The following is a 144,179-nucleotide window of genomic DNA, read 5'->3' on the forward strand; positions in this document are numbered from 1 at the left end:
ATGATGAATGCCATATTTCTCAGAGAGATACATCAGAGGCGTCTTGGTTAAAAGAAAACAGTGGCCGGCGTCTCCCACACCCTCAAATTATCTGCCGCTTTCACATTTCACTGATAGCATAGATGAGAGCTGAGGAAAATGGACACACAATTATGCTCACTTGTCGTATATTAATACTGCTTCTTGACATCTTCCATGGACCCTGAGCTGTCATCTCTTTGTCTGCTTTAATTGAAAATTAATGGTTAGTGCGTTGCCAAGGCAACCGCGGCAGTGGTGGTGGGTAGCGAGCCACATTCAGACAGACACCAGTGGCATTGTTTGTCCTGTCTGACCTTGGAAGTCAGAAAGAAGAAAGAAGAAAGGCAGAGGAGGACAAAAAAAAGACATTAAAAAGAGAATAGAAAGGTAGGGGTTGAATGTTGTGCACTGGAGCGAGGGAGAAAAATAAAATAAAGTTATTATGGCTGTGTTTTGGCCAGGTAGAGAGAAAGAAAACTGCGGTAGGGGTGACTGAGGAGGAGACTGGAGATATGATGTCAAAATGCCAAATGGGGAGAATTATATTTGAGTAAGAAAGCAGAAGAAGGCCTGGTGATTCTTCTCTGGAGCGGCGGGATTACCTTTGTGCTGATGGAGTCAGAGGGCACCTTATGGCCCCATAATCATCTGGACACAAGGAGCGGGAGTGAGCGAGTGTGACGGGGAGAAATCATGTGTGTGTGCGCAGAAGAGCACACGGACATGTTGGTCCTAATGTTTACAAATCCATCAGTGTGGACACGGTGCCAAATGGACACTGACTTCAGGGCCAGGCATCTGTAGATTGACGGAGAGGCTGATGGACATCGCACCATCAGTGGCGAGCTCTCTGGGCCAAGATGACGAGAGGCACAAGAGGTTGCAGTGGACATGATGGAAAAATCATTTATAAAAATATGAAAATCATCTCCAGCTCTGATCGACTCTCAGAAGATGTCAGCAGGTGCGGTGCTTTTCGCCATTAGTGGACTTTGATGAGGAGTTCTGGAGAAAATACATTGTGGCATGTGAATGTATAGAAAGAAGCAAAACTTTAAAATGATCTTGTTCACTGTCTGATGTGTGTTTCTGTACTTTACTGTATTTCTTTGTGGTCTCCCTCTATTTTTATGCGACGCAGGGTCAATGATGGACATTTCTAAAATGAGACATTTGCTAAAAAATAAGTGAAATATTGCCTGAGAAAATGTTTTACTGCAAGCAAAAAGACAATACTTTTACACTTACAATTACAGTAACCGTTCAGTCATTTTAACTTTTCCTACAACACCAATTGTTCATTGTGAAGGTTTTATGTTCACACTCAGCCAGTCGTGGAGCTAACTGGAGAGCTCATGCTCATTTGTTAACAAGGAAATATTCAGACTCATTTTTTTTCTGACTCTCCACTGCATACTTGTCCAAACATTTGACTTTTTTTTAATAGTGCACATGGCTCTGAATCTGAACTTTGATGGCCATGATTGGCAGAAGTCCGATCTTAACTTGCAACAAGTTGCAGCATAAAAGTAATATTGATTGCTGATGATTTACTGTGGCTTTATGTACCCCTGCCTTTTTTGGTTTGTCTTTTAGAAGAACAGTAGTGTCTAGCAGGGCTGCAGCTAACAGTTCTCGTCATTATTAGGTAATATTATCTTGTTTTATTGATTAATCGCTAAACTAAAAATACTGAAAAATGCCCATCGAAATTTTGTAAAGCCCAAGATTACGCCCTCGAAATGCTGTTTAGTCCGATAGTCCAAAGCAGCGACATTAGTTTAAAAAGTTATAACACATAGAGAAGTGTTGATCTTCAGATTTGAGGAGCTGCAGTCACAGACTGTTTGAAAAAGTGAAATTAATTTTCTGTCGATCAGCTTACTGATTAATCGACTAATTTTTCAGCTCTAGTGTCTGAAGGTGACCTCAAACTTCATCTGATGGCTGGAAGAAACTGCAGATGCTTTAATGTGCTTCATTGCAATAAGGGACATTGTCAAAAAGTCATGCCCACCAATGTGTGACATCAGTTTCCTATCAGCTGATTATCTGAGCTGAGTTCAGCAGGTGGCATTACATTTTTTCAACTCTGTACCTTTCCCAAGTAATTACCTCCCAGAGGCTTGTTTTCCTGTGTTTATCTGTGTAATTTAATATAATCCTATGATTTTGAAGATTAGTTTTAAATTCTTTTAAATAACAAATGAGTCATTGATTACAGTTGCTTTTTTTATATGAAACTTTTGTTTAATTACTATTGCTGCATAAGTGTTACTCTGGACACAAAATCTGCTAAACACGGTTACACACTGATATTTCAATACTGCGTCACATGTCCTCTTTCTGCTTTCAGTCCTGCTTGGTGGATTCTATGACGAGCTCTTCAAATTAGAGCTCAAAGGGTGAATACAGTCAAAACATTGTCTTAAGCAATGCTTCATTATGTGGTATCTTGAGTGGATCCTTCGTAATATGTGTAGTTAATTCAGTCGCACGTGACAAATTCACAATTGTAGTCCACTGCTTGCTTTAGTGGAACAACAACCTCTACACAGTTTTGCAGCACTCACTGCTGTACCTGTATGTGAACAAAGCTTTTGTGTATTTGTAAGAGTTTGCTTGATCACCACTCAAGTGCACCCACCAGCCTGACTGCACTTGTGAAGAGATGCGTTTGAATGAATCATGCTGCATATAATGCATTTTCAAAAACATTTAGCTACCAAGCACGCCCTCTACACTGCATGTACAATACCGCCTTTCTTATGGTTTGGAGGCTCCTAAAGTGTGGACTGATAATAAATCCAACACACTCTAATGTGTACTTCAGGGCCGGAGGCCAGTTGTTTGTGTGTGAGGATGGCTATAGATGTACTCTGTGCATATTTGTGTGTTGCCCGTCATTGTGGACTGAAAAGCTCTCCAAGGGCTGGAAGGTCATGGCGCATTTATTGATTGGAACTTTCTTATGCAGACATTTTGTGAAGGTTGGACGCCTTTCCATTCCCATTGTGTTTTCTGTTACAAATTGACAGTACTCTGCTTTTGACAGGTCACATAACAGTTTTTTCTTCAGCAAAAATCTCCAGAAACGTTTTTCCCCGCTTTCACACCACGTTTCTTCATTTAGGCCAGCCAGAGCAGAGTCGAACAATTATTCTTTATCTCCATATCAACAAAAAAATACTCATTAAAATCAAGCTGTATTAACAAGACCAGATAGGTTGTGTGAACCAGTCATAACGATCAGGAACATAAGAAATAGCACTTTACATAAAGCAGCCAGCAGCAGTAACCCGTAGCTGAAACAGAAATTGGAAGACTGATGTGGGTGTCAAAGATTCATTGACAGAAGCACACATCCAAAAAAACCTTTGAGCGTAAATTCATCAAAAATGGATACATCTGTCAAAATGCGATTTTTTTCCAATCACATAGCTACCGTTTTGAGCCAGCCACAAAGTTCCCACACTAAAAGAAATGACAGAGTCAAGTCTACTGTTCACCGCCCCAAATCCTCACATTTGCAAACACATAACATCAAACCAGAGGCGACTCAACACGATCGTTTTATTTACAAGGATATGAGGCCATATAGCATTTGTCTTATTGTTTTTCTTTTTTTATTGAGATGGATGACAGAGTTCAGTGAAATATAAATCCTTCTTAGGCGTATGTCAACACATTTCCCAATGTATCACTGCCAATATTATAGTGATTTCATAGTGAGTAGTGAAGTAGTGTAGCAGTAGAATTTTTTTTTTTAATTGAGGAAATACAAAAAGTTACTCAAAACTACTTCACTTAAATTCATAGAGAAGTAGCTCATATCAAATTGAATTTGAACTGAATCGGATTAGATTATAAGATTCTGGTTGTGTTGTGTTGTGTTTGAACATTATGACAGTGTGGATGGAGTGTTGTGAGATGGGTCGCAGGGTTGAGGTATGAATTTTGAGCATCACAGGAACGCCGATTGATGATGTATCTGAAACGGTCTCAATACGTCAACCTGCAGTGGTTTTTAGCTGTTCTCTGTTATCTCAGCAAAAGGCTTGAGAGGGCTACTGTTGCACTCAGAGGTAAGATGAACAGAGACGGAGTCAGTGTCATTCCAGAGAACAGCAAAGACCCGCCAGTAGTTTGGACATATTGAAAGTTTGAAGGTGGTCATTATGTCTGCTCTGGCTGACCAAACACCCCGGCCTGTAAGGTGCATGAGGTTGATGGCATGATTGATTATCATGTAATGCATGGAAAAAACTGCACTGGAAGATCAATAATTAGGCTTTTTCTCGCGAAGCCGGTCAGACACATTTAATGTGAAATGGAGGGCCGGAAAAAATGGTCCCATCATGAAGACTCCCTCAACTTCCACGAGGACCAGAGGAAGGACTGTGGGGTCAAATGTGAGATGTACTAAAAAATATTTAGAGTACAGTATTTTTCCTGTCAAGACACATGCCATTTTCACCGGCATGTTCAAGCACAGCAGGAGAGTGTGAAGACTGGCAGTATGTGAACGTGATATATGCTCCAGAAATGTGACAATTTGTTTTAACAGCACAGTTAGACACGTCAGGTGGTCTGTTTGGCAGGTCAAGGTTGCTCAGAAGTCTGGACACACACACATGTAAATGTACCTCAGAACATGTGTAGATGTGTATCTTTACTTCTCCCGCTAATACAGAAAAAAAATCATATGCATAGCAATTACCAGCACACAGGCCAATGTCAACATCTTTATAAAGTTCAATTACAAAGCAGTCAGCGGAGATTGGCACTAAGCACATTTACTCAAGTACTCTACTTCAGTACAGTTTTGAGCTACTTGAGTAATTTTATTTTCTGCTGCTTTATTCCTCTACTTCACTTCAGAGGCAAATGCTTTGAGTCAATTACATTTATTTGATATCTTTAGTAACTAGTTTCTTTTCAGATTCAGATTAATGATACAAAATAAAATGAAATCATGAATCATGATGTATTATTATAGGTTATGATAAGACTTCATTGATCACATGGGGAAATTCACAGTCTTCCCAAAAGTGCATTAAATGATTAAATTAAAATTAGCCCAACTTTCACCCGTGTCAACATTAAAGAAATAGATATATATGCATCAATAATTAGAGTCCAATAATATAATATATGTCATGATGAAATGGGCCATTCTGCAAAATGACCACTTTTTTTTTCAGTGCAATTTGATACTAATGCTTGTGTACTTTTACTTATCGCTGCTCTTACTTAAGTAGATCTGAGTACTTCTTTCACCCCTTCATCCTGTCTGACACACACACACACATGCACATGCTCACACATAGACACAAGCACCACCTGTCATTACATCGCCTACAACAGGCACGTAATGGACAACAATAATGAACATAAAAGAGACTTTGCATACAATAAATCTATTCACCACAACTTCAAAGGCTGTGATTTCCCTCATTTCAACCAGATATGAGCAAACTCACCCAAACACAGCAACAGTTACACAAAGTGACTTCGATCAATTGCACAAACAAAGAAAAAAGTGAGTCTTTGGAATGAGGACAAATGCAACAACCACTGCAAATAGCACCAAAATGGTTACTTGCCATATATACAAGTGATTGCTTTAATGCACGCCCTGACACACATGCACAGCTGCTGCTTGACCCTGAGCGGTTTGCTCTTTCCAAGTGAATTTCAATTCTTCTGAAATGTCAATCATCAAATCATATTAGTGTCCGAAGCGAGGGTGAAAATGTGTGTATCGAGTCTGCTGTGCTTTTCTCTCGTGCAACAGAGGAGAGCGTGTGGCTGCGAGCTTGTCTGCGGTGCGGCTCGGTACACTCAAACCAGCAGAAAGAGTCAGGAGAGCAGGAAGGAGGAAGTGATGTGAGCTAGAGCCGAATGGCCGGGGGGGTGGTTGCATGTTGATGAAATGAAAGGCTGGGGATGCAGAAGGAGGGAGAAGACAGAAGAAAAAGACGGATGGATCACTTTCCCATATTGCATGTGTAGCAGAATCCATCATCTTGGGGAGCCAGATGTGCGTCATTCACATCAAACTTTCCAAATTAAAGGGCCACCTCACCCCTCCACTCCCCTCTCTAATCCTCTCTCCATCTCTCTCTCCCTCTCTTACCATTAAGTCTATGTGTGCTTTTACACACACACACACACACACACACACGCACGCTCACATACTGTACATACATACTCACTAACTTCTTTTTTTTTTTTCCAAGGAAACTTGCTGAGAGGGCTCATTTATGATGTTTTGTAACAGCAGCGTAGCCTTAGGATGCAAAACACATCTCTGCGCTGCCAGACGAGGCATTGTGGGTTATCTTATCTGATGTGAATAGGGGTGGTGAATGTTATTTGCATGCTGCATTGATGTTCAAATAGCAGTTTGAACGCTTCCTCAGCAGGGAAGGATTGTGATTGTATGCTTGGCGAGCAAACAAGTGTATCAGATGATATCAGCCTTGGCCCACTTTACTATCCTGGGTGAGACGCATGACTCTGTACCATAAAAACTTCGCTCTGCTTATACATACATCTGTCTCCAACTCCACCATCAGCTCTTCTCAGTAACATGCGTATGCGTGCGTGTCTGCATGTGCAAGGTCCTCGACCCTGCGTCTGTTGCGCTTTATGGCAGTGATATGTTAAGTACCTCATATTACGGTCATAAAAAAAGGTCTGCAAGTTGCTTGATGCAGTTTAAAGCTGTGGAGGTAATGCCGCAAATCACCCTCTGCTCTTTAGCCTGACACGCACCAACACAGACACACACACTCGATCCCGCTCGAGTGGCTGCCAAAGGCCCTGTCTGCCTTTCACATGTACGCAAAATGACAAGAGGGAAGAAGAGAGGACGGGAGACGAGAGGACCGGAAACATGAGGAAAGATGAAAGGAAAGGTGGAAGAAAGACAGTAATAAGGAGGAGAAAGTGTCTGAATTGTAAATGAGGAAATGTCACTCTGACGGCGGAGCAGCCGGACAGACACATGATGGAGCTTTCATCCCTCATCGTACTGTGTCATTGCCCCGTAAAACAGAGAGTGCGAGATATATTTTGTCATTTTACGTCCAATTTCCTTGGGATAGGAGGGCGCAAGATAAGTGAAAAAGCAGAGGGAAACACCCCAACCCCAGAATCTGTCTCTCTCTGTTTTCTATCAGGCACACAGCGACAGCGAGGAGACCAACTTTCCCCGTCTTTGAGGGAGTTCTCTTTAGCCGTGCCGCCAGATGAGGTTTGATACCTGCGATTCCACAGTTAATCCTGGCTAGAATTTAAATAGAAGGCAAATTATTGTCTTTCTCTTTCTTTCCCTTTCCTCACTTCCATTCTCGCTCTCCCTCTCCCAATCTCGCTCCCTCTCTTTTCTCCGGCACCGGGCGCGGAAAAAGCCTGACCTCTGCGTTTTCTCCCGTCCTTAAGATTGGTTTTAAATACTCAGCAGATTAAAGCACAGGCATGAAAGCTCACATTAGCCATATATTTAAAAATCCCCCTGGCCGATAATCCGTGTATTTGTCAGAATCAAACACAGGGGAATAGAAAAGGGACCAATGACATGATGAGTAGCCTGAGCCAGACGTATTGTGAAGGGGAATTAGAAGCGGAGAGATACATTTAGCAGAATGTGGCCCAAGAAGAAAAGTCCTTCAGGATGATTATTGAAATTCACTCAAGTCTGGCACACGTGGGCGTTTGACAGGACAAAAAGCACTGTGGCAATTTGACGACCTCTGATGCCCTTCACCATCTCTCTTTTTCTTTCTCTCTGCACTGCACACACACGCACACACACACATGTACAGAGTGACCTGTACGATGAAAGACTGATAGAATATAATATGGAATTTTTCACATACTGTAGGATGTGTAACAGTAATTTTTACTATACTGCTACGGTGGAAATTTTAACCTTCACAGGCGTCAGAATTGTTTGTGAACCTACAAGTTTTTAGATTCACTTAGAAAGTTTGAATACTCTAAAACCTTATAACACATCGGCATTAAGCTATGACATAAATCTATGAACTTTTTTCCAATTCATGCGATGAAAAAGAAAAGCTGAATAAAAGCATGAATATTTGAAAGGCAGGAGAAATATGTTTTTCTGTCCATCTGTGTCTATATTTTAAAAACAAATTACAAGGACATTCTTACAAAAAAAAGTGAGTTATATTCATAAACAGTCCCATGCTGCATCATTGTTAGTGAAACCACTAAGCCACTGGCATTACTTCTTGTTTCCGAGTGTATTCTTTAAGCCGGCGAGAGGCGTTAAAGAAGAGGAGCTGAATAGTCTGGGGGAAGTGAGATGTGTAGGTCAAAAGAAATCATTGAGCCTTTCACAACCACAGTTCACATACACAAACAAATCTGGTAAATGTCAATAAGTAGTTATAGTGAATTCCAAAAAAAAAAAAAACCGCACATATCGCATTCAGTGATGTGAAGCCTCCAAGGTTGTGAATACTGCAGGACATTAAATGTTTTTATTTTATTCAGCTCAAATGACTGAACTTGTGGCTTGTTTGGGGAAAAAAAAGAAAGAAAATCTATGTATTTTCAATGTCAAAGACTATAGTGCTTTCATTTAATGCTTTTGTGTTTCAATTGTCGCTGTTTTGAAGTACATCGTGTCAAAGGGCAAGGAGTTCTTCATCCAGAGTGAAGATTTGTGTGGCTATTGTGTCTTCATCGACCTGGTAGTAATCATGCATTTTCTTTTCTCTTGCAGTTTTGCACTTTGACAATTTTTCAATTCTATTCCCTGTTGGTTTCTCGCCTCCCTTACGGTATATATTCATAGATTTAAATCTGTCTTCATTTTCTCCTCATAAATTCTTCTATTTTGCTTTTTCTTTACTTCACTTGTCTACACTTTTTTTTGCCATCTATCAGCCTATCGCCACATGCATGATAGAGTCTTGAGCTGGTTATTGTATCAGGGCTGTTCTGTATGTCAGCTTAACACTGATGGCCACACTAATGTGACAGAGCTCTCCGGGTTACATCTCTCTCCGCTGCATTAAAAATCTTTAGCAGAGAAATGCCACACATCACATCTTCAGAAAATGCACACACACACACACACACCAAAAAGGGTGCTAAAAAAAAAAGCCAATCTTATCCTGTCCTTCCTCTCCATTCCTCCATGCTATAGTGTCTCTGTCTCATTCCTTGAACCAGTCACTGACAGCACACAATGCAAAGGTAAAATCATAGAGGTTTTTCCCCCATCTTTCACTGTGTGTGTGTGTGTGTGTGTGTGCGTGTGCGTGTGCGTGTGCGTGTGCTTGTGTGCGATGCTTTCGGAGACAAAGACCCCTGCTGTAGGGAGTCCTGTGGGAAAGGCGTGCGGCCGGAAGATGTGAGCGCGCCGGCGAGTGATAATGTCAGCCTGAGAGATACGGCGTGTCATTTTACACAACCACACATCAAAAAAGACAGTGGGGGGACGGAGGAGAAGACAGCATGTCATTTGTTTGCTTTGATACTAGATCGCATCGAGGGAGGGACTGGAAGCCTCCGAGTGTGCGTGCGTGAGTGTGTGTTTGTGTGTCTTCTTTGACGTGTGTTTGTATGTCCTGCATGTGAGCCGATGAAGGGATGGGGTTTCAGGGTTATATCCTAAATGTACTGTGTTAAGTTACACCCAAACAGACGGACACAGATGAAGAGCGGCACAGTTCTGCAACCTGCATGAAGCATCATGGAGGCCGTGTCACATAGCGCCACACACTAAAAATCACTGGATCACAATTGACCCAGTTGGAACAAATATAGCACAGACGCACTGGTGGGTTAACTTAACCCCGCGCCAAGGCTAATTTGGCACAATGTTTTTGTTTTTTTTACATCGCTGCTATTACCCAGACTCCAATATGATTATTTAAACCCAGCATTAGACACAATAAGCTCCAGTTTTGCCTTAAAACCATCACAAATGTATTGATAGTTGTTTAAAACGACGTGCTTATGGCATTCAAAACTGCACAGGATACACATATCTGTAAATCTGTAACAAGATCTGGAGTTACGCTAAAAAGATCTGGGATAAAAATGAATCCAGTATGGGTAATACAGCACAGACGCAGTAATGGGTTAACTTTACCCAGTGCCCATGTGCAGGAAACCACCCGGGACAAGGGGACGTTTTGATATATTAACCCAACAGTAATATAAAAATAACACTGACACTGGGTCACACATTGGGTGCCCGTTGATATTGCTCCTGTAGCATATCGACCCACAGTGAGTCCATTTTTAACCTGGTGATTTTATTGTGTATCATATTTTAGTTACATGCGTGTGTGAGTGTAACATTTGTGTGTTTCCCCGCCTCAGATGTGACTGTATGGCCAAAACGAGAGAAAACAAGCATACATTTTTATTTTATCTCCCAAACACAAAACTCCAAGTGTGTTTGATGAGAATGGAAAAACTGTTTCATTACCGAGGTAGAAATCAAAATCCGATCTGGTGCTTCATGCACAAAATGGCAAGATAGCAATATTGACTTTCCCAAGAAAGTTAAAATAAGTTGATATGTGTTACGATCAAAATCCTTCTCTATCCTTGATCTAACAGCTACTTGGGCGGTTAAGCCTTCATCCATTAGACTTTTCTTCCTTTTCTTAAGTAAAGTGCTTTTTTTTCATGGTGATTTTCTTTCAAAAAGCAGGATGTATTCATGGTGGAAGATGAGAAGTTTCCCCTCATTTACTTCTTTAACTCTTTCATGAGCAACCTTGACTTCTTTGTGTCAGAACCTCGTTGATGTGAGTGTGCACCTGTCGCACGAACACACACGAGTCCCGGATTGAGGCTCGATCCTGGACTCAACTACTGGGTCACAAGTGCTTTAAAGTGAAGTGAGTCCTCAAGGCGTAGAATAAGATCCTCTCTCGCTCTCCGTGGCTGTCCCTGCATGTGGGAAGAAGTGTGTGAGTGTGTGTTAAAACAGCTTGTTAACACGTACACCACCGCCTTGGCCGGGACTCCCTAATTATTCCCTTCCAACTAAAGGCCAAGACAAGGAGAGAGTAGTGATAAACACATTTTCTTAGCATGTCTGTCTCTCTCTGGTTCACTTTAGAGTGTGTGTGTGTGTGTGTGTGTGTGTGTGTGTGTGTGTGTGGTTGTGTGTGGTTGTGTGATGTGGAGCAGCTGTAACAGTAAACATGTTTATGAAACATCTGCTAATGGAAAGCAGGTGTTGATTGGCTGTGATCCTCCCACCAATCACTGTGTATTCGGAGTCTAATGCAGAAGCCACTGAGTGCGCTGAGGCCACACACACACATAGACACACACACACACTCACATGTTGATCACAGGTACAAGAGATATAATTGTAGCACACCCGGCCCTTAGATAGCCTTGGTGTTTTTTGAGCCGCAGTCTTCTGTTGTCTTTGCATAACCACAGAGGCGGCGGTGGTATGTTAGTGCGTGTGTGTGTTTGTTTATGCGAGTGTGTGTATGCAGCCTTCCCACTTTGCCTTTATTTGTAAACATGCACACTCATATGTGCACCAAAGTGGGCGTGGGCACATATGAGCATGTTTGTGAATGTTTGGATAATTTGGTCTGTACGCTGCTTTCCCGCTCTGGGTCTGTTTATTTGTATTTGTGAGTGTGTGTGTGTGTGTGTGTGTGTCTGTTTGAGGCCTGTCTTTGGGTTTGACTCTCAAGGCATTGTGGGGATTTTGTGGGGGCTGTTTGTAAACATCAACAGCAGTAAGTTTAATTTTATTGTAGCTTTATTTTACAACATTATTCCCAGATGGCTGCTGAAGTTTTTCTTTTTTTTTTAATACGCCTGCCGCACATTCTGCACTCCCTCGCCTCACGCTCGCCGCCACACATATGCTTTTGCTCTCATACACAAACAAACAACACGGTCTGTGGAACTGATGCGCTCAGGAATGAGCAGTGAGGAAGACTTTTTTCCACTACACACACACACACACAGAGGCGTGAATCGCCTCTTTTTTTTTCCTTCTCAATCCGAGATCCTGCGTTTAAAGGATCAGATTGAGTTATTCAGGTTAGTGGCAGGAGCTTTTTTCTCATTTTTACCAGCTCTGTGACACTGTGGGTGAGCACTCCCATATTTCTCTTTAATTAAGCCAGGGAAAACCTTGTAGTACAGCCAACCCAGCTCATGTAGCCACTTATGTTTTAATTTAATTACCTGTCCACTTTGATAATTATTCCCCCTGATTAACAGGGAGAGAAGGGTTCCTAAATGGGAATAGGAGAAGGGTGAGAGGGCCAAACGACGTTTTTCTCCTTTCACCGAGAACAAGAATGAAGGTGTTGACTTAAGAAGTCCAGGCCAGCTCTATTTTGATCCAGTTTCATACTTGGCCTGCTTCAGCCTGGCCTGGATCACATTCATTTGGGCCATGCCAGAACACAGAGTCCTACTGGGTTTCATGTGCTCTGTTAGAGCTTGAGATTTTATGCAACTGTTCGCCAAAACAGACAAACAACAACCAACAAATCATGATTCCCCAAACAGACCGGGGTGATTGATATCTTTAGTAAAAATTTCAACAGTTACGCAGCAACAAGCGCAGCGGTATTCAGTCTCTCTTCTCCCTGTTGTGCTTCTCACTTATAGGATTCAGCTCGTTTGTCGCGATGTGGAATCTTAAATAACCACGCACACACCTGCTGGGCTTCACTTCTAAACTTTCCTTCACTCTTCGATTTTGTCGATCGAACTTGAAAGTGCACCTTCATGATAACAGCCACTTAAAAACGCATCACTCATCGCCGTCCAGTCGCCCGCATTAGCAGCCGTCAGTTCCCCGGGAGATTCATTCATCGGAGAGGTATAACAAAGTGTCCCTGGCAAAATGTGTCAGGCTCAGAGGAGGGAGAAGCGAGTAAAAGAATATATGGCCGCTCATATACACTCGCGCACACAAACACACACGCAAACATTTGCACACACACACACACACACACACGGGGACACACATATTTTTAGTGGTATTGATCGCGCTAATGAATGTGTTGTGATTTACTGCAGTCGTGGCCCATTGTTGGGTGGTGCTGTGATGGACTGCCATCATTTTCCAATGGTAAAAGCTTAGATAGAGAAAAGGCAGGAGGGCAGAATCCCATTTAATGGCCAAAGCAAAATTATTCCAAGATCTTCTTATGAGTTATGGCACTCTTTTTTTTCCCACACTTTTTTTTTTTTTTTTTGCAGCGACAGGTATGATGTAATTTCCAAATTTCATCAGAGACTGTAATCTCAACACTGATTATGCTGTCAATTAGTAAATGAATGTGGTGGTGGTGGGGGGGGGGGGTGTGGTAATAACTGTGCAAAAGGAGTTGTCAAGCTTCCAAAATACATAAAGGACATAGTGAGGAAGGCAGACAGTAAAAAAATGTAAAAATCACAATTTAACTGTCTGTTTGCAAGTTAAGTGGATAACAAGAGTGAACCCACTTAATGCTTATGCTTATTTTTTATTTGTGGTTGGCATAAATCTGTTTGGCATGAATCGATATCTGTTACCATTCAGTGTGAAAAAAAGATAAAAGTTACATCAGGATAAGGTCTGTCAAGAGCAAAAAAAGATATAAAAAGGTAAGATTCGTATTTTTAAACTCTCATGCAGGTTATAGAGGCAATTGTTTGCCTCTGTTTTTATTTACCAGCAAGACGTGGGAATCAATCTGTGAAATTTAGACACCTAGCAAATCCAAAATGTTTAATAGTAGACTAGCTCTGTTTGGGTGATTGTGCTTTGTTTCTGACGGTTTCTGAGCTCAAACTCAGGGCAGGCTAACATCTGTTCCTCTCTGCCTCCACAATAGCACAACTCAGCCGGGATGCAAAGAGAGGTCAAAAGATCAGTGCCTTCCCCTCACACACACACACACGCACGCACACACACACTGGGAGAGAGAGAGAGAGAGGGAGAGAGAGATACCTCTCTCACCGGTTGCTGTTTCCCTATTGTGCGCCAGGGCTTTGCGAGTATAGGGCAGCGATGAAAACGCGCACCTGCTTTAGAGGCATTACGGTAGCGCTGCAAACTGTCCCCCCGCAACACATACACACACACACACACACTCACACACACACTCACACACACACTCCGCACTCGTGTACACACACAGCCCTGGTGATTCAACCCTGATTTCCAGCGGACGAGCAAGCAACAGACGGGATGCCAAAAAGTGCGGAGCGGCGGAGAGGTTATTCGCGCTGAATAAGCCTCTTGAAGAGATAGCGGGGGAGGCAGACGCAACAAAACAAGACGAGAAGCTGCGCTCTTTCTCCGCGGCAACTTGCGCACAGTGCCAGAGTTTTAGCGGCAGTATTGTTCTGACTTCACTCCAGAGGGGCCACTCCGAGGAGAGAGGACGCACACAAAAGGGAAAAGGAAAGGACTAACGAGCACGCTTTTGTCGTTTAAAGTAATGGTCCTGCGGTCTTAGATCCTAGATTTCTCTGTCTCTCTCTCTCCTCTCTTTTTCTTTCCATTTTTTTTTTGATTTTTTTTTTCTTCCCGTCGGTTTGTGTCCCCCTTTTTGTCGCCGCGAGAGAGTGGACGCGCCGGGGGCTCGAGGAGCAGAAGCGGGCTGTCCACATGGTCCAACCACTGGCGTGAAAGTTGACTTCTTCAGAAAACAAGAGAACAGGTTGATGCATTATCTACACTTTCCTCTACCCCCCTCCTCCTCCTCCTCTTCCTCACCGCCACCTTTTTTATTATTATTATTATCTTCCTCACTCTTTCTGTGCTTCCATTGAAACTCTCCGACACACACGTTTGTTTACCAAAAGCCAAAAAACATCGAGCTGCAACTTTCCATCGCACATTGTTTGTGAAACTCCTCCAAGTCAGCCCCATGACACGGAGAGCTGAGCAGCGGGGCACGCTCGCAGCTCTCCTCTTCCACACTTGCCTCCGTCCATGTTTCACTTCAACTTCGCCTGTTTCCGCGGACTTCTGAACGCTAAACTCACCGGCCACGTTTTTTACACAGCCTCTCTCACGCCGCTGTCCTTCATCTGTCCGCTTTCCTCCTGCAGGATCCCGGTGGAGTACGCTGCTTTCGGCCGCCTCGCCGCTGGCACACGTGTGAACACACACACAGCCCAAATGTAGTTTATTTCCAGTCGGCTGATTTTTTTTAATGGGATGGCGCATTTTATTTGAGCTGTTAGAAGTGACCACCGGTCTCGGTCACTTGTCCGAAGTGTCCGCTCATGAGACGGCGCAAAGTTAGTTTTTCTCTCCCCCTCTTCGCGCAGGTTAGACTAAGATGTCGGGAGTGGATTTGAATGGAGGCAACAAACTTAACTTGGCGTCCCTGTTAATAAGCCTTGTTAAGGGATTTGATAGTAAACACTGGCGGAGGTTATGTGGTGATAATTTTACGCACCCGTCTGAACGCTTTGTCATCGCTGTGTCGGCTCCCTCCCGCCGTCAAACACCCTCTTTAAATAGTTTCATTTTGGCTTTTTTTGTTAATTAAAGAATAGCGTCTAAAATGACCAAAAATGGCCTCACAGCCCTCTCTGGAGATAATAGAGCCCTCGGCTTAAGGAGGGGGAAAAAGCCTTCTTGTGGACAGTCAATAGGTCAGAGGACAATACTTTCTTTTCACACGATTTTGACTTTTGAAATTGCAGCCGCGTTGTTTGACCCTGCTGATGTCTGCGCGGATTAAATAATAAAAAGCAACAAACAGCGGAGTGTGTGCGCAACAGGACGCGCAGGAAAGTTGTTCGTGCACAGAAGTTGAATCCCATCTGAAACGGGATGATATTAAAACGGATCTGATCCGTGGTGCTGTGGATAATTACTGCGTTATAACGCTGATGCGTCTCAGTCTGTTTTTGTTACTCAGAAATGAGGCTGACTGCATGGGGAAAAAAGTACACATGATATGCTTTTGGTGATGAAATATAAAAATATTCCCACATATTTAGAGTTGACTCAGGCAATATTATAAATTTAGAAATTGAGGGGGTTGAAGCCTGCACCAGAACCTCTGCATGACCCATGTTTTTCCCTTCTTTTTGCAGTCATAAACCGCCTGAAAGTAGGCCTGCACCACAAAGGAAAATGATCTTTTCTTCCTCGAGAAAAAGAAAAAAAACTTATCACCGACACTATAATCTTTTTTATATAACATACCGTAATGACGCAAACGGTTTAAACTCGCCTTTAACAAACTGCGCGTAGCGCAAAATGTCTAACATCAGTTTGAGTGTGAAAATTGAAGTTGTTCGTTTCCTTTTTCTCCCTCATCAAATATGAAACATCAGCCAACACTTCCCCGCTCGTCAGATGGACTCAGGTCCCGCATGATGGAAAAGCTGCAGACGAAAAAAAAAAAAAAAAGTCCGAGATGAAATGACAATTAATTGCTGTTAGTTGTCTGTCATTGAGAGAAAAGCATACAGGCCGTGTGGGTGCACACCCTGACACGGGCATTATTGCCCCGTGATTGATGGGCGCCGGGGCATTTGGCATAATTAATTTTATTTACTGTGTCCTCTCTCTCCTGTTGTGTCCCCCCCCCTCCCCCTCCTGTCCTCTGTGGTGGCATTTCCGCGACGCGATGACACACTTTTAATTGCACTTTAATAGAAGATCCAGCGGGAATGAAAAAGCTCTTCATCACGTTTTATGACCTTGTCAAGTTTCTGGTGTCAGACAGGAAAGCAGGTATTTTGTGGTGACTGGGAGCCCTTGGTGTGAAGTGTGTGCAGAATTAAAAAAAAAAAAAAACAACTTTATTTCACCTGCATGAAAAGCACATTAAGCTTTACAAAAGCTGCACAGCAGTGTTTTTAATGTGCAGCAGTGCTCACAAAGCCTCACGTTGTGGTTTATTTAAATCAACAAAATTAGATAACAATTTTAAGATGTTTAATTTATCCATTTTATTGTAGACATAAGTTAATGTGTTTTATTTGCATACCAGTGTACCTGAAGCATTTTGTGTGTGGAAATAATCTACACAATTGTGTGCTGCCAGTAATCCTCCATGCATCTACCTCGGCTCATTCTTTTAGATGTGTCTAACATGCCCGATTGGCTGAAACGATTTCCCAGAAATATGGTAAAAATAACTCGGCCAGTTTTGACTTTGATTTTCTTTAAAAAAAAAAAAAAAAAATCCCTCTTGTTGCTACATGCTCCTCCAGCTGCTTCATTTATCTGTGGTGCACTTAGGGCTCAGCAGCCGAGATGTCTCAGTTAAAAGGAAGGTGTTTGGAGTTACAGGTACGATGCCCAACCAAACCCAGCTTGCCACATGATTTAGTTATTTGGCGGTTTTCATTTAAAATCGCCTCGCTGATGATGAGAAGCCACAAAAAGGGAGAACAGTGAGATTAAGGATAGAGCTCTTTTTTTTTTCTTTTGGAAATGCCTTGCTTCTATTTCAGCATTTGCCAACAAACTCACTGTAAAGTTATTGTTTCTGTGTAGTGCTTTGCTCGTTGATAGGCTATCACATCAGTGACAGGCTTTTCATGGAAATATAATGGGAGACAACGAACAAAAGAGTATTTGAGAGGCAGGAGTAGTTATTTGGGTAAAAGAGAGAGTGCGTGTGCAGGAAGCCAGAGGTGTCAGAGACAGATTGACTCTCTCCGCTCTCTGTCGGCTATTGTGCGTCCGTGTCTGTGTGTTTGCCTCAGCGTTGCCACCTTTTCTCATCTGACTTGCTTCGACACTTTTCCTTCTTTGCTTTTTCTTCTCCTCCCTCCTCTCCCGACAGCTGTGTCTTTTCCACGTCCTGTTTTCTTTCATTGTTTGCAAGAGAGGCTCGCGTACTGCTGATTTTTAGCAGCCTCTGCTCTCCACCAGACAGTTGTTTTTCTGTTATGCTTACTGACATATGACTTAAATGATGATTTTCAGCTCGGCCCTGAGTAAAGTGACTGCGTGCCTGGTGTGTGTGACTCGAGCCATGCGTGAGACCGTCTAGAGACAGGCAATAATGGCTGTGAATCTCATGCGCTTTAAAACCCCTTCAGCGGGATTAAAAGCCACCAATATGATTGTGTTAGTCCATAAACTCACTCAGAGAGTCCTTACCTCCAGCATGAGCGCGTGTGAATGTATGTGTGGAAGGGTGTATATATCTGAGTGCGGGTGTGTGTACACAGGAGTGCTTTTTTCTCAATTCACCTGTCCTGCTTGAGTGAAAATGGACAGTATTTGAAGTTTTAAATGTCCTGTGCGTCGGTAGCGTTGATGGCTCGCCTGTCCGTCTCTCCATCTCTGGCGCTCTCTTCATTAAAGCCCTCCTGCTATCCCAAACCCACAAGTCTGAGTGGGCTTTTGGCTCCAAAGTGATGTTGAAGAGCACCCGTATACGACTCTGCTATACATGTAGGGTTTGACCTGTGATAGATACTCACTGGTTTACTTCTATTGCAGCACTTAGTGCATTACCTGCTTAAAAGCTGAAATGGTTAAATTTTCAATATCCTTTAGATGGGGTTTGAGAAAAGCAAAAATATTCCTGTGCAGGGAGCGAGAGCACGTTTTTAAATGGAATTATTTCAAGTGTTGGTCCTGAAGCTGCCGTTATTGCAAGATGTGTGCGCGTTTGAGCTGAAATGTGTTTTGGGCTTTTTAACTGTGGAGACATGGTAGGATAAGATATTCTACAGGTTGTAACAACTGTGTAATTCTGTTTTAAAATGAAACGTTTGAATGAAGTGTATGTGTGATTTTTTTGCAGGAAAATTCTTCCTTTTTTAGTGATATAAAAAGAAGGAAAATGAAAATGTGTGCGTCTCCATATGTAGGCACTGGGTACCATTCAAATAGCGGTAACAGGCTTTTCTCCTCTTTAAAGATATGTTCATGAAACATAATTGACAAATTAATGGATTAAATGAAGGTGTTATTCTTCATGGGCAGCCAGCAAGCGAGAGACTGTTCTGGTTGTGTGTTCAAGTGATTGACTGCACAGTGAAACTGCCGCCACATTGCTTTAGACTGAGGCCTGATTATACATGTGGTTCTAATTGAACCTGTTATTTAGGAGAGGTTGAGGGCTGAATACTTGTGTGTATGTGTGTGTGTGTGTGTCTGTCTGTGTGCATATAATAAATCCTGCACATTTTTCAAAGATGAGATGTGTCTTTGTGACGGGTTAGAAGGTGCTGTCGTACAGCAAAGTTGCGGGACGGCAGAGAGGGAGAGCGGGAAGACGCCTTCAGCGGTCTGTAGGAAGCTGACCACCTGTGAGGGAGAGGGAGAGCGGCTGTTGTCTTTTGTTGCCCTTTCTTTTGCCTTTTGTGTCTTTTTGAAAGAGCTGTCATTGCAGATGAGGTGACAGCCGCCCCGCTCGCGGTCCCAAACTAATTCTTTAAAATTTACACACTTTTCATCTTCTGATTGATAAGGTAATCATTTTGCCTGACACAGTGGTTTAGCCTGTGGTCATTAACATGTCCATGCGTTTCAGATGAGTTTTTCTATGTGTCTATCTGTGTGTTGGGTTTGGGGGGGGTAGAGGGGATGAGATGTTCCCCCAGCTCCACAGAGCGCTGGCCCATTAACAGCTGATGGATGTGGGAAGGAATGACCCAACAGCTCAGAGCGGAAGAGACTGTTTCCTATGGGCAGGGAGGGGAAAGGGAAGTAGGAGAGGGACGCGCAGAGAGATAGAACATATGAGCGAAAGGCTGGTAGAAGCGAGGGGAAACGACAGCGCGAGGGGTTTTAGGCTTTGGTCATTATAGCTGAGGAAGCATTAGATCAGCCTCTCCAGAGTGCGCTTGGCACCTGAGGCCATGGCTGCAGCTGAAGGAGAGGGCTGCGGCTGCCGAGTCTGGGGGAATGAGAGCGCATCGTGAAGTCAGGCAGTTGGAGCTATCAAGTCTGATTTCACAGAGGGAAAGAAAGAGTCACACGGGATCATTAGGTCAGTGGCGCAGCCAGGTGGAGCTCACGAGATGGTCAGCAGAAGCAGGAAAAAAAAATCCCTAAGCAGTGTCGTGTGTAGAGAATCTAAGAGAGCGCCTGTTGTGCTCAAGCGGAGCATCTTCATGAAACAGCTCTCATCAGTCGTCGTGTCCCCTGCTAACTCTGCATTGCTTCTGACAGCTGTATTTGTGTTATGGATTTTCCTTCACTCTGTCCCGTCTCCCTTTCCTTTTCCTCTGCCTCCCTCTCTCAGTAGTCGGCTCCCCTCCCCTCCATCGCCTCCACCCTATGACCTTTTGTAAGCACTTCATCAGAGAGCCGTTGGTGTTTTCTAAAGCGCTGCGACAAACTGACAGGGCAGCCGTCAATCGAGCGGGGGAACCGAGGGAGCAGATCAGTGGAAAGCTTCGCTCAGAACAACAATGTGACTAAACTTTCTGCAGCACTGCTTTAATGTGCATTGAAAAGGATGGCTGTGAAGGGTAGGTGACAGCTGTGAAGCGCAGGGCGAGAGAATGTTGGGGATACGCACACACAGGCGCATGTGCACACACATTTTGCACATTTCATAAACCGTCAGACTGCGGAGGAGCGTTACACTGCTCTTGAGTGCCCGTTTGTCCGTGGTGCTGCGGCGGTAAAATTTGCCGAGCAGATGAATGAGCGCTCCGGTAAAACGCTGAGATTCACAAAGGGGATGAGCGCGCGGGGACTCACATTCAGGTCCATAAACTCAACTGCAACCGGACTGAACTCAGCTCCGTTTTACATCTTATTCTCCTCCGAGTTCCTGATGTAAATACCTCAAATTCATATTTCCCTGCTCATCAGTTTGCTCGTTTCATTCCAGTTGAATCCCAATGTGTCTGTTTGACTGCAGTCATCAGACCTGCCATTAATCTGATTTATTTTAGCTTTTTTTTTTTGGGTGAGTTTTTTGATTTGCATCAGAATATTCGAATTGCCTCAACCAGCATGACTTTAACATTAACATATGATGATAGGAAATTAGCGATGCAGTATTTCCCCCCCGTTCTTGTTCCTTGCCGTCCTGGACCGGGGAGGTAATAACCATTTAAATGCATCTCATTATGTTTTCTAATCCGTAAAGTATCGGGGATGTTGGCTAACGCAGGCGAAAGTGAGGCTGGAGCGTTGGCGTGCACTGCTCTTTTATGGTATTAGTATTTATGGTATTAGTTCCGGGGGACATGGGATGCCTACTTAAGCTATTAGCATGTGAGGCGCCGTGGGATGATCCATCCCCTGACAGGACGAGTTGTTAACCAGTGTTAAACTAAATCACAATAGGCTGCCTGGGTTTGACGGATTGACAGAGCTCGCTCTCACCGCTTGCTTGGGCCTTCCTCCTCCACAGCGTGTAACCTCCCATGAAGATTTGTTCATGTTAGAATGGAAAAGAAGTTGTGATTTTACTTTTGCGGAACTTCTGGAAGAAATAGTGAGAGATCACTTTGAGAGTAAATGTGGTGAATGTGATTTTGTAGCAAAGGCTCTCTGTGTCTCTGTCTTCTTCTTCCTTCTGCTGTGGCTCTCAAGAGGAAGAGACTGTACAGGCTTTGCCCAGTGGGGTGCAGACACTATGGCTTCTATAGTGCCCTTTCAGAGAGGGGAGGGGAGTGGGAGGCAGAAGGGGAGGATGGTGACTGCTAGAGCCACTATCGGGAGTCTTGGAGATCGCTCACAGACGAGAGGGATGCTGCTCTGCATGTGTGCGCGCTTGTTGTGTGCGTGCGTGCGCAACCGCAATTAACTGTCAATCAGCGGGTGACCCTCCACCTCTCTCCTCCTCGGACGGAATTCCTCAGGTTTTAGGTTTTGTTTTTCAGGCGGCTGTCGGAGGAGAAGAAAAGCAAACAGGTCGTCACTTTCCCAACTTGTGTGTGTATTAGTTTTAGGTGTTTCGCTGTTCTGGAGAAAACAGGCTCTCTGTCATTATTTTTACAGATTGTCTCATGTGCATCAGAGACAAAAACTTTCCCAGACAGAGCGATGTTGAGTAGTTGTGTGCAGGTTCATTCGCGGCTGTTTTTTTTTTTTTTTTCCGCCCTGTGGCTGCTCGCTGTGCATTGAAACTCTGTGAGTGTGTATGCGCATACACATGCGCGCCTGTGTGTGGTGGGCATTGTTGACCGAGAGACATCTGCCACTAGATTATACCCAGCTGTTATCTGAATAATTGTGTAATCCCCCCTCGCTCCCTCCCTCTTTTGCTCCCTCCTTCCTTCCCTCGCTCCCTCCTCCTCCTCCGTCTCCTCCTTTGCTCCCCTTCTTGCCCCCACATCCCTTCGTCCTCCGACTGGCGAGACGGAGAGTGATGAGTCTCTTCTCTGGGTGGCACTTTGGGCTTTTTCAGGAGTGTTTATGAGTGTGTGAACTGGCGTGTGTGTGTGAGTGTGCATCTCTGCAGCCCCTGGTCACCGGTCGTTGTTTGACATTTGTAGAAGGGTTTTAGTCCCCACCCCACCCCTCACCCTCCTCCACATGCACACTCACCTCCCTCCATTTCTCCTCCCTGTGGCTCTCGGGGATATAAAAGTAGCCTAATCCTGCCAGATCAAGATTGCTGTCCACCACAGCTTTACCAGCCTGTGAATCAGAGCCAGCTCTCATGTTCCTGAGGAGAGAGAAGGCAGAGTGTGTGTTTGTGTGTGTGTTTGCGTTGTGGGCTGCTGGCCTTTGAAGCAGCGTTCGCTGTTTGCCGGCAGAATGTTGGTCAGGGGGTGAGAGGAAGGGAAATCAGAGAGAAAGCACTGAGAAACAAGAAGAAAAGAGGTTAAAAAGTAGGAAAAGAGAAGTGCAGCATTTGATCCTGACCAAGGTAATTTGCAAATTACTCTCAACGGGCTGCATATGATACTGTTCAAATATATTTACTGTTATCAGATTTCATGGTAATTAAAGAAAAGTTTTCTAATTGTTTTTTTTTTCACTTCTACCATAGTTTTTCTTTTTTTTTTCTTACTTCAATGCATCAATTCAAGTTTTAAAATAAAAAATGCCATTATTTTTTTCTGCTAACAATTAATTAAAACTATTTTTTTCTGGATTAAAAGACAAAAAAAAAAAAACATCATTCGAATATATTGCTGTCACATGCCCACTGCTCCACTGTATCTACAAAGGCACAACACAGTGTTTAAACCCAGACGTTTTCCCTTCTGCCACAGACAATTTTGGTCGACTTATAACGAGACATACGTAAACTAAAAAAGACAATTTTATCAGTCTTTTTTTTAACTTTAATTTAAAAAAAAAAAAACATCTGAAAGGATGTATGACACAGCATGCGTGCCTGCAGTTGCCAGGGCCGCCTTCATTTCTGGTCCGCGGTTCGCTGGAAAGTGTTCTTTTCCCTGTCGGAGCTCTGATAGTCACTCACTGTGAAGGACTCAACGCTCGCTGTCTCTCTTTTCTCCTCCTCGCCTCGTATTCTGTTGCACTTTCTCCTGTCCATCTACCCCCCCCCCCTCACCGTCTGTGCTCTCCCTCTCTCCTCCTCTCCCTGTCATGCCTGTTGTCTCTAATTATCACGGCTCTGTGTTCCCTCAGTCTCTTCATTACATCCAAGCTGTCATCACAGTTTACCTCCAACATTTGCTACCTCTCCTCAGGCCCCATTTCAATAAAAATAATTCATTCTGTAGGACTGAAATGACAAGACTCAGTGCAAGGTCAATCAATAGCCCTTTCAACAGTCTCTGAGAAGCTCATTTTTGTGTGTGTGTGTGTGTGTGTGTGTGTGTGTTTGCTTTTTTTAACAACAAATTGAAAACGTCATTGAAAGATTGAAAAGGGAAAATTTCTAACTCATTTTTTTTCTGCATTAAATCTTTTTGTTAAGTAAAATATTTTGCTCTCTTTGAGTGCAAGCAAATTTGAAGCTGGAAGCTGTTACTGCAGCATATTCGCACGTATCCCTAATAATTCTGATATGTAAACTTTAAGTGTGCTTTTACTCATTCAAAGAATGAGTTCAGTGTAAGAAAAATGTGTTGAATTATGTTGATCCGTTTTGCTCAGTCCGCTCTGTGATTGTAGTGAAATGTGAATGCAGTGTTTTGTCAGCACACCTACATGTCCCTGCACGAAAAGGTTCGGCCTCACAGTGCAAAAACAGCCAAAAACAACAAATGACAGCGAATGAAATACAACCGTTTAACAGATTTCCACACTGTGTATTTTTTCCTCATTGTTTGCAGGGAAGTATGAGACTTTGTTTTGATGGATTTACAATCAGCACAGGTTTTCTTCTTCAGGGACTAGAGCATTTAATATCAGGTTGAAATGTGGCCATTGGGCTGTTGAATTAGCAGACACCACAATGCCCATTTGCCCAGTGAAGGTCAGCGCTGCCACATGCAACCTGTAGGCCCAATCGGCAACCTCTGCTGGTGCAGGTTTCCATTGTCTAAAGGTCAGTCGGGAACAGTGCATTAGACTCGGAAAAGTAGTTGGCGTAAACGAAGGAGGGGACTGAGCGAGGAAAGAAAGACTAAAGTTAAGAAGGAAGAGGACAGGAGGGAGGGCGAGTGGCAATGAAACCCTGGCATGCTTCGTGGTGTCAGGCAGGCGTTCGGCTTCTGGGAGCTTTGTGAGAAGTTTGCCTGCGAAACTTTGCTGAAGGCTGGGTTTGGTTTGAGCGGCTCCCCCGGGGGTTCGCTCGGAGAGTGGGTGGAGGGAGGAGGAGGTGGGAAGGGAAGTGGGAGAGCAAAGAAGAGGAGAGGGGAGCAGAGCACAGAGAGCAGGCATGCCGTCACAGTCGTCCATTGTAACGGCGCGCAGGCCCTTAGTCGCTGATCTAAGAAACACAACTCCTGGCTCACGCCCCCTCCCTCCCCCTTTCTCGTCTCTGCCCTTTTTTGCTCTTCTCTCTCTCCCTCCATCCTCCTCCTTCCCGCTCTGCCTCGCTGTCTATCTCTCTCTTAGCTTTCGACGGCTCTGCGCTGTGGCTCTAGCGCTGGTTATTAACATACAGTCTGCATTAGTGGAACAGTGGCCGGGCCTATTTGCTGGTAATGAGGATAGGGGGGCCCGTGCTCTATAGTAGCTTGTTTGACCTCCAGTGGCGGGGTCAAGTTCATCCTGAGGAGGTGTAATTCTCTCCCCCCTCAGCCCAAACACATGACTGCACCCTGGGAGGAGGATGTCGGGGGGGGGGGGGGGGGGCGCAGACCGAGGTGGCCCCTCTTCATCCCAAATTTGAATCTCTCGTCTCCTTCTCCGCTCTCTCCTTCCTCTCCCTCGTCCCCTCTCTTCCCACAGGGTTAATAGAAGGGGAAATTGATAGTTCTGTGCGGTAATTGTGGCTTTGAGAATTCTCTGTCTCCCACGGAGAAAGATGAGGGCAGCTGTACCAAAGACAGAATGACGTGTTGTAAGAGAAAGAGAGAGGGAGAGATATAGCGAGAGAGGCAGATGGAAGAGCAAATAGAAAAGCCCCCACACCTCCACCGCCGCACCCCCCCAGGGTAGGGGTCTGATTGGTTGATGAGGGAGCGTGTTGATTGGCTGATGACGAGCTGAGATCTCTGTGTAACTTTTACTAGCCGGGCTCTAATAATCATTCAATTCATTATCCAATCAGAGAGACTCACCACACTGCTCCGTATCCTCACTGATTCTCCTTTTAATTCTCCTTTTGAACCCCCTCCCTCCCTCCCCCCCTCTCCAATCCTCCCATACCTCCCTGAGGAGTCGGGGATGGACAGATGAGTGGAGCACACTGTATCTGTTCGGTTCTGCTCTGCTGCTCGCTGAAGTAGAGAGAGACAAACTTATATTCCACTGATGCCCGTGCTGAATGGACTCTCTGCCTCCCTCTCTCCTTCAAGAGGGGCTTTTCTTTCCCAGGGGCAGAGCTTTATAATTAGTCTTCTTCCAGAAATAGAAAACTAGTTTTCTGAGGTGAAGTCACCCTCTGATGTGTCGTCTTTAAAGCTGCAAATTTGAATTGATATAGAGCGAAGCAAAATCTATTTTCCATATATTTATATATACGGAAAATCAGTTTTCTCCACCACCTGCCTTATCGCCACAATTTTCATGTTTATTTTTATGAAAATTAAAGCTAAAACAAAGTGACTGAGAGCGAACAGTTTTTGGTCAGATAGACATTTTGTTTCTGTAGTAACAGCAGGTCTTGTTTTAGCTCCTGCCTTAGTTGTTTAGTCTCGACTCAGGCCACCCCAAGGCTGTCACCCAGGCAACGTTGTATGTGTGTGCCTGTGTTGTCTTTATATTATTTAATTTTCTTTATTGCGCGGTAAATTTTTTTTGTGTATGTGTAGTGTATATGTAGTGTTTTTCTGCCCTGTTTTTCCCACCTCTTGTTTCCCCCCTTTACTCCCCCCCCCCGACACACTCCACTCCGCTCTGCCTCCCCTCGTCGCTCTCCTTTTCTCTTCCCCTCTTCCCCTCCACTCCCCTCTCCTTTCGCTTTCTCTGTCCGTTAATGAGAATGTGTTAACGAGAAAGAAAGATCTATTGGGTATAGCACAATTTATCAGAAAGGCAGAGGTTTGGAAGAAAAAAAAGGCGGCGGGCCCTTCAAAGAAGTCCTATTCTTGTGGTTGTGAATGTTTGATGAGACAGTGAAAAGTTCCCCGTCTAACGTCATGGTGTCTGAACAGAAGAGAACAGAACCGTTCTAATCATGCCGCACAGAAAAAAATGACTTCCAACCCGATTTAATTAACTGATAAGAAACGGCTTCAAATTAATTTTTCAAGGATGTAAGATTTTGATTAAGAAACTCCTAAAAGAAATAGACGAATAATCAATTTTTTAATCAACTTACTCAAATGGTAACTGGTTAATATGATAATTCTAGCAATTAGGGCAAATATTGTCGAGCAGCAGTTTCTATGCATCCTGTTAAAGGAATTATAATATCTTTACATCTAATTATCATGGTTATTTAATTTTTTTGTAAGGCTACCTCTCAATTTTACCATTCGTTTTTTCATCTGCCATTATAGGGATAATGAAATGAGAAGTTGGAAAGTGTAATAAGATGAAACTTTTATAAGGGCCAACCTGAATGGGGCTTTTCACGCACCCTGATTGGATAGGTATTTAGGGAAGGGGAAAGGGGGAGTTGTTCAGAATGACATTATTTCTGCTGGTTTTACACGCAAAGCTGAGATGGATCTTTTAGATGTATGATTCTTTTATTTCGTCAGCAGATTAAAGTAGCTAATAGCTCCTGGCTTCTCTGTGTGTCTCCTCTCTTATTCATAAGCAGGTAGGCCCGGCCGATGAATATGCTCGCCATTTCTAATCTGCGAGAGAGAGAGGAAAACAGATTCAGCTTTGATTGAGGGAAAGATCGGGCTGTTCACCTGCTAGTGGCCATAAAATGTGTATGTGTGTGGGTATGTGCTGCGTGTGTGTGTGTGTGTGTGTTTCTCTAATTGGACAGGTATTGTAGCAGAGGTGAAGAGGGGCCAGTTGAAGAGAGAGAGAGGGAGAGGGGGGGGGGTAGCAGAGAAAGAGCTGGCAGGGGGTCTGGGGCTTTAGGAGAGCAGCAGTTCCTTACTTCAAAGACGGCTTACAGGGTGGACAAACGCTAACCCCGCTCACATACCGCTGCAAAACCACACACTCCACATTCACATACAGTGGCTCTTTTGCCTCTCATGAGATGAATATCCATCCCCCTCTCCCACTCCTCTCTCTCTCTGTGTCTCTGCTGTATCCCTCGCTCCTCGCACGCTGAACATCAGTGGAGTCGTGCGTTCAGAGGGAAATATTGACAAAGCGTTTGGAGAGATGGAATGGTTCCTTTAATTATATGCTGCTCTTATGATGCATGGTGTTTCTGGCTGGCTGCTTCCACGCGCACACACACACACGAATGCACACGCATGCTGATCAGCTGAATAGGTATTCCTGGCACAAACCCCTGTATTGAGCGTACATATTCAATTAGCAAAACGCATTAGCAAAACTTGGCATTTGTTGTTGTTTTTTTTCCCCCTCCTTGCTCAGAATTAATGGTTTTGATATGCTAATTAGCGGGTAATTTAATTTCAAAAGGCCTCAATTAACAGCAGCGTTGTGGACACGAGGAAGTTAAGCAGCGTAATCTAATTTGCATTAGTAACGAGCAGGGAGTAATTAGTCTCTAATTAGCCACTTCAGACAGCACTTGTGTTTACTTTCCTAATGAAGTGGAGGGGCTTTTTTTTTTTTTTTTACAGGGAAGCCTCTTGCATGTCTGCGCGTGTTTGTGTGCGTGCGTATGCCTGTCTGTGCATGTGTGTGTGTGTGTGTCTGATTTGAGGGGGTGGGTGGCTGGCACCAGAGGGAGAGTGGCATATGGTTTACAGTGTGGCTCCAGTTACACACATGGACACCCCCCACCCTACACACACACACACAAACACACACACGCACAAACAAACACTGCCACACACACACACACAGAGGTCAGACCCTGCCGTCTTTTGTGATTGGGCGCACACTCGCAGTAGTTTTCAATCCATTTCAAACTTCCCTATAGGCTCACTTACACACGCCACAAGGGATTGATTGTGCGTTTTATCTTGATAGTGTTTCTCCTGGTATTATTTTTTTGTGTTGCAATAGCTTGCAATATTTTCATATTTCCTCTTTGGTATATCCAGGCACTTGCTGTAGTCTTTCCAAATGATATTTTTTCGCATCGTGGAGAGTCTAAACTGTTGTGTTTGAGTGATGACGTTACAAACCATGGTTGCTGGCCGACCTAATGCAGGGTTTATTTCTGGGATACTGTTGCCTGTGTTGACAACGTAGCAAAACAGAAAAGGAGAGACTGAAAGCTAGATAGATGGATAGATGGATAAACAGACGGCCTCGTGGTACACTGTTTTTATTCCCTTCGTTGCTATCTTTTAAATGATTTGGCAATATATCCTAAGCATCACGCAAGAAAAATAGTGGACAAATTAAATGCAACTTTTTCTGGGATGAGCGTTCCAGTTGGAACTTTTCCATTCACAGCCGTGTCAAAAACAAGTTGAAAACAACAGGCTTCCTCCTGGGCTTTTTTTGGGAAGGGAGACGGGGTGGTGGAAGGGTTGCAAGGGGAGCAGCATAGCAGGGTTTTAGGGGAGGGGGGGACAAGCAGCTGCCCTATTAGCCCAAATCTGTTGTTCAGAGGAGGAGGGAGGAGGGTGGAGCAACACCACTGAATTTCCACAAAGGAAAGCACACACTTTATTCTTCACTTTGTGTGCAAAGAAGGCTATATTCTCAGATTATGCTACATATTAACGTACATTTAACCCCTAACACCTCTTCGGGTGTAGATCTGGCCTTAGTTTTTACCCATAATCCAGTGCAAAGGACAGAAGAGACCGTGGGGACCCCATTAACTGACAGCCACTCTGATGGGAGGGCGTTTTTCTAAAGGCTTTTCCCCAACCTTCCATGGGAATAATAAGAGAGGTCAGAAAGTTGGGTGACTTCCTGCTGCAAAAGGCAGGGTCACAGCGCTGGTTGGCAGAAGTAGTCAGCACTCAGCGGACACGACTTGGAACACACACACACACACAAACACACACACACACAGTGAATGGACGGCAACTCGTAGTGCAGAACCTGTGTGATTTACTCACACCAAGCGCAGAAGCTGGAAAGAATTCAATAAATATAATGAATGAAGGCGCTACAGTGATTATCAGCCCTTTTCCAACACTGACCTCTAGCCATACGCAGATACACGCAGATTTATAGCCGCAAACATCCACCGATATGCACATACGCACACAAACACTCACACATACACATCCATAAATAGGCAACTGATTTACAAATGAGCTGACCTGTGTGTTGGCCTTGCTCTCAGATAGGCTCACACCCCCACCAGGATGCATAAATCACAATGGACATGCATATGCATGAGCATCTGAGGAGGTGGGATAAGTGTGTGTCTGCGTGTGTGTGCGTGCGCGCGTGTGTGAGCACCAGCCAGCAGCAGTGTTTGTATCGATCATTGAGGCTTAGTTAAGTGCCTTTTATTTCATTGAGTTAAAGTTAAGGACCGTGGACAGGCCTCTCTCCAGTGCGTGTTGCTTTTGAATGGCGAGAAAGCAAGAAAGAAAGAAAAAGGAAGAGAAAGAACTCTTAACTGTTCTTTTCCCCTCTTTTTAGTGGCATCCAGGGATAGCACATCACATTAATGGAACCTAGATGACGTTTCATGTCTCTTCTCTCTCTGGAAGAAGTGGTTTTGGTGTTGGACCTTTGCCTGATGTGTGTATGTATGATGTGAGCTGCTTTAACCTCCTCTTGTTTTATGGACTTATACATGGCTCTGGATCTCACTGCTGCTAGATTAATTTACACACCACTCACACATGCTTGCCAAATCTCCCTCTGTCTCTCCCTCTCTCTCTCTCTCTCTCTCTCTTCCTCCCTCCCTCCTTCTCCCTGAAGACAGAGCAGAAATTGCCTGGCGAGGTAAATAAATTACTTCCATCGATTGCTGTAGTTGAGGAGTGACTTTATCACAGTTTGACTTGTCCAGATACAGATCAGCGTGTGACAGCATGTGTTTTTTATAATGTGCCACTGTGTCTACAGTACGCGTGTGTGCGTAAGACTTCGTTTACATGTGTTTGTGTGTGTGTGGGCTGCAGAAATCAGTGTAAAATCTACCTGATGGGTATCTCAATATATTAAAAACTATTGCTGGAGCTACTGTATCGTCCGTAAGCTGTGTGCGAGTATGTGTGCGTGTTAGAGGTCTAATTGAAACAGGCCGCCATGTGCATATTGAAAAGCAGATGAATTAGGCTGGTTTTATTAGAGAGGGATGTTCCAGCTCACCTTGTGTCCAGGTGGGTTGTTGGCTGATTGAGTTTATCTCTGTCGTGTTCTCCATCAGCACTGGCCACTGATAAGAGCCACAGAGAGATGACATCCTTGCACAGCTTACACTGATACTTACTTCTGATTGCATTTGTTTTATCTACGTATTGTGTGTGTAAAAACTTTCAGCTCACCTTAACCTCCTTGCCCCAGATGTCACTACACAGAAAGAGGTTAAAAGTTCACCAAAAAATGTCCCAAGCGCAGAGGGTGTGTGTGTTTCTGTGTGTTTCTGTGTGTGTGTGTGTGTGTGTGTGTGTGTGTGTGTGTGTGTGTGTGTGTGTGTGTGTGTGTGTGTGTGTGTGTGTGTATAGCAGTCTGGGACACATGCTGTTTTAATAGACGCTGTGCTGACGTTACTGCAGAGGCCAAGAAGCCACCGTTAAAAAGAAAGGATTTGGAAAAAGAGCGAGAAAAGGCCTCATCTGTTTGCATTAAACAGTGGAAGAACTGACCAGTGACGGAGCAAATGAGCGTCAGACGGCTAAAAGATATCTGCTTTTCTTGCTTTGTCGCTGGCTTCAGCTTCCCCTCCCTCATTCCCTTCATTCACTGCGCTCCTCCTCTTATTTTATATCTCTTATTTTATCTCACTTATCCCATTTGAAGGTAAACGGTATTTGCTTTTTACCTCTGACTAAATGTATCTGTTAATTAGCTCTACTATTATTTTTTGTCTTAAAAGTCCAAAAGAGAAGTAAGACAAGGCTGCAGCGGAAAGGATGAGGAACGAAAAATGGAGCGCTTAAAAGCAGGCAGCCAGTTTTTTGTCCTTTTTTTTTAAACGCACACTCTAACAGCAGTCCTCGTGGTTTATTCTGACCAGTCTGTCTGTCATCTACAGTATCAGGTTCTTTTCTGCATCGGATGCTCCTGATTTGAGAATTAATTAGGCGGCGCGGTGGCGTCAGGGTTGGGATTTTGGGTTTGTTCGCTAGCTATTTTAGTAGCTAATTACTGAGGGGGAGAGTGTTAATTGGAATTCTCTTAGATAATGTGAACTCCTCTTCCCCTTTTCTCCCCCGCCTCCACTAAAGTTTAATAGAAAACCACAGCACTTAATAGGCCTCTCGCTCTCAGACTCTCTGTATTTCTATAGTTCTTTTATTATTTCTTTTTCTTTTATTTTGATGTTTCTGACAGTAGCTCAGATGATGCCTTTGGGGGACGGGAGATGTTTGGGGTCATGCTGGCGCTCTGTGTTTGTGGACTGCTCTGTGGGGTGAGCTGTACTCAGAGGAAGTGACATACAGTAATCCTCTCAGACCTCATCGGTATATCGACTCCTTTTCTCTCCCTGACTTGCGGCATGTTACCTTTCACAGGGCACAAAATTACAGAGACACAGAGCTCAGCGACATATCTCACAGAGAGAAGTGAGCAAAGGACAGGAGGGTGTGTTAGATTAAAAAAAAAAAGAAATAAATAAAGAGCTGTAGTTCACAGAAAGATCGTGATTAATGTTCACTGCATTTAAATTCTCTGAAAAATAAGTTGAAAAACATCATTTTGCTCATCTCAAGGCGTTGCACAGTCTTTTTATTCATTTATTTTATGCTTAACTTTTGTTGCACTGATAATGAACAAAACTGGCCTAACCTGCATTTTGACTTTGCGTTCTCTCCATAGCCTGGGGTGCCGAAATGCTAATTCAGTGGTGCGTAAGTAAGGGATAAAAACACAAAAAAGTGATTTTAATTTTAAAGAATGTTCTAAATGAAACAATAGTTGCATTTGGATGTTGTTATAATTGGAGGGAATGGCTGACTAGATAAACAGACTTGGGTTGCTGGCGTCGGAGCACACACTTGGGGGTCTTTTCATAATCTGTGCTCTGTTTAAAAATTAAACTCCGAACCAGCAGAAAGCAGAGAAGGAGCAAAATTAATATACAGTGAGAGAAGACTAATCAGAGATCTGTGGTTTCATTGTAATTCCTCCGCCGTCCTAAGCTGTGACAAAAACATTATTTAACATCTTTACCTCCGCTTCAGCCACTCAGAAAGGCTCGACGCCCGCTCACACACACACACACACACACACACGAAAGACCTTACAGTATTTTAATATCACTGCTTGTATATTCTAATCCTGACACCACTTGAAATATAATTCCTTCCCCTATTTTAAATCATGGATGTGAAATTGCATTAAGGCAAGAGTGTGTAGGCATGAAAGCAGGGATGTTAAATGGACATATGAATGCAGGGTTGAATCCTAACCTATTAAGTACTTTCCTTATTATTTCTGAAAGTGGAGCGTGATAATTAGTTTGGTAGAAATCCTATAGCAGGGTGGAGGTATGGGTCTCAATAGTTGAGCCAAATTAATTTCTTCTGTCACCTTGAGCATATGTTCCTCTTAATAGGTTTAATTTATTTCACGGTGATTATCTTTTTTTTTTCTTTTTTTTTTAACCACTTGACTGTGATGCACACATTCACGTCAAAAACCACTTCATCCTTCTGCACGTGTGAACGGTACATTCATACCTAAATATGATAGAGCTGCACGGCGTCATTACTGCTAGACTCCTGAGTCTTTGTGATCTGAGAGATGGCACCGTGCCGTTTTCCCAGGGGTCCCTGCTGCTGCGGCCCAGTTGTCATGTGATCCATGTGTCTGGCTAAGAGCTCCGTTTTTCTCAGGAGTCACTCCAAGTCTTTTTAGTCCTAAAAGTTAACAATCATTCCCGATGTTAAATCCATCAGGAACCTCCATGTGCCACGAGGTCGCTTCAATAATCTCCCCTGTGTGTGTGTGTGTGTGTGTGTGTGTGTGTGTGTGTGTGTTCTGAGGTTAGGTTGGACCATGGGAAAGTGGCATACCTGAGAGGATTAAAGTGATCCCAAGGACATGTTGCGTGGGACAGTATTCAAATACTCTTTCTTGTAAATTCAAGCACGTTGCCATTTTTAACACCTCACTCACTCACACACACACACACACACACACACCTGGGCCTGGGTCACTCTGACTGTGTTCATTTTCAGTATACCTTCAGGGTATGTCTGTGTGTGCGTGTGTGCGTGTGTGTGTGTGTGTGTGTGTGTGTGTGAGCGTGCGTGCCCCCCTCCCAGCCCCAGTGTGTATGGTTTGTTTTTGGTCTGGCAGGGATCACTCTAGTTGCCCTGTCTGGTTTCAACTTACACTAGTAAATTACACCCAATCACTGAAATTACATCCCATGGACTGGGCGTGTGCGTGTGTTTGCGTGCGTGTGTCTTCATTGTTGACGTCATCTCACAGAGATGTACTCCATGTCAGCTTTGATTAGACTGAATGAAGTCCCAACTGTTTTTGTGTTTTCGTCATTTAGGGGAAGTAAAATGGAAATGCAGCTGTTTTCTGTGTGTGTGTGTGTAGTCATGCATCTGCGTGTGTGCGTGTTGGCGGAAATTGCTGCGTTGTGTGTGTGGCCGCGAGTGCGTAAGAGTGGTTGTCAGCTGGTAAGCACAAAAGACACTGCGCGCAGTGAAGCTGAAGCACAGAGTCTCCGTTTTCATTCGAGCAGCTACAGTAAGGGAGGCTTGATGGGACAAAACTCAGACAGAGAAGCTGTAGTCTGCCAATTAGTGCACCAGATGTCAGTTATTGTTGGACTAGGATTATGGCAATAACTGCAATTGGCCAACGGTTATGAGCGTCTGTGTGTGTGTCTGTGTGTGTGTGTGTGTGTGTGTGTGTGTGTGTGTGTGTGAGAAGTGAACTAACTCTGCTGTGATAGATTTTAAACAATCTTCTTCTGGGACTTGCTCCTCTCTTTATTACACTCCTGGCACCTGCAGTGTTTTTCAGAATTCTCTCTCTAGTTTTTCAGCATTTTGGAAATGTAAACACTTCTAAAATACATCCAGATGTTACCAGCTGTGCTCCGCCACCACAAACACTGGGCAGGGAGTGTGTGTGTGTGTGTGTGTGTGTGTGTGTGTGTGTGTGTGTGTGTGTGTATGCGCCTCAAAGACTCCCTTCCCAACTATTCACTGTCAGACAGAAAAAAAATGATTGCCTGATTTTGTCGTATATCTCTCCTTCTTTGTCTGTGTGCGAGCAGGTTTTTTTTAAATATGGTATGTGTGTGTGTGTGTGTGTGTGCGTGCTGAATAAGACTATTATAGTTGTTAAAAGCTGCTGCAGGCTAACATTGGCTGAATAAAAGCCGCTATTAAATGCAGAAAAGTCAGAACTGATGCAGTGTGACAAAGACAGCGATTTCATAAAAACATTGACCTTATGTTTGCCCCATTATCTCTCTGTCAGTCTCCTCTCTCGCTACAGCACACACACACACACACACACACTCATGCACTCACTAGCACACGTAAAGCAAGAGTAGCGTTTTTATGGCAAAGCTCCATTTAGATTTGTCCTTACAAGAGATTGGACTGAGTTCAACCACTTTGTGTAGGCGAAGTTTAGAAGGGTCTAATTGTAAGGTGAATGGTGTTAATGTTTGTTTATGAAATAGCCTTTACTACAAGTACACACACACACATACACACACATACACACACAAATACACTTGCTTGAGTTCTAATTAGCAGATGTCCTTACCTTCCATAATAATATTATTACCGTTATTATTCTCGCTTTCACTTTCACACATGATCCCACACACACACTTTTCAACAGGTGAATACATTAAATGTCAGCCTCACACTATTTCAGATCTATCAGCATACTGTATATGTGTGTGTCAGGGTGTGTATGTGTGCATGAACATGTATTTGTTTATGCACCATGGCCATGCTGAAACCTTGCTCCTTGGGGAGTAATTATAGAAGAGGTTTTCTGGCCCTTTTTTCTCATTAGTGTGAATATGGAGAGAAACGGTGGAACTTCAGTTAGCACGAGTACACACGCACAAATGCACGCGCACACACACGGACACTGTGTGTGAGGCAGAGGTCCAGACATGTGCGCGGTGCTGAGGCTGATGCCATGACTTTAGTCTGGAGGTACGTGGTGCGCTTCTTTTGCCACAAGTCTATTTCAGCCCCAGCTTCTCTGTATACATACACACTGTGTGTTTGTGTGTGTTTCTCCCGTTCGACAGCATCTGGCTGTAGCCTCACTCAGTCCTTCAATTCAAACTGCAGGTTGTTTGTTTGGGTTCGCCCTTACAAACACACCATTAGGCCTGCCCTCTGCACTGAGGACTATTCCTGGCTCTGGCCTCAGTTTAGCTCAGGCCTGCTGCCTGGCTCACTGGAGGTCCCTGCAGGCAAACCTCAAGTCCTACCAGAACCCAGGAAGATCCGAACCACAGCGCACCGCCCAAGCCACCACAGTGAAACTCTAGCCTGCTTCAACCAGGCTCGCCCCACAGCGAGCCTTAAATGTCAGCTGGAGGGTTGTAGTGTGTGTGTCTGCCATATAAGCACATCTTTTCTGATTGATTGTTAACCCGTCATGATGCAACAAGTCCACCTTTTTTGCAAACAAACAGGTATGGACAAGAAAAAGGCGAGAGCCTTTGCGGCTCACACTCGCAGCCAGTGAAAAAGGGAATGAGAGATGTGAAGAGAAGAAAAGAAAGAGAGAGTGAGTGCTGGCAGGGGAGAGAAAGAAAACAACAAAGGTGGTTAGGACAAAAGCAGTATTGTATCATTGAAATGACTTGTGAGTTGAAAGCCTTAAAAGTCCTCCCCAGAGTCAGGTCATAAAGCCCAGAGACGGGCTTGGCAGCTGAGGCCAGAGCCAGACAGGCCTGGCAGTCGAGCCCAGAGAGCTTCCAGTAACAGGAGATGTAAAAATCAATTTGCCGTGAAAAAGGTAAACAATCGGAAATGACAAATATGCAGGTTCTTTCCATCGCTCTTTTTTTATCTCTTGCTATTTTCACTGTTATTAAAGTAGACAAATGCAGGGGCGAGGAGAATGACTAGTCAGGAGTCATGTGGTGAGGGATCCCAGCAACCTTCGGGGGGGAGGGTAAGAGAGAGAGGGAGTTTTTTTCTCTCTTTTTTTACACTACCTGAACCAGTCAAGCTGGACTTTTACAGTCAGCAGTTGAAACGCACACAGTCCACATTAGTATGGATGTTGTGATCGCACGCAAACGCACACATGAGGATACGTCAGCAGCCCCGATTAAAGAGACGGAGGTCGATACGACCGTGTGGATGGAGGAACGATTGAGGGATAGGGGGATGACAGCTAGAGAGATTGAGGAGAGGAGGGGGTTGAATCCTTGGGGGCCTGTTTGGTCGTAAGGGGCCCTCGGGGGCCCCAGCGGAGACCTCCATTAGGCGAACGATCCGAGCCTGGGGGAGCCGGTGCGGTGGCGGGTCTCTCAAGGCAGGGGCCGGTCTGTTTAGCAGCAGTTTGTCTGCATTGCTCATAGCATTGATCCGGTGTGGAGCTGCAGCCATAGGAAAGCTCTTTGCTACTGAATAGGCCGAGCAGCAGCGTATCGATAAGGCGTGAGTGGACCAATGGAGGGCCCTGCACCCTGTTGGTCATTTGGTTAAGACAGACAGATCTTGTTCAATACTCACAACCCACAGCTGCCTCATGGCATGTTAAGTCTACCGTGTGTGTGTGTGTGTGTGCGCGCCTGTCTGCAGAGCGCAGTTGCACATCCATACGTGCACGTGTGCGTGTGTGCGTGTGTGCGCGCGTGCGTGTGTGTGTGTACCACGATTTGTGTCTTACCAGAATCTAATCCTCTTTGCTTTCTCCACTTGTCCTTCTCAGATGAGCAGATCTGCTGTGACTGGCTGGGAAAAAAATGAAAGGGGGGAAAAAAGAACAAGCGAGAAAACAAACATGTTTCCCAGGCCCCAATTAGCCCACTTTTATTGCCCCTAGATATGCTCCGCCACTCCTCCTCACTCCCCCACCTCACTCTCTGAAGTCTGCTTACACAAAATGCTTCACATCGTTGAGAGTGCTTAAACATCAGCAGCAAGAAAAGGTGGCCAGGGGGGACACAGAGACAGGAGAGGGAGGCAGGGATGAAGAGGGAGAAGTGCCACTTTTGTCCTTCAATGTATTTTCTTAAAATCTGTGTTTTTAAACGAACACGCCCGGACAGGGATTCTGTTAAGTAAGTGTGCGTACGAGTATTGAGGCGGCAGGAGGTTTGCTACCATCTCCTTGTGTGTCATGCTGCACTGTAGGATATGTGTGTTTTGTGGTTGTTGTGTTTGTACAACATCAGTCGTTGAACGCTCGCAAACAAAACAGTTTGAACCCTCTGTGCAGAAGCCATCAATTCTTAATGAGATAATGACATGCTAACAGACTCACAGCAGCAGCTCTGTTTACAGATGAAGACAAAACCACAAACAAGACACAGACACGAGCTCCTTCGTTTTCCCGTCCTATACTCTTTCTTCTCGCTATTTTCCCCCTCTCCTCCAGCTATGACTTTGTGTGCTGGCCAAAACTTAGCGAGAATAACAGGTGGGGAACATCTTGATGGTTTGTGTGTGTGTGTGTGTGTGTGCGCGTGTGCGTGCGTGTGCGTGCGTGTGTGATGTGTGTCTGTCTGATAGACACACACACACACACATAAGCAGTAATGAGTCAGGCGCTATAATGTGGCTGCAGACCAGATTCCCTAATAAGAGAAGAATGTTGTCCATGGCATCCAGAGTTTTCCACTGGAATCACACATTCATCCAGCCCGTTTCCTGCCCCTGGGTCTTCCTCTCAGCGTGAACAGACGAGGAGAGGGAACCCTCTGTCTCCCTCTCCTTCTCCCCGCTCTTCACAATGTCCCTCGTCACCCTCCCTCGCCACATGCTTTTTCTCATCCTTTTCATCACTTTTTCTTTCCCCTCCATCACTTAGGGTCAGTTAACGTGGGCTTATTGCAGCTCTGTCTGTTCTTTCTCTTTGTTGGATCGCGCTAGTCTGGTTCTGGAGTGACACAAGCACATGACTCACAAAGTGAGTCAAACCAATTCAGGCTTATTGCTGAGGAAACGGTGGTGGATTAGGAGGAGAGGTGTCTTTCTCGGACTGGTACGGGAAAACACACGCGCGCGCGTGCACGCACGTGTGCACGCATACAGCTGAGTAAGAAAAAAAAAACATCTGTGGTTCAGTGAATCTCCAAATTAATGGAACTCTTAGTCTAGCTGTGGAGCAACTTTAAACAAACCAAGACAGAAGTTTAAAAATTCACATTCAAATACTTTAACCTTGAAATCTCCCCTTGCCAAGGCACCAGCTCCCTCTTTTTTTCATCTGTTAAATGTTTGAGTGTTTGATAGTTTGAGGTCTATAGCAGAACCCGCCCGGGAATTAATGTCATTCATATGCCCTGCGGAAATTACTTTTGAAATGCATATAATCTAAAACATGCAAATGAGGCTGACTTTGTGCACCCTGTTTAATATGAATTATCATTTTCTGAATACCTATTATTACTGCGTACATTTCTCCAATTATATTGTTCTTTTTTTGTCACTTTTGCATAAGGACGCACATGTGCACATCAGGAACACCAGAAACACGCACATGCACTTGCTCGGTCACATGCGTACGCGTGCAGGCGCATACGCGCGCTCACGCACACACACACGCACAGCAGAATGTCTTTGTGATGGGTGTATTTTAATGAGGAGTAATAAGGATGGTAATGACCCAGTCCACTTCTCTCTCTCTCTCTCACTCTCTGTCTTTGTTACTCTCTCTCTCTGTCTCTCTAGCTCCTTCTCTGTCTCTGCCTCTCTCACCCGCTGCCTGGCACACAGCTGTTAGTTTACATGAAGCCAATGGGAAGAGGAAGAGGAAGAGGCATTTCATTTAAAGAGGGAAAAAAAAGCCTAAATGTTCCGCCTTTCGCACATTCTGCACAAATTTGCCAGTCAAAAAGTCCTTAAACAGCAAATGAAAATAACAAGACAGGAAATACAAGTGTTGCTCATCCAATTTTCATTAGGTGACTTAAATATTGATGTGTTTTAAAAGTGAACAGTGCATGTTTAGTTTGTCTCTTCCTTTTCTCTGCTGGTGATAGAGCACTGTTATTAATGTCCTTGTCCAAGAGGCAGACTTTTTTTTTGCTCTTTTCTCCTAAATTGAATTGAAGGCATCCCTTTTTCAAACGAAATACTCTATTAATTTATTTATACTGCGCCATAAATTATTCTATTAATATTAGCATGTTCCAAATTAGTATGACTTCTCTCAATGTTCCTTCTACTTCTATTAATTAGCATGCTTGTCACTATAACAAAGATTTTTCTTTCTCTGATAAATTATAAAGGAGACATTTTCTAATACAATGAGAACCGCCTTAGAAATTATTAATATTTTAGTTGTGGCCTGTAAGACAAAAGTAAGGAGAAAAGAGCAAGAAGAACAGAAAACTAACAATTACATGGAATACATTATAGACTGTCACTGATGTGCAACAGTGTTGATTTTTATTTAGCTCTTTTAAAGGAAAAAGTGTGTGTGTGTGTGTGTGTGCGTGCGTGCGTGCACCGTCATACTGAATGCTCAGGGATATCATCTTGTTTTAGCACTTTTGGATAGGATGTGAATTAATTACCTCTGTAACAGCTTGGACCAAGTTCAAAAGTACTAAAATTCAATTAATTTGAAAAGTGGACATGCTATCATTTTCTCCGCATGTCTCCTTTAAAGTCTGGCCTGTTTTTACTGTGGACTTATTCAATTATATTTGATTAAACTCACTCTGATCCAATCTATTAATTAACTAGGAAATGCAAAGTGCCCGACTTGAAAGCTGATGTATAAAATTATATCATGTCCACTTTGATATATATTTATTTATATTTTTTACGCCACCAGTTTTTAAATCCATTGTAACCTTTTATTATTGTAAGTCGCTATTGCTCATTTTCAGGTAATATTAAATCTATTCTCTTTATCGTCCCTATAATGCAAATTTTGATTATAAATGAAATTGTATCCCACCTAAAGGCAATTAGAACAAATGTACCTCTTGAGAAAATATACTTCCTCTTTCTATTTCTGCCACAATTTTGTCTTTTTCACGCAATAAGATACAAATTGTCCCTTGTAATTAAAGTTAGGAAGTTAGCAATTTATTTGGTGAAGGTGGAGAATATCAGTGTCAGGAATGGAGCAATTTCTTGTTAGAATTGTAGGTCCTCTTAATATGAATTGAATGATAGTCCTCTTTTTATAGAGTTAATAGAACTGTGCATGCACGTATTCTTGACGGGTCACATGCACCTGCACAGACACACACATTTCATTCTTGTCCCCCATGTCAACCTGGTTTTTGGTACATGGTGCACTGAGGGTCAAACAGATCAAATTCACCACATCTGTCACGCAAATACAAGAATTAAATCTCTGTACTTAAGCCTCAGTTTACTCATCTGTTTCACCTTCATGTCATTTGCCCATTTCCCTACTGACACCTTTTCATCTGTCTCTCTTAAAATCTTTATTCTTCTCCCTTTCTCTCTCTCCCCCTCCCTGTCTCCCTCCTCCTCCCTCCCTCCCCCCTCACAGTGAAGGTCATTCTAATAAAGAGCTCTCGTAGGACAGAGCTGCTAATTGCTCCGCGGCGCTCTAGCTGGTTTCAGATCCAAATAAAGGCATGTCGCCGTTTTTTTTTTCCAAGCTCCTCTCCCTCTTGCCCTCCATTCCTCCACCTCCCCTCTTCACCTCTGTTCCACCATGTTAAATACAATCTGAGTATTAGCCGTGTGGACTGTCATAACCTGACCTCAGCCTCCATTACCTCTCAGGACAGAGGGGAGAGATGAAGGGGAAAGCGGGGATTTTTCATCCTCATGATCACAGGATGATTTCCAACTGGCACACGGGCACGCGCACGCACACGTGCACGAGCTTTACCTCTTTAGGAATGTACAACCCGTGATTTTAGGCTCAGATAAATGAGGTGTGCATGAAGTCCGCTCCTTCTACAAATATTTGTGTGTGCGGTGTGTGTGTGTGTGTGTATCTTTGTGTCTGTCTTCAGTATTTTCGAACAGACAGCAGTCTGCAAGCTGGTAAATCACTTATTGCACTCTAAAGGAAGGGTCGAGGTGAAGGCAGGAGTGTATGTTTGCCCCGGTCATACACACATGCGGAGCCATCTCATCGGTGCGGAATGTGCTGTGTGTTTACCTATGGCTCCAGAACCCACCTGACCGAGGGAGGCTAATCTTTATGGGCTCTGTAAACAGGGACTTTGTCTTCAGAGAACTGCAGGCGGGCAAGCAGACACACAATTCACACATGGACGCGCACACAGACATACTTGCCAGCGAGGAGAGGAAAGAGTATGTATGGCAGGTTTCATACTGTACGGGCGATGCACAGAAAAGCGCACGTGCAGAGGCTGCATGCACACGCAAATTCTCGCTTAGATACTCAGTTGAACTGAACACCATATGGCAGACAGTCCTGCAGAAGTATAGAAGAATTCCCCATGTTTATATAGCAGGGGATTTTCTTATCATCTGCACTCTGAGCCCCTCTCTTCTTCTCTCCACTCCCCCAACAACAGCCCTGGCTTCTTCATTAGCCAGCTGCACAGCATGCTGGAGGTCAGACTGTAGGCCGGTGCTGCTAGCTTCTCTCTCTCCGGGTTGATGATGCTCTTTGAAGCCAGCCAGCCAGCCAGTAGTAGATATTGGCCCACATCTTACTGACTATCTGTCTGTGGGATAATGGAGTTCACCTGTTAGCACTGGAGCAGGGCCAGGGCAGCCGCAGACATCTAGCATTAGCCCTTTGCTGTTAGCCAACCTGTTAGCGCTGGCTGCCAGCCAGAGTAGCCTGGAGCGGTGCTGTTAGCTGCTAGCTTCAGCTCTGTGTGGAAGACTACCTGGCTGCTCTGGTCTGCTATCCTGCTGCAAATCTGGCTAGCATGTAGATACGGCCAGCTGCTGAGGAAACAACCAAACTTGGACAGGGAAGTGATGGAAAAAGAATTTGTGCAGTATGTTTTTTATGTGCGTGCTCGCTCGTGTGAGAATATGTGTGTTATTTCTTCAGCTTTCCTCTGACCTCATTCTCTTTTTATTGAAGCTAACACACGTCAGCTCAGAAATGCCACGCAGATATCCCTCCTATCCCTCCTATCCCTCTTCCTCTCCTTCTCCCTTCCGTCATTCCTCTAGAGTCCGGAGACTACCACCTTGTGCAGCGGCTGAATTGCAGTGACGCAGTGGTGCAGATTTGCTTTAAAGCACTCACAAACTGTCAGTTATTCATTTGCATTGAGGGTGATGCTGTTCTTAGAATCAGCATGTCTTGTCACGCACAAGAAAGCCTGGTTAGTTAAATATTTAAATATGTGTTTGCAGGTAGAGATAAAGAGAAAGGTGCTTAAGTAGCAGGATGTATAGAAGGTGCAGGGCTGTGGTGGAAACTCTGCCCCGAAACTATGATTATACACCTTGTCAACACCTTGTCTCTCAAATAGTCACTGCTGCAGTATCACTACGGGAAGGTTAATAGTACAACCTGTGTTTACTTATCTTTTTTCTTTTGCGCACACAGCTCCAGTAAGTGCCTCGCTGTACCAGACTTTTTTTTATTGCTTTTCATTTTGCTCAGTGTTTCTAGTTGCATCTCTCGCACGTAAACCTAAAGAGTGATTAATGGAGACGTAAGAGCCCAGACCTGATAGATGGGTTTGTTCTTGGGTTTGGGGTTAAAGAAGATTCCCTCGGGGCCAGTGTCACGGTTTACTTAGTGCAGGAGTCTTAGCCAGCTTGCAGGGTGGGAGTGAGAATATGGGTGTGTAAGTGTTTACTAAGTTATGATCTGACTAAGTATGTCAGTGTTCATGTTCCTGTCAAAGCACAGAAATAAAATAGCTCAGGCCCTTTGCAATGCTTTTAAAAGGCGAATCCTGGAGCTTCTCCACTCACAGTAAATAGGACATTTTGTGGACACAATGACAGTTCGTGACTGTCAATTATAATTAAATGAAGCCCCTTCGGGTGTTCCAGCTAAACCAGATACTTTGCAAATCCACACAGCCACTCATTGTGAACTCATTGTGAATTGTTTCCTGATTACAAAACAGGTTAGAGCTCCAATTCCTCAGATTTGTGTCTCCGGGAAGAGTGTTTCTCTTGCACACAAATATTGATTGAACTATCAAAGATCATAGAAATAACCTATGTGGATTCTATTTCAGGGTGAAAACTTTAATGTTTTCCAGGGTTGAGCCTGCCACTAGTTACCAGGCATAACCAGGGGGAGAAAGACAGCATGCAGGGAGTAGGAGAAAGACGGATAATTCAAGAGTCAGATGAAAGCAGATAGATGATGGAGTGTAGATACTGGTACAGACATTTTTTTTCCCCTACCCCCCTCCCTCCTTCTCCCTCCTCTCCCTCCCACCCTTATTCCCTCAGTTCTTTGCCTAATAAGCAGCGTTCCTGCGAGCTGATGCAAGGCGGAGGAAACAGAACAGCCGTTCTGGGACTGCTGGAAATATTCCCACATGAGGCATAACATGATAAAGACTTATTATCTCACTAAGCTGCTGTAAACACAGATGCACACATAAATACACACTGTACACAACCTTCGCTCTCTCGCTCTCTCTCACACACACACACATTCACAGAAAGTGAAACCGGTCCGGCTTTACGGTTCTGACGAGCTGTGACCAGGAGGAATCTGACAGAGCCAATCCCCTCCAACAAAGCCTGAGAGTCAGCAGTTGTGAGCCAGCTCGCTGGGCATTTGGCTCGGCTTGTTTGAACCCCACACACCCGGAGCAGTGGGAAGGAACAGAGCGAGCGTTCTGATGATTATTAGTGCAAAATTTTTTGGGAACATCTGAACAAGCTGACGTGTCGAAACAGGACTCATCCCTGCTCCTCTCCGCTCGTCAATCACACCAGACGCGCGCACACACACACACACACACACACACACATGCACCCAGTGTTTGCTGTGAGCTAATCCGTTACAGTACAAAGGTAGGTGTCAGCCTCTTAGACAAACACACACACGTATACATCAGAGTCATCAGAAACATGTTGAGTCCCATTTCCCCTCTCCTCTTCTCCATCCCAATTAAAAGGCAAAGGAGGCCTTTTATTTCTCTCTCCTCCAAACACATTCTTTATCTCTCTGATCTGCGCTCCTCCCTCCCTCGCTTGGTCCCCTCGGGGTAGTGGGAATGTCTCTCCCAACGCGCTCTCAGGTCAGGGGTTCAGGTGGAGGGGGTCTGAGCATGCAGAGAAAGCGAGAAAGAGACACACAGAAAGAGTGAGTAGCGGGTTGAGGCAGGCCTCTGCACGGGCCGCTCCTCTTCGCTGCCAGAAACACTTAAACTTAAAGCAGTGTATGTGTGCTTGTGTGTGTGTGTATCATAGCCCTAATCAGAGACTTCAGGGTAGATTTATGCCCCTGCCTTTTTCCCGACCTCCATTACACCAGCTTATATACACCCATTACAGGATATGACAGAGTACACACCCTTTAGACGAGCATACCACACCGCCTGTGTGTCTGTGTGTGTGAAAGAGAGGGCATGCGCTCCCATCTTTACACACTCCCCACTTTCCCATTAGGTCCTTGTCCACCTGCGAGCTCTATCTCTCTGTCTGTCTTTATCTCTCTTCCCCTCATTGCTAATAAGGTCAATGAGGAAGAGTAAGAAGCAGATGGGTGTACAGTACATTACAGCCCAGCGCAGTATAGTGTGGGCTAGATAGCAGGCCGGTGATTCATGCTTAGTGAGACGTGTGATGATGTGAGGAGTTTCTACTGCACTGCAAAGTCATTGGAGTGTGCGGCGGGATCTGTTGATCACTCTGCACGATGCCTTGCTTCATAATATTACCTCAGGGAGCAGTTTGACCTAGCAGGGGGTCTGGGCGGAGGCAGGAGGAGATGGAAGGAGGGAGGATGAAGAGAGGAGAAAGTGCTGGGAAGAGAAATGAGGTTGGAGATTAAGCGACTAGCTTTAAATGTCACAATAACGCTCGACTTCTCAGTCTTAACTTCACAGGCGGATGGGTGCCAGGAGGGAGACAGAAGAGGGTCAATGGGGAGGAAAAATACCGCAGTGTGATTTGTGGTTTTCAGATGGTGCTGCTTGTTAGAGGAGAAGTCTGGTGAAGTCTGTCCATAAGCACCATGTGCTTTTAAACATTTACCTCACCCAAAAAAAATAAAATAAATAAATACATGACAAGTATCACCTGCTGTTGATGAAGTCTCTGTTTCAAAAAAAAAAAAAAATCCCATGTAACCCTCTGTGGTATCAAGCTACATAGGCCTTGAGAAATCCACCTCTTAAACATCTCACTGCAAAGATGGTGAATGGAATTTTGTTTGTGCAGCTCAAAGCTTTGAAAGATGACATTTGAAACACGGTATTGTGACTTTCCATAATGAAAATGTGCATATTTCAGAGAAAGTATGAAAAGACAGTTTGCAGTAGATTATTTTTAAATGTCATTTTCTTGTAGTGCACTGAGGTGCACAAACCAAATTCTAGTCACTTTCATTCAGGCAATGTCAGTGGCAGGTGTGAAAACATTGCCAAAATATTTGCATGGCTAGATACCGTTTGTGAGATGTTATGTTTTTGGGATTTGGGTGGAATGACCCTTTATGTAGCACAGCCCACACACACAGCCACGCTGAGGTCCCTGTCCCTCAGCAAGCATCTGGCAGTATTCCATTAACAGAGCCACCAGCACTCTTTCACACCCTCACCTGCTGTCAGAGTCTCAGAGAAAAAAAACACACACACGCACACACACACAGAGGTTCACCTGCTCTTGCCTCAGAGGAAAAGAAAAGTTAGATTCTCTCATGAAATGCCTTTCATTGTTTCCCCAGAAGGCATGGGTTGTACGCCTCTGAAAAACGCCCGCGTACACACACACACATACACACGCACGCGGCAGCACAGAGACAGCGGGTACAATGCCTCGATGGCGTTTTGTGTACCCACCCCGGGTTGCTGAATAAAAGCATTAGAACTTTCCCCTTAAAAAACTATATGCGCTCGCGTGTGTTAATTTCTAAAACTGGATGAGGCAGAAAGGCGAGATTGAGCTTGTCATTAGGAGTTCACAGCCTGCGTGCTTGTATGAAGGTTTGTTTTGTTTTGTGCTCGCTGCCTTGTGTGTGTTCCGCACTCGTACGTGTGTGTGTCTCTGTGTCTCCTCTCTCCCACGCTCGGGCTCCTAACGATGGCAAATGCGCCCGTGTGTTTGCGAGGCGTTGTTTCTCAAAAACAACAACACATCCAGGAACGGCTCGTTTTGTCAGGTTTTGTGGAAGGAACACGCTCTAATTAGAGAGGTCCTATGAAGGTGCATCAAACAGATCGTTGTCAAAGACCAACCTGCTCATGGCTCTCACACAGCGCACACATGCCACCTCTGATTATTGGAGAAATGTCTGTGTTATTTAACTATATAGCAGAGTATTAACAGCCTTGTCAGTTTAGATTTGCTGCACGTCTGATCCTAATCCATGCGTACACTCCTAGACACACATTTACATGACAGACAAAAAAGTGTCTGCTTCAGGTGTTGCTTTGTGGCCACTTGCATGTTTGTGTGCGTGTGGTTCATGACCAAAAGCCCTTTTCACAAAGTACACGTGCACGCACACACACATGCACACATCTTTACGTGCACATAAACACACACAGTTCACTTCTCTATCTCTGCGTGTGTTTACTTTAGTTTCGTGCCTTGTTTGTTCACTCAGATGGGAGCAGGCTTTCTGCTCAAACTGCCCAGGTCACTTTTGTTCAATCTGTGTGTTGTCTTGCCCCCCCTCACTTCTCAGGTGCCAGTGATGATGGTGGAATCAGCCTCTGAGACCATTCGAACGACGCCGTCCAACCAGAACGGAGTCAGCAGCCTCAGCAGCCAATCAGATGGAGGGGGAGGTAGAGAGGGCGGGTCAAACGGCGACACCAACGGAGAGATCAGCCCGGTCGACTTACTGCACCTGCAACAGCAACAGGTGTGTGTCTGTATGTGTGTGTGCGTGCGTCTGGACCCGCTTGTGATTGACATTGTGTTTACAGATCTACCTATACGTGCTTGTGAGACTTGTTTTGCAACACCTCCCACTTGTGCAACTCGTGTGTACGTACAGTACATTGTCTAGAACAGCATGTACACACCAGGCAGTTACATAATGTACAGATGTGACAACACGCAGTCGACCACACTCTGGTAATTGTCAGCCGTGCCTGTGCGAATGGTGAAAAGCTCTGACAGGTTGGCTCGTCGGTGCTTTAATTATCCACCGTTCATAATGTGCCAACTAATTCCTCTGGGACAAAGTTCACCATAATAATTCATACACACAAGGTTCCCACTGATATATTATTACACATTACTGGCTGGGAAAAAATTAGAAGGCATACCTGCTGCTTAAGCTCTGCCTCGGTGAGAGAGAAGCCATTTTGTCCTGTCCGTTGTCGGGGTCAGACTTATACTCACGCATGTGCTCAATGGCATGCATACACACATGAGATATGGGACGCTCAAGGAGTGTGTGCGTGGGAGAGTCTGTTTTATATTTCCAGTGATCCATGAAGTGGTGTTTGTGTGTGTTTGACACGTCAGCGTGCAGTGTCTCTAGTTATGCTATTTATCTTGCCTCCTGTGCGTCAGTCCCCCCTCCATACACACCCTCATGCCTTCACACACACATGCACACACACACACACACACACATACACACACACACTGGCCACTGTGTCAAATGGAATTTCCAAACTTCCCGGAACTTCTTGGATGAAATTCTACATTTTTATTTCTCATTCTTACCAAAAATCCACATTGCTCTTTTCTGATTACTCTCTGAAGAACCCAGGCCTCCACACATAGCACACACACACACACACACAGCATTATACTTTTCACCCAGAGGCCTCTACATTAGTCATTCGTCCATAACTACACAAAAATGTCCGCCGAGTGTTGTCATCTAATGATGGAAACTGACTGATTCATGTTTTTCAGTCATTGATGTGGCATTTGTTGCAATTGATGAAGCGATTAGGAGAGAAGAAATTCTCCTATTTCTGTGCTGGCTGTACAAGCATGTAGTCAATATTTATAACTCTTGCTCTCATTCTATGTGTGTGTGTGTGTGTGTGTGTGTGTGTTGTGTCTGCTCCATCACAGAGGGTCAGTGTGGGTTCTGGGCTCTCCGACACCAGCTGAGTTAGTTGAGGAAACCCAGGGGGAAAAAAATCAGGGTTTCCTCCCTGCTGCTAAAATTATTCCCCCTAATTATAATGATGGAGCCTTAGGTGAATGAAGAACACTCAAGGCCCTTCACTCCTGTCCTGCTCTCCCTCCTCCTTCCTCTGACTGCATCCTCACCCTGCTTCCTCAGCAACCTTCATCCGAGGACACACACACACACAGCCATGCACAAATGCACATACATAAACACTAAACCTGTAGCTCACACAAAGCAGGTCTTTATTCTCTCGGACGTGTCTCTGCTCTCTATGTTTTTGCACCTGTGTGTGTGTATATGTGTGTGCGCACCCTGGTATTTCCTCTCTTGAGCGGGTTACCAACCACAAACATACCTCCCTCTCTCTTTCCATCTTTTTCTCTTCCTCTCTCCCCCTGCACTTCGTTTTCCCTCTATCCGCTGTGGGCTGCGAAAGACAAGCGCAACCTTTCCTCTAGATCCCAACCCTCACCTCACAAAAACTGTTACATCCATATACTGTACAATAGGCAGTGGTAAATACACAGTCATTTATTGTAGAGAAGTCTCTATTTAGAGCTTTCAGTTCAGTTCAATTTGCACATATTGAAATGATTTGAGTTGTCATGAGGCAGAGGTGTGTCCTTCCTGTACTATGGATAGTTTTCTGTAACCCTGCCACTGTTATGCTTTCTGCCACTACAGCCTTTTGCTAGTTTAAGGCTGTTTTACTGCCCAGTTGAGTGGAAAGTAAGCATATGATTAAGTATATAATTGATTCTTGTTTTGTGGTCATTGCATGACTATATTTCCTTGGCAGGCACAATTTATAAATGTAATAGTAAAGTCTTCAGAAAACCCCATATTTTCTTCAGAAATCTCAACTTTATCTTCTTTTTTTACTCTCTCTCTATATATACGTGTGTGTGTGTGTGTGCACGTGCGCGCACACACATCCTTTGGTTGCCGTCACACATCTCTCTCCCTCCCTCACCCCCTGGATAAGATGGGAGTTCTGTGCCAGTGAGCACTCCAGAGTGGCTGCTCTGATATCACAACCAGCTGATTCCTCTTTATTCATGTCTTTCGTTTCTCACCTTTTCTTCTTCATTCACACCATTTGAATGCAAGAAAGTGAAACCTGAAAAAAAATCTAGTATATAATTTTTAACAATTAATTATATATATATATTAATAATTCATATATCTAGCCATATAATTTTTCTGAAATTCAAGGCCTTGAAAAAGTATTGAAATATTTTCAGTTAGGTGGTCCATTTTAAACTAAAACAGAACAGGGATTGTGAGAGAATATGCTAAATGTTATTTTCATCACATCTGCCTAATTTAAACAAATTGTCCCCTTACAATTTCTTTTCTCTTATACTGACCATTTCAATCAGAGATCAGACCAGTTTTGTGTATTTTGAAATTAGTCTTACATAAATTAAAATGTAAAATGCTCTCAAAATCATAGATCTACTTTTCTGAAACCTGCAAATTCTTCTCCCTGTCCACAACATCTTGAACTTTTTTGGCGCCTTGTTCCATCACACTGCTCGGTTTAATCGAGTTTTGGTGCAGTGGTGCTGGATGGCCGTAGAGGCTGTATTTCTAGCTTGTGCCCACCACTCATAAAATCAATATTGCCTGATACAGACAGCCCCTATACCGACACCGGTTACCTGACAACATCGTATAAGAACCTGCTCTCATGCTTCAACCTGAGAGTCTTGTGTATACCTCCTCCTCCTCGTCCTCTTGTTCCTCTCTCCTCCACGCTTGAGTCTCTCACCTGAAGCTGTAGTGCAGACTAGTGTTGGTGCTTAAACACCAGTGCCAGTGCGCACTGGAGCAGAAAAGACACACACACAGAACTCCTGACAGCATGGTGTTGTCAGAACACAAAGCCGTCTTTTCCTCGGGCCCCTTGGGAACCTGAGCGAAATCACAGCCTTCTCCAGCCGTCAAACCCCTCCACTGGCCTCTCTCTGTCCTCTGTCTCTCTCTCAGTGTCTCCATCCTGTCCTCCACTCTGTAAATGCTTTTCTCACAGACAGACACATAGATAGATAGATAGATAGATAGATAGATAGATAGATAGATAGATAGATAGATAGATAGATAGATAGATAGATAGATAGATAGATAGATAAAAGAGGGTCACAGGTAGATGCTGTAGATGGTCAGCAGCCAAATGAGGAAGTGAGTGAACAGATAGGAGGGATTAGATGATGGGACATACAGCCAGACACAATTAAGGTAAAAGGAGGGGCAAAGAGGCAGCACATTGGGGGTGGGGGGGTATTGGTGGGGTGGAGAGGAGGAATAGAGGGATGAGGGAGGGGTGTAACGCTGAGACGTGTCAGAAAAGGGCGCCTGGGCCTCCCTGTGGAATGTGGCCTGTCTGCCTCCCCAGAAAGAACAGAGCAGGAGAGAGGGAAGAGAGAGGGAAGAGAGGGAAGAGGGGGCGAAGACCAGTTCTGCCCCATCATCGAGCAGGGAGGGAGGGAAAACAAAGAGCAGAGTTGAAGGGCGAGAGGAAGGAGAGGTGGAAAAGTGAGAGTACAGTGGAGAGTGTGTGGCACTCGGTTGAGGTGCCGGGCACGGGTGTAGACATGAAATGATGCATAGCAGAGGAGAAATGTAAGCAGGATAAATCCTAACAAACCTCAAAGTTTGTGTGTGTGTGTGTGCGTGTGTGCGTGTGTGTGTGGCTGGGTGGAGGGTGCTCTGACGAGAACCAGGTGTCTTCGGTTCTTTCCTTTTCTTTACGTCTCTCACCCCCCCCCCCCCCCCCCCCCCTTTTTTTTTCTTTCTTTCTTTCTTTTTTTTTTTGCAGATGTGAGTCCGCACTTTGAGCGACATCACCTCCCCTCTCTCCCCTCTTTTCTCACCCATTTCTGTCTCCTCCTTTTCCCTTTTCACTCGCCATCAATTAATCGCCCCTGGTGTTCCAGCAGCTACAGTAGTCGTGGCTGGTGATGACGGCAAGAGAAGAGGGGAAAGGAGGAGGGAGAGAAAAGAAAGAGAGATGGTGACAAAAAGGTGCCGTTTCCTCCTAGGAGTGCCACTCATCGGCCCGCTTAGCCAGCCAAGGAGAGAGTTTTTTTCCTCTTCCTCTCTGTCTTTTTCTCTCTCTCTCGCCCTTAACTTGCTCTTACGTACTAACAAATAGAAAGTGAGAAGCAGATTGTAGTGGTCTCCCTTCCCTAGGGGTTTAAAAGACACGTTTGTTGAGAAAAAGGCAGTTTCAGAAATTACTTTGGAGCTTCGATCTCCGCTCCCATTTGTCATAATCTATTTTTTCCTCTTTTGGCTTCCTCTTTTTTCTCTCTTATATATACACACACAAACACACACACACAAACACATAGGCAGTCGCACACATGCACCGAGCTGATGTGAGTTAATGAAGGGTGTAATTAAGGAGCCACAGTGATGACTGGAGATCAGGGGGAACCGATACAGATCTCAGATATACACAAACACTGATGAAAGATAGCCGCTCGGTGTGTGTGCGCATGTGCAGGAGTGTGCGTAGGGGTTTGATGCCAGGGGGTGTTTTGCGGACAGATGTATGAGATTTGTGTTGTGCGCTAACGGACGTTGAGAGACGCTGGATGATTCAGATAACGTATGGCTTCCTGTTAGATTGGCTAGACTCTGTAATCACGGCCTGGATGGATGGAGGTTGGGGAGGGTTGGAGACACATTTGGCTCTACAGCTTTGGCTGCTCGGCTTTCGCTAAATTATGGGAGGTGAATGTTGGTCACTGGGACAGTTATGTCCTGTTTGACCTCCAGCTCTCCACTAGGGTTCACTTTCAGGTCAGGGGTGCAGAGGAGACTGGGGTGAAGGGCTGGATAGAGAAGAGGATGAGGAGGTGAAGAAAAAAACACATTTTCTCATTTGTCAGCACAGTGGGATTTAATTTCGTTACATTATGCTCGCACATTGTGCATCTGTGCATCCCGTGTGTGTCTGCGTGTGTCATGTTCCTGTCTGTGTGTCCCGTCTGCATGTGTAACCCGTGTGTGTGTGTGCGCGTGCGCGTCCGTCCGTCGTGTGTGCGGGCCAGTAAATCAGTCCCAGGCCTCTCTCTGAGTGCTGTCACCTCCTAAAAGCTTTCCCTCGGTCTGGGCCAGGCCTTCCTCTTTATGTTTGAGGTCAGTATAGTTCACAGGTCACCAGAGGTCATGCTGAGACAGAGGAGGGGCAAGTTGGGTTGCCTAGCATCGCAGAACACCCACTGCTGTTACAGCGGCGATACAAAAAGACCAATAGAACACCAACTTCCTCGAGGAGTCTTAAAAGCACCAGCAGCTCGCTTTATCTGTCATCTTTGACTTTTTTCTTGCACTGTCGAACTCTCTATGTATGAATCTGCTTGCATTAATTGATTAGGACTATTGCATGGTACTATGTGCTGAGTGTCTACGTCGGATCCATTCATCCATTCATTCTTTAAATGCTGTTACTGTTCGTGGTTGTGGGGGGTTTGAGACATGCGCACATTTTTTAACATACACTTTTGCATTACTGCATGTAAGCACACATGCACACACATGCACGCACATACACACAATGCCACAAACACACCTGCAGATCTCATGTTGAGTTATGCATTTCACATGACTCCCCTTCCCCATATTTCTCATTCAGTGATTTTTTCACACATTGCGACCTAATTCTGAGATGTTGTATTTATGAGCAACCATAAAATGTCTTTAGTGCTTTTTCCAGCCAGGCCACTGACTGTTGGAGAAGAGTTTGAGAGCTGATTTTTGATTTGTCCTTTCACTTCCTTTCCTCTTGTATTTTTCTGCTGTGTGAACTCCATATACACTTTCATTCTTCTATCAAAGTATCACAGTTTCTGAAATCATACCTACTAATTTCCACACTGACGTGACTGAAATTGTCGACTCATTGATAAAGTTTATTGTGAAAGGCGCACCCAGGAAGCATGCTGCGGGGCTACCGGTGCTGTGAATAAAGAGGACCGTAGACATGGTCCACCAGGCCAGCTCAGCCAGCATGGATGTAGTCACGGTTGGTTGACCCAACCAGCCAAGAGGCTCAGAGGCAAGAATAGACAAGATACCAACAGAAGAAGGATGTGTGTGCCTGTGTGTTTGTCCTGTCTCTGTTGTGGAGACTGAGTTATACACATACCCCTGGGCACCTGATGGGGTTAGGTTGGGTTTGGTTGCCATGGGAGTGTTTGGAAGCACTTACACTGGGTAGGCCTAGCTGCACTGTCAGGTAAATAACACACACGGACACGAACAGGGTCGGACGCTCTTCGTGAAGAAGTTTCTGTTTTCTGAGGGTGGAAAAAATCCATTGTTGACTCTCACTCTTCAGAAGGTACCGCCGTGGTGACTGAAGCCTTTTTAAGAGGTCATAGGTCAGCGAACATAGATGCATGACCTCATTACTACCGTCTCCCAGCGACACTGTGTGTGACTGTGTGGGTCTGTTCGCATTGGTCACCATCCCTGCTTCCTGTATCGCAAAGCAGCAACTGTAATTGGTTTTAATTGATGTGGGCTCGGATGCAGTGTCTCAGAGTTCATTAGGGACGAGGCACTCAGAAGAAGAGAGCATTAGTTTACAACCTCCACCCACGCAGGTCAGAAAATCCTCATATCTCGGTCGTAGTCTCTTCTCTTTTCTTTTCGAGTCCTTGCTCCTTCGTTCTCCGACTCCGGACACAAAGAAAGAGATGGACACAGAGAAGGGGAATGAGACAAAGTGAAGAGTAAAGACAAAATGTGCAACGCTTACAAGGCTGCTAGGCAAGTAGTTACCCTGGAAACAGTAGAGAGCCCGGGGTGCACACAATGAACACACACACATACACACCACGCACACAATAGCTGCAGAGGCCTAAAGTGTTGCTAATTAGCTAGTCTGCGCTGCTTCTTTGTGTGAGCCATTTTAAAGGAGAGATTAGAGTCAACAGGGAGGAGGAGAGGAATGTAGCTCTTCTCTCTCTCTTTGCTTTCTTCTTCAGTTCTGGGACAGTGTGTGACGGCCTTTTTTTTTTTGTCACCTGACATGCAGAGTGCGTTTGTTGTCTTCTCAGTAAAGTTTTCCATCTCTGAAAACATATGAAAAACAATTTAAGTATAGTAAAACTTCATTCGAGATGAGGATCAGTAGCGCTGAAGTGCAACCTGAATTGCAGCTTCACTGAAATGTTTTAATATAATAATGTGAGTATTTATGAAAGCTTGTTCTCTGTTGTCAGCCAACTTTGTAAAGTTAAGATGTCATAAACACTGCCCTAAATGTTTGCTCATTCAAGGACAGATTTCCCAATGAAAACATCTGTTTTATATGATAACATTTTAGTCACCAGTTTTATTGCTTTGTCATTAATGTCAGACAAGTTAATCCCCATTTAAACTCTGAAGTGAGAACAAAGGCGAAAACTTGTACTTCTAAATAAGTGGTTTAGTTGATATGGATAGATTGGTGGTGGTCATTCCTCTTGTTGTTTGTCCTAATGGGCTTAGTTGTCTGGCAGCGTCAACACTTTCCCAAATCTCTGATAAATGTAATCATAGTGATACTAAAATACCCAAATCAGCAAAAATAAGACCATGCCACAAAAGGTTTCAAAGAATACAAAATTGTTCTTGGCTTTCAGTTGCTTTAAATAAAAAAATGTGCCCGTTCACATCTGGCTGGATTGATCCTCATAGTAAATCAAATAGTCCGGCTCGTGTGCACACTTCCCTGTTTCCCCTTTGTGGAACAGCCCACCCCTGCTTCTCATTTGGGGAAGTTAAAGATTTTGTGCTTGTTTAGAAGTTAAAACGTACAGCAGCAGGCCTTTGTTGTGCCTGCCCACTTCCGGTGTTTGTATATGAGAGCGTGTGTGCGTGTGTGTGTGTGTGTGTGTGTGTGTGTGTGTGTGTGTGTGTGTGTGTGTGTGTGGTAATGGTGGGTGTGAGGGTGTGTCCATCTCCACAGCCACAACCAGGTGTAAAAACCCTCTGAACCAAAGACTTGAAAGAGTTTTATTTGCATCGAAGTGGGCAGGCAGGCTAATACTTTTACAGGCCAAGGACTAGGAACGCGTTTTTTTGTTTAACCAATAGGCGTCTGAGTGTGTAGATTTGTCTTTATGTGCGTATGTGTCTGTGTATGCATGTGCACATGGCAGACAGTCTCTGTTTGTGTATGTATGTGTTTTCCCTCTGTCTCCTGAGCGCAGTCTTGGCAGTGTCTTGCATGTGTTATTAGTTTGATTTTTTTTTCTTGGATATTAATAATAACAGTTAAACGGTTTCCATATGTGAGGCCTGGTTGCCAGGCTAGTGCTATCCTCATCATGGGCTGGCCTCGTACAGTCTCCCCTCGCAGGAGTTGCTCTTGTTGGGCAGGAGGAGCAGCTTAAACACTGGAGATCACCCAGCTAACACCTAACACCTAAGTGGCCTTGTCTCCCCAGGAGCATGACCAAATTATTTAACTGCCCTACCTTATTCAAGATGAGGGCTAAATATTACAAGGTACACTGTGTGTGTGTGTGTGTGTGTGCGTGTGTGTGTTTTCCGCTGTGGGCTGGGTCTGTCTGGAGTGAGACCTTCCTCTCTTGCCAAACGAGCTGTGTTGAAAACCGCAGGGAAACTGCATATGTGTATATAATGTATGACGTGTATTTGTGTGTGTGTGGAAGGAAACTGCTGTAGAGCTATTTGCCATCAATTAGCGGCCTGGACTGAGATGAGGCCAACAATACAGAGGGAGCTGCTTTTATATTCTCAGGAAGGGAGTTCCTCTCTCCTTCTGTCCCTGCTCACCTCATCATTATCTTTAATTGTCTATCTCTCGATGCCCTTTTCCCTTCACTTAACAGAGAAAAGCTGACAACATCTCCTTAGGAAGCAGTGTTTTTTTTTTTCCTGTGTGTGTGTGTTCAAAATGTGTGTGTGTGATGATGAATTGTGTCATGATATAAAGCAGCCCTGGGTATTCACTCAGCTCCTTTTTATGACTGTGCGTATACCCCTGTGAATCAATAGAAACATTAGATGAGTTTAGGGACATAGTTGAAGGGGAGAGGTTTTCTCCTTTCACAAAACAGTTTTGAACTGAAGAGAACCATCTGGAAAACGGCAGGGTCCCCAGAGTTTAGAACAGGTCCCTTTTGTGAAAAATAGGATGTGAAAAAAAAAACTTAAAATCAGCCAGGGTTTTCAAACATTACGGCATATTTTGAAGTTCTTTTGGAGTTTCTGAGTTTTTATTGCGTTGGCTCTTGAACGCGGTCTTTCCTCTCTTTAATGGTCAGTCTGGGCCCAGAGAAGCTTGCTTCAGCCGTTTTAAAACCTCAGCTCTCGAACGGTGACTTTATATTGCGGAAACATTACATTAAATAGCTGAACGGCATTGCGGCTGGCTGGTGTTTCTGAAGGTGTCCCAGATAGTTCCAGCACGGCGGCGGCCTAAACAGATTGATGTATTCAGTGCCGTTTAAGCTCAGTTATATTGGTGGACAACTGGTTTGAAGTCCACGTTGCTATGAGCGAAAACAAATGGCCAGGAAAGCTGGTGAAGGGAGGCCGGAAAGACCTGATTAATACCAGAAAAGGAGAAGGAGTACGCGAGGAAGAGTCGGAGGAAAGGGGCGAAGCCTTGGCAGGGCAGAGTTTATTTGTAACCCACTGTGAAATTGAGCGGCTTTAGCAGGCTTTGGCTCAGGCAGCCCCTTACCCCTATATGTTTACCCCCTGGAAATCCCTGATCTGCTTTAAATATGTAAGCCACTCCCTGTTCCCTCAGTCCTCTGATCCATAACAGAATTGCATCTAGCTTTAAAGAATCACAATGTGTTGGGAAATCAATGTATTTTTACCAAATCGCTCAACAACCCCTTTTGTCTGACTACTTACCTTTCCTGCCCTGATATAATCCTGCAAATTTACCATTGAATTCAATGTCAGCTGCTGTAATTTTTGGTTGGGATAAAAACTTCCAGACTTGGACCTCGATGGTGTAAAGTTAACTACTACAACAAACTAATGACTGTCAATCTTCTCAGCATTTTATGGTAACATGCAACGCTGTGTAAGATAGTTATTTTCATTGTTAAAAAGTTGGTGCAACAAATCTTCTATAACCACATTCTGAATACTGTGCTAATCCTAAATGTGGTTTTACCTTTAACTACCTATCCCAGTCTCACAGCTGCTGTCACTGTAGTTGGTCTTTGTCTGACAGTCAAGGGATGGCGAGGGTCCCCTCATAAGGCCAACAGCTGCATTGACGAGGCTTGGTTTCTATTGGCCTAGACAATCTATTTTAGGCTTCCGTCTAACCCATATCTGCTCTCAGAATTTACTGTGGCGAATAACAGTATGGGTAACAGATTTTTGGAGGGGAGAGGGGAGGGAGAGGGGGCAGGGCACAAGAAAGACAGGATTCTTGGAGAAACGCCAGCCAAACTTTTTTTTGAGTTATACATTATATGGAGAGGCAGAGTGAAGGCAAGAGACAGATCGGGTGATATAGACGGAGAGAAAGAAAGTAGGAGCGATCTGGGAAAGCAATCTGGTTTTTGTGGTGAGTGACAGTGATGCATTTGATTCGTGAGATTCCACCGCGGCTGTAACGAAGCCTTCACTCACATATGCCCCAAAGTCATACAGCAATCCCACTGCCTGACACCTCTCCAGTAATCTGACTTTGTGTACAGCGTGTATGTAAATAGCTTCTGAAGACACAGGTGGTACTGCAGTACCATCATCCTTTTAACAAATTTACATGCTTTGCAGATTGAGTTACATCTGTTCAGTCTTGTTTCATCTTCTACTCTGATCATGATTCCCTCTGAGCATCCAGAGAAAGAGGAAGAATCAAAGATAAGAGAGATTTAGGGCCAGAAAAAGACTAGTAGAGAGTAGCAAAGACCAAGCCAGAAGGAGGGAGTAAATTAAAGGAGCAGGGGGGTTTATTGGAGTTTGGAGGTGTTTCCTGGTGCTAAAGTGAGGAGGCGCAGTGCAAACAGATACGAGGGATCACAAGGGTGACCCAGGAGGATGGCAGCATCGACGCAGCTTTAGCTCGGCTTTCAGCTTCAATGACAGCCCTCCAGAAAAGAGATACAGAGAAAGAGTGAGGTAAAAAAGAAAAAAAGAAGATCCACCGCCCTTCTCTGAACCCAGGTCTCTCCCACTGATCCAGACTCAGAGAGCGTGCAGGCCTGCAGAGAAGCAGCTAGGTGTGACGAGCTCTTTTCTACGTCTTCACCCTATATCTGTCTACCCCCCTCGCCATCTCTCGCTCTCTCCTGGGGAAGAAAAGGGTTTAGGAGTGGAGGAGCGGAGCATCACGAGCCTCTCTTCCCAGGCTGCTGAGCTACTAAGGCGGAGAGGGGATACTTGTGTGGATCTGTTGCGTCTGAAGCTGCTGAAACATCTGAAACTAGCCCGCTTTAGCGGTGGCGTGGACTGATGAAAGCTTCTCACCCTCACTTGTGCTCCTTTCTTTTTTTGTACTCTCTTCGTCTTGGTCTAAGAGCAAAGAAATCTGATACCACCTGCCTCCTCCTTGCCCTTCCTAACTCCCTCCCCTCCTCCTCCTCCCTCAAGGACAGCCCACTGTCTGCCCCGGGGGCTGTTTATCTAGGGGGGGAGATGAGGAGGAGAGGGGGACCAGTTTGTTTCGTTTTGGCCGTCAACAATGGACCTCAGTCTGTGCTGACGGACTACTCCAACATATGGTACCCACCTGTCTCTCTCTCTCTCTCTCCCCTGTCCCTCCCTGCCTCCCCCTCCTCCTTTGCTACGTCTCGCTGTTTAGATTTCGTTGCTTATTCCTGCGTTCTCTCTCCCTGTCTCACCCAAACACGCTGGGCGGATTAGAGTCCAGATTCATCACATACACAGACCTGTTTGCTTTAGCAACCTGAGCCAGGCACAGGCACACACACACATACACACACGCAAATGTGGTGCAGGAGGCCTTACCTTGCAACATGTTGATGGCTACTTTATTGTTCATATCTGAGATTCAACTTGTAACTTGACAATCCACTTTCACATGGAGTATGTATACACACACACATACACACACACACGCAAGCACGCACGTGCTACAAGACCATCATACATACGTAGCAAAATTACATTTCTGTTCTTTTCTTCTAATAGATCCTCTGACTGCCTCACCAACCCTCCCGTCTTTCAAAGAAACATAGTTGTCAGCCATTTTTTCGGAATCCTGTTAAGGAGAGAAACTAGCCTTTACTGTGTGTGTGTGTGTGTGTGTGTGTGTGTGTGTGTGTGTGTGTGTGTGTGTGCGTGCGTGCGTGTGCGTGAGTGTGAGTGACCCTGCTGAATTAAAAAATGCACTGTTATTAAAGGCTGTGTCAGAGGCGATGATTTACAGAGGGGAGCGATGACAAGTCAGAAGAACTCACACACTGAACACACACACATACACACATACACACACACACTCACTCACACTGTGCTCTCAGGCCTCCAAGCTGAGCAGTGACCTCCTCACCCCTCCTTCCCCTTCCTCCTCCTCCTCCCTCGCTCTCTCACTCTAATAAAACCTGTCTGACACCACTGATGTGTGTATGTGCGTGTGGTGTGTGTATGTGAGTTTGTGTGTGTGTGTGCGTGTGCGTGCTCTGCGGCAGCACAAAGGCTCTGTTGTTGGGCCTCCCTCTTAGGCCTCCCTCATATTTTCTTTAAAGGTGCAGTGCGCCCCCAAGAATGCCACAGGGGGAGTGGGGAGTTGGGGCTGGGGGGTGGGGGGGGAGTCTAGGAGGAGCTGGTGTGTGGGTGGGGGGCTGGGGGGGGCACACTTTACAATGCTAGCGCTCACCCAGGTCACAGAGAGAAAAAGGCAAGGAGTGAGTGTGAAGAGGAGAAATGAAAGATAAGGGTCAAAAAGAGGAGTGCTTCTTGACAATGTAGGTATGAGAGTGTGTGTGTGTGTGTGTGTGTGTGTGTGTGTGTGTGTGTGTGTGTGTGTATCAGTGAAATTACAGCGCTCCCATCCCAATCAACTAATGCTGATTACAGAAGACATAAATAATCATAAACTAAAATAATAGATTTAGTGAAAACAAGCTTCAGTGAGCTAACACTACTCCAATAACTTAATATGAATGATTTAATATGTGTTTACTAATACAAAACTCATATGAGACAAATAGAACAGATCTTCAGCTCTAAATATGTTTTAAATATAATGAACTAAATCAAGTTTACAAGTGAAAAAAGCGAAAGGTGCACAAAACGATGTCTGGCTAGCTAAATCCATTATTTTGTGTCTATATTAGAACGCTTCAGAGTGTATTATTGCTCTCATACCATTGACCTTACCATAGGAACAAAGCAGGATGTGTTTGAACAGCCATCCACTTCTTAAGGCTTGTTTGTAGTCTGTTTAGTTCCTTTCCCCACTGACGTAACTGGTATTGCAAGTATAACAGAGCAGTGACTACATTTGAGCTGTCCAAAGGCTGGGCAGTTATTCAATATTAACACATATCGACATTCAGCGGAGTCGTGTCATATCATGCTATTTTACAAGAGAAGGTCAGTTAATTATCCCAAGAAAATTCAGAGCGTTGAGCATAACGGTTAGAAAAAATGTTTGTGTATACTGTGCGTCAATATCGGAAAAATAGTCTGAACTTGAAACTTATCCCTGAATTACGACTTTAATGGTCACCTGCCAGCTAATAATTAACCAGTTTCCTCCCCCTGATTGTGGTATAAAACTACAAATTACACTACTGTCTTTACACCTTCTAATCTCTACAGTTTCCTCTTAGCTGTGGCACATTTGTATCAACCTGGATCTAAATCCACAACACAGACTTACTTTAAATATCTACAGAATGACATGCTTTGTTGGTAGTTCTTGTCTCTCAAATACACCCACATCCACGAATGCAGGCCCAGGAGAGGAGACAGGCATCACCTCTGCTTGGTTGTAGCGTTTATGAAAGCCATAAATGGCTCTTTAATATAGTGGTAATCAGGGTGGTAATTTGGGTGGAATTGTCCCTTATTGTTGCCAGACATGCCTCCCCAACTCCTGCCAACACACACGCATATGCACACACACAGACAAACGCACACACTCACTCTCGGGCAGACAGGGTGTTCAAGGAGTAATTCACACCACATGCCAACAAACTGGGCGGTTGTGTTTTTTTTGCGTGTGTGTGTTTCTGTGTGTGTATGTCTGTGCCTGCTTTAATGCTGAGGTCAAACCAGTAAATGGGAGGGGGTTCCCAAGATTTTTGTTTAAGTGTTAAAATATATATGTGTGTGTGTGTGTGTGTGTGTATAGGCACGTCTAAAGCCACGTCCGTGTGTGTGTTTTAATTGCGGTCTCAGCAAAAGTAGCAAGTGTGCTCGATACAGATGGTTTTCATCACTCTGACTGCACAGAGAACTTCTCTCTCTTTCCCTCTCCCTCTAATCTCCCCTCTCTGTTTTTGTAATTAAACATTACTTAATGTACCCGAGCTTCTAATTTGACAATTCATTAAATATGTGACCGTATACTGTAAGTGTGTGCTGCAGTGTTTCACGGCTTCACAATATTCTGTAGTTGTGAAATGACGCAGGCGAACAGATTTCTGGTGCTGCATGGTTGAGTAAGAGCTTCCATGGTAAAGAACATCCCTCATTCTGGCCGTTAATTTGCGGTGTCCGCACACACACGCACACACACACACGCACACACACACACACAGACTTTCATAAATCAATATTTACTAAGGAACCTTTCCCCTTTGAGTCAGAGGAAGCAAATGTGCATCCTGCTGTCTCCCCTCTCTAACCCTCTGTCATGAGGTTGTGTGTGTGTGTGTGTGTGTGTGTGTGTGTGTGTGTGTGTGTGTGTGACTGTGCGCTTACAGTAAGTGTGAGGCGGCTCTTGTGTTTTGAGATGGGTGTTTTCTTGTTTTGTTTTAGGAGCAGTTCAGACATTCCAACAAAAATGCCCGTTCCTCAGGAACTGATTTGTCTTGTTGATAGAGAGCTTGAGTCTTTAACACTACAACAAGCAAAGAAAGACAGACATTAACTCTGATTTAATACAATTAAGGGTTTTTAATATAATTAAGGGTGAGGGGGAGACAGTGGGAGGGATGGCTGAGGTTGTGGAGTCGGAAGGATGAATCAGCAACAGTCGAGGGCAGAGTGAAGGAGTGAAGACAGAGCAAGAGCTCGATGGTGTCACTGGTTTGAATGGACAGCACTGGAGGGCAGAAAGGGGAGAAATGGGAAGAGGAGGAGGAATGAAGAGGTGGGTGGCGGTTAGTCACAGCGCTGCAGGGCACATCAGGGCAAACGGTCCCTTACATCACTCTGACACACATAAACACAAGTGCAACTGACACACATGAAGATATGCTGACACACTTCTGCCTCAGAGGATGTGGAAAACCCACTTTGCACCATTCTCGGGAAGGAGAGGGGGAGGAAGAGGAGGAGGAAAGGGGTGTGGAAGAGAGAGGGAAACAGAGAGAGGGAGGGTAGAGAAACAGAATGGAAAGAGGAGATGGTCAGAGTTTGGAGTCAAAGGAGGTTTTGAATGAGTTGGAATGAATTCAGTCACGTAGAGACACACACAAACGCAGATATACATACGCGAGCATGCTGTATGTGTGCCAGGTGGACGTCTCAGGTTGAGGAAATCAGACCTGACAGCTTGGCAAAGGGAGAAGGTACAGAGAGTGGCCAGCATGAGAGCGTTTTTGTGCTTCTCTTTTATCGAAATTGAAAAAAAAGTTTGTTTGGGGGCATGTTGTTTGAAACTGAACTTACACACATGCATTTTTTTTGGTTTTGAAGTCAGCTGTAACTTTGAGAGGTGCATGACTTTCATCAGTGTGCTGTTGTTTAATAATTGCAAATATTTCACTGTAGGACCGTGTGTCTGATCATCCCTATTTTTCCCTCGTAGGCGCTCCAGGCAGCCAGACAGTTCCTCCTCCAGCAGGCCTCTGGACTCAACTCCCCTGGCAGCAACGAGGTCAAACAGAGCCCTGTGCAGGTCAGAGCACATGCACATACACGCACACACACACACAGACACACAGACGCACAACCCCAGAGTTGCTTTGTCAGAATCTGTATAATATTAAGCCCCTGGCTGCTGCAGCTTCGCTTTCACCAGCCTGCCACGTCAACTACACACTGCGATATAGGCACATACTTTTCTTTCTCTCTCTCACTGTCTCTCGCCCTCTTTCTGTGAGTGCATGTGTGTGTGATTGTTAGTGTATGTGTGTGTGTGTGTGTGTGTGTATGTGTGTGAATGGGGTCTTTGTAGTGATTGGGGTAGCGGGCTGTTTTCAGAGTTGAATTCCACAGTAAGCAGAGAGAGCGGGGTTAGCTGGAGTGCAGGATCCCCGCTGAAAGACACTTGAGGAGGACACGCACACACAAGGCACACACACACACACACACACACACGACTGCTATCAGTGTATGTTGATAAATATCACACATGACGTTACTTCTGGCACTTCTTTACAATTATGTACAGAGTACAAGCAGAAGTGTGATTTGTAGCTATGTCTCATATCAATAAAGTGGGGCCATGGGTCTACTAGAGCAGCAAGCAGTCGGGCTGTTGCTCTGCTCTTCTCATTAACGTGCCACATGAAAAACAGACAGCTGGGCCTTCACAGTATAGGAAACGATGAAAGTCATGGGAGTGAGTGAAAGGCTGATGTGAGTCAGAAGCAAGGACAGATTTCATTTGCAGTGTCTGAAGCCAGTAAGGTGCTTGTGGGAACTTTAAAGTTGATACTGTGCAGGCCATCTAGATAAAAGGGAATTATTTGTAACTGTTTGTTCATAGATATGGAACAATATTTACATGTTAATGATACATGAAGTCGTGTCAAACCTCTTTGCTGCAAAGAAACTGGCTCTTTTATTTCTAATAGCAACAAGAAGGACTCATTTTGCATGAAGGAAGAGCGAAGTGTGTAGTATGAACAACAGTGGCCTCCATGACAGAGAAAACAAAACCACACAGAACTCAAACGCCATCACTAGAAAGACCAAAGAAAAAGGTTTTGCAGTGTCAGCCACACAGCTTAATTGCCAAGTGACCTCTGGAAAGTGCAAAAAATGCCACAGAATTAATGTCTTATTACTAGAAGATGTCAAAATTTTTAAAAAGGGGGATCTTACGGATTACACTTTAATCAAAAGCTGAATGGAATCAGAATCACTTTATTTACTTTGGATAGAAACTGGCAGTTGGAGAAATTACATGGTGGCTTTTAAGGGGTAGGAGAATAAAGTAAATACTCTTTATATCGTATCTGCAAATGTTCTAAAGATGAAATTGCATTTATATTGTAAATTAACACAAAATGGTTCACATGTGAATTGATGTTAATACATGTGTTGCAGAAGTTCAGCCACTCTGACTCTGACCCTCAGCCTGTCTCTGGCTTGCCCTCCTATACACAAGGTTTAAATCCACACGTGCAGCGCAGTGTGCGTCATCGGACCCTCGCTCTGAGTCAAACACAAATGGGACAATACTCTGCATTGACGTTTCTATTGCAATTTTTCTCTCCCTGGCTCATCTTGAAAAAGAGCTTAAGAGATAGCGAGTGGAGAAGTAAGAGAAAGCGAGCGTGTAGAGGGAAGTGAAACTGAAAGTTAGCGCCTGATGTAAATCTGTTGTTGTGCAGCGAGGTGTTAGGAACTACGGTCGAGTCCCTGCGAACGGCAACAAGAGATTAACCCGTGACAGCGTTTTCACACAAACGGAGTCAAACACAGGTTGAATACACGTTCAGTTGACCTGCCCATCTCTTGTATGAAAGGAGCATTACCTTCCCCTGGCTTCCCTCGCTCGCTCTCTGCCTTGAACACACACACACATACACACACCACTCTCCCCCTCCCGTACTCTCTCCATCTCTGTCTTGTTTGTCTTGTTTGTTGGTGCCTGGCCTGGCTAGCCTCTCTGTACTCTCCAGGGCATCCACGCTACATCTCTGTTGTCTGAGCTGTCAGCTCACATGGCCCCACACACCCTGCCAGCTCACGCACACACACACACACACACACACACACACACACACACTTGGATTTACATTTGTGTGTGTTTGTACTTGGATGCTTGCAGTCAGAAACACAGGCACAAACACAGCACAAAGTCTTGTTTGTGTACCTGTCTGTAGCAAGAGCAGCAGCACTGACGTTGTTTACTAGACCCCACAACAAACCTGACTACTAAAGTGGTGTGTAGAAAACTCTTAATTACAGTCATTCCCAGCTTTATGATCATTTTTAATTCGCAGCAACTGCACTCAGTCGCTGTAATTGAAGCAATCATCCGTCGGCCGCAGAGAGGGTGAGTGAGCGATGGAGTGAGCGAAGCCAGACGTTTAATCTGGTCATTTCGAAAGGTGGCAGTAAGCAACTGTACAGTGACACAGTGGCTCACATCAGGCACAAAATGGCCGTCCTCAGGTTGGTTCCTGCTGGGCTGCTCTCACACATGCAAATGAGCCTCAGCCAATAATGAGATCTTTAGGAGCTCGATAATTAGATTTTTCCCTTCTCTCAGAGGGAGAACGACAGAGGCAGACAGGGAGAGCTGGAAGACTTCTATTCGTGTCTTGACTTCTCTGGAGAAACCTTGGTCTGCGCTGACAAGCCCCCCCCCACCCCCTTCCTTCTATCCCCCCTCATACAGCCCCCCCCCACCCCTCCTTCCCATCATATTTCTCTTCTTTTCTTTATTTATAATAGAGGGGAGGATCTGAGCTGAGAGCAAAAGAAACTCAGAGATTATATCTGCTTTCTGATTGGTTGTTCAGAGATGGTCTCTGTGTTTGGCTGGCTGTGTGAGATGGTATCAATCCACTGTGTGTGTGTGTATGTGTCTGTGTGTGTGTGTCACTGTCAAGTGTCACATTCAGGAGAAACTCGACAATAGCTCAAGTCTTTAGACAGGCAATTGCAGGAAAAATTGATTGTGTGCAACAAAATTGCAGCTACAGTTGGTGAAAAGCACAATAATCAGAATTGTGTGAGGGATTATTTAGGAGTTTGATGATTCAAGACCAAAGAGGCGTTTTAATTTGACATTAGAAACAAATTTTGCACAGATAGAAATAATGTTGGTAGATAATGATAACACTTGACAATGACAGTCTGGAAACAGGAGAAAATTGCCGTTTTGGATGAATATGTAACATAAGTTGTTCTGCTTGTGGTCTTGTTGATCTGTCACTCACTGTGGTAATATGTCTAATACATAAGCTAGATTTTTAAATTGTTAACTCGAGCCATGAGGTTGTACAAAATGAATTGTGGATTGGTAATGAAGAGGTTAGAGAGCGAAATCGTGCATAACCAGATGGTCACAGGTTTAATCATGCACCGGCTTTGATAGTCGTAGTAGTAACTCTGTGTCCTTATTCAGCAAATACTGCTAACGCGCCCTTAAGCAAGGCATGCATGAACATGTGGATGAGCCAAGTAGCCTGTGAGTTATGAGTTATGTGAGTTATGGGCAGCGTGGAAAAGGAGCTCAGTCAGTCTTTCCTGAATAGGTGAAAAAGGCCACTCCTTCATGTGAGAGATTAGACTTGAAAGATGTCCTTACCCTCTGCAGTATTTGGATGATTTCACACTTGGTGTGTGTTTGTAGTAGGTATTGGACATAATTGGCCACAGTTATCTTAATTGGTTGTGGCACACGTGCGACTGAGTGAATTGGTGGGCACACAGTTGGCAGACGGAGTGGCAATTGGCGGATTACCCAGCATGATACGTAACATGCCTCCATGACCTGCCACACATTCTTTACAAGGGACACACTTGGCACGCGCCCATACACTGGGTGGGCACAAGCAGACACATATACACCCACTTGGCAGACACACGCCTGGCACACTTAACACACCGCCACTTGGCATGCACACATACAGATTAATGCACGTGCTTGGCTTTGGCCCATACGTATGTAATTGAATAGCGCGGTGTCCTGTTTTCATGTATTATTGAGGAGCTCGTTTAATTAGGAAAAAAATGAAAAGACTCATTAGAGATATGTTAATTAGCTTGGCTCTCTGCTCTCTGGAGAGGGCTGGCACCAGCACACTGGGACGGAGGAAGAGAGGGAGCCACGCAGGAAAGACGGCAGGGAGAGACTGAGTCATGTCAGTCTTAAAGCAGAGATTTTATTTCAATGAAAATACTTTGAATCAATATTACAACCATAATTTGCTAGTTTTCTACATGTGGCTGAATTGTTTTCTGACCTTCCCCAGCTGCCTTATTTGAACCACTACAGATTTGTGGAAAAACTACTGAACATAAGGATCCTGAAGCAGGGTTCAAAGTCTTTTAACTAATCAACAAAAGTATGTGGAAAGATGAGTGTTTAGCCCCCCAGAGTCTGCGGTACTGAAGCGGTTCCTTCTCTCGTTCTCTTTTATTTCCTTTCAAAGTGTTTTTCCCAAAGCACTCCTTTTGTCCACTCAATGAAAGTGCTTAGTTGGCAGTTTCTCTTATTTGATGTGGAGGGAATTGGGGCCGTGTGTGCACAAATGTGTGTGTGTGTGTGTGTATGCTGGGGGGGTAGGACGGGGTCCTGACAGTTTGTGAAGGGTGTATGGGAGGAGGTTGAGCAGCCAGTGGAATGGGTTTGGCTCTGGGCAGAGGGGTGGACAGACAGAGGGGAAGGATGGAGAGGAGAGGTTTGGCTCTGGCCACTGAAGTGTGAAACTCTTATTTTGTGATTTGAAACATGAGTGAAATCAGTAATGAAATATGGTCGATAACGGCCTCTCACACTTCCCAATGAAACGCCCCGAGTGTGTGTGTGTCTGCGTGTGTGTTTCTGGAAATGTGTTGTCATTTTTATTCTGAAGCACTGGGGCGTTAGATGGAGGGAGGGGGTGGCCGAGGGGAGGAGAAGGGAGAGTGGTGGAGGGGGGAGAAGAGGAGGATTTTCCACTTGAACTTACTGGTCTTTCACTGTCCTCGCTGAAGTTTTTTTTTCTGTTTTTCATTTGTCAGGCCCCTGTCAGGGGGAGCTGACTGTCAGGTGTGTCCACATGCAAAGTCTATGTGTATAAATACGTGTGCCTACGTGAGCATAGAGCAAGGCCCAGCTCAGCGATAGGCCAGTTTCAGATGCCTACAGTGTGTCCCTCAGTGGGCTCATGTCCCTCTGTCGTTTCCTCAACCCCTTTGTGCTCACCGTATCTCCAGTTCAGTTTGTTCTGAGAAGTCTCCCAGTCTGGCTTGCACAAACATACCTGTGATGTGAAGGCAGGTAGTAATAGAAAGAAACATACACACAAAGATTCAATAAAGCTCAAACCTCCTTTGGCACATGGAGATTTATTTTGGCAGCAGTCTACACGCATACATTGTTCATAGACTCGGCAGAAACATTACTCAGCAAAAAATTTGAGGCAGTAGAATGCTTGTATCATTCCCAACCCACCTGGCTTCGCTCATCAGTTCCCCACAGAGTAATGTGGCCCCTGGCCCTGCTGCAGATTAGCTGGAGGTGGGGTACTCACGACACACAAAGGGGCCCTTTTACTTCCAGTGGAGGCCTGGCCCTGAGCTCCAAACAACGCTCTCAGCACAGTAGGCGCTCCTTCTATTTCTCTTTTTCACTCAAATGCTTTTCTCCCTCGCTCCTGTGCTTTTCTCTGTCGAGCCTCTTGCTCTCTCCCTCCACCCCCGTGATGGCAAGATGAGCACAGACAGGCTGTTAACCTGGAGGGACTGAAAGGGGGAAGGAGCGATAGTGATGATAGCTGGTGAATAAACAAAAAACCAAAAAGAAGAGGGAGGGTTCACCATGCGCCATTAAAGCGCACCAAGAAACTGCTACTGCCGGCAGCTACTGTGCAGTGGCAGGAGTGGCCGTGTGCATGAATAAGCAGAGATTTGTTCCTTTTCTACCACTGCTGCTAATGTGTCACACTTTTGCCACTGGTCCAATCAGATGATAGTGACATTCAAGAAGGATTTAAAATCTTCTAAAAAAGGATGCCAGAAATACATTATGGCAACTTATTATAGAGTGAACAAAGGTTAAAAGTCAAAGGCTGGTTTTTACGTGCATTTATGTGTGCATGTGTGTGTGCTTGCGTGCGTGCCTGCATACGTGCGTGTGTGTGTGTGCAGACAGGAGAGACAGAAAGGCAGGCGTCCCTTCCAGGGTGAGGTGGTAATGCTCAGTGACAAGGATAAACAGCGCTGGGGTTTGCTCCTACCAGGAGAGGGGGATGAGGAGGAGGAGGAAGGGGAGGAGGTCTGTGTCAGCCCCCCTCTCTTCCTCCTGCTTTCTTCTCTGTCATTTTTTCAATTATCCCTCTCTCCTGCATGTCCCCGTAGACCCAGAGGCAGGGCCCGCATCATTTAGACTGGGAAGCTGTTTAGATTCTGATTATAGCCTCCTTTCTTCTCACCACTCGCTGCCTTCATACACACACACACACACACACACACACACACAGTTACACACCTTGCTCTGGCCGCTCACTTTTGAGCCGGTGTGAGGCGAATGACTGTAGCACTAAATGTATCTGCTTGTGAAGCTCGAGGGAGTGTTGTGGAAACTGTCACACGGTTTGAGCTTTTTTTACTGGAATTTTTTTGGAAGGGGAAAGACGTGGAAATATCCTTGAGATGATCTTTGTTTATTTTAAATGTGATAATTTGGTGTGCAAACGCATATATTAAGCGATGGTTAAGGCTGCTGTGTTCTTGGATGTATTTTTGTAATCAGGGACCTCAATTAGAAGGAAGGTGAAGGTGTGAAATCCAAAGTTCACGCTTAAATTAGAGAAGATGCAGTCATTTAGGCGGCCTGTCTCTGTACAAACATGGTGCTGAGCTGCAATAGGCCCGTTCCCCCCGGCTGCGTGCTGCTTTAATATCAGATAGCCCTCCTTCCTCTCTTCCTGAGGTCTCATCTGAAATGGAAAGTGGGGCTTTCCTCCTCGTTAGAATGAAAAGTCATCAAGGGAGGAGAGGAGAGAGGGATGGAGCCTCATTGAAATGCAAGTTACATCCCCCTTCTTTCTCTCCCTTCGCTCCTCTGGGACTCCATGCCTTTCTCCTGCTTCTCCTTCCCATCTTTAGGGCGCTCCCTCGCTCCCTCTCTTCCTTTGTTAATCAGTTAAACTCCCTCTTCAAACAACCCCTCTAATTACTCCTCCGCTCTCTGTAAACGACAAGGCTGTCTCTCGCTTCTTCTCTCCTCCCTCCCTCCTTACCCCCCCAGCTCCCTCTCCCCAAGACAGGGGTTGACCTCTGTCAGCCGCCGACCCCTCAGCACTGTGTATGCGTCTGCTTGTGTGTGCGCGTGTGACTGATTTTTGCATCTTAATGACGGGAGTGACATCTTTAAAATCTTACTATTATTAGTGGTTCAACTTACACACCTCGTGTAGAAGATTTTGTAATTGTTCACCCTTATTTGAGCCCATCTTCAGTGTCACAGCCGCTGCCTGGAGCTCTATGCCACATTTCTCCTTCTAAAAACCTGCTGGGTTCCTTTCTCTCTGTTTTCCAACCATTATTTCCTTCCTTCCTTCACTCCTTCTTTCCATTCTTCCTCTGTGTGGATGGTATTCCTGCTTCTCCCCTCTCTGTGCCCGCCCCTCCACTCATGCCCCCCACCCCCAGCTTCACCTCTCTCACACTAATCTACCACGCATCTCTCTCTTTTAAATTAACATGCAACACGAAAAAATGGGATGACAGCGGAAAAAAAATTAAATACATTTAATAAATGGCTGACTTCAAATCGCCCGGCTTTTCAGACTCTCCCTATTCACAGTCCAATGAAAGGGGAGAAATCATTCACCGGGAGAGACAAAGCCGAATGAAAATATAATTCCGCATTGTGAGGCGCTTTTGTCCTGGCCCGTCAAATCGCTAATGGCGAGGCTTTTGTTTTGTGGCGGCGCTCTCAGGCTGGCGGTGTCGTATGGCGGTGGCAACGCATGCCCCATAATCACCATGCTTTGTGATATTAGATTATAGGGGCAATTAATGGCGTCAAACCTTAACTACTCAGCATTCAGCCCGCCACACACACATTCAGCCGTAAGCACATGGATACGTGCACGTTTACACTCGCCCACCCACACACACATGCACACACACGCATATACAGTATATTATCAGCGCACATGGACGCGCATTTGGTTCTGGCATCAGAGCGTCAGCCAACACACCGAAAGGTGCTATAACTCTAGTAATTATTACGCCTGTGACTTGAAAATGTCAATGGCGGTGTGTATAAAATAGAATGTATGAGTTGTCAGGGAGGAAGAATGGGATGCACAAGAGCAATTAATTACAGCTTTTCATTTGGCAGCTTAGACTGACAAGGCCCGGCGGCGGGGGCAAGCTGGCATGACGCCAGGCTGCACCCATCACCACCCCCACCTTGCTCGCTGCACCCCACAACCCCATCCCCTCCGCCTGTTCCTTTACCAACTGCCACAACACCACCCTTCCCCTGCCTCATCCAACTCTGACTTTGTCTTGTCTTCTTCCTCTTCTCCTTCTCCTTCTACTTCTCCCTCAACTGAAACATGCAGAGAGAAAAAGAGACAGTGATGGATGGAAGGAGGGAGGGAGGGAGGCTGGCAGGGGGAGACAGGGGCCAGGTGGGGAAAGAGGGTGTTAGTATTTATGGCCAATCTTGTTTACAAAGTCAAATCAGCGCTTTACAGATTTAATTTACCAGTGACAGCTCGTCCCCTTGCTTTCTACCACGCAATTCACTCTCACATCACCCTCCCTACCTGCCATCCCCTCAGGTGGTGAGTAGATAGACTGCTCTGATGAGAGCTCCACACACACCGGCACTTGTGCGTGCCCACACACACAAGCCCACACACAGACGGGCACATACACACAGTTTGACCATGGGAGAGATTGATATTTCACCATGGAGTGAATATAGATAAATGGCCAATTTCAGAGGTGATAACTCACCCTTGTATTTCTCTGTAAAACAGCCATCACTTCTTAACAGACAGGATTATTTGTACTGAGAAGGCAGTATTCGTAGTTTATTGATGTGCAGGCAGTGAAAGAAGGGAGTGAGGTCGGTCTCCAACTCAATCTCTCCCCCTTAATATCTCTCAGCGTCTGAACTGCTCTGCCTCTTTATCCCCCTTGTTTTTTTCAAACCTTAATTCAGTTAATAAATACAAAAGCACTTCGTCAGCAGGATTGTTTGTGTGGTTTTTCACATATTCTGCCTGCATTTGTGTGTCTTGGTTTCTGATTTATGTGGTAAGTTTGTCTCCAGTTTTGCGTTGTTTGTAGTCCGATTAGCATCTCTGTCCATCTCTGTGTACAGTGCATGTGCATTAAGAGTGCTGCACAACACACACTGCAGAAATCACACCATTCTCTCTCTCTCTCTCTCTCTTTGCCTGCCTGCAGCTCTATCTGATGAGATAGACATCTCATCAGATAGCCACTCTGTTGTTCCTTTCTTCTTAGCCAGGCTTGACTGTGTGGAAAGAGAATCGGAGGCAGTCCTAATCATGTGTTTATGGAAGCAGATAAGATTTTATATCTTAAAGGGAGATTGCATATCTGTCCTTTCATCTGCCTGTTGTCACAGAAATTGCTTTCTTTCTTCTTTTTTTTTTTTTAAAAACAATGCCGGCCTTGTGTGGAAAAGTGTCAACAATATGTGTGTGCCGCGGTGCGTCTGTCTATTTATCTTTGTCTGGTGTTGCCAGCTCTTCTTAGCAGTGACTGACAACAGAGAAGAAGAGACAGCACATGTCTCTAACTTTACCTGTCCATACCAGCATGCTGTACAACCTCCATTCAGATTGTTTGTTTTGAGCTGAGCGTTCAGTTTGCAGGCACAGTCATGCACAGCGAGCTGGCTGGGCCTTTTCACACAAAGCTTAACCCACTGATTGAGCTGTCCTACTTTTGCAAGCCAGTATCTAAGTGTGATTTATCAGACATGTTTGTGTGTGTGTCCCTGTGTTGTCTTTAGGTGCCTGTGTCCATGGCTATGATGAGCCCACAGATGATCACTCCTCAACAGATGCAACAGATCCTGTCTCCCCCTCAGCTCCAGGCCCTGCTGCAGCAACAGCAGGCTCTAATGCTACAGCAGGTAAAACACACACACACACCCCACACACACTCAGATTGGACCCAGTCCCAGACCGGCATGTTTGGATGTGTCTGTTTTAGTAGGCGCTGACACACACTGGGCGTGATTGTATCTTATTCACTGCTCTGAGATCTTTGAAGATAAACTCATCCACATATCCACTTATACACACATTGTCATTTCGAGTACCTCCTCTTTAGCAGTGTTGCTAGGAGAATGTGCATGCTCCCGCCTGCATGCACACACGTGCACACATGCACGTACACTGACACACACTCACACACAAACATACACTCAAACTTGTAGGCTTTTTAGCATCAGCCAGTGAATCATAGTGATTCAGGGGTGTGTGTGTTGATGCCTGGCAGGTGAGAGAGGGGTTGCCATGTCGACACAAACCAATAAACACTCCTCATCTGCAACAGATCTGCCAAATCGGACACACTATCCTGTGACCTCCTACCTACACACATGAAACACACAAGCAACCTTGTAAAGACTGTGAGGAGGATTATTAACAGAGTGGAGATACAGTAGAGTAATTGCGGCATAGGGGATGTCGACAAAACACATACATACATACACAGGCAGGCAAGGCCAGAGCAGACCATAGATTTAATAAGGAGCGGTAGCTTTAGGCGAGTATAAATTGCAGTGGGAAGATCTGACAACATGTATCATAATGGAAATGTGAAATGTGCTGGCTTTCTGGAAGCAGACGTGCAGACGGTTAAGAACCTCTTCACCAGCTCTTTTTTTCTCTAACGAGGAAAGAAAGAGGGGGCGATAATGCACGCTCACACACTCATTCATTCACACACACACGTGCACACACACACGCACACACACATACATTACACTTCCACTATTAAAACCACTGAGTTTAACATTGCTCTCCCACTTAATTAACCACAGTATGGACTTGCTCTAAGTGTATATCTGCAAATCAGGCACTTTTACATACACACATACACACACACACACACGCACGCAGTGCACACTCACACACATGCAGGACAATCAACCAGCATATCACTCACTGAAGCATTAAATTTCATATCCCCATGGCAATACAGCATTGTGTAAGGGTGTGTAAGTAAGGTTTATGGCCCACCGCTGCAGCAGTTGTGTGTTTGTACGGGCACTCATTTGTGGATTTGCGTGTGTGTGTGTGTGTTTGTGTGTATGTGTATGTGTGTTTTAACCTTTAAGTTTGCGCTAACCTTTACTTATGCTACAGCTGCGCTGCCTTTCTTTCTTGGTGTGTTCACTAAAGTCAAGGTCATGGTAATAGGCTGGAGAGGTGAGTACCTCACTTACACATACTCTTAATGCACAGAGCCACTGAATCAAATCATTAAAAAGACCTTAATTATCACTTAATTATTCCCTCACTCACCACTCTCCAGCCGTGTGTGTGTGTGTGCGTGTTTGCCTGCCTGTGTGTGTGTGTGCTTGCATATGCATTTGTCTGTGTGATGAGGAGGTGATCAGGGCTAGTGACGCGGAAAAGAGAGATTAACTCCGCCTAAGGAGCGATAAAAGAGAGGAAAGACAGATGGAAAAGAAAAGAAAGAGCAGCAACAAGGAATGAGTCGTGCATTTAGAATAAATTGAGGACAAGACGGAACGTCATAATACAAAAGAACAGTAGATTATGCAAAATTTAAGTTATGGCTGGAGCAAGATTGAAACGGGAAATGGCAAACAGCTTTACACAAAAAGAGCCGGACCATTACATTACGCAGGGCGTGTGGTGAAGAGGCAGTGGTGTGTAGTCTGTTCACTGCAGGGTCAGACGGATGAGAGACTGAAACAACTGCTGCGTTGTGAAGTCATTCTCTGCTGAAAAGCCTCTTTGAACATTTGACGCACCATGAAACAAAGACAAACTGCAGACGGACACATGTACAAGCTGTTCTCAAGAGGATAACCCCCCACACACACGCACACAGACACACACAAACACACACTGTGGTCAGTGTGAATTTTCCTGTCCGCCTTGCTCTCCTCTCAGCAAGATTATAATCTTAATGGAGCTTCCTGAGTAAATTAGTGATTAGTAACTCAAACAAACAGACGAGCCGTGGCCAGTCAGAGGAGACTGTGTGTGTGTGTGTGTGTGTGTGTGTGTGTGTGTGTGTGTGTGTGTGTGTGTGTGTGTTTGCAAGCAAATTGTGACTTAATACGTGTGTTTCCATAAATTAGACTGCAATGCTAAATCCGGTAGTGTAAAATTATTGCATTTAGCATCGCCGTCCAGTTCATTCCAGATAATATCTGCGTAATTACAGCAGAAAAGTAAATGCTCGTGAAGGTGAAGAACACAAAGGAGTACAGACAAATTCTGTCACATTCCTCTCAGTCCATGAGGCCTTTATGGCAATGGATGGACAACCTATAAATAACCACACATAAAGTGGGCCCGCTTCTCTTATTTAAGAATTACTGGCTCAAAACACACACACATACACACATACACGCACACGCACACACACACACACACACACACACACACACAGAGCCCAAGCAGGTGTTTTATGACAGCAGTACAGTAAATACAGTAAGAGCTGGCTTAAAGTATTTCACAGAGGAATATCTCCATGTGCATTTCTTCCCTGTAGGCTTAGAACGGACCTGTTCAGTCTTGAAGACTGTGTGTGTGTGTGTGTGTGTGTTTGTGTGTGTGTGTGTGTGTGTGTGTGTGTGTGTGTGTGTTTGTGCAGGTGTTTTTCTGTCTGACTGCGTTGTGCCACAGTCAGATCATTCTGCGCAGTGCTTGAACGCAATGTAAATAATCCAAGCAGTTTTGGCGTTATATGGTACCTTTGACACACACAATCACTTGACACACCATAATGGCTTCGTAATATTCTTCAGCAGTCTTTCTCAGGTCTGTGTTCGCTTGTTGTATGCGGTTTGTCAATAAACCACACACCGCCACAACAATAAACTGCGGCCTTCACTGACAGCGGAGGAATAGAAAGCGGCTGCATTCCTTGAGACTCCCATTCAAGTTATGGTGTCAGACTATGGCGGGGCGTTTCACTGCTGGAAGACTGTGGTATTGTTGAGGTTGATACAAAGTGTGTTGTGACTCACTCGCCTCATATTTCTTCCTCCCTCTCCCCCTCCTCCTCACCCTGCCTCCACTCTCTTTCTGCGTCTGTCTCTAGTTACAGGAGTACTACAAGAAGCAGCAGGAGCAGTTGCATCTCCAGCTTCTGACTCAGCAGCAGCAGCAACAGCAACAGCAGCAGCAGCAGCAGGCTGGGAAGCAAGCGGCAAAAGAGGTGAACTTCACCAAGTACACACTCACTTGGCTCAAGTACACTCTGAAGTACACAAGTACCCTTAAACGCAGTAAAAGCGGTTGACATGGGAGCCAGCAGAAGGAAAAAATCGCACTGAGGATGTAATGTATAGTATGTTTGATACATGTTTTGGCTCTCATCCTCCCTTTTCCTCTAGTTTATTGTTGTGTGAAACAACACAAGGATTAGTGAATACAGATTTTCATTTTTTCTCTACCAGTGTGCCATGTGGAGGCAGCGAAGCCGTGCTGCGCTAAGCCATACGCTCCCCTGCCAAAGTATTCATTTGCATGCCTTCGGCTCTAAGCTGGAGGTGAAATCTCTCTGTAGGAGGGGTCTGCCACTCTTTTAATTGTCAATTAACCCCGCCAGCACAAGGAGCCTCCCTCGCTCTCGCTTTCTCTCTCGCGCACACACAAATATGCATGAGCACGCACACTGTACCAGGTTTAACCACAGCTGTGGTACAGTAGGATAACAGAGGATCAACTGGGATCACATCGTGGCACAACAAAGAGGATCTCAATCGATCAGACAAGATTACTGTCATAACCTGTGTGTTGGAGAGGGTGTGTGTGTGTGTGTGTGTGTGTGTGTGTGCGTGTGTGTGTGTGTGTGTGTGTGTGTGTGTGCCTGCCTGTTTGTGCATGTGGGTACTGCATGCGTATGATAGAGACATTTTTACTACATGAATGCTCATTCACCAAAATTACCGAGCACATAGAGGACCAAGCCGGAGACAGTAAAGGGAAAAGGGCCTCATGAGACTTTTCTGATAAACGCATGAGAAGACACATCCTAGATTTCTCCTATTTTCCCTCCTCCTCTCCCTCGCCCCCCTCTCCCAGTGGGCAGAACCCCCCTCCCACCCTCTCTGCCCAAACTCCTCGCCGACAGCGGTCAGCCAACTCGACCGTGACCAAAGCAAACCAGTTGTGGTTGACTCGCATGTTGAGAGGGTGTCTGAATCGCTTTCCCTTTCTCCCTTCTCTCTGCTACTGTCCCAGTTTTCAGGTTTGTTGTTCTGTAACAACTAGACAAGTGCAAACACTGGTCACACAGCTACACATACATGCAGAGAGGGAGAGGCTTGATGTGTGATGGTTCACTGCACAAACACATACACTTGGGGGAATATGCCTTCCTACAGAGCTGCATATACAGTAGCTGATATGACTAAGGCCATTTCCAGCAGTCAGTGGTTTTACAGTTGCTGTGAGCCATCAGTCAACACCAAAAACACCTTTTTAGTTGATTCTAATATCTGGTGCTGTCGGACATTGAGGCAGGGGGTGTGTTTCATTTATGTAAGCCTTGCACTGTTTGTGAGCCTGTCCTACAAGTCAAGATAACCAGAAATCAGCCGGTGTGGGAGAGGATTTTAAGCAATTTTAGATTCTAGCCAGCCTTTAACACGCCCAGAACAGGAAGAGACAGAGGAGACGGTGGAGGAGGGAGGGAGAATAAAACAGTCTGTGCTCGAGTGGCTGTGACTCTTTGCCCTTATCCCTCTTTTCTGCAATTCCTCTTCACTTTCTCGTCTGCGTGGAAGTGATGCGTTGAAAGAAAGAGTATGTATGTGTATGTTGAGTCAGGGTTTGTGTGTGTCGCTGGTACATTTGGGACTGGTCAGGAGTCGGCTTAATGAAGTGACTCTGACCATCACAAGAGATGTGTGCATGCGTGTGTGCGTGTGTGTGTGTGTACGTCTGCCAGTGTCCATCTACAGTATGTGTGTGTGTGTGCGTGCGTGCGTGCTTGTCTGTCTGTGAGTGTCCTTCTATGGGTGTGTGTGTGTGTGTGTCTGTGTGACTGGCAGGCTCAGACAGTGTGTGATGTGCTCATAAATCACATTGACAGCCTGTTACTGCGCTAGCTTTGGTCACTCAGCCACAGCTAATGTAAACAGAACACAGGCGCACACACACACACACACACACACACACACAATGTTTTAAAGAACCATAGCCATATCTCAGGAGGGAATGAGAGGCTGGGGGGGTGAAAGAAAAAAAAAAGATGGACAAGTAGAAAAGGAGGGGAGGAGGAGGAGAGAAAAGGAGGAAACTGTTCAGTTCATTCTGATCATGATAAAACATGTATTGCAACAAATGAGAATTAGGCAATTCACTCCACAAGAACTGATGACAGATTTTTGTCTACGACAAAGCCGAAGAGATGAATGTTTCCTGATTGTACACTAGTTTCAACACAGTTACAAACACAAGTCTTCTTTACTAACAAACTAGAGCAAAGTGCAGGAGGACACTGTGATGGTGGGAGCAGTATGCAGGATCTGGTCTGCTTCATGGACTGTAGCTGTGGTTGATTGGCTGCTAGATAGTCTGACCTGTGACTGTTGTGTCCTACTTGAACCACCAGGAAGCTCTATTTACATATGTTTACAGTGACCAAAGGTGTTGATACAAAGTCTGGACAGCCTTAGCAGAGATTTCCTTGTGGTCCAAGAATTATAACCACTTTTTGTCTGTTGTAGAGTTATTCCTCGTTCTTTAGAATATCCTTATCTATTTACATTACAAAGTCCTGATCAGGGGCCTGCTTCACGAAAATTGGAACACGCAAACATGATGTCATTTCCTCTCTTGTTAATTTTGACATGTTTCGTGAAACACGCCGCAGATTTCCAGCAAATATGAATAATACTTTCAGTTACAGTCACTTGAAACCAAATTCCATTGAACTGTTGCATGAAAAAAGGTGTTTTCCCCTTTTTTTTAACCTTCTGTGTTTTTCTTTTATGAAGAATAGTTTTTTTTACTTACTCCTCTATGCCCCCTGCACCTCCCTAACAGCCCCCTCCCACACACAAACACACTGCCATCACACTTCTTCTCCCCAGGCACCAAGTCTGAAAGGAAGTGACCTCTCTGCCCTTCCTGTGAGATCCTCTCTGTTCAAAGAGTTCCAGGCTGCCACTCTGTCTCTCACACATACACATGCACACACAATGAGCAGTTCCTCAAGTTGTATTTATTTATTTTTCTCCTCTAGTTATCTGTGAGAGATAAAGTCCATCTCTCTCGGGGGTTGGTCAGGGGGGACTTCAAACAGCGCAGCACAGGCCAGGTCTGCCCCAGACTGGGAGAGCAGGAAAGGGGACATTTATCACAGTAACACACACCGACATTATCGCCACGCGCCATGTAGTCTCTCCCACTCTCCCTTCAACCTCCCTCGTTCCCTTCCCTCCTGCTCTTCATCCTCGGGGTCCTCACAGCTTGGCTTCAGGCTTTTCTTCCATTTGATACAGAACTAATTTTCTGCTCTCTGGCCTCATAGTTCTCATTGTTTTCCAGCAGCAGACAGGCAACCTTTTTATCATCCTTTTTACTTTTTCACATGGTGTTTAACTCACTTTCTTACTGACTGAATGATGCAGTGAGGCCAATGGAAATCATAAAACAGAACAGATAAACGGGGCTTCTTTTTAGATGTTGAGAGAGAGAGAAATTAAAAAAAAAAACTATCAGGGGCAACTGTCAAAAGTCTAGATAAAAACAACTATTGAAAAATGTGACATTTGACAAAATGTGAGTGTTTTGAGAGTAAAATATGTGCTCAGTGTTTATGTTGGAGCAAATCAAAGTTTTTTTCACATTCAAGCTTATTTCTGCAGGCCTGCACTGGTTTGACATTTTTTGTGGCAGGATGAACGAAGAGTTTATTACTGCAAATAAAAAAGTTTTTTTTAAAAAGAGTTTTTTTACTCTACTGGTGAAGAATTGGATGTAGATGATGTGGAAGTAACTTTTTCTACCCCCTGTGTCTCTTTCCTCTGGCTAACAGCAGTTAGGCAGTAAGCAGTTGGCCTTCCAGCAGCAGCTGATCCAGATGCAGCAGCTTCAGCAGCAGCACATCCTCAACCTCCAGAGACAAGGCCTGGTCCCACTGCAGCCCACCGCCACCATGCAGTCTCTGCAGCAAGGTACGCTCACGCTCGTTTGTGCAACCTTAACAAAACAGACACATCCTGACAAACATGCATGCACACATGGTCTAAACTGAGCACACACGCAGGCCTGTGCCCAGTGCCACATGTGAAGCCTGTTAAGTTAATCAGCCTGTAAAAGATAAAAGGAAACCTGATTGGTGGGTTTGTGGAAGGTAGTCATTTGGATAATAAGTAAAATATGCCACTAAGCCCCCTGCTTGGAGGTGTGTGCATGTGCTTGTGTGAGCGTGTGTGTGTGTATAGACTTGAACTTGAGAATAGCCAGACACAAGAGCATCATCCTTTTGCTATTGCTGTGCCCACTGGATTTTCTTTTTTTGTTCCTACATGTTGTTTCTCCTACAGTCCCTTCATTTTGTCAGCACAGTTTTAGAACAATAAAAGTTGACTGTAGTGTGTTTGTCTTTGTCCACTTTTGCCAGCACACAGTAATGTCTAACACACGCGTGCACGCTATCTCACACGCAGAGAACGCTTTAGGGGTTCTAAAGTGGCCGTAACATTGCTAAAGCGCTTACTGAGTCGACCAAACAGGCCAGTTTCCTTCCCTCCGTCTGTCGGATCTCTCTCGTGCGCAGTCACATGCAGTCACACACACAACACTCTCGTACTCCGCTCCGTGATCTGAATCTGACAAAAACAAAAATAAACTCAAATCTATTTCTTTTCTAAAATGTTAATTTCACCCAAAACTTGCACAGAGACTTTAGAGTGATTTGGGCATGTGTGTTTTTACGTGCTAGGGTGTGTGTGTGTGTGTGTGTGTGTGTGTGTGTGTGTGTGTGTGTGTGTGTGTGGAATTACCAGGTTACAGAGAGTGACAAAAAAAAAAAACGAGTGGATGCAAATTGAATACAAAAGACAGAGGCTACAGTTTTGACTAGAAGAGTGTAATTTTTCAGACAGTTTCAAACATTTGGCTTTGGCATCTCCTTCTCTTTCTCTTTCTCTCTCACTCTGTATCAGAGTGGAATTTCCCTGCAGTGTGAAAGAGCCGGTCCATTGTGACGGCTCAGCCAGGCGTGAGCCAGAGCATTCCTCTGGCCAGCCATGCCACACAAACACACAAACACACATGCATAAACACTCGCACCTACACACACAACTGCACACACTACTGCCCCGCCTCAAAGGGCCGTTGTGTCCGGTGGGTGGTTGGTGGAGGGGTGGGGTGACATGAGGGGTCCTGCTATGGTATTTGTTTATTTCTCTTACTGCAGTAAGATGGAGGCACTTATATCCAGTGAGAAGAAAACTAATTTTAAGAAGAATCTACCTGTTTTTTCTAAGCACAGACTGAGAGAGTGCACTTTTTCACTCATATAAAAAATCCATTCGATTAGACTTCCTCCTGTTAGGCAGCACCTTCTAAAGTAGCATCTCATCAGTCTACAGGCATCGCTGTGAAATAAATATGACCCTAGATGTGGGTGTGTATGTTTAACAGTTAGCAGGAGCGCTCTCATCCTCTCAAATACTTTGTGTCTGTCAACAGGAGGATGCTGTGAGAACACATTTTTAGCTGAATGCTAACGAAATCAGGGTTTTTTTGCTTTACACTCATCAGTTTTTCTTTAAAGTTAAATTTTTTATGCATTTTAAAATTGAATGGATGTGGTGTGAGCTAGTCTGATTAGTCAAAAGAGGAAACACTTTATGTAGACAATCTCTTAACAACTTTACACTTTCCCTTTCTGGGTGTGTCCACAGATTGGTCGGGTTTCTTGGATAATACACACACACACACACTCAGAGAAATCCATGCTCACACCACCTCATTCCTCCAGAGTGAGAACTTTTGTTTTGGCGGGACCGCAGAAGAATGCAGACAAAGCAGACATAATATTTGGATTGCTGCGAAGTCTGTGTATGTGTGTGTATGTGCACATATGTGTGTGTGTGTGTGTTTTTGTGTGTGTGTGTGTGTGTGGCTGCATGTGTGCGTGCTTACGTGCAGGGTAAGATCCATTGGAGTAGGCTGTGGCATTTTAGGCGTCTCTCGCGCTCTGAAATTGGAGCAGAAATAACAAAGCTGCAACTCGAAAAAACGCAAAGTGTGCACCCACCCTGTTCAGAGAAATAGTGGTACTGACAGGAGCAGTGATGCTGGTGGACAGTCACAATTGCCAAAAGAGACTAGGAAATAGTTGAGCTATGTAGATATCTGGAAAAATAGCAAAAACATGCAGAAATTAACCTCCTGTCTGTTTTAGTTTGTCCTATTTTCCTCTCTGAACTGCTCCTAAGGGGACTGTAATAGTTGCATCTGTGTTTTATGTGCATTCGAATAGTCAGTCGCTGCCCACTGTGACATCAGTGTATTTACAGTGTGTCTGTGTGTGGGCGGTATTGTAGATTGTGTCTCATCTGACTTATTATTAACCACATTTCTTTCTACCTTTGTTTGAGTCAGCTTAACTTATCAATATCCTATATCACCTTTGCACTGAACATGAAATTGATCAACCGAGTTAGATGCTAAGTGAATTGTGTTCCTTCTCTGCAGCGATGTGTCCGTCAGACCTCCAACAGCTGTGGAAGGAGGTGTCAGGGGTGCCGAGCAGTGAGGAGGCCCTGAAACAGGCCGAGGGCCTGGACTTGAGCACCAACAGCTCCAATTCTACCTCAGCTTTCCCCAAAGCTGCCAGCGCTCACATCCCACTGCACAGCCTGGCCAACGGACAGAGCCACACCCCAAAGAGAGACAGGTACAGTGATGCGCTATATGTCAGCATACCTCAGATATTCACATTGTGATGGTGTGTCTGTCCTCTGTGTGACCCGTAGCCTCTCTAACTCACACACACTCTTGTTATGTCATTTTCGGGCTTATAACTTTCAGCTGTTCTTCCGTACCTATGTACGTAAACACCTTTACAAAACATGCACATGCAGCATATCACACATCACCAGGGTGTCAGCGTCTCACAGCTCATTTGATAGGAGGTGTGTTGGGTTCAGTGTGTTCTGCCAGTATGCTGACAACCACATGCCAGTATAGTATAGAGGAGAGGAGACGATGGTGGATGCAGGCCACCTGGTAGAAAATGTCATCTCTATTTGGAGACCTAAATTCGCTTTTGAGATAAATTCCTTGTTACCGTGTTGACATATCAGAGCTGCATGTTCTAGTAGTACTTGTTCTGCAGCATGTGAGGGCTGTGCTGCCCCATGGCTGTGTTGGCTGCTCATGGGCTTGTCTCCGTCTTTAAGAGCCAGACTGTTTGAGTGGATATCCTCCTTCACCAAGGCAGACAGCGGAGATGACCATGTCCCCCTTTACTCCAAAGGCAGCCAACCCCCCAGCAGCCAGTGAGTAGCCCACACACACTCAAACATACGCACACATGAGTGGACAAGGCTGAGACAGAAGGACATACTATTGGAGGGTGGTCTGCGGTTTCTCGTACCACTGATTCACTGCTTGCTCCAGGGGCATTGTTGACCTTGGCCTCTGACCTCATTTTGGAGGGCGTCAGGGCAGGTGTGCACGTCGGTTAAAAGCGCTTCTGTTAGTTGATCACATATGTCACACATTGTCACACTCCAGCTACAGTGTGCTGCAGGGTTTGCTTTATTCGGAGCATGAAGGGGGTAGCATTAGTATTTTAGCCTGCTAAGCTAATGCATGGCTGATGTGGAGGAGAATGTGGTTGCCAGCACTTTGTCATGTCTGCTGTCTGAGCTGCTTCTGAGTTGACTCAACCACAGCCAGCACACACACACATACACACGTGCACGCACACACAAGCTCCAACCTCAGCCAGCACATATGATCAGGAAGAGGCGAAAAAGCGAAGGGAGAGGGAGAGAGACATGTTTCCATCTGCGAGACAAATGGTTTTTGTTAGACAACCTTCTGATGTTGATTTGGGAGAATCCCCATCCCAGTCCACACACACACACACGCACACATACACAGTCATGTAAATATATGTGGAGACAGCAGTCGCCGGCGAAGCTCCAGGTCTGAACCACATCTGCTACTGGACCTGCCACACACACACACACGTGCGCGCACACACACACGCGCGGACACAGTTATTTTACCCTGGGTCCAAACCAAACCTGGCCCTGTCTTTCATCGCCGCACACACATACAACAAACACACAGGCTCATAAATATGCACAGATACACACACAAAAACACACACGTGCACAAGCTCACCACAAAAGAACAACCAGCACATGACGGCAGCCGCCGCCAATCAGTCATGGCTGGTTGGTCCTGTGCCGACTCTGTGTCAACTCCTGAAACGTAAGAACACACACCAACACTAACACACACATGCACAGCACATACGCCAAGGACAGAAAGGCAGGTCATGGACTTAAAGAATTTGCCTCTGAGGTTGCTGGACCAGTTCCCTTATTTGCCTGGCTTCTGTAACTGACCCCACTCTGCTCTATCCTCCACTCTCTGCACTTGGCTTCGTGAACTGTACAAACTAATGACTGCTAACCAGACTCAGCTGGCTGTAGTGATGCTGCTGCTGCTACAGTTAGTTTTGCATGTGTGTGAGAGTGTGGCATATTAACACTTATGCCTCTTATGCTGTGAATGTAACTGCCTTTATTTGCTGCATATCTGTTTTACTGTCTCACTGTTGTCTCTTTTTGTGTGCGTCTCTCCCGCAGTCATGAGGAGCATGCCGGCTCCCATCCTCTCTATGGCCACGGAGAGTGTAAGTGGCCTGGCTGTGAAGCACTGTGTGAGGACATGGGACAGTTCATCAAGTAAGTTAACAAACACCCAAAATCTGATATATGAGATGCAGGTTTCGATTACAGACGAAAATAATGCACCACACGATGTAAAACATACATTAGTGCAGTGATGAAACTGATATAGTTTGACTTAAAGTGTGAAAGCCTATGACAGCAGGTACCTGCTTATTTAATATTGCCGTTGGAAAAAGACTGCAGTGACAGAGGTTCTGTTTTGACCAGCGCTCCTTTTAAGGTGTCAGTTCTCCGTTTACACATCCTTTAAGAGCTCTCGAGTGTGTCTGTAGTTACCATTCTCACAGACTTTTGCCCAAAGTCTCTAAAGATCAGTGCCAGTAGCATTGTTTCCAATTTCAGGTGGTAATGTGCAAATGTCTGAAATTCGCATTCACACACTTCACTCTCACTGACCACAAACTGAGTTTAAGACCATATTAAAACTTCCTTAAAAAGGCCGTGTCTCTGATTCAGATCAGCAGTAAGGACAAAAGCAAATTGAAGCCACAGTTTGTGCTTCAGTGTTCCTCGTGCACATCGCCGTCGTTTTTCACATGATCTCACTAATTCATCTGTTGCAATCTGTTACATCACATTTGCTCTGAGGCACATGCATGCATACACCCACAGGTACGCACATACACTCAACATGTGAGCAAGTGTTCTTTCTTCGAGGAATTCTTTGGCCTCCTGCTACAACAGTATTACCTTCCTCGCTATCATTCCACGCTCAAATTTTATTGGCTTTTGGCATTTGGCATTTGATTGGTGTGCGCTTGTATCCACTCATTTGTTGCTTTAAAGTGCTCTAAATATGTAAGTGGCTTCATTAGTTTGAGGGGGTTTCCTACATATGTTTGTGTTTTGCACGCCTTTTCTCTGAAGGGTTAGATAGTTTGTTTCTTTGCTTGAATAGAAAATGATTCTTAATCGACTCAATCACATGCACATCTTTTTCTTTCCGCACAAAGACATCAAATAACTTCTCATTCCACCTCTGCGGCTGTCATGTTATTTGCCAGTTTGGAGTCACTGGGGTGTGCTGATGCAGTAGCCGGCCTTGACATTCTGCTACCTCCTCCTCTGTCACACACGCACACACACACACACACACACACACACACCCACACACACACACACACACACACACACACACACAGTACAGTGGACTTCCCCATGGCACTATGGCTGCTAACGAAGGCTTCACAAGCCTCTAATGAAGCCCTAAACAAACTCACACTCTCATTATCTATGTGGAACTCTTCGCTATTTGAACAACGGAGATATTAATAAGCCCGGGTGATGAAATACGTACCCGTACACACACACACATACATAATCAGAGAAGTGTGCGTGGTGATTGTGATGGCATCGGACAGTCAGATCAAAGCATGCAGGCAGGCTGGGAAAGTTTGGAGAGGAAAGCTGTTGTTTGGTGTCTCATTTCACGTAGCCCCAGGGCAGATGGAAGGAGAAAGAGAGCTAGAGTGAAAGAGTGTGTGTTAGTGTGTGTGTGTGTGTGTGTGTGTGTCAGAGAGAGAGAGACAGAGAGAGGGAGATGAAAAAAAAGAGGCAGTGACAGATAACGCCGTCAGTCCGACAGTCCGCTCCCTTCCAGCCAGCCTTAGTCATCGCCCCAGGAGGGAAAAGGGTAGAGCAGAAGAACAGAGGAGGGAGACACTCCACTATTTCAAGCCTTTCTTCTCCTCTCCTCTCTGTACCCACCTCCCCTCCCTCCTCCAGTCCTCTGGTATAATACTCTGGCTGTGGTCGGTGGAGCTGGGTGTAATGTGGGTTAAAGCCTTGTCTGCCAGCACTCAGAGGAGTAAACAGAGCCTCATTGTCGGGACACATCGAAAAAAAAGCCCTGCTACTGTTTATGGCCCGGCTATAGAGAGAAGGGAGGGTTTTGGGGGCAGATTTGGTTGGAATGAGTGTGAATCATAGGCATTTGGGGAGTTGCGGGGGAAGACGAGTGGGAAGCGGAGAGTGGACAGAAGTGCGAGTGAGGAAGAGGGAGAGAGAGAGAGAGAGAGCTTACCAGAGAGTGAAAGAGAGAGAGGGGTGAGATCATGTTTTTGTTATTATTATCGTGCACTTGTGTTGAGCCGTCTATCTGCCGGGATTAGCCATGCCATGACATCATTGTTTTTGTTTCATTTCTAGTCTTCGTCTGATATTGCCTAACTTTCTGCCTTCTTAAAGACACACACACGCTCACACACAGTCGTACACATCATGCACACACACACAGACCTCCTTGTGTAACATACATTTTCACAATAAACAAGTCAGGAAAGTGGCTTTGTGAAGATTACTCATATTACAAGTTAACACCATGGGATAACGCAGAACTCACTCTGATTTACCGGCACACACACTCACATTGTGACATGCATCAGAACACACACACACACACACACCCCAGGCAGGCAGCGGCAGCCTGTGAATAACCTTGGCGATGACAGAGCAGAGAGAAAGGGATGGAGGAAGGGAGACTAGGGAGGGGTGGGCTGGGAAAGATCAGAAGGTCCCGGGTCCTCCCACATTGGAGGAAACAAACAGCGCCACCATTCACACATACACACACACGCATGCACATGCACGCACACACACAAACACACACTCATGCGCACCAGTGTTAGTACGCAGAGTTTAGCTAACAGAAAGTCTTTAGATAAGGCTTTGTGCGATAACACATGAGCTCATGTCCAGGTGGTTGTCTTGGACCATGGCTCGCTGAGCACCAATGAAGTATACACACACAAAACACAGCTGCTGCATCCTTCACTAGACAAAATAAACTTCCAAGATTGTGATTTATTTTCATAGCACTGAAACAGCTCATAACTCAGTTTAAATAAAAGCCAAAGAGCTGAGTTTTGTTACTTCGTCATTCGGGACCTCTGAATTGGTTTAACAATGACTCTGTTGACTGATTGAATTGGGACTAGCAGCGTTTTGATCTTGATGTTTTTTATTAATTTATTTCCTGAAAAAATGATTGAATGTGGATCCTCTTGCTTTTCCCCTCACCTCACTTCCAGGCACTTGAACAATGAGCACGCCCTAGATGACCGCAGCACTGCTCAGTGCCGAGTCCAGATGCAGGTGGTTCAGCAGCTGGAGATACAGGTGAGTCACATGTACACACACACACACACACACACACGTTCACATACACACACTTTTCGTCTGCTCGCAAACAAAAAGTCGTGAAGACTGTTTCAGCCAGTCAATGGCAGTAGCTTGTCTGAGGCACGGCAGAGTTTATGGAGAGCAGTGGAGCTTGTAATTTAAAAGGAGCAGTCGGCAGGGAAGCTGCCATCGCTGCTCCAATTATAAAGCTGCTCTGGTCACCAGCAAGAGAGAGCGAGTGCTGAGAGGGGATGAGGGAGGGAGAGAAGAGAAAAAAGACAGAGAGAGAGACATGAGCTAGAAAGCGGAGGACCAGGCTGCCTCTCTTGTTCTTAAAGTGGTTCATGCACGCAATGCTCTTGAAACATCTCAGTGCTCCAGCAAAAGCAAAATACCAACACTGAGTAAGAAGTGAAATACTGTTTTAAAACAGTACATAAGGAAAGTTCCAAAAAAACGTGGAAACACAAAGCCCGCCTCTTCACACACATCTTGACATAGTTTCCAAAGACACTTCTGAATGCCCTGTTCACATCACTGCTTGTGTGTGTGTGTGTGTGGACTTTCCAGCATTAGGGTTAGCATTGTGTTTGGTGGTGGTGGTAAACAGCGTTTAGCTGAGCCCCTGAAGCCACCACCAGAGAACACAAAGTGACAGAGAGGCAGCTGGTGTCACATCACATCAGGACGGGCGTCTCTCTCTCTCCCTGACATGTCACTTCATCCCTCAGCAGTCCACAGGCAGCCCGCCACTCTCCCCTCCAACAGCACACACACGCACACACACAGCAGCAGCACAGGCACTGTGTTTAAATTTCTCATGTTTGTACATCGCTGCAGTGTGTGAGTATGTTAATGGTGCTATCAGTCTTGGTGGAGATCGGTTGTTTCTGGAGGCTACACGTTTGTACGCCCGCACTCGCGCAGGATGCAGCGTTTCCACAGGCTGTAGCAGCATCCATTAAACGGCGGTTAACAATGTCAAATGGGGACGAGTGTGTCTGCAGGCTAGTGTAAGTGTGTGTGAGCGCTCTGGGTGCTGAGGCGGCTGACTCTCATATTTGTCTCTCTGCCTGAGGTGTAATTGTAATTGTAATTCTGTGTCAATACCACATTATATCAATCGAAGGGTTACAAAATGAGACAAAGTGTTTTTCATGGTGATATCTGCCCTTGTGTGTTTCACAGCTGGCAAAAGAGAGCGAGCGACTCCAGGCCATGATGGCCCACCTGCACATGCGCCCCTCAGAGCCAAAGCCTTTTAACCAACCTGTGAGTACACACTGGCACTCCAAAGCCTTAATTACAAGCTTTTCTTCTACTCTCTGACCCTAAACCTCTGCTCTTACCTCTTTTTCACCTACAAACTCCTTTTAATTGAACAGTTTCTTTATACCTAAACCTTCCCTAAACATTCCTCTCTCACTGTCTAGCTTGATATCTACGCCCCCTATTGACCAGTGAGGGTTAGTGTGTTATTTAGAAATCATGGGGCTACTATTTATCTGTCTTCCTTGCTTCCTTCAATCTCTCTTTCTTAAACATCTCATGACGCAGTGCATTTCATTTCCCAGAAAACTGCTTTGTTAATGTTCTCATCGCACAGTAAGAGAAAGTGCTAAATTTCACATGTTCACATGTTCAAACCGTGTCGACCTTCAGTTTTGGTTTTGATTCAGCGTTTCTCAGCTTGTTGGAGAGAGAACAGCCTAAGCGGTCTCTCACAGTATTTCCAGTGTGTGCCGTCAAAAGGGAAATAATTTTGATGTGATGTGTGTGTATGTGTCTGTGTGTGTGTGCCCATAGTGGCTTGTGGGGTTGTTATTAGGTATCTAATGAATATTTCATTATTCAGATTGACGAGGAGTCTTATTAAAATATGAAGATGTTGAAATTAATTGTCAATTAGAGGTAGAGTGTCTTAATTTGAGGGGATATAAATGGGTGAAACCGAGTGGCAATGTGTGTGTGTTTGTGTGTTCTTGTGTGTCTGGGTGATGTGTTGATCGCAGGGGGATCAGCTGTTATTAACATCTAATGGGAAATCAGGAAGAGGCGTGTTCTGCCACCACTGGAGACGAGCCTCAGGGTCAGGGATTGGAGGAGGAGGGGCAAGGGAGGAGCATCAGGAATGGAAACAAAGCTTGGCCTCAATTAACAGGGTTCGACTGTTGCTGTGGTGATGTGGCACGGCTGCAGCCTTAATGAAGTACCTGTTAAACAGCCCCGCCCCCTCCAGTCAGCTTAAATGGTACAGAGATGGGGCAGAGTAAAGAGAAGGCCATGCACACGTTTTACACACACACACACACACACACACACACACACACACACACACACACACACACACACTCACAGTGGTTTTAATTAGTCTTAAACTAGCAGCCCAACAATGGCTGTCCCAGAGAGACTGGGAGTACTGGTTCTGTGTGTATGTGTGTGCATGTGTGTGCCAGGCTCTGCCTAATTGGGCTGTATTGGTCCGTGAAGATTTCGCCACCGCAGAGTGCATGTGTGTGTTCCCTTCTTACAAACATGCTGTCGTGTGGTTTTGTATTTGTAAGCACAGGGTTAATTGCAGCCAGCGCCATGTGCATAAATATCCGTGCATGTTGTGTGTGTGTGTGAGTGTGCGCGCGCATGTGTGGTTCTGCGCAACACTGGAGGCTGCATTTAGTAGAAATTCATAGGTAGTGTTGGTAACTAGTAGACGAAACTGTTCAGAAACCCTGTTATGCAGTTGACACAAAAGCATTGATCTCACCTGACCCTGATCCTGTCTCGTGTAGATGATGCTTCTCTGCAAACAGCACTCAGCAGATGGTGAAGCTTTAAAGTAAACATGAAGGAAGCATTAGTCATATAGAAACTCCATTTTATACCCCTGCACTAAAGTGAGTCTCCACCCTCAGTACAGAAACTAGTTTACCCTCTTTTATTTGCAAAGTTTCTCACCTTTTCATGCTAGCAGATACGAATTGATTATTGCACCACATACTATTACAGCGAGGTACAGTAAGAGCTATGATAATATTTTAATGAAATGAAATGTAACGTTTGTGTGTACTTGGAAAAAAAAGCTACTTAAACACACAGTATGTCATTTTTGCAGGTGGAGGTCTCTCAAACAAAACAATGAAAACAAAAGATGCAGTTTGATGATGTCGCAAAGTAGTGAGGGATCATGGGAGTTGTTGTTTTCACTGTTAAAGAATCAGCATTGCCAGTGAAAATGTATCTGTGGTGACTCAGGCAGAACTGTTCACGGACGGGGTAGTGTAGTAAAGTTTTATTCACGTTGCCTTTAGTCACGTCTTCCTCAATCTCTGAAGTGTCATCTGGTGTTTCCTCTGTTGCCACTGAAGGTGATCAAATGAAACGCGCCTTGAATAAAATTATGGATTCCTCTGGTTTTGAACATTATTGGGAACATTTGGGATAATATAAGCACATAACTCAACAAAATATATAATATAGGTCTAGTGGTTTTTAGACATTTTAATGTGGAAATGTTTCAAATTGTGCGTTTAAAGTGCAGAATTGAAACTTTTTCAGTTGATTTAACAGGTGGAATAACTATGAAACCTTCTTGGCGGCTGTATAAGCTCAGTCAATCACCCTCATTTCTCCCTCTCTGTATATGTGTGTGTCTCTTTAGCTGAACCTGGCTTCCAGTGGCTCTCTTTTAAAGCGGGACAGCGAGGCCTACCCAGAGGGTCTTCCTCACCCCCCCACCTCAGCTGCCACCCCCATCACCCCACTGCGCCAGGGACCCTCGGTCATCAGCTCCTCCAGCCTGCACACACACTCCCACTCCCACACGCACGGTGTTGGGCCCATACGTAGGCGCAACTCTGACAAGTACTGCACCCCCATCGCCTCAGGTAGACTGTGACATACACTCACTCAGTGCCTGCCTTTTTATGCCGTTATGTAATATCTAATTGTTGATTTATAATGGACTCAAATTGAACATGTTTTTTAATCCAGTGTCAATGACTGCTTTAGGTTTTTTTTTTTTTTACAGTACTCATCGCTCTTTTCATGTGCTTTGTTTCACAAATTTCCCTGCAACAGCAATAGAATATGTCTTAATTCAGAAATCACTTTCATTCATGGCTGAAAGAAGGATGCAGCTGCTGCCATATCTTGGCTTTCTTGCAAAAGAAAATTAGTGTAGCCTCGGTTTTAATTCCAGGTGCAATATGTATTTAAGTGTGTGGCTTAGAGTAAAAGCGCATTTATTCACATTCATTTACATCACTGTAGCAAAAGTCTTTAAATGGTAAAAAACTAGAGGCCTCTAATGAAAAATATTGAGAATAATGTAGCATTGCTAAGCGGTGCTCTCCAAATTCCTTTCTATAAAATTAGTTTGATTGCAGTAATAAATTGATAATTAATTGTATTTTTCAACCTTTTTCTTACATGCATTTATTCATTTAGAAAATACCACTTAACATTTAAATTCGGAACACATTTTACACATGTTGCACTGCACACACCAAATTCACAGATGTCTAACCTTCACATCTGCTCATTTAAATTTATCATGGCCTTTTTTTTCCCAGAGCTGGCTCAGAACTGTGAGTTCTACAAGAACGCTGATGTCAGGCCACCCTTTACCTACGCCTCTCTTATACGTCATGTAAGTGTCTCCGGTGATCCGGTTCACCATCTCCTCCTCCATCTGTGTTCTCCTCTAAATATTGTTGTGTCTCTCCTCGTCCTCAGGCCATTCTGGAGTCCCCAGACAGACAGTTGACTCTCAATGAGATCTACAACTGGTTTACACGAAAGTTTGCCTATTTCAGGAGAAACACAGCCACATGGAAGGTAAAAAGCGTTTGATATACACACTCTCCCTCGCACTTAATCCTCTCAAGTCATTCTATTGCAAATTCTGAATGTAAAAACTAAATGGAAACTCTCTTACATCACTTAAATACTCAAACTTTACAGTAATAATTTGACCCTGACAGAACTTTCAGACTTAACTGTGCCACAGAACTTTATTTTGGAAAACTGAGAATCGACTGATGGGAGATGGAGACCAGGCCGGTTAGCAAACTAGTTTGGAGTTGTTTAGACGAAGGCGAAAAACAAGCAGCGCCATATTTAGAAAATGAAAGTTCGGACTGCGGTTCTGATTCAATCAGAGCACAATATTTTGACTGAAACTAAAATGTGGTATACAACTCTGACTACATAAAAGCTGATCTAATTGACTGCAAAGTTGCTGCGGTCTGTGCCCACTGATGAAGCCCCCGACCCCAGCTGATGCCTGCTGAGACATGTTAGACCACAATGAGAGAAACAAGGTTTTGCAGCGATAGTTGAAACATTTGAATTTGCTTTGAAGGCCTAAATTTAGCATTTATACCCAGAATGAAGGAATGAATGAAAGAAATATGGATAATAACACACACTTGCGCCCATATTTTAAAGCTTTGCTCAGCTCCTAAAGATTTGACCGATTCGACAGTTGTTGGCTGTTTCTGTCCTCATGATACACTTTCCTACTTCTCTCTTTCTTTCCCACTCTCTCTTTGCCTCTCAGCCCTAAACAATCCTCTCACCTCCACCGTGGCACATGGAGAGTCGGCCCCACTTAGCCAGCCAGCCGTTCTACAGCCTCATTACAGAGACGCACATACTGCTCATGATCACACACAATGAATTCTCTCTCTCTCTCGCACACACACACACCTGGCCTGATCCCACCATTGTAGGTGCTGACCCATTTCTACAGAAACCTCACACTAATTTGAGTGTCAGTTCCTCCAGAGAGAGGGAAAGTGAGAGAATGAGCAAAGGAGTGAAAGAGACAGGGGGAGGAGGGGTGAGGAGAGACCTCAGTCTTCCTCTAATAGCCCTAAACCAAGGAGGGGGTGGGGGATAAGGATGATGATGGAGGGATGGAGGGAGGGGTGCGGAGGAGGTTAAGAGACGGGGCAGCTAGGAATATCTTTACCTCCTCATCTGACTTTTATGAATTTTAACTATTAATGTCTGGTGTCTGCTTCCTGCGCCGTTGGCCTCGCAGACCTTTAAATATAGCTCGGCATGGCCTTATGTATTTATATAGCAGCTCAGTGAGTCAAATAGGGCCGTAGAGATGTATGTCCTTTAATAAGCCGTTATATTTCATGAGGACAGCAGCGGTGTCAGGGAGTGGAAGTGATTGATCATAGGAAAGGAGGGACGGAAAATGAGAAAGAGATGAGAGAGAGAAAGAAAGAAAGGGATGATCGAGAGAGAAGAGGAAGTGAAGAAGTGTTGTTTCAAAGTGCTGCATGATGGTCCGAGGCCTAAAAGGTTTTGTTTTGTGTTGAACTCACCTGAAAAGCAGTCTGCAGATGCACCCCGTCTGAATCACTTATTTGGGGTAATTGGTCCCATTTATATAGAAAATGAGAATAAAATAACATAGAATAAAAACAAGAAATACAGTCAAGACTCTATCGATCAAATGATTCACTTTTACTTCCTTTGGTGGAGTGTACTTTTACTCAATTACTGTAGTTCAGTAATTCAGTCGCCATTCATTCCATGCTACTTCATACATCTACTCGTGCAAATAACATGCAACTACACTCAAAAAAATAATGAGCCGTTGGTGTAGTTTAAACTGCTCAGCAGTATATACCACCATTAGAATTAGCTCCACCAACTCCAACAGTAAAGTGCTGCTTACACATTAATGCATCAGTAATAATTGTCTAATAATATGATATATAATAGTGTAACACTCACATGGGCCCCTTTTCTGCATTATGAGTACTTTTGTTTTACATGCCTGTAGCACATTTTGCTACTAATACATAGTTTTGCTTAAGTGAAATGTTCTATTTTTGTAGTATTTTCATAGTGCGGTAAATGACATGCTTGTTTATTCATTCTTTCATTTTATCATCTTACCTGCTCACATGTGTTCCTGTACAGGATCATATGGGAGTAGCTTATCACAGAATTCATCAGGCAGCAGCAGAAACACAATTGGACTAGATTTTTTTTTTTTTTTTTTTTTTTTGTGATACACAATTCAGTCCATCTTCCTAAAATTCTGCCTCCAGTTGTCCCCCTCACCCCCCAGCCGGAGGGAGTGGAGATGAGTGGCACATGTGCTGTGACCCACTGTAAATGACTGCTAATGTTTTAACTGGGAGAATTAGGCTTTCATCACGGAGACGAATGCAAATAGCACTGGTGTCTTGGTTGTGTGTGTGTTTGTGTGTGTGTGTGTGTGTGTGTGTGTGTGTGTGTGTGTGTGTGTTTGCACTGTCAGGGTGGCGGGCGCAGATTGGGGTCAGACTCATTTACAAAACTTAGCATCACGGCTCGGGGGTTGAGGGGATGCGGGGGAGAAAGGGTTCCTCCGCTGATTATGGCTTGTGTAATTACGTGTGTGTTTGTGTGCGTGTGCGTGTGTGTGCGTGTGCATGTGTGTGTGTATCTGCGTGTGTAATTATGGCGAGGAGTGATGCATGCCTGGCCTGTCCCTCCCTCTCGGCTTAGAACAGCGTGTCAGAGAGAATATGCAGGATTTAATTATAGACGAATTAAAATTGGTAATGAAATTGGGCATGAACAAACTACAAATAGCAGATGAAAAGGGAGGCCTGTCCCTGGGGGGGTGAGACGAAGATAGCGGTGTGCCTGCCTGCTTGCAGTGCCTGTGGATGTGTGTGTCTTTGCGTGTGTGTGTGCCGATGATGACTGATAAGAAAAATTCTGAGATAAAATACCAGGGAGCCTCTGCCTTGTAATAGCACTGTACATGGAGCCACAGTCAGCGTAAGTCATGGGTAAAAATAGGACAGTTGCCCTCGGTTCAGGTGCTTAAAAGGTGCCCAAACACACCGAGCTGGAAAGCATCGTTTGTACTGAAGACACCCTGAGTTCTTACCTCCAACTATGGAAGAACTTCAAGTAAAGCAACAAAGATAACAATTTCAGCTGGGTTCAGTAACTCTTTAAGGATGCATTTTCCGCTTAGGGAAGTCGTGGAACATCGTTAAATTTAGGATGTGGAGCTCAGAAGATTTAAGCCAGGGGATTTCTAAAATTTACCAGAGACATCAGTGAATATTAGTGAGCAAACGATGTGTCACTTTACAGCATTCATGCATTTCATGCATTGCTTGCATGTTGGTGTTTTTCCTTACTGCAAGCCAGACTGTTCATTCTTTTTGATAGAAAAAGAAGAAAAACTAATTTAAAGGCAAAAATAACACAATGCACGTTCCTGTATCCACAGTGAAAATCACTATGAAATAAAATGTAAAAAACGACATGCAGTTAAATATAAAATGATAAATTAAAATGAAACCTTTGCGCTTGTTGATTTGATCTCCCGTCATATTAAAGCTCTCCCTCTTTTCTCTCCCTCCCTTTTCCCAGAATGCTGTGCGCCACAACCTGAGTCTGCACAAGTGTTTTGTTCGTGTTGAGAACGTGAAGGGGGCCGTGTGGACTGTGGATGAAGTTGAATACCAAAAGAGGAGACCACCAAAGATGACCGGGTAAGTACGCACACACACACACACACACACACACACACACCATATCACACACGTTTGTTTTCTTGGTGCACAGTTGAGGTTGATGTGAGTGTGAGCTTATGGGTGCTGGCACTATGATTGCCTAAATGGACTCTCTATTATTACCAAGAGGCCAACTCAGCAATCACGTTTAAAAGAAAAAAAGGCTGCCGGCTTATCGTACTGTACTTTATGTGTGTGTGTTTTTCCCTGTTTGTCGACACTATTAGTAAGGAGCTGTGCGAGATGCAGGAGAGGAAAAAACCTTGTTAGCGTATGTAAACAGATGTTCTCTCCAACCGCCAGAGAAACCAGGGATAATTGCACACACACAGACACAGGCACGCACACACCTGCACGCCAGATATTAGACACTTTCATATGTGCGTGTTTAAGCATCTGTTTACAGTCTGTGTGTGTTTCTGCTTGTAGCAAAACATTTTTGTGAGATTTGTCAAAGTGCTTTGGCTGAGGTGACATCTTGTCACACATGCGCTCAATCTGTGATTCTTACCACTCTCTCTCTCTCTCTCTCTGTGTTTGTGCTTGTGTGTGTGTTTTGCGTGTGCGCACATGCAGAAGTCCCACTCTGGTGAAAAACATGATTTCAGGCCTGGGCTTTGGATCCCTAAATGCCAGCTACCAGGTAAGGAATGCCCTCTCCTCCCCCCATCTCTCTCTCTCTCTCTCTCTCACACACACACACACACACACACACACACACACTTACACTGCAGCCAATCGCAATCAAGGGCACTAATATCAATTCCCTCTTATAATTAGCAGATTCCCTAACGACGTTCACACCACCTCCTTCCTCCTCCTCCCACACCAACACACACTCTCACCTCCCACCTCACTTTCTCACACATGCACCATCCCCACCTCTGCACACACACACACACACACATACACACACACACATTAGACCCATCTCTGTACTCCTACGTAGACATACACACCGAACCCACACACACATGCAATTTTGCTACTGAGATGATTTATAGCATCAAGTAGTTGTCAATTAAGGTTACTGCATAAAATTATCGCCTGTCCCAGAAAATCCATCGCCGAGCCAATGAGAATTCCCCTCCTTTTGTCTTTTTTATTCCCCGTGTGTGAGAGGGGAGGTGGGGTGAGTCTCTCACTCACTAGTGTCCAACCTGTCTCATCTACAAACAGCTGGGTGTGAGAGGTGACAGAAGCTGCCCCAGTCGATTCAGTTGTTCTCTCCTCTGCACACACTGGTGTTTCACAGTGTTTGCCTGCATGTGTTTAAGTTGAGGTTGCGGCTCCCCTGACAATCCTGTTGAGACTTTCATGTGAACACACACACATACACATACACACACTCGTGACAGGGACTTTAATGTACAAGTGCGAGCCGTGATGGGGAAAGTACTGTATATAAGTGCCCCCTAGTGGCTTGTCAAGTTCACTAGCAAGTTCGTGGATTCAAATGTGCTCCATATGGAAGAGCTCTCACATTTATTATACTGTGTTTTACGTCTTGTTATGTGACAATTATGTATAATTGTGTAATTATATATTGATTGTGGCGCACGGATCATTTCCAGACAAGATTTTATGATGTCACATACCACGTTTGCCATTATCATTAGGTTTTTCAAATTTTATACATCATGTTTTTAAAGGGAAATGTAACCCAATTCCTATTTTAAGTGACATCTGTGTGTGTGTAGGCGGCTCTGGCAGAGAGCAGTCTGTCGCTGCTGAACAGCCCTTCCCTGCTGACCCCTCCGTCTGCGGCCAGCCTCAACATGCTGCATGTGGGCCACGATGATGTCAGCTCCACTGTGGAGCAGGTCAACAGCAACGGAAGCTGCAGCCCCACACTCAGCCCTCAACAGTACAGGTACACATGGACATACACACACACACACGCACGCACATGCACGTACACAAGCGTGAAGATGCAAGCAGGCAACTGTTTAAACATTATTCCCCTTCACTGAGCATCTTTACATTAACTGTGTTCACGTGGGCTGCTGCATTAGACTAATAATGGCATTTTCATGAGCGGGTCAGTGTTGTCTACCATCCACACTATGGAGTCATGATGGCGACACTGATGTTAATAGAACTATCTTTATAGAGGATGGCTGATGAGACAAATCATTTTAGTTAAGTGTGAGAGAATTTTACATATCTGGACAAGCTAGGACATCAAAGGAGGCCTTCCTGTGTTGAGTGCGAGTTAGAATCTACCAGCGGTGGAGGAAATATTCAGATGCTTTACTTAAGTAAAAGTACTCATAGTAGTGTAAAAATACTCCCAAGTAAAGGTCCTTAAGTAAATGCATGTTAAGTATAATCAGGAAAATGTGTTTAAAATATTACAAGTGAACGTAATCAATGCAGACTGTCCCCTGTGACTGTTTTGCTATTATATATCATTAGATTAGTATTACTCAGGCATTAATGTAAAGGCAGGATTTTACAGTTGTAGTTGGTTTAGGTGGGGCTCATTTTAAACTATTTTCTACAGGACTGCAGTTAAAGAGTATTTTTATTATGGATCAATCAGCTTATTATTATCTCCACTAGTTCATTGATTGTTTGTAAGAATTCTGAAAATATTGAGAGTCCAAAGTGACACCTTCACAAAGCCTGTTTTGTCCAGTCTACAGCCCAAACCTCAAAATGATAACAAAGGAACTAAGATTATTAAAATAATCAAAAATAAAAGCCACAAAACTGCACATTTGTAAAGATGGAAACATGAAATGTCCAAAATATGTTTCAGTGTATCAATGTCAATTGCCAAATTAACTGATGTATTAGCTGTACTTGTATAAGTTCTGTGGGGAAGTTTAATATAAATCAAAACATCATATTTTAGAAGCTCTTTATATGTTTTGTCTATAAAAATCCTATAATTTCTAAAGTAAGTAGTAACTAAAGCTGTCAGATAAATGTAGTGAAGTAAACATTTCCCTCTGAGATGCAGTGGAGTACAAGTAGAAACTAGCATGAAAAGAAAAGACTCAAGTACCTCAAATTTGTAATGAAGTACAATACTTGAGTAAATGTACTTACTTACACTCCACCAGTGTAATGCTCTTTTTCCTGAGGCTTTTCCACTCAAACGACAGAAATAACCAAAGTTTAAAGCAAGAAATGACTCCCTGATATCTAGAAAACCAGTATTTTTTTTGCAAAACATTAGGATTCAAAAATTCAAGAAGCTTCTTTCCAGAAACAGTAACGCTGTGTGCAGGAAATCCACAGATAAGTACACTCACCAACTGAAAGCGTAACGAAAGATATTGTTGGTTTTAAATCTTTTCTGTACTTTGGTTGCTGCAGCTGCACTAAACTTTAACTGCACTAAAGTGACAGCAGACATATTTCCAAAAATAACCAACTATGGAGAGAGCACTCTAGATTGGACGAGCGCTACATTTTCATGTGTTATGGTGAACCAACGTTCTGCTAACAGCTACTCGCTCTCTCCTGCAGCCACCCGGTGCATGTGAAGGAGGAGCCCACCGAGGTGGAGGAGGACAGCCGGCCAGTCTCCCTCCTTGCCGGCGTCACACACAGCCTGCCATTGCCGAGCGACGAGCGCGACCTAGAGGAGGATCTTCCCACCGAGGAGCTGGAGTAGGACGGATCCGAGGCGGAGACCAGAGGGACGAGACATAGCGAGATCAATCCCTCGTCAGCGTGAAGAGGAAAAGATAGCTACAGTACGCTTAAGAGAAAAGAGAGAAAAAAAGAGAATGTTTGTTTTTTTGTTGTTGTTTTTAAGAAAGTGCGAGCAACCAAGGACGACATTGAGAAACTCCAAACAGGGTTAGATGACCTCCGTTACTTTCAGACGCAAAAACAAGACTTTGGAGCACTGCTTTACCTCCATGTGTTTCTTTTCCAACACTTGGCTCAGAGGTGTAACACCACTCAATGCATACACGCTCACACAGACACGCACACACACACATTCACTTGTCAAACCACGTCTCATCGTCCTCCCTGGTCAGATCAGCCTCTGTGTAGAGACCCCTAGAGGCTGGGACACACACTCTCGTCCTCGCCTCACCGCTCTGCATATACCCTCCTCACTGTTGTCTCGGGCTGCCCGGCTAGCCGTTTTTATCTCTGCGTCAGTTGAGAAGACACACAGGTGTGTGCGCGTGGGAAAGAGGAAGACACACACACTCACATCGGATCATGTGTATATAGATTTGGAGCAGTCACCAGGGGCTGTGCAGTATACCTCTCCCTCTCCCCCCTCTTTGAGTCAATCACTTGCTTTTTCATTTTCTTTGATTTGATTGAAATGAAACTGTTGGGCTTCGAGGTGGGAAGGAAGGAAGAGCGCTTTCAAAGATTACCTCCAACAGTGCTCCAACGCTGACCTGGCGAGGCTGGCCTGGCGAGGCTGACCTGACGGAGGCGGCGTGGCCCTGGTCCCTGTCCAAACTTCTGCCCCCCAGGACAGGACACTTAGTGACGGACATCTTTTAAACTCTTTGCTTCTAAGTGAGATAAAAAAAGAAGACATTTTCCTAGCCCACCTCCATCCCTTCCCACCCACCCCCACCCCCCGAAAAGACTGCAGGAATAGGACCATGTGGTGCTGTCCTTCTCCTCTGCTCCGTCTGCTGGACGGAGGGATGAGCTTGGAACACTTAGAGAAGGAGAAGAAAAGAGCGGAAGCAGAGAGAAACGAGGGAGGAAGCGTCTACAGAAATATTGTGATTAAAAAAAGAAAACTGTTGATTATGGAATATAACAAGAAAAAAAAAACGTGTGGTAGCTTTTGTCATTTCCTTTTTTTATTTGATGTTATTATCATTGTTTATTTTGGAGGATCAATATTTCCACGGTGGCATTCTGTTTCGACGTACATTTTCTAAGGATGCTGTTTTTGTTTTTGTATTGTAATTTGTTTGATTTACTCTGGCTGTTCACACCATTCCAAATGAGTATTGGCAAAAAAAAAAAAGAAAAAGAAAAAAAAGAAAGCGCAGTATTGTCCCAACTTGTGATACCCGACCCCCACTCCTGCCCCTCCCCCTTTCTGCCCCATGTGTAGCAGGCAAGAAATTTGGAAATAGCACTTAAGGTTGCCATGATCCAGACAGATTATTTAACAGCTGAATCCTCTTTTTTTTAAATTCTCTCTCACTCACTTGTTTTCGGTTGTGTATTTAGTTGAGAAATATCAGTAATGCTTTAAAAATATATATATTATTACTGCAGTCAGAGAATACCTCATCCCACAAAGGTTCTGCCTGGAACTGTGTCCAAATTGATAAACAAATAAGGGGGAACTCTTTCTGTGGGACACCAAATGTGGCAACTCTGCTCAGCTTCGATTCAAAGCTCTATGGTTGTAATAGTTACTGTGTAGAAGCTATCTGCAATTCACTGTGTGAGTTTGTGTTAAAGGAATAGCACGTGAGATTTTCTTTTTTTTTTTGGTTTGTTTTCTGTGAGCATAAAAGCATTACTTTTCTCTACAGTGCCATACCAAATTTAACATTTATTTTAATCTATTATCTGCTTATTCCCATTTTATTTTTGTTACAGGTAACCAAAGAAATATGTAGAAAACCAAAAACCCTGTTTTTTATTTTGCCCTTTTTGAGTTTCTTTTTTTTCCCCATTTTTAAAGAATTGGCCAAAAGACAACAAACCAGGAGTTTGAATTCTTCTTATTGTATTCATATAACTATTGTGTTGAAATTATACATGACTTACAGTGCTGACCATTCCAAAAAACCAAAGTGTGTGAAGCAAACTAGAATTTGGAGACATCAAAGCTTTTACATGATAAGCGGTTATGAATGACTCACATTAGGTTTGAGGCCAAAAACTAGTATTAGCAAACCTCGCTCGGTTCTTCTGGAAAACAAAAAGAAAGAGAAAAGAAAAAAAAGCACTTAGAGGTGAAACCCTGTCTCTCCCACGCTCAGGCTAAACCGTGTTCCAAACACAATCCAAGGACTGGCCCGACTACTGTATGAGCAGACCTAAAAACGAGGCACTTGTGAGGCATTTGAACACAACATAAATGTACCTTTACACCCTGAGATGCCAATGCCAACAAAGAGAGGTTAAATACAGAATGAGAATATTTGGCTCCGTCAAATCAACCTGGCTTTACTTTTCCTGGTGCTGTCGTAATTTGGGATTTTTCAATCTAGGAAATAAACGAACCCTCCTGATCTGTGTGCAGTATTTGCAGGAAGTGTACAGTAACATGGTTACAAAAGTCACATCTACGGACAGAGAGGAGTTATCCCCAAAACATATATCTTACAATAAAGAGGGAACGACTAAAACTAATGAAAAATATACCAATGTAAGAGGAAAACAACCAAGGGACATCATGTAATTAAAAGTTGGGTTCATATTTTCATACTTTTTCTCGAACTATCTCTTGCACTTCAGACGATTTTTCTTATTTAATGAATGAACCTTTCTGATGACTTTGTGTTCAAACAGGACTGTTTCCTGTCACATTAGAGACTGATTTCTAACTAAGTACAAAGTGGCAGACAGGCATCTTGAAACGAGATAAAAACCAAAAATAACACTACCTCCTTTTCAAAATGGTTCAACACAACGGGAGACTGAACTCTCTTCAATATTTTTTTTCTCCATTCTTCCTGGATGATAATAATGAATGCCAAAATTGTTGTTACACTTACTGTATGACTGACAAAAAAAAAAAAAAAAACTGGCTATTTGGCGATCTGGACTCCCTAACACATCTGCTTGAGCCCAAAAACATAGAGACGTTTCACTTTCCATGGAATTAAAAATGACTACCTCTCCTTAAACCACATCTAAAGCACTCTCTACGTCTCAAAGTGTGTTGTGAAGTGCTCGCCACATGTGAAAAGTTTCCTGTCAGCTGTGTAAAACTGACCGTACTCCTGCACCCGGTTCTCACTGACCATCGCCAACAGCCTCCCAGCTGCTCTGACTGCATGTGTGCATATTCATGATCTCAGCCAATGAGAAACTGGTCGTTAGCGGCTACGTGGTGCTGCAGGGAGCTGGCTGTCAGGCGTAACGATGGGCAGAATATATCAGTGCAAACACACACGCGTGCACGTACATACACACACACACACACACACACACACACACACACAGGGGTATACCAGAAGCCTAGAAGCAGGGCTATGGGTTAGTGCAACGGAGGCTCTGACCATCCAGATATCCAAAGACCCACAACGCAGCGGCACCCGCTTCACCAAAACACTCGCAGAGACGCTGAGAGGACTAACACACACTTAAAGAAACTCATCACTACTACTAGTAATATCCAAACCAAGAGGAACTGCTGCATACAGTACATAGATGATCTCTGACTTGTGCTTTAAGGTACACCTGTAAACAAAGCTGTTTTATAAAGATGTAGATTGTTCACAGGTCGCCATGTAACACTTCTGTTCTTTCTCCAGCTTGGCATAACATGATGTATTCTTGTATATTAATGCTTGACTTATCTCTCCAGGGCATTCTTTCCCATTTTGTCCTATGATTTCCTCTTCTTTTTTTGGGTTTTTTTCTGCACCTGTTTAGCTATTGTAAAGCTTTCAGCTCTGATTCCTATACTGTACTGCTAATGCTGAAGTATATGTATTTATCATATTAAGTGCTGCAGGTATCTTGGTTTATTAGTTTTGTTTTGTTTGTTTTTTTTCCACTTTTTCAGTTCTTCATAAAACGTCTGGGACGCTGATTTTTTAAGTGTATTATCTCTAAAAAAAATTAAAAGAATAAAAGTTAGATCAGTGGTTTAGGTAACACCTGTTTGTATATTTATCTTAGCTAGGTCTATTTTGATACTTTTTTGTCTCTGTACTGCATTTATGCATTTTTAAGGAAAGAAAAAAAAACTAATGGAAAACAAACTAAAAAGTTTCTTCATTATGTATTGATACCTCAGAAGGACTTTTTCTCAAAGACAGGACCAAAACCTCCGAAAAGAAAATGAGAAAGAGGAAAAAATGTAAGAATATGTAGCCCCTCTCTTGCTTTAAAAAAATGCGGAGCTCTAGAAAGGTATTGCTTTTGGTCCTCTCAGGTGCCAATATGTGTCCCAGCTCCCTGTGACCCCTCCCTCTGACCCCTGACCCCTGTCATTCCTGTGCTGAACTCCGACCCGCAGAGCTGTCAATCATCTGCAGGCAAACCGTGGGGGTGTTGCTGAGCCACGCACCTGGCTGGTGGTGACCAGTAACAAACCTCACCTCCCAGTCCCACAGAGGCAGATCAAAGACTTGACACTGCATTTTTGATACTCCTCCTCTCGCGTAGTCTCAATACCAAAATGTGGAATGGCTCTCAGAGATGCAGCTCATCCTCTGACTACCAAAGGCATTGCAAGCAACCATTTGCTAAGTCCAAACTCCTGAACTGTAACCAAACTGTAACCAAACCAATGCCACAACCTTAACCAAACAAAAACCAAGCTACTTCCAAAACCCTCCATCGACTTTACCGATCACCTTTATTGAAAGCTGTTATCTCACGTACATCCACGTAATGGTGTTATAGGAGCAGCCCGATTGGCTGATAACTGACTCAAAGGACACAGGGGGCCCAAATCCTGATGTGTGATTGGACAGTTCTGAGGTGTCATGTGAGGGGGAAGGGACTCTCAAAGTGGAGCTTTGCCTGATGGTATTATTAAGTAGACAGCCAGAATCCGATGGAACTACCACTTCAGCTCTCCTCTGGTTAAACCTTAGGAATGTGTGTACATTTTCAGCAGTGACTCTCTGAATTGTTTCTTAGTTTCAGTTTACCTGTTTACCTCTCTTTATCCTTTGGTTTTTGTTCTGTTTCTTGTTTTTTGAAAGTGTGACCCGAGGAAGAGGCGGGCACAGGGACTGGGTGGTGGCTTTAGACAGACAGTGGAGCCCAGCCCTCTGACCCTCCACCCCGGGTAGCCATGTAATGCCAGTCACTGCCCTTTCCTTCATGCTGTATAAAAACACACACATATATCTGTGTATTTGTAACCTGAATCTTCTTGTGTCTGTCCATGCAGACAATAAAAAAACTGTACAGTAGGTCTAGTTGCATGTAATCTGTACTAATTATTGACAATGGCATTATAAAATGCAATAAAATACTTATTACACTGTCCTACGCTGTGTCCTTGTTTCTTCTTCAGAGGTATAAAGCAGTGGTACACAACTTGTAGGACCTCCAAAGGGGTCACTCAGTGTTTAACAGAAGAGGAAGGCAAAAAAATGTTTCTGCAACACCAAATTAGGTTTATTTTTCTGACTCCTCTCTGGTCTCTGCTTTTCTCTTGTGAATTGCTGCTTAATTTTACCTCCTGAGACCTCATGCAGCTTTTGAAACATATCAGTCTGCAAAAGAAAAATGCTCATATCTTCTACACGCACTGCAACCCATAATGAGGTGCTGCAAACACGCACTCCTTCGTTTTAAGGGGTCATTAGGCTAAAATGTTTGGAGCCCCCCCCCCCCCCCCCCCCCTCTCTTCAGTTATCTTGAGATTTTATGTTTAACTGCATCCCAATCTGTAAGTGAAGCTAATTATAAAACGTGCAGTCAATGGGTTGGACAGGCTAACACCAGCACAGCCTAATGCAGTTCAATGCAGGAGCCCTGGAGCAACCACTTCAAGCTTCTGCTTTGTTAGGACTGTGTGAGAGGTGTTGACTCAACCCTGCTGTCACTTTTGAGTCTCTTGAATTGCATTATATTTTGCATTTGCACGCCCGCACCCTGCGCCCTAACCAGATGAGACGACATATCGCACAGAAACACGAACTGAAAAGGCAGTGCTGCACTTGCACAAAATGTACGGTGTGAAACGCACCTACTATAATTTTCACTGCGACCTCTGCCAGACTACTTGTCATGTAAGTGCTCCACTCAGTCTACAGCCTCTAACTACTATAATTAAGGAAAAGTAATCAAGGCAACTACTGTTAACAAAGCAGGAAGGCTGAATGTTTGAGCAAATTCCCTCTTAGCATCCTCTTAAATCATACTGTACAGCTAAAACTATTATGACAAGACTCAGTGTCACTTAATAGATTACTGGTGCTGCACTAAATGTCCTATTAATTCCATCACCTCATGCTAGCCTTGCTTTTAACCTTTACATTTAAAAGAAAGTAACATTTTACACCTCAAAATCAATAAACTGATTATTTAGAATGCACTGAAAAGTCTCATTTTCATGAAAGAACTTTGAAAGATGAGTTTCATTCAAAAAAAAGACCACCACTGCCCCAAATGATTTGCAAATAGAGGGCTCATTATGAATAGAGCTGTCTTGAGGACTGGTGTTCCTATACTACCTGATAATTGGCAGTTTTAACAGCTTAAGTTCTTTATACAGACAATTCACTTCTTTTAGTTCACAGTCTTCATACATGTGGTAGTTAGTCAATCCTACCTGACATGTAAACCTCATTAGGCGGCAAACTGCTGCTCTTATGGTAACTTTTCCTTCAGTCACATGTTCAGCCTGTGTCATTCCAGAGGGCCTTCAGGGAGGTCAGCGTGTGTTGTGATACAGAGAACCACCACCAGGAGGAGTAAACAAACCGGACAACACAAGCAGCATCTCACAAACACCGACGCAGCAACAAACACCACTGTGCTCCAGTGACACGGTCCGACCAACAGGGTGGGCCAGAGAGTGCAGAACAGAGGGCCGACGTCCTGCAGTGTGTGTGATGGAGTGGACAATGTGAATGCAGGTGGCTGAAGTCCTGTGAGGTCATAGAATAGATGCTGCACATGGTAGAAACTAGTTTTTGTGACCTAGCTGTGCTTTTTGTTCCCTCGCCTTCTCCCCCTCTCCTTCTTTACCTGTGTCTCTCTCGCAGGTTTGGCGCATGCCCTACAGCTTATCTTTAAACTTGTGCGCTGCATTGTGGATGTGTTGCCACAGGGAGAAAAAATGGAAACTGGCTGGCTGTTTTTGGAAAGTTGAAACTTTGTTTAATCTTGTGCTGCTTTTAGTGAACTTCTCTGTTAGTCAGCTGGGAGGAAAGTCACTCTTGACGCTTAAATCCCTGTGACATTTGGTTTTGGGAGAGACCCCATCTTAAGCCTATTTCACACACACGTGCGCACACACACACACACACAGAGAAACACACTCACTGGCATGCACCCATTCTGAATACTAAGCAGAAATTTAGTACTATATACTTGTTCAAGGTGAGCCAGGGTGCAGAGCAACACACAAAGAGGTTATTCTTGGCGTGGCACAGGAGTGTTTGGCATAAACCTGAGTCAGAATATATTTCTTAATGCTCATCTGGACAGACTAAGCAGTAGGTGTGTGCACATGAGTGTGTGTACCTTTGTGCAGCTGGAGAAGGATTTGGACACAAGCTTATGCATCTACTTGCCTGTGCATTTGCATGGACTTGCAATGCTAAACCAATATGCATGCGCGCGCGCGTGTGTGTGTGTGTGTGTGTGTGTGTGTGTGTGTGTGTGTGTGAGATGGGTGGGTGTGGAGGGCCGCTAGTCCCAGCAGCATGGAGAGCACTGAGGTCCAGGCAGACCCTGTGAGTCACAAAATAAATTTACTGCGAGCCAAGCTAACATCTCTCTCCGTCTCTCCCCAGTTCACTCACTCTGTCATCCTCCTCCTCGCCCTTCGTCCCCTCCGTGTCTGTGGCTGCAGCAGTGGGCCGTCCTCCAAACAGTATATTGACTCACTCAAAACAACACAACATACTGTGGATCCGCTGCTGCTGCATGCGTCCATATGGATCTGCTTAGTCTGTTTCTTTTGTGCAGCTTTGGACTGATAAGATTTTAAACACGTTCAATGAACTGATAAAACCTTGTGGCTTTTACTTCTTCATCGCCTGAGATCCCACAGACACAACGGCTGTTTTTTTGCTTTGTTTTTTTGTTTTACTTCAAATCCTTTTTTCGTCTGGCCTCATTAATATTGAGTGTGTAGAAGCATATTGAAGTGGGACTGGGCTGCACATTTAATGATGGTGACAAAATGTGGGAAGACCATGAAGCATGTTTGTTATATGGGCTCTGCATGAACAAATACACATTCACAAAGGAATGATACACTATATTTATGTTTATGGTGATGTTACAAATGTTTTGGGTCAATTACACCCACGTTCGGTCTGTCTGGGGTCTAACTGACTGAAATAATGTGTCGTATTCTGTTGGGGACTTCTGTAACATCTCATAAGTTCAAAATCATGTTCATCAGCAGTTTTTCTAAAATTAGGAGAGGTCATGAATGTTAAGTGTGATTATTGAGCTTTTTAAAGAGGGCCTTACATCTCCAGGACCCCAAACAGAACATTATGGTTAATGGTCATGGTCATCTGCTCTGTCATTGGGTCTGTTTAGTCTATTTCACAAACAAACATGACAGACAGAGAGAGCACGGCAAACCAAAAAAAGAGCACATCATGTAAGCAACATCAAAAAACTTGCACAGATGCTGGGTCACTGTCCTGGTTTTTAAATAACTAGCCTCTAATTGTTAGAGTCTCATAGGTATGTTTGTCCTGCCAAGAGAAGTCACGAGTCTGATGAGAAAGTGGATGAAACTGCAGGACTCCATGTGTGGCAGAGATAGATAGATAGAGAGAGAGAGAGAGAGAGAGAGAGAGAGAGAGAGAGAGAAATCTTTCTGTGACACATGAATATAAATTCATTATTTTCATTCTTCTTTTAAAGTTATTATTGTTTATTATCTATTTAATGTACATATCTAATTTAATGCTTATATATCTGTTATATATATTTTTTTTTGCTCAATTGCTTTTGTAGTTGTACTTTGTATTTGTAATGGCTTTGGCAATATTATTGATCTACAGTCATGGCAATAAAGCTTATTGAAATTGAAAATTGAGAGAGAGATAGAGAGAGGGGAGAGAGAGAAGGGGAGAGAGAGGGGGAGGGGGGGAGAGGGAGGAGAGAGGGAGAGGGGAGAGAGAAGGAGAGAGAGAGGGAGAGAGAGACAGAGAGACACAGAGAGAGGGGAGAGAGAGAGAGAGGTGAGAGAGGGGGAGAGGGAGGAGAGAGGGAGAGGGGAGAGAGGGAGGGAGGGAGGAGAGAGAGAGGGGCAGGGGGGAGAGAGGGAGAGAGAGAGAGAGAGAGAGAGGGCCCCAGCTACAGAACAAAAGCATCTTTGTGAGTGATTGGAACCACATTTTCACCCTCCTCTCCCTCTCTCTCTCTCTCTCTCTCTCTCCCCCCCCCCTCCTCTCTCTTTCTCTCTGTCTCTCTCTCTCTCTCTCTCTGTAACAATCAACGTCAAAAGTTTAGAATAATACTTGGAGATGGTCTCAGCAGATACTCTGAGTGTGTGTGTGTCTCCAGTTTCACGTCCCTGTGAACACACACCTACACACACTCTGCACTCACATACTCTCTCTCTCTCTCTCTCTCCCTCTCTCTCTCTCTCTGCCTCTGTCTGGACACTCTCCCTCTCTCAGTCTGGACGTTTCCTCCCACCCTGCCGGTCGGCTGGTCTGATGCTGGGTAGGGTCTGGATGTGGCATCTTATGCAGTCGGGTCAGACGTCCTCAGTCCTGCAGTGCTGGTGAGCTAGAGGAAGCAACCTGCTCTTTCTCTGCTGGATCTCAGTGGACTGGAAAGCCTCTAAAGCCTCAGAGGCCTAAGCCAAACAAAGAACAGGTCTACGTGCTGTGAGAAAGGTAGAACTAATGTCGACATAGTGACGCATGGCGTGATTGCCTCTGTGAGGACAACTCGACCTTGGTACAGTACGTAGCGGAACTTACAGAACTTTCCCTTATGCTTTAAAGGTGGTATCGTTGAGTTTTAAGGCACAAGGTAAAATAATTGTAGCAAGAACTCATGGTCACAAGGCATGGGGAGAGACAGAACACTGTAGAATTTTTCATATTCACTTGAAGCAATAGTTTGACATTTTGGGGCCTTCAGCATGGCTTTCTTGTCGAGTGTTAGAGAGGATCAATACCACAGACGCTGCCATGTCTCGCAACTGTGTATCTCTGGAGCCAGCAGCCGGTTATCGTAGCTTAGCATTAAGACTGGGAACGTGGGAGCAGCTAGCCTGGCTTTGTCCAAAGGTAATAAATTAAACAAATGATAAAATGTGTTATTGAGGCAGCTTTAAAGGGGCCCGCAGGCCCCCCTTTTAACAGAGCCAGGTTAGCTGTTTTGTATTTGTTTCGACCCTCTCATTCGACGGTTTCCCAAAATGTTGAACGGTTCCTTTAAAGGACTGCTCAGGATCAGGGACAATATGATATGCAGTTATTTCTGTCTCTCCGCACACAATAAAACGTGTGTGTGTGTTTGTGCGTGTGTGTGCGCGTGCGCACTTCTGCCAGTGTGTCGACAGCAGCTCCTGGTTCATAATTGGAAACTGATTTGATAGCACTGTTGGAGGTGAGGAATGTGGAAGGACGCTGCCATATTCGTCTGCTCGGTGCACTAGACCCTGGACGGTCCAAAGAGTCCCTGTTCACCTCCAATGGAAGCTGCCACTTAGAACGAGATCAAAGGCAAGCAGCAAATTCTACAAGGTGTGTAGCACGTACTCTGTGACAAATGTGTTTAAAAATCATTAAATGACCGTTAAATAAGGTTTGATTAAATTACTAAATTAAATCACTGAGTACCTGTGAATCATTTCAGTTATTATGTAAATACCAAGTAATAGAAATGAAGCTATCAGGCGTACTGTAGAGAGCCTTGTGGGTGCGGTGATGGTGAAGTGGGGTGTGAGTCACGAACGGAAGTAAGAGGATAGGGAGCGCAGAGCTTTTCAGGAAGCTGATGACATGAACATTTCTCCACTCTCATTGTTCAGTGCTGGAATAGGTGGAGGGACTGAATCCTGTGCAAACACACAAGACTTTAACGCAGCCACAATGTAACATCAACAGTCTTCAGGGTCTCTTCAGGCTTGAATCTGGTTTATCTATGCGCCGCTTCTGTTTTTATGACACTCTAATTGTACTGTAGCATTTTTTTTAGCTGATGTGATGATATCAGATAAAAGATGAGAACTTCCTCATTAACACTTTTAACACATTGCGATCCTGTGAATTAGCTGAGATGAGGGTGAATTTTAATTTGATGCAATTTGGGAGTGCTCTTGTCCCGCCCTGTTAAAAATCCCCTGCAGTAGATGACAAATTGGTAAGTTATGCATGTAAAGCAGCAGGGAGGGCGACTATTTGAAATGTGTTGATATGAATAAGCTCAAAGAGACTTTGAAAGGCTGCTATTGGCTCTTACTGTACTTCCTTTCAGTGGTAGGTTTTGTTAAAATCCTGTCACTTTAAATTTTATATCTGTAAGAATTACGTGTAATGAAAATATTTGGATCATAAAGTGGGTCAGGTCTGCTGAACTGTAAGTACCCAGCTGTCTAAAGTAAAATACAGTATGTCTGGATTTCTTCCTCAAACCAAAAAACAAACAGACAAAAAAATCCTGCTGGAACTAGATCTCTGCACCGTCTCTCTACCATTGCCCACACAAGCTCTGACCCTCGTGCCCAGACAGACGCTGAGCCCCCACAGAGCCCAAATCCCACAAATACTTCAGTGTCAAAGCCTGACTGTTTCAGATGACTGACTGTGCACACAGATTAAATAGGAGGTTATCAGGTTGTTAGCAAAACTGAAGCCTGTCTCAAGTAGAAGATTTGCTGCTCGCGCCGCTGCCACGCCTTCGAGCAATCAATCACAAGCAATGCTCGCTGCAGCCGCAGCCTCCAGGTGTCAACATGGCGCGAGCAGACGGGTTTTTCTCTGCATCGTGTGAGTCCCAAGAATCACAGCTAACTATGTTTTATTCATATCAACCAGGCTTTTCTCAATAACTCCTGAACAGAGCTGGAGAGAGGCTGTGGTTACAGCTGTCAGAAAGTTATTCCACAACATAAGAAAAAAAAAGGTGACAAATTGCTGAAATTGGTGGACAGATTAGGCTGAAGGCTTGTTATTGTTGAATTTCTGCCATCAGCCATCTCTTCATTTATCTAAAACTCTCTATATAACACGGAGGACGTGATTGCTGCCGTTCCTAAAGCAACTCGTTACAGTTTTATCGACTGAGAAAAGGAACTCATTAGAGTTCTTCTGCATTAGCAATAATGGAAACTCCTTTGCGAGTCCGTGCTGGTCATAATGTCCAGAGGGTGCATAGCCTCCTGCACGTCTGCCTTTGGGGGTGCCTGAGTGTTGTGGAGCTCTGCTTTGCTTGCAGGCGCTTCCTCAGATCTGAAGTAGTTTCACCTGCAAATGCAAAAAAATGGAAAAACTTCCAGGATGTAAAAAGTCTGTCCTCTCCATCCATCTCTGCCTAGCTGAGCTATACATGTGTCCACCACTATTTATTTTGCAATGAGTTACCCCAAAGCTGCCGGCTTACTAGTGCTACAAATATCTTAAAACATGAGGTTCAGGTCCCCACACCTGCCACACCTGCTGAGATTATTTTTTTTATCTACCAACTGTCATTTTGAAAAGAGGCCAAACAGGTTGATGTTGTTAGAGAGTTAAGTCCAGGTTTGACAACTATGAAGAGTTTCACAGAGCTCCCAGCAGACATTCCTCTTCTACATCCATACTTCTATCAGCGTAAATGTGAATATACTTATTTAGCTGAACCTATTTTGTTTGTCCGTGAAGTGGATCATCGAGCACAGATGTCAGATGAGTCAGTTTTATAAAGACACAAGTTGTTGTCTGTGAGTGATGCACGCTGAGGTTAGCTTCAATACCGCCGCCTCGGACATCAAAGTAACTGCTTTAGAAACTTCTGCAAATAACCGGCTGACGTCAACGGCGTGAAGCTGTAAGGTGGACATGTGCTTCGAGAGGTTTCTCGTAATGACACAATTACTATCATGAGGCAGAGTCGTGAGTCATCACTGAGAAAATGACCTAGTTTGGTCTGGGACATCTTGAAGAGCCTTGTGCAAAGCAGAATGAATGAAGAAAATTCCAGCAGTGAGTCACTGCGGCGTGCAAAGCGAAAAACAGCGACCCTGCACATGGACAACAAAGCTTTGGTCGACTCATGCCAGAGGACAATACAAGCGCTTCTCATCAAACATCATCATCGAGCTTGAAGGAAGAAAGAAATGGACCAAATCACTAAACCCTGTAATCTCAGCTGCTCTGACAAACATTGAACCGCCTCTTCCTGCACACACCTACAGTATTGTTTTTAAGAAGGAAAAGACACACAGCAGCAACGACTCCACAGAGACAATATCATATGATAGCTGAAGCTGAAACAGACCATAACTGAGCACCACACATGTGCTACATTTCAACGATTTGGAGCATTGTTACCTGCATTATTGCTCTTGCACATAAAAAGTTATCTTCACAAACTGTTGCTCTATTATTAATGAGACAACATATGGTCCCTGGGCTCATAAATCCTGATGAAAGCTACCCTGTGTTAGTGCTGTGTCTGGTTCGGGTTAAGGGGTAATTATATGACAGTATAGTTCAGCCCAACCAGTTTCTAGCCTGGAGGAAGCACAATCACTGCTGACTGTAGTTTCCTGTCCAATAGCTGCAGCACAGAAGTCTGAGGCAAGTTTAGTGGGAGTTCGGAGAGAGGAGAGACCGCTCGCAGAGGAAGAGTACTGGTCCTTTGGGGAGTTGAGACAAGTTTGGGACGCTTGTGCACTTTGGACTTTGTTTGCAGGAACTCAAGAGGAGGTGAGGAGACCTGCAGCGCAGACAAAGAGGCTTCATCGAGCTGCCTGCAGGGACACACAAACCTTCCCAACATCTGGTGTGCTGGAGGACGGGGCGAGCTGCGGAGAGAAACTTTGGAGGCGGAGAGAAAACTATCTCCGCTGGAGAAAAATGCATTGAATTGGCAGCTTGGGGCACCTCCATGAGCCGAGAAGCGATTTGGCGGCCGCGTAAAGTGACAAGAGCGGAGGCAAAGCGGACGGGAAGGGTCTCGGAGGGCGACAAGTCCACCTGGAGCGGTCGGAGAATGAATTAGTGTTCGGCCGCGCCGTGTCCCAGCCAGAGAGAAGGTAAGCCGTGGTTCTGCCGTGCTGTTGTTGCGGATCAAAGCGAGTTATTGTGCAGCATGAAGTCAGACAGGAGAAGGATCCCCACACTGCAGCCCAGCTCCGTCTGAGCGTGCAGGGACTCGTTTTTGGAAAGCAGGGCGCAGACATGCAGTAAAGGTAAACAGAATACGCCCGTTATTGGCTGACACTCACATTTAGTATTATTATGCTGAATTTAAGCGTTGGAAAAGTGAGTCTTGCTGTTTTGAAAGACTTTATTGAAGCTAGGAGTTTGACACAGTTTCTGAATGCGAGATGCGTCTTTTTCTCTTTTCCCCAAACTTCTTAAACTTTTGTTTTCTTTTACCGTTAGAGTATAAAACAAAACCCAGCGTCGTTTTAAAAAGTGAAAGAAGAGCGTGAACCGAACAGGAGCTCATAAATCATTCACAAACTAAAACTTTAGCCGTAGGTTGTCAAAAGTTTTGAGGGGCAGCGGGTGCGGAGCAGAGACGCGGGAGCGCGCAAACAGCTGTCCAGCTGAGCTGCTTTGGCAGGGAAGGCGCGCGCCAAACACACGTTGGCACGTGACACAGACACCGAACTTGTGTCTTTTCCCGGCGCTCGGCTGTGATTGGCTACTCGAGTCTCGTCTAGAACATCAGACACAACACACCTGTGACCTGATTACAGGAAATTAAGCCAGTAAGAAGGTAGGAACAGCACCTTGCAACCATTCAGTACGAACTTTACGTAGCATTGCGCCAAAAATAACAGTCTACTCTTAATAAAGTATTATATATATATATATATATATATATGTGTGTGTGTGTGTGTGTGTGTGTGTGTGTGTGTGTGTATACACACACACACACATATATATATACACACACACACACATATATATACATACACATATATATTGGATGTTAATTCGCTTAAATTTACTATTTAAGTGAATAGCGAATAGTTTAAAAATTGCATGAAACTTTTTTTTTTACACAGACAGAACAGGCTTTAACTGTTCTTGGTCTGCTTGTTGAACATACTCAAATCCAAAAAGACAGTTTCTATGCACATTTTCTTGTGAGAGAGTAGGCATGACATGTGCTGTTTGATGTTACTGGAAAGCGTGGGATGTTCTTTGTTAATAAATGACTCTTTTATTTTCTCCAGCCTTCTTTTCATTTCTGTGTTACTGTGTCTGTTTATCTCATGTTTCAGTGTTGAAATGGTTCACCTTGATTTTAGAAACACTGTTGACTGTCAATAAATAAAGACTACCATTAATGTTATTATTTGCACAACATAAGTTTAAAGACTTTTAAAAGTATTCATTAAAAGTAGGCTATGATTAGGCATTTCTGTTGTGTTACCACTGCTTCATGAAAGAAGTCTTCCCCTTCCTTGAGTGATTTTGGAATAGCTGAGAGGGATTCATGCTGGTTCAAGTCGTGCCTGACTAAGCATTGGCCCGCTGGCTTGTTGCTCAATTTGATCGTCTGAGAGATCTTCATGTGACCCATACAGTCACACTCTGTAACAAGATTTCTGGATATCTCATGTCTGTGCTTCAGGCTCCTCCACCTCCTCCCATAAGAGCCAGGCCTATGCCCATGGACGAGGACAGGAGTACCCCCGCCATCTCCCCAGAGCCACCTGATGATGGGGACCCCGGTCTACCGGCTCCACAACCCAGTTCGCACACAACCTCGACCATAGAGAGAGCAAACAGCTGCCCAAACCCAAAGCCCTGTTCTAGTGCAGGTAAGAAAGAGGTTCCAGCCAAAAACAAGACAAATGGAGCTGAGTGTGTGTGTGCGTGTGTGTGTGTGTGTGTATGTGTGTGTGTGTGTGTGTGTACGTGTGTTTGTTTGTGTGTGTGTGTGTGTGTGTGTGTGTGTGTGTGTGTGTGTGTGCGTTGAAGAACAAACAAGAGACTCTACAGACTGTGATGGTCTGAACGGCTAATGTTTATAACCACTACCACCAAGTTCAATTAAGCCTCCTTTGTTGTTTTTGGTGTGTGTGTGTGTGTGTGTGTGTGCGCGCGCCTCAAAAAGTGAGACAGAAAGTAGTTATAAAGAGATTAAGCCATTTATTAAGGAAAAGGGGATCCAGTGGATTAGAGAGAAGACCTCTCCACGCTCTTCATGTATGTGGACCTCATTACGGTCTGAGGTTGGCCAGCATGTGTGAGAATATGTAGTTGTATGCAACACATTTTCCTTCCTTCACAAACTATAGAAGAGCTTCTTACCCTACAGCAAGAACAGACCTATTTATTGACCCTGTGTGTGTATAGGTTGATGTTGGTTTTCCAAAGTGGAATAGTCTTGAGTCACGTGTTTAAAACTTTAAGGTGATGGTAGACTCAGAGGCTGTGTTCTAATGACTCCCACTGAGTCCCAGAAAATTTTTTGTGTGTTTTCGGTGGGTGTCATAGTGATTCATTAGGCCAGAGGCCTTCTCACTGACAGATAAAGCAGTTGCGTGCTGAGGTGGTTGCAGATCTGTGTGTGTGGGGTGGGGGGGGCGTGCTGCTTTGGATGATCTGAGGGGTCAGGACCAATTCAGTGCTGTGGAACGCTTAGAGGGCGCAATGGGACTTCTGGGAATTTGGGAATGATCCCATGACCCTTCCCCCTTGTGTGATTGGTCATGGTAAGGGTTGACTGACACTGGGGTGGGAACAAGATGACACTGACCAACTCTGGGCAGCATCGTGCCTGAGTGACTCATCCAGGATCAGCCAAAATGATTCGAGTTTCCTCAAGCTTCTGTAAGAAAACGGCAGCACTGACTGTAGATCAGAGTGCAGGTCCTATGGGGTAATTGGGGTAGGTGTGGTAAACAGTTAGGGAAATGTGCAGGGATTTAAGTGGCTTGTTGCCATGGTAACACGCCACTTCAGGGTTTGACGGAGTTCTTTTATTCTTTTGTTTTGTTTTTTAAAGGCAAGTCTCAACCCAGTCTGCTATTATTACTGCGTCAAATGTGCAAAAGTATAGAATCCACACACGCACATCTCTGTTCCCTGTTGCATTGCGGTTTACCATGATGGGTGTAAGTACAGCATCAGATTTAATGATAATACCAAAGAGCTTTAGAGTTATTAAACAGTGGGCTTGTGCCTGAACATGTTCTCATTGCTGTGCTGACTGTACCTGTGCTTGCTCCTCAGGAAGCCAACACAAAGTGTAACTGTGGCTTCTCCCACTAAAGTTAGACTGTGTGCATGTATGTGTGTGTCAAGGCTGAGGGTAGGTAGGTGAGCCAGGGTGGGGAGGAGAAGATTGGTCAGGCAACAAGGCATTGCTTTCAGTGCTCTGCTTTACCCCTCCACCCACCCCCTCTGCCTGCAGAGTGCAGGCCTTTGGGACAACACAACAGCCACATACACAGATCTAGCTCAGGCTTTGCCCATGGATGCGGTACTAGAAATGGATCCAGGTTCCAAGATGGCACTCCAGACAAAGCTGCTGCAGTTATAAGGAGCCGTAAATGTCATTATCCCCTTACAACAACTTGTAAATCTGCGTAAATGTCATCCACACCTGCTGCCATTTCTCTGTGTCATGAACGAAGCTAGCTTGCTATGCAGGAAGATGACATGCCCATTCATTATCCTCGGGTTGGTCAACTTCTCCAATCTGTGACCCTAGATCTAGATCTAGACCCCGATCTATGTGAACAAGTCTGAGATGTGGGTGGCGTAGTTCCCAGTGGCTTCTACAAGTTGTTTTTTGTTTTGTTTTTCAGAAGTGTTGTCTATGTCTATGTCTATATTGTCTTTGATGAAAATGCTTTCTGGGCCTCTGTCGTAGCAGCCCTCTTAATTGATGCGTTTGCCACTATATGTCGCGTGTACAGTCGATGCTTGCCTGTCATGAACATCTGTACAATCATGCAATTTGATGCAATCGCTCTGCAACAAATAACGGCTCTGCGAGCCTTTCTGCTGCGTTTGGCTGACACTATGCCAAAGTGGTGGCGTGATTCATGTCGCGGCTGCTTTTTGAGGTCATAGTTTAATCATGGCATTGACCTGGCGGCATCAGCATGGGGGCGAGCCAATCACAATGCGCTAGATGAGAGTTTGAGCCCTCTTGTCACCCCATACTTGGATAGCAGTCTTTTCTGATGTGGGTGAAGAAAACTCTGCTCAGTCATTGAATAGTGGTGTGTGCGTTTGTGTGTGTGTGCGTGTGTGTGTGTGTGGACAGATGTGTGCCTCTCTGTGTTGTGAGTGTTGCCCTCACTCAGGCATGAAGATGCAATGAGGCTGTCTGTTTATATAGGAGCCTCTTACCACCACATGCTAGATTCCCACATTCTCTTTCACCACTGGTATCTGTCTCCTCTATTCTCTCTCTTCCTTTTTTTTTGCCCACCTCTCAGCTTTTGTCTCTGTTTATCTCTCTTTCTGTCACTCTCTGTGTCAAGGCTGAACACCAGTTCGCAATTTTGAAAGAGGGCAGTTTTCAGATCACCAGAGCCACGATTCCGACTGTGACGTGCATCATTATCAGTGTCTTGAGCTATAGGAGGTTAAAGCTTTAGCTGGAGCTTGCTGATGTCCACGGCTATAAGACAGCTGCAGCAGATTTAGCCAGCTGTAGCTAATTAATGCTCCAGCCGGCCGAAGCTAAAATGAAGACTGTGGCTGTTGTTTGGTTAATATGAACTTTTATGCTCAGATAAAGACGGTTTTGTCAAGAAAAAAACACAGCTCTGCATTATTTCATGTGTCCTTTCGTAGCTCAAAGAGACCAACAGAGAGGGGAGTCCTTCAGATCAACAATTTAGCATTAGCTTAGCATGCAGTTTGCTCCTTAGTAATGAAGTATAAATGAGTGACAGCTGGCAGAAAGTGAACACTTCAGAGCCTCTCAGTTAAACCTTTAAACGCATCACGTTGTTTCGAACGTGTCAGCTCTGAATCAGGTCCTTCACGCATTATTTGGGGCTGTGCAGCACCTCGCGCTCTCGGTCTGTCAAGATAACGTTAGCTCAAGCAGCTAAAGCGCAGGGCTGTGAGTGATTAGTCATCAGTTAGACATCAAGACCTTTTGGTTAACTGCCTGGTCAGATGTGACGTAGAAGACGTTTGCTACCTTTAATTCAATATGTTTGCTGCCCACGACAACAGGCATTCCTTTTATGTAAAAATAAGATAATAACATTGTGATAATTACTTTATGGAATGTAATCACAATCCAAATAGGCTAAAAATCATTGGTCTGAAATTGTTCTAATCTTTGAGCGCTGCTGCCAGTATATTAGCCTGTAGAAGGTTTAGATGTTTGCTGGTGTCTCTTTGTTCGTCCCGCTGCTCTCTCATACAGAATGATTCCTCTGTCTACATCACTAAACTATGTTTATCGTTCGTCCCACTGTCATCGCTGCTGTGTGTAGATGCAGCTATGTGCCCGCTTGTTCCTTTTCAGTCCCTGAGGTTTGTTGAGGCTTGTGTCTAATTTGGTTTCTCACAGAGATTGAAATAAACTAGGAGCAATTTGAGGCATTTTTACAGCATATTTGAACTACGAAAATGAGTGTGCTTTTTTCCCTTCACCACCTCGCAAACATTTGAGAAAGCTGCTCTGGTGGCCTGCTCTCTCTCTCTCTCTCTCTCTCTCTCTCTCTCTCTCTCTCTGACTTGAGCAAATCCTCATAATCCATGTCATATACTGTTGACAGACAGTGTCAACATGATGTGATAGCACAAACTACCGAGCAAAGCGTCTGTTTTGTTGAGCCACTTGAGGCGTGTTACTGTACAGCTACAGATTTGATGGTTACCTGTCCAGGTGTTAATACAAACTACATTATACAAGAACATATCAGTTTTTTTTGTTTACACATAACATAAAAAACAGTTTGTGATGGGGATCTATCTGAGAAGTAAAAAAGAAATAATTGTAAATGCAACTGTCATTTAAATAATTTCATGCCAGTGAAATATTTATTGCTGCAGTATTTGTTTTGCATGTTTGCACACACACACTAATACCAATATATCTATATGCCCGCCAGCCAGTGTGTGCGTTCAAGCGGGGCATATACTCTGTTTACTTCTGTCTCTCTGTGAACTCTGCCGCTCTCTTCCTCGATGTGAAATCCTGTTGATCTTCTAGCTTTTATGACTACTGTTTGTCCTTCCTTCCACATGTTGCACAGCACAGTGTGTGTTTGTGTTTGGTGGCGGTGCCCCTGTTTCAGGCTCCTCATGTTAAATGCAGCAGCACAGCACTCAGTCAGCAAAGCAGCTGCACAGTTTTTTTTCCCAGGAACCAGAGGAATCTCAGAGACAAAGTAACACAATTAAATTCCCCTTAAGCCTGTTCAACAGCAGACAGTTTTTGTCTTTAATGAGCTTACACTGCTTCATTCTCTCAGCAGCTATAATCTCTGATTTTGGACATATTCCAGTACTGCACTCTCACAGCCCCTCTGTGCAATGAGTGTGTTTGTGGATACTGTGTGTTTCTCTCTGTGTGTGTGTGTGTGTGCGTATGTGTGTGCTTTCAACTTTTGGCTGGATTGCAGCTAAACAATTGCCTCCTCTGTCTTAATCTTTGTGTGTGTGTGCATGTATGGGTGTGTATATTTGTTGAGGAATACAAATAAAAACCACGCTGTCGCTGTGGTTGTGCTCTTTTCTTTGTGTTGCCCTCCGTTCTGGTCAGAACTGCAGCGGTTGTGTGTGGTTTCTATCAGTTCCAGTTATTAGTGCTGGCCAGAGAGCCGCTACTGCGTCGTCTCCACCAACATTATTCTGCTCGGTTGCTCTTCACCTCGTCTCACTGCGTCTTCTTTCCAATTTTCTCAACGCTTATCTCTATCGTTATGAGAGATTTTTAGAGATGAGTCAGCAGGGTGTGAATGTGTGCGCCCATTTGGTCCCGAACAGTAGACTTTGAAGTAGGACCACAACTGCACCAATCATTTATATCATCAAATAATCTGCTCAATATGTTTTTTGCTTTATTAATCATTTAGTCTAATACATCTCAGAAAACAGTAAAACATAGAAGGCAGTAAAAAATTAAGTAGTAACATATGTAACACTATTTCATTTTACATTGTATTACTTAGAATATTATACAGCAATGCTATATTACTTATATATGCTATTCTTTTGCTTTTATATATTTATATTATATGCTATTCTCTTACATTATATCATATATACTTCATAGTTTTGCTCTATTACTGCACATTTATTAAAAACACAATATACATTGTATACTTGATTATATTACTGTGTATATTGTACTTATACCTAAATAGTTTCACTGTATATTTAGCTCATATGTCATGGCTGCTGGAGTTGCACCAATATTTGCACAATTCACTTATATAGTCATGGTATTCTAATGTATATTCTAAATATATATTTTTATGCCACATCTCTTATTTCTTTAATCTGTAATTTTTTATCTGTTTCTTGCCTCTTCACCTGTCTCTGTGCTGCTGTGACATGATACAAATTTCACTTTATTAACTCATCTGGTCTATTTTGGATGCCTGTTTGCTTCTGTCTGTAGCTGGCGGGGTGCATATGTACTGTATGCCTTTGCCAAAGGGATGTACACACCTGAGAGACCTCCTTTCGTATGCTCGTTAGAAGCCTGTGCCTCTAAAGAAGTATCAGTGAAGCGGCAGAAACAGAGCTGAGGTAGTTTAAAAGGTAGCAGATAAACTCATCTTAGCTCTCTGTTCTCTGTGAAACAACAACCCCCCTCCCCCAGAGATCATACCCAGAGGAACAGCAAGTTGTGCTCCCCTTCAGGTGATCCAGGATGTGTCACATCATTTGCCAGCTCACGTAAGCTGCATGTTTGCGTGTGTGTGTTTGTGTTTGTGCTAGCCATTACCCTATGTCATCCATATGTTTTTACTTTAAAGGTTAACTGTCTGCTTACTGCAAAACTAAAAATTCCTCTGGATATTCAGATATTCAGGGCGACTGACACGTGTACATACACCAAATTGCAAACACACAAGAGCGCACAAATACATGAACACAAGCACACATGCACAGCATGCACAAACAAATACACATACTCGCCCACACGTGTAAACATACAGCCAGATCTTCTCAGTGGCTCTTGATTGCTCTGGTCTGATTTGAATTAGAGGCTCATCTTTCTCAGATCTCAGAAATGGCTCTGAGGTCGCGCGGTTTGGTGGTTTGATGCTCATGCCAACACACAATTGGTTGAAGGCCTGCTTGGATGGCACTATGGGTTTGGTGGGGATGCGTTTAGCTCCAACAATCGTGGTTTTGAACGTTTACGGAGGGAAAGCTTTGACTGAGTCACAAGGCCGACACACTTTTAACCCATTTAGACTCTGCTGGCAGCAGGAGTCTAAACAAGAGTGCAGAACAGACTGCTGTACTGACGTATGGCGGCGCTCAGCTGACCTGATGATTGAACACATGTTAGGTTGGAATGTGCAGGTGTTATGCAGATATTCAGACACTCGGTGCGCCTTTTTATTGCATATCTTTAACATTGTCTTTTCCAACAAGGGCAGTGATACTGCACTATCCTGCTACCACTTTTGTCTAACGTCCAGGAAGTTCTCTTGCAAGTTTAGCTAAAGATGTATTTCTCAGATGTAGTAATAATGGATTCTTCTTGACATGATTGTTGTGGAGTCATGGAGCTTCTCCTAGAGAAGACTGCCCTTTCCCTTCTTCCCGCTGAGCTTTCATGTGGCTTTGATAATGACATAATTGCCCCCAAAAGCAGCTTCCAGAGAATGGGAACAAAACAAGAGGATGAGTGCAACCAGTAAATCCCACCTAAAGTACTTTTTGTTTGAATTGTATTACTGATCTTGATATTTTCAAAAACCTGCCAACTGTCTTAAAGTCAGTCGTTCCCCGCCAACACATGGTGAAATATAGATTTTTCATGATCCATCCTCAATATTTTGATCAAATGGATACCAGCTGCATGGAACAATGGATGATTCTAGTGAACTGATTGATTTTGATGGGCTAATTGATAACTGATTAAAGGATTATTGAACACGATGTTTATTAAAAATACTTGATGACAGCTGGCTGACCGGGCTGGTGGACAGACGTACGGCTGGAGTTACATATATTGCCTTTGAAACCTTTTCAAAGCTGCGTGTGGTCCAAAGTAATTTCACCAAAGTAAAAAAGGGATGGATGGGTGAATGGATGTAATGATAGATAGACATATGCACTGCTTGAGAGTGACATACACAACCTATAATACATACACATATCTCTAAACTAGACGTTTGGCAGCGTCAAGGGCAACAGTTCTCACTAGTGGCTTTCATATCTGAAGCCGGCTGATTGAGACTAATGGATACAACGTGGGCCTTAGAAATGGCTTCCACATGTAGGAGACAAACATGTGTGTGGGGAGAGCTGGTACTAGATATAGGAACATGTCAGTGTATGTTTTTTTTTGTGTGTGTGTGTGTGTGTGTGTGTGTGTGTGTGTGTGTGTGTACACAGGTATATGTGTGGTGCTTGTGCACCACTGTCTAATAGAACGGAAGAGCAGGAAGCGCTTCCCATTCCTTCAGGTCCTGTTTACGCCTCCAACTTCACACGCACAGAAATCCCACTACACACCAAAATTCCCACACATACACACACACACACACAAACTCAAGGCAAACACAAATCCTCCAATGCTTAAAGCACTGTTCCTCTTCATCAAGGTTAGACCACCTTACATAAACATGCGATTCAGACCTTGAGCTTTGATATACTTTGTTTGCTCAGAAAATAAAGATACTGTTCCTCCAGGCAGGCTAACAGTGCCTGGAACTCTGCAGGTGGGTAATATTTTAGAGTCATCCTGTTTAGCTGCACAGCGTAATGGATCTGGGTTTACAGTTTCAACATGCAACATTGTAAACATCATAAAAGGTGTTGTTAGCACAGACAGAATAAATTCAAGTGCGCACCCTTCAATAAGTTAGTTATTCAGTTCAGTTTATGTAGTAACTCCACAGACTTTAATTGAATTAGTCTGTCAGTCCTTTTTAAGGGGTTGTGCTGGGTTGCAAATTAATATGATTTTAATTAAAATGCAGGACCAATCAACAACAGAAAGAGGGCCTGACAACAGGTTTAAGAAAGAAGCAACCAGCCATCAGCTATTGCTTGCCATGAGTTTTTGGTTCTATGTCTCTGTTACTCTGTGTGTTACACAGACACACTAACACACAAACTGAGGCACATACTGTTTAATGGAGTTCACTAAAAACATGTGGCAATGTTTCACTATATCAGCATCTTTAGCTTTTGCTTTGTGAGACATGACTTACTGGTAGTTAGTCACTGTTACAATAAATGAACAAACTATGCAGCTGTCATCAATCATCAAGCACATCTCTTTATCATCGTGACGGTTGTTGTTTTAAATGTAGTTAGTGCAGTGAGTAGGCGTGGACAACAGAGAATTACATTACAAGTATTATCACAGCATTTCATCTATTAGTGTGAGTGAAAGTCGTCTCATGGACCCAGATGTCTTTGGCTTTTTTGTGTTTATATGAGTGTTTCACAGGAACAAAATGGGATCATTAAAGAAGAACAAAACGGATTAATTTAAAGCTTCAAGTTACAATTATTCGCATTATCCATTAATCGATTCTAAAACTTCAGAAAACAGTAAAAGATGTCCATGTAATTTTTCCAGAATCCAAGACCACTCAATCAGCTGATGATCAGTTTACCTTGGTGCTACTAAATACTTGTGTGTTTGTCCAACTACTGTCAAGACACAGTCGATGCAGTCACCGTATTTGGTTAACCATGTCTCTGCCTACTTTTTCATTCAGCTCTCTACAGCTGAGATACCTTTGCATGAGCATTATGTACGTTTAGCTGTAAAAGTGGGAAACTATCAAGTTATGCCAAATATGTGCAGGAATTTATTTGTAAGAGTGGGGAGGGAATGTGAACCTTAGATGAGGAGTGTGAGAGGCAGGGGACAGGAAAGAAAGGACAGATAGAGAAGTGAGCGAGAGTGGATAGAGTAAATAAACATAGCCGGGAAGTGTTGAGTCCACGCACAGGACGTGGTTTGGTTTGTGTGTGTGTGTATGTGTGTGTGTGTGTTTATCAAACCCAGCTGGCTCCCATTTACCCAGGAATGAATCTGCACCTCTCAGAGGCCCAAGCCTGCCCTGCTTTGAAGGCCTCTGTGTAGTGTGTATGTATGTATGAGTGTGTGCAAATAATAACAGCTTCATTAGAGCGCTGCATGGTACTGGTGAACACATAAAACCCCCAGACATACATTTAATATGTAATATGCATGTGCATCCTCTTATGCGTTCATTTTAAACACACATGCATCCGCTCTCAAACACAAACAGCCATCCCAGCACACACACAGACCCACACAGATTTCAGGTTTCACAAGCATGCACATAGACCCCTAAACAGTCCCAAGGGGTTTGGATTTAACTGCTTCCAGATGCGAGCTCAGGACAGAGCACACACCAACACAAATACAGACAAAATCTTCTGCTTTGTTGAAGTCAGCAGAACTACTCTGTTTAAATTAATTAAGTGCTAGTGGATGGGAAATGACATGGGAGTAGACGAGTTTACTACAAGTGGGAAAACAGCTTGTGGCTGATACCTGATAATGTCCACATGGAAAGCAGCTACTCATTCAGGAAAGAAAGCCTGGAAGCCCAAAACCTTCTAAATAAACTTAGCATAAGCATAAAACTTTGCGGTCTTTCATAAAACTGTCTTAAAGTTTTTTAATTGCATTTGTCCTTGCTTGTGTTGTTTTTTAGATGTGGCCCACACCTATACCGAGCCCCTCATATTGAGGGTAAATGGCACCCCAGAAAGGCTGCTGGGCAATGATGGAGACAAGTGGAACCGCAGCCTCTCACACACGGAGCTCACAACACCCAGCAAGAGTATCACATGTGAGTAAATAGCCCCCTTACACATACACACACACACTCATTCACACATGGAGACACACTCTCAGAGAGACTGGTGAGAGTTTTATTTCCATTACCGATCAGTGGTCTGATGAGTCACATTGTCCTGACCTTTAACAAATACATTTTACACACCCTGAAGAAATAGGTCAGGTCATCATACACACAGACAGAAATATCTACATTGTCAGCTAAGTAGGTTAAGTTTCTGATGACTGAACACAAGCAAGTCTGCACCCAAATCTGAAAGGAGACATTTGCTCCTCTTTTCACTCTCTCCGGCTTCTCTGCATTTCATTCTATAAGTCTGTCTGTGGAGAACAGGATTGTCAGGGTATCAGCCTGACAAAGCTAGCTGAGTGAGACTGGCACTGTGGACTTCACTTCCATTTCCCAGTCTCCTTTAATTATTCAGGGTGTTATTTTGGACGTCTTGGTGTCGGTCTAGGGTTAGACAAATAGCTAGCTGGTTCCACTCGCTCAACTCAGTGCACTCTCTCAGCGACTATTCCTTTAATTGGCCTTTCTGAACCAGTCAAATAGGATTTACCATCCATATTCTGAGATACAGCAGATCTACGACTCTATTAGAATGATTTTGTTTTTAACAATGTCAAACAATGATTCAATTGTCTGTCAGTTGTCTTTGTAACTTTAGCTGCAGTCTCACAAAAAGTCTATGCTGGTGTCCTGTTAGCTGAGGAGTTTAACATGCCAACCAGTCGGGGACTGTTGTTACATGTCGTCCGTCCTTCTCGCTCCTCATTTTCCTTTAACAATGAAGGCAAAAAAGCCTGAAAATATGCTAAATGTCTATCCCTTGCTTGGGCTTGTGGGAACTGTGTGTGTTTTTAAGTTTTTAAAAACCTGCCACCTGCGTCTCTCCACATGGACTAAAGCACACCACATACAGTGGAGCTTGATTTTGTTCCAGCGCTGGATTTTTTTTGTAATTTGCGTGATTACAAATGTCAGTGTGATTTTCAGTTTTCTGTTACAGAACCCAGAAGTTCACCTCTATTCTGTGAGCTGTGAGAGTTTTCTGTCCAGTCCAACCCAATAACGTTTCTCATCGCTGTAACATAAAATAGCTACTGTACTTGGCAGCCGTGCTGAGTACAGAAACTTGCAGGAGGAGAGATCAATGTGTCTCGCATTGTGTGTGCTTTTTGTTTACGCTCAGCTCTCCAAGTCGAAACTACTTCCCAAAATCTCCAGGTGTTACACTCCCACTGGGTGTATCACCACCTCTCCACCTTAATTTGCTGGTGAGGAGTGTCACAACACCTGGAAGTTCTCCTTCCAGAGTCATATCACTTACCGCCACCACCCATTTCCCTCCCTCATATTACAAGTGCAACAGTTATGTCTCAGCCAGAGAGAGACTTTCTTTCACTCCCCTTGATGTGCAGTTGCTGCAGCGCTCCGTATCAAAGCCAAAGGTTACTCAAGTATGCTATGTCATTACCCCACCACATATATTTTTCTTGCTTTCACTCCAGTCTGAAATAAGTAGAATCTCAACCTAATTCGCCAACTAGTTTTACCATGCTATTTATTCACTTAAAAGACCGAGCTTTGCAATAATAGCACCCACAAAACTTGAGCTTAGTTGTCTCCATGCTTGGCTGCTAACCTGAAAGCGCTGTAAAACTTTGAAATGCCCTAGAGTGGTCTAAATCTGTCCTTCCTGTCATTCAAAGAAAAAATAGGCACGGTGTCAGTGAATGAGGGATGGATGAAAGGAGGATTTGAGGGGCGAGAAGACGGTTGAGCAAGCTGACATGTGAGCATGTGTTAGAAAGCTATGAGCATTTTTCCTGGAATCCAGGGCCAACCATGGGTGACATGCACAAACACACAAACCGGCCCTGTCGTAATAGCTAGTTTGTGGTAACTGAATAACCAGCAGTCAGTTCAGGCAGGAAGCGGATAAGTAGGTGAATGCAGTGTGTTTTGAGTTGAGTAGGTGTGTGAATGTCTGCTGTCTCTGTCTATGTTTGGGCCTCTACCTGTCCTGTCTGCTGTGTGTGTCTATTTAAGGTCCAGGCTGGAAGTTTTTCTCTCTCTCTCTCTCTCTCTCTCTCTCTCTCTCTCTCTCTCTCTCTCTCTCTCTGTGCCTTATTTTACATCCCAATAAAACCTATGAAACCCACCAGCTCCATATGCTGTGCAGGGAGAGTTATGCAACTACAGTAGGATTGGACAAAATGTACCGCCATCCACACCAGTCCTCACTGGCTTTCCATTTGCCTTCATGTGCCTCCTCCCTTCATCCATAGCTTCCTCCCTCGACAACTTGCACAATCACACATGTGTTCACGGGACTTGAACCACAAACTAAACAGCTCTAAAGTTTATCCCTTTCTCAGGTGAACAGGGTCAGCTTATGCCTGCCTGTCTGCATACTAATATGTTTGTGTCTGCCTGTGTGAGTTGGTTTGTGTATCTTCTGCGAGCCTCATAAGCCGCTATCAGCAGTTTAAATATGGCCCGCGTCATCTGCAATCAATCAATCATGTGTTTCTCTGGCTTCATTATGAGTGTGAAGACATAACAAAAGTAGCTGTGATTCAGGTCTGCGGTGAGGTCATGGCTGTGTGACATCTGCGAATGTGTGTTTGTGTGTGTGTGTTTGTGAGGCGGAAGGTGAGAAAACAGAAGCGAAAACAGACTATTCCTCCGTGATGACATCAGAGCTGCAGTATGCGTCTGGCCCTGGGCCTGTGACACGCTGTCTGAGAACAATGTGCAGAGCGAGCTGTTAACATATGGGAGTGTGTGTTTCTGCACATGCAGAGACACACTGCCTGTCAGTGATGTCATGAGCACACTGCTGCCTTTGACGTCACAGTCGCAGCAGGATACACATGTTCACAGATGTTCAACTGCTTGCACTCCTTTCGACTCACGAGGAAACAATGACACGCGTAATTCATCACTGACAGCATCGCAGCAGCATTTATGACTCGTTATTTTTATCAGTTTGAGCTATTTTCGGCAAATGAGATGGACGTGAACGAGACAGGAGGCAGACGTTTTTATGCATGTGCGAATGAGGGCGTGGAAGTGAGGCAAATGCTGAGGAGCTGTTTGTTATTATCTTGTCATCAAATGGCAGGAGTGTGCAGTGTGTTGTTGGTGGGAAATCTAACAGGACTGCGACATTGCCTTTAATTAGAGAACAGTCACTGTGCTGAGACTGTTTTCCATCTCTGCGCCTTAATTCCCTCGTCCCTTTTCTCTCACTCTTTCTGCTTCCTCTGCCTGTCTTCCGCTGACTTTGCTATCTCCTCGTTGGTCGCATTTAATCACATACACGCATATTCTGTGTTTACCGTCAGATGACGGTGGCACAGAGCTGAGTGCTGAGAAGTTCAGACGTGTGGACAGGGGTCATGTCAGGGGTCACGTGTGATCGAGGTGGTTGGTTGATGTCTCAGGTCAGAGTTGAGCGTTGTGGTGTGCTTTGCAAGTTTGCTGCCTTATCCTCTTCTATTCAAAACATAGGTCTATCCCTCCACCCCACCCCTTGAAATATTTGCACACTGTTTCCATTCATTTGTCAGGTGAAATTCACACAAATGAGTCACAATTTGCAAAAAAAAAAAAAGAGAATTTAAGTGCTTTTCCAACAGCTGGGCTGAAGGGAATACTGTAAATAGAGTGTCTGAATGTCTAAAAAAAACACACAAGAAAAACTGAAGAGTTTTTCCAGAATCTTTGGGTTTTGGGCAAGATGTTGTTGTTGTTCTTTTGCGTCAGCAATGTCATATTTCATGTTTTCGTGCAAGCACAAGCACAATGTACTTGGCAAAATACAAAACAAAAAGACAAAAGACTAACGCTCATGCACGTCTGTGTTTTTCCTGCTTTACAAAAGGCTCTTTTCTGCAAACATGTGCAGGCACGAACACATCAGTCAACTTGCAATCCGTCGACCCTTTGAGTGCTGGCAGAGTTTGGTCATATTCAGATTATTGTATGTTAAGACTTTCCAGGTGAATGAGAGTATCTCAATAATTTGCGTTGTCTGCTATTGATTTGATTTATCGATTACATGTTCATTTATGTTAGCAAGTGAGTCTGTGGTTTCTGTGGTTTGGTTTCGGCCAAAACATTAAACAATAAAATAAATTGGATATGTTTTTGGCTGTTCACTGTTGTTGAAACACTGCAACACTACTGCCAGTACCCACCAGTACTACTATTTCCTTTAGGAATAAGAACACCTTTTGGTCAATACACCTGCTTTTTAAAGGTTAACAGGTTATTTTCAGTTTCAGGTGACTGTTCACAGTCATGAGGATTGAAAAGGTTCAAAATTTCGCCTAATTTTGAAGGAACTGCCTTGTGCCAGAGCAGCAAAACAAGCCTCATTAACATGGTAGTGCTGTATAGTAGCCAGAAACGTGGGGGCATCTCATTGAAAACTGTTTTAAAAAACATTATACAGCTCCAACTTATCATTTTCTCATTCTCACAGTTTTTAGTAGTTGACACTCTGCAGTTAAAAACAACACAACTATGCAAGAAAAACCCAGAAGGGAGTCAGTGGGTAGGATGTTCCTGGGGGACTGTGGTGAATGGATGATTTACAGGCTCTTCAAAATGGTTAGAGGATTTTGAAATGTTGTGAACTTTTCTTGGTGCCAGATTTCATCATTAATGGCATGTGTCGTTATCTCCAAAAATGTACAAAGAAACCAATCCAAATTCCAGTTTCAACATTTGTTGTTCAGTGTTCAGAGTGAGCAGAAAATAGTTGTCTGGATACCCAGACTCTTTTCTCCTTTGTGCTTGATAATGCAAAAAAAAAAAAGGATTTCTGTACATTTGTGTATAGTTAGCATAGAGGCAGTTTGTGGGTGCATGCATCATCCATCCATCCATTTCTCTCCCCTTTGCAGATTTGGTCTGATAAAAAAAATAGCATTTCTATGACTTTAATCCCCTTGTCTATATAGTTCAGCACTTTCAACACTTTAACCTACATAGACAGACAAACTGCACCAGAGGAGACGGTAGGATAAAGCAGCTGGAACAGAGACAGACTTCACCGTCACTCTGGTGACTCATTCCAGCAGAGGATAAGTAGAGAGAGAGAGACGAACAGCAGTTCTCCAGTCTGGGAGGGAGGTGTGTAAGTACAGGGTAGCTGAGAGACGCCAGGAGAGGAGGAAGAGGTGGAGGGTGTGTGAATGGGGGGTGGGTGATGGTGATTCACTCAGTCTCGCTTAATGGCCCAACACATCTGCAAATACACACATCACAGGGGTCGCAGGACCCCCAGTGGCCGACACTGCCCTGTTAGTGCCACACACGTGCACTCTGCGGTTTCCCTGTCTCATCATGTTAATCCCGCAGTCATTTGGCTTTTTATTTGCTGTTATTTTTAAGTAGCTCCCACTGCTGAATCATTGTGTTTATGAGTCACACCCATGCATCCTCCTGGTCCAAATATGCACAAGCAGCAACCCAGTTCTTTCTTTCTTTCTCTTTCTAACTCCATCTTCTTCCCCTAGTTCTGAATCTCAGACAAAGAGACCTTGTGTTTTTTTTATGTGTGTGTGTGTCCGCACGTGTTCTCGCATGCATATATTTGTGTGTCTGAGTGGGCCTAACCTCAAGCCCTGTTTGGAGACAGTCCTGACTCCCCGTCTCTCTCTTTCTGTCTGCCTGCCTGCCAGATCCGCCTATGTGCTGTGCTCATGCATTCACACAGACACACCACAAACTCGCAAGAAGTACGAATTTCTCAACAGCTCACACTCCCCCAGACAATACAGACCTAGAGGGAATACTGAAAAATTGTGCACAGCCTCCCTCCCCTCTCTCTAATCCCCTTCTTCTCTTACCGACCTACATCCTGGCCAGCTCAGAGTGTTAAAATACAGCATTGTGCAAAAGGCTAAAAGGGAGCAATAAGAAAGAGAGACAGAAAGGGAGGACACAGAAAGGGAGGAGATGAAGTGAAGGAGGAAAAGAGGAAGAGAGAGAGACATAACACAGGAGAGCAGCAGGTATTGACTTTTGACATACTTTAGAGGAGAAAGTATGGCTCCTTTTCACTAGCCCTGCACATGCATGCACGCCTACACACACATGCACACACACACACACACACACACACACACACACACACACACACACTGGTCCTGCAGCCTGCCAAACATCTGGAGCAAAGTTAGAAAACGCTGAATGAAAGAATCTTTAATAACACTGGATTGGTTGTGTGACCACGGTCATCAGCCAATCAAAACAGGCCTGGATGGGTTATCTGTCTCAGAGCGGTTATCGGACGGACGCTTTTATTACCAGTCGTGTTTCATAGCGAGAGCTCAGGACCACACTGTGTGTGTGTGTGTGTGTCAGAGACAGAGTTCCTGCTTTGATTCTCTCTGACTCTGTTGTACTTTACCCTGCCCCGTTAATTCTTACCACACCTCTCGAGACCATATGCTTTCAGGTCAAAAAAATATTTAGGGCCTCAAAAGGATGGTATTGAATACTACCATAATATATAAAAACCAGGCTTCCATTTTATTCTTCTTTTCAGGGCGTGTGTTTGCTTTGGCAGCGAAGGTGTGCTTTACTGCCTCCATCTCTCAAGCTGAATAGTTAGTTCTCGGTGGCACTTTGAGGTAAAATATACCAAGTTATATACTGTGCCAAGATTAACAAATGTGCATGTTTGTTGTATTAACTGCACTGTTCTAAAAACTCAGGTACAAAAAGGATGTTTTTGTTCTAGAGACAGATACTCCTCTCTTCCGCTCTCCCACTCTTCATTCATCCTGTCTTTCCCTGCAGTCTCTTTGTAGTTGTGTTTATGTGTCTGTAGGATCAGGGGTCAGTTCAGTAAATGCATAGCTCTTCCTATGAGCTGGTGCCTTTGGGGTCGGCTTTGTAATTGGACTTAGTTTCCCAGAGCCTCCCTCTCCATGACGCTGCATCAGCACAAATCTGCACACACACACACACACACACACACACACGCACACACACACACACACACACAGCCTTTCTGATTAGCTACGTGTTGGCGAGCCTGCTCACACATTTAAACACACGCTATACACATATTTCAGTCCCATTAATGTATTTCATAAAAATCCTTTAAGGATAGGTTCACATTTCCATATGTATATTGAAAGCACTGTTACTCACTGTAATTGTTGCTGCTGTCCATACTGGCCGCAAAGAGATGCCTTCTTAAAGCCAAAGTGAATATGATGAGACTGAAATCTGCTTGATTTGTCTAACTCAGACTGCTGAAGCCTCATTTTAGCATCAGATGAACTCTCTTACATTGAAGTTGCTTTTGAAAATATCTCTTAGGAGTCAGTATGGACAGGAGATACAGTTAAAGCACCAAGACTGCTTTCAATGTACCGACTGTGTGGACACGTGGGTATTGTTATAAGACAGACTTAAAAAAAACCTGAAAGAACCTTATCATTAAATCATTATAACAAGGGACTCATCTTACATCTTGAAAATCGATCATTTAAGTCATTTATCGAGCAAAAACATCTCCTGTTCCCAGCTTCTGAAATATGAGGATGTGCTGCTTGCCTCTATTTTGTATTGTATATTGGGTTTGGCTTTGGTTTAGAGCTGAACATTGAATCAAAATATGACTGAAATCACGGAATGGCCAATATAATAATCACAGGAGCTGCAATTTTTTCATTCAAGTTAAGATGTGGTGCAACATATAATCATAAATGAAGCACTATGGTGCTACAGAGATGCCAAATCAGTGATGCCACAAATCATATTCTTCTTCAGATGTGAGGAAACATGCTTGTTTGGTACAGACGCCAGCAAAAATCACGTTCATCATGTGTGTAATTTGTCAGTGAAAATGAAATACGTATATTCCCACTCTGATTTTCTCTGCACATCATTCTGCCCTGCTTTGCATTGTTTGTCAGACAAAATAATGAATCATATAGAATAATAAATCAATTAATTGACAATGAGAAGTTTCAGTCAAAATGATGCTAGAATGCTGCAATAGTCAGAACAGGAATATCAGTCACTTATATTCATGTGTTCCTCGTTATGTAGATGCAGCTCAATGGTTGAGATTATTCTTCTTCTATTCACATGATGTAACAATAAGACAGCACTACAGCACAATAAAAGGGACCTAACAGCAACACTACTGATCTGATCTAAATTGATTTGAATGTGTATGTACTTAAAAAGTGCTTATTGTTCGCAGCCTATTGTAAAAGAATATACTTTTGTCCCTCCCCAGCTCAGCCAGCAGCCAGATCCACGCCCGTCCACCACACCCAGCCATGTCGGACGCAGCCCAGCAGCCAACTGCGCAACGGAGCCAAACACCACGCACACTCCCCTCACACGCACTGTCCGCATCACACGCACATGCCTCACACACATGCCCTCCAGTCCAACGGGGTCAGGAACGGGGGCCCTCATGAGCACCCTAAGCTGGGCTCCCTCCCGAGAGGCGGCTCATCCACCTCCTCGTCCTCCTCTGCAGGACCCAAACACACCAAGAAATTGCAGTCTAACCCCTCCATCACCTCCCAGAGCAGCAAGAGGAGCAAGAGCAGCTCCAAGAGCAACAGCTCCCAGATTCCCACAGAGGCACAGGACGGTGAGATACAGCGATGGCAAGGTTCAGCATCAAAGAGTAGAGGAGAGGAGTTCTTCTTTCCTTTGGAACATTTTCTCTGACCCAAAAAATGGCAATCCCTTCTTTTTTGTAATTTGTATGTTTTTGCCATGAATTGGGACTGACAGTTGATAATATACAACGAAATTAATGAAAAAACACATAATTTACTAACTCGTTCAGTTCAGTTGATGAGTGTATTTTGTACCCACTCAAAATGCGTTAACTGCATTAATAAACCATTACCAACTGCAAATGCTAATTGAAATTAATCAGAAATAAAAGGAGAAATTAATCAGGCTGGAGAATAAATCACAGCATTAACCTTGTCATTCCTTCAGTCACTCCTGATGAGCAGGCCTCTGTTGGCTGCTTTGAAATGCAGGTTTGTTCCACCACCTCTTGTCTTGAGTGGCTGTGTCAACGTGTTTGTCTGTAAAAGAAAGCAGGCTACATCCACCATACTTGAAAAGTCATGACAAACTGCAAATAGCATGGTATTTATCATCTTCAGCTCAAGGTAGTGTGGTGAAAGGGACCTTCTCCTTTCACTCATACTTGAAAGCACAGATTGTCATGTCTTCTACATGACTAATGCTGACACCGAGAGCTCAACAAAGAGCAGAGTGGTTCAGTAAAAAACTTATTACCAAGGCCGATTTGGTAAGACCAGAAATCTGTTGTTTTTTTTAGCTCTATATAAAAGAGCAGATGTCATAAGTCACTGTGCTAATGCCACAGGACATTGGCAGCTCTTAGTCTCCGGCACTGAAGAAAAATGTTTTTTTGTGAACTAATTACTCAATCATGTCCCATGATTTCTGACCTATTTTCAAGCTATTTCTGACAACCTCTACTTTATTTTTTTGAAATTGCTCCATTGGCATGACGTGTAAATACATTCATGTTGCCAAAGAACATAGAGAAAGAAGATACTGGATAAAGGAGACAAAGAAAAGAAGCAAAAGCGATCAGAATTCTGAAGTTGTCTGTCTGTCTGTCTGTCTGTCTGTCTCCCCAGACTGCTGTGTTCACTGTATTCTGGCCTGCCTCTTTTGTGAGTTCCTAACTCTGTGTAACATCGTGCTGGACTGTGCCACCTGCGGCTCCTGCGCCGGGGACGACTCGTGTTTCTGCTGCTGCTGTGCATCGGAGGAGTGTGGCGACTGTGACCTGCCCTGTGACATGGACTGTGGCATCATCGACGCCTGCTGTGAGTCTGCAGACTGCCTGGAGATCTGTATGGAGTGCTGCAGCCTTTGCTTCTCCTCCTGAGGCCCCTAGCCAACACCACGGGGAGCAAAGTAGATACACACTCCCACAAGCCCAGGAACAACTTCGACCAGTGTCTTTTTCGAGCTGAGAGGCGCTACACCCAGTCTTTGTGGTCTGGGCTCTGTGGTTTACTCTGTATTGGCTGGCCTAGTTGGCAATGTTCCTTAGAGGGTTTGCCAAGTAAAATATGTGACCTAATGCTGAGAGCAGTCACTGGTGAATTCTTCCTTCCTCTATTGATCAAAAGATGGGACAGTAGCCTTGCCTTGTCTATGCTGTTGGTCCATTGCTGCACAGCTGGGTGTATGGTGCAGAGTGAGTTCCAGCTGTGGTCCACGAGTGTCTGCCAGCCTGTGCCGACCGGGCCTCTGGACCTTCACAGATCAAGCTATTATTACAATGGAGCCCCTTGTGCCGTCTGAATGACTGGAGTTCTCCAAGCATGAAAAATGACCTCCAAAGGCAAATGAGAAAATGGCTCCATTTAACCGGATTTTAGTGTTTCTGTAGATAAGAGCATCAGCATAATGGGAAAATGGACGCTCAGATCTCAGTAGAAATGTAGTCTGTGCTCCTGTCCTTGGCAAGGTTAAAGTCTTCCAGTTTGATTGCATACAGTGGCCTTTGTGACACACACACACACACACACACACACACACACAGAGTGCCTTTGTCCTTGTTGCAATGTGCAAGATAGAGAAAACATTAATGGTGGCTTGTGGCAATATTACAGACAAATTTTCTTTTGTTAATATGAATCTCACTTAACGGACTTATTCAGAGAAGAACCATGAGAGTGTCATGCATCATTCTGAAGATGAGTCCCATTAAATGAGTACTGTAAGTGATGGACATCACTGACATCACGGTCGATAGCATCTGTCATGAACACATTCTCTGCTCTAACATGTGAAGGGAGAGGGTTCTTAATCAAAAGTCTCTCCTCGTTTAATGTTTCAAATCCTGTTTATTTCACTTTTTTACATTGAGGGGCTTCAGCTGTATTCAGGCTATATGTCCTGTCTGAATTGTCAGAACTGGCAAAGGACTGGTAGAGGATTGGAAGGCATCATCTCTCTTTTTTTTTTAATAAATTTCATTTTTCTTTGTCGTTCTTGCTATGTGAACAAATGGCCTTAGCTTAGCTGAAGGCCTGAATTTTCAAGTAGGTTCCTTGCCTTTACCAAATCTCTATTAATCCTTGTTTTGTAGATTTTAGTTAAGATATTTGCATTCCTCCTCCAATGTGAAAATCACATTTCTGTGTTATCGGGTTTTGCTGGGCTCTCTGTAAAGCAGACATTGCTCAACACCTAATTTAATTCCTTGAATGAAAATCTCAAGACATTATGCTATGTTAGATCCATATGCTCGTAGTATGAATGGTACGCTTTTGATAACAGGCCCGCACTCTCATATGCTCACATTCATACCTTCTCCAGCCCAGTACCTCTTGGGATGTCACCTACATCTGTTGTGCATTTTAAAATGACTTGATAGAAATCTGTGTCTTCTCTGATCAAATACTGTTTGTGCAATCCTCTTTTCTTGGAAATACCAAAGAGTTTTCCTCTGACTGGACCTTAGTTTCTAGACCTATAATTACTTGTACATTGAAGGGTTTTTGCTATGCTAATGTGGCTGTGGTTGATTGAACCCTATTTTAAGGGCTTTTATATAACTTTGCAGAGCAAGAATAAACACTAAAGGCTGTAAATCAACCTGATCGAACCGAAGCAGAAAATGTTTTGTAAATCAACTAAGACGTTATGACTCTTCACATATGTTTATATCGAATTGAATGTGTTTCAAATTTTGGGACATGCTCAAAATTAAGTGAGAGAAAATCCTGGAGAGCCCTGGAATACAATGCAATTATTTACAGTACAGAGAGATTTATGAAGGTAGAACTGGATTATATGATGTTATGTTTAGAAGTGATAACGGTGTCGTTTGTTTGGATTTACAAGATATTCTGAGTGCAGATTCTGTCGATGGTGCTTCATCTAGGGACATGGTCTCTGTCACACTGAAAGAATAGACGTGCTTTGTGATAAGTGTCTGGGGTCTGTGCACAGCTAACTCATATGAGTTTCAAACCAAAACATGAACTCTTTCCTTATCAACACTGCTTATCAACCAGCCATTACAAATAATAAAAGCAGTTTGATACCATTCGAACACAATTTGTACACAGTGAGTCTACAAGTGTAAGGTAGCTACTAAGCCAATGTTAGCATAACTGGTCCCCACTGTTCACAAAGACACGTCTACCTGTTAGCCGACCGTGTTAAAATAAACAGTTCACCTTGCTTTCGGCCAGCAATAATATGAATACATATTATCATATGTTTCCTACTGCCCCATTTTACTGCTAAAACAATAGGTTCAGTGTTTTTTAACCCAACCCAACTGACATGTTGTTTCCTATCATTTATGACTGTGCATAACTACAACCTCACTCACTCCAGCTCGAGTTTCAGGATTCCTACCAGTCTGCTGCAGCGTTCTCAAACACAGTCCGAAGAGGCACTTTTTAGGCCTTCAAAACAAGGATAAATATCGTTTTTCATAACTGTGGAGCTCACAAGCTTATCCGTCGTCTCAAACCTGCTCCCTGTTATGCAGAAGTGATTTTATTTTTCTCAAATTCCTGCTCCCAGCACATCTGAAACTGGAGAAATAAAGTCAACAGAAACCTACCTGTGACAGACAGCATGGCTTTGCACCTTTGTTTTTAGCAGTGGATCACATAAACATGTCTGGTTTCCAAATGCAGCTTCACCTTGGTTTTTGAAGAGGGGAAAAGGTTCTCCTGTTGGACTGTTAAGTGCAGGGCGGTGGATCAGTCAATACTACAGCTAGAGTTTGCTATGCACCATAAATCATGTGAAACAACATTTTAATAAGGGCTGGGTTGAAAAACAGTGAACACATCATTTAAGTTTAATTTAATGATGTTGGAATAATTTTTTATGATGTGGTCATTAAATACTACTTTATGTCTATACTGAGAAGTGCTTCACAATTCGTTGGGGAATGGAAGCAGTGTGGAGGGAAAAAAAAGACTCACTGGTTGGTGTGGACGTAGAAAGTCCCCAGATGAACACCGGTCTTGCATTTAAACCATTCTCTGGATTTTGGAGATGATTTGGAGATATGGATTGTGTCTGCACCAGACAGGTCATCATCTCATTCCCAAATATTTCCCTTTCATTCAGTCAAGCTATTTAGGTCATACTGGAAGAAAACACAAGTTCACTTTCAATTTTTTGCATACTCAGTATTATCAGTATTTTTGTTAGAAGTACCTTGACCACAGAGAGGTCTTGACCACAACTGTTGACTTTCATGGGTATTATTATCTTATTATGAGATGGAGTTTAGATATTGATTTAAAGAGCTGGCCACCTCTGCTCATAGGCTGAAAGTTATTCTAGCCCAGCTGAATTGTTACTAGACTGTAGTCCACTATAATGTCATTTTGTTTACACTACCCCCATTTAATGTCATTTTGAATTGCTGTCCTGGAAGTCACATTAAAATCTCTTTGTTTAATACAGAATAAACAATGTGAACTCCAGGCTACATGTCTCATTCTGTCCTCATTTTCACCCAGACTACATTATGGCCTTATCAAATTATGGTTACATAAATACTCCTTTTGTTGTGTAGTCTAACCACTTAAAAAATGTCTGTGCAGCAATAAATGAATCTAATAACAACAAAGAATTGTTGACTGATCACAGGGACAGTGCTGAATTACCGAAATTCATTTTGCAGCCTAAAGTGCTTAAACATTCGACCTTCCCACCTGCGCTGCCTTGCACACTTAGAAAGCTATTAAAAATGTATGTAAGCCTGCATGCACTTCAAACAAAGAAAGAATACACAGTATCTGACAAGAATAGCCACTCATCCTTGCTTTCTTCTCAAATTCAACTACTTTCTATGTCTTCTCTGAGCACATATTTAAATGTACTTACCATTGGTGAGCTGGAGAGATCGGTTTTCATGGCTGCTCTTTACTTGTCCTTTCTTTACCCCCATACATGACAACTGCTTTGCAGTTGATTTAGGTTTGGATAAAATTTCTTTAACCATAAAAACACTCCTCACAAATACATGCATACTGCAGATTCAGTCTTCAAGTCAGAGACAGCCAAGCAAGCAACTTGCCGCAACTCTATCCACCACTAGTCTTTCATGAAATTTCAGCAACCTGAGCTCACAGTCAAACAGAAATGAAACTCTACCCTGCCATACAGAGTGATTTTCTGCTATTGCTAGTCGTGCCATATTTTTTAAAACAGTGATTCCCAACCAGGGATACTTAACCCTCGGGAGGTGCTTCTGCAGTCGACAGCTGCCAAGCTTGGCTTAATTGAAGAAATAGAAATTATGGTTTGATTAACAGTTGTGTTTGGAAAAATCTTTAGTTCAGCTGATCATCAGACTGACTGCACAGCATGTACTTTCACAAACCTGAGTTAGTTGTAACATGTTCAATACACATTATGATTGATAACTAGCAGTGAAGTTCAAATATTTAAAACCCATGGACAAACACATGAAATTGTTTGCCAAAAGTAATGGATGATAGTTTAAAAGTTAGCCAAAAGTAACAGCTTAAGTAAAAGTAATAAATACAGAGACAAATTCATATAGTTAGCTAATAGGTGAAGATGAACACTTTGAAAATAGAGGCAAATAGGAAAGAACTGAGACGAAGTAGCGCATTTCAGAATGTGTGCAGATGGAAACTTGTTTTTCTTATGATCAATAGATTACTTGTGTGTTCTATCAATAGTTGCTACTTTGAACAAATATGCAACGACTTCGGTATAATTTGACTCTGAGCGGGAGTTGTGTGGTTTTATTTTTGACTAGTGGTCAGTCAAGACAGTACGTCGGTAAGTAACAGTAACACACAGGTGAGTCAAATGCAACACAAACTTTAATTGCTTTTAATAGTCTTGTGTGAGTCTTGAAAATGTCCTTGTCAACATGTAATTGCAAACATTATGTCATTTATCTTAATAAAACTTCATTTCAATTTTTAATTTCAATTTTCAGTCTCATCAAACATTTTACAACAGCAGCATGAACAGTGTAACTGTTACATGAAAATGTAAGAGTGTAAAAATAACACATTTAATTTGCAGTATTGCCAACATGAATTCTCTTTTTTTATACAGTTGTGACAGATATAGTGCTGAGCAGTACATATCTCAGGAAACTAGTGCAGACAAAAGAGAAACTGCACAAACTCTTCACGAGGACAAGGTGAAGGTTTCCCCACACACAATAATCAACTTCTTTTTTATATTTGGCCAAACTTTGAATTGGTTCTGCTTTTGTTCCCCCAACCCTTTTCAAGATCATTTCTGTGGTGGACAACAGAAATGTGCATTACCACGTTTGTTATTGTTAAATGATTTTTCCAATTAAAAATTAACTTACTGTTTTAGTAAGACAAACTGCTGGTCCATGGATTATATACTGTAATTATGTGCCAAATTTCCCAATATACTACCAAGAGTAATTCAAGCCTTTCGTAAATTGACGTGTTTTTTCGAACGGTCATTGAACGCAACACACACGTCGCAGTTGATTTCACGTCATTGCATCATGGCGCTAGTCAAATAACCGGATGTAGATGCGGATTGTCGGGGCTTTCCAAGAAAGATGGACAACCGTTTTTATAGTCTTTGAAGTGAAAGACAAGCCAGTGTGTCTTAATTAGTTTATGGGGGCGCACTCACACTGATGAAAAAGACCTATATTAAGAGTCATTACAGCTACAAACATGCTAAACTGGATGAGCTACAAGGACAAATGTGCCTGGATAAAGTTAAAGCTCTTCTGCGGAGTTTGCTGGCCAACAAGCAGCTTTCACAGGACCACATCTTGACAGAGAAGGTGTTCTGCAGACAAGCTTTGTGGTGAGCGAGCTAATAGCTAACAAGCTGAAACCTCATTCAGAAGCTCTCTGCTTTCAAATGTGAAATTACTTGAAGTGAAATTAAAGCTGTGGCAAGTTTCATGGCATGAAAACTAACCAAAAGGAACTGGACATATGCTTGCTACACCATTAAATGTGGACCCAGCTGATGTGCCTGACAACCTACAACATGAAATCATTGAACTGCAAAGAAACGACCAGCTGCTCAGAGCAAGTATTTTCATAAATGGACTCTTCTAAAGTCTCTGGTCTGCTCAAGACTGACAGATCCAGTCCTGGAAAACCAGCTGCAAGTAGCATCATCTACATCAGAAGCCACGACAAAGAGAAGCAGTTCCAGCCATCACAGAGGTTAGTATGATATATGTGTTCAATAATTTAGTGTGGCCAGGGAAGCTGCCACTGGTGG

The 144,179-nt window shown here is 44.1% G+C and overlaps 2 protein-coding genes across 3 annotated transcripts; both read left to right on the top strand.

Moving 5' to 3' along the window:
• Positions 1–14,589: 14,589 nt before the first annotated feature.
• Positions 14,590–107,000, top strand: foxp4 (forkhead box P4). 2 transcript variants are annotated; one of them, XM_041950400.1, is made up of 18 exons: positions 14,590–14,720; positions 47,615–47,794; positions 63,972–64,061; positions 74,058–74,180; positions 77,357–77,473; positions 81,305–81,443; positions 83,977–84,178; positions 84,684–84,782; positions 86,109–86,207; positions 89,243–89,330; positions 90,522–90,605; positions 92,992–93,217; positions 93,905–93,981; positions 94,068–94,169; positions 97,737–97,858; positions 98,456–98,522; positions 99,580–99,752; positions 101,360–107,000. In XM_041950400.1, exons 2-18 carry the CDS (start codon positions 47,624–47,626, stop codon positions 101,505–101,507), a joined length of 2,127 nt encoding a protein of 708 aa, XP_041806334.1. In that variant the 5' UTR covers positions 14,590–14,720; positions 47,615–47,623; the 3' UTR covers positions 101,508–107,000. The 2 variants fall into 2 exon arrangements, with proteins under 2 accessions (XP_041806334.1, XP_041806342.1); XM_041950408.1 differs by having other exon boundaries at positions 81,308–81,443.
• Positions 107,001–115,494: 8,494 nt separating this feature from the next.
• On the top strand, positions 115,495–141,332 carry mdfi (MyoD family inhibitor). The gene is made up of 5 exons (XM_041957029.1): positions 115,495–115,922; positions 117,479–117,668; positions 127,722–127,859; positions 136,147–136,512; positions 137,552–141,332. The coding sequence occupies exons 2-5, from the start codon at positions 117,512–117,514 to the stop codon at positions 137,803–137,805; spliced, it is 915 nt and encodes a 304-aa protein (XP_041812963.1). The 5' UTR covers positions 115,495–115,922; positions 117,479–117,511; the 3' UTR covers positions 137,806–141,332.
• Positions 141,333–144,179: the final 2,847 nt, after the last annotated feature.

The sequence above is a fragment of the Chelmon rostratus genome, chromosome 2, assembly GCF_017976325.1.
Source record: "Chelmon rostratus isolate fCheRos1 chromosome 2, fCheRos1.pri, whole genome shotgun sequence".
NCBI classification, from domain to species: domain Eukaryota; kingdom Metazoa; phylum Chordata; class Actinopteri; order Chaetodontiformes; family Chaetodontidae; genus Chelmon; species Chelmon rostratus.

What these genes read in the sequence shown, in the direction of transcription:
- mdfi (XM_041957029.1), top strand. Translation starts at nt 117,512, where the DNA reads ATGCCCATGGACGAGGACAGGAGTACCCCCGCCATCTCCCCAGAGCCA. An exon ending in AAAGCCCTGTTCTAGTGCAG is followed by an intron (nt 117,669 to 127,721) that starts GTAAGAAAGAGG and finishes GTTGTTTTTTAG; the next exon opens with ATGTGGCCCACACCTATACC. An exon ending in ACCCAGCAAGAGTATCACAT is followed by an intron (nt 127,860 to 136,146) that starts GTGAGTAAATAG and finishes GTCCCTCCCCAG; the next exon opens with CTCAGCCAGCAGCCAGATCC.
- foxp4 (XM_041950400.1), top strand. Translation starts at nt 47,624, where the DNA reads ATGATGGTGGAATCAGCCTCTGAGACCATTCGAACGACGCCGTCCAAC. An exon ending in TGCACCTGCAACAGCAACAG is followed by an intron (nt 47,795 to 63,971) that starts GTGTGTGTCTGT and finishes TTTCCCTCGTAG; the next exon opens with GCGCTCCAGGCAGCCAGACA. An exon ending in CTCAGCCCTCAACAGTACAG is followed by an intron (nt 99,753 to 101,359) that starts GTACACATGGAC and finishes TCTCTCCTGCAG; the next exon opens with CCACCCGGTGCATGTGAAGG.